This window comes from Symsagittifera roscoffensis, chromosome 1, assembly GCF_963678635.1.
Source record: "Symsagittifera roscoffensis chromosome 1, txSymRosc1.1, whole genome shotgun sequence".
In the NCBI taxonomy this organism is placed as follows: Eukaryota; Metazoa; Xenacoelomorpha; order Acoela; family Convolutidae; genus Symsagittifera; species Symsagittifera roscoffensis.
In genome coordinates this window covers 35,412,476-35,536,000 of record NC_087062.1, presented here as the reverse complement: position 1 = coordinate 35,536,000, position 123,525 = coordinate 35,412,476, and the positions used below count along the sequence as shown (strand labels likewise).

Sequence of the window (123,525 nt, the reverse complement as noted above, 5' to 3'; positions counted from 1 at the left end):
CAAAAAATTTTCGAAATTTTTGTCGACCTTTTTTTTTAGGTCGACCGAATTGATTTTTCGAGCCCTCCCTAAGCCTGTTTATAGTTCCTATTTTGGCCAAATTTTCTGCCCCGCAGGCAAAATTTTGAAAAAACAGTCCAAAAAAGGCATTTTTAGGTACTTTTATGAAAATTTTGACCAAAAAATCGCGTTTTTTCGGCGCGCGCTCCCCCTACAAGTTAGTATATATTGGCGCCAAAGGCGCCTTTAAAAAAATTTAAGGGTCGGTTGGCCAAAAATGGATTTCTGAAAAAGTATCAAAGGGGGGACCCTTTAGGTTGGCAGGGGGTCGAATCCCTGAGGAAGGGCGTCCGCAACCAACGCCCCCCCCCCCCCCTAAATCCGCCCCTGCTTTAAACCGTTATTAATCCGGGGAAGGAGTTTTCTAGTTTTTCGCAGACAAAACCTAATGATGAATACCATTATGTAATCAAAACCCAACTGATGGAATTGCAAACATCTGTCAATAGATCGAAGAAGGAAAAAAGTGCGGTTGATCATCGAAAGATCCGTCAAATATGTAGAAAACTATAGTCACTTAAGTTTATTGTTGATGATTCAGTTAATCTGTAAATCGCCTTTTTAATCCTTGAAAAGTTCTCGAGTAAGTTTGAGGTAGTAGTCATCTTTAATTTGCAGAGGCACACACACGCTTTCTGTCAATATATGTTCTGCCAAGCTGGGGTTTCGAGAAAAAGCGTTTCCGAGTGGAAGTGGTGAAGAAGAGGCTTTTTTGCGATTATCTGCAATCAAGAAAGATGTATCGTCGATCGAACTCTTGCACTGTGTACTTTTAAATTTCAGCTCTCCGGTTATGTCCTGATTTTATTGTTCCGACTTTCGGTACAAAAGTAACGGAATATTTGTGCTCGGGGTGGGTTTTTTTTTTCTTCAGACAAATTTCGACTTTTTAACTAGCCATTTTTGACGAAATTTTTTTATATCATTCAAAAGGTATTGTTGTCCTGAGCTTAAATTTGAAAAGATATTTCACCTGTGATCTTTTTTCGTAAAGCTATGAGGGTTTAAAGATTGCCATTTTGGCCATTTTGACCAATTTGGGACAATTAACGCGCGATATAATTCGCGCTATTAACGCGTAAACGGAGATTTAATCCGTCTTATAAATCGTTCCAAATTGGTTGAACGAAGCTTGTTTGCCATAATTGATTTGTTAGAAGGAACAAAACTTCTCTTTTTATACTTTATATGGCGCGTGGGGGGATGATTTTCAAAAAAAATTTCAAATTTTAGAAAAAAAAATTTCGTTTTCTCTTATTTAATTTATTTTTTTTAATGTTGTTACTGCTGCTCCATAAATTTTAAAGGCAGTCGGAACATTCAGGGCTTCGCCCTGATTCGAGCAGTCTTGTTTTGTTTTATCTACGTTTCCATTTTCATGATACTAGAAGCTAGAAATTAGTAAAATGTATCAAACAATTTCTCTGCTGAGTAAACACTTTAGTTATAAGAGTGATAACGTGTTAGGAGTGACTTCGTGGTTTGCGGACACTGAGATCCAGCCCTATTTTTGTTGACCCCAGTTTACGGAGCAACTACTTTAAATTGACTGTGATAGAGACAGTGAAAACACGTACAATTTTTTCATGAAGTTGGCCAAGCGTTGTAGGGTTCAAGTTAACTTTCCGTCATTAAAAACTTTGCGGTCGATTGTTACTTATGTGTTTTTTTTGCGCTCATGAGTGTTATTCGTATCATAATGATTGACGATTTCGTCAACGAATGCCGCTGGCGGATGCTCACGTTAGGGACCTCAACCAGCACCTGAGAGGGTAGTCCGCAACATTCCAGATTCACATATTTAGCATTTTGCCTTAACAAAGACCAAAAATCCTGTAACGTGAAGAGAGGCAGAATTACCTTCCTGTTTTTTTTAGGTGGCATAGGAACAAAATCCACAAAAAATACACAATTAAATAAACACAAAGAAGTATCCAGACAAAATAAATGAACAAAAAAGGAACACATTACAAACAAAAAATCAGTAGACAAGGCCAATCAAGACAAGATGCGAGCCATTTTTTTTGTTTGTCGTTCTTTATTGAACTCATTTAAACCGCACATAGTTTTAGCATCAAATGCGGTCTTCTCTCCTATAACTGTACTGTACGGTTATTGTTCCGACTTTCGATACGAAAGTAACGGAATATTTGTGCTCGGGGTGGGTTTTTTTTTTCTTCAGACAAATTTCGACTTTTTAACTAGCCATTTTTGACGAAATTTTTTCATATCATTCAAAAGGTATTGTTGTCTTGAGCTCAAAGTTGAAAAGATATTTCACCTGTGATCATTTTTTGTAAAGTTATGGGGGTTTAAAGATTGCCATTTTGACCAATTTGGGACAATTAACGCGCGATATAATTCGCGCTATTAACGCGTAAACGGAGATTTAATCCGTCTTAGAAATCGTTCCAAATTGGTTGAAAGAAGCTTATTTGCCATAATTGATTTGTTACAAGGAGCAAAATCTATTGTTTTTGTACTTTATATGGCGTGTGGGGGGATGATTTTTATAGAAAAATTTCAAATTTTGGAAAAAATATTCATTTTATTTTATTTCATTTAATTTTTTTATGTTGTTTATGTTTTTACTGCTCCATAAACGTTAAAAGTCAGTCGGAACTTTCAGGGCTTCGCCCTGATACGAGCAGTCTTGTTTGAGTATTTAGGTACGATAATGCTGTTTTTTAATAAATCCGAAAAGTAAATTGATTAAATAAAAAACCTTACAATATCAGGAAAAGGGAGCACGACAGTGACTGCACTGAATTGATTTCTCACTAAGCTGTGAATTTCCGAATTGAGCACCTTAATTTGAATATTGATCAGAACCGGAGGGATCAATTATGGTTTGTACTACTTTCATATTACATGAATTAATACTTTTATTCCTTTTTCATCAAAATCAACAAATTATACTCCATTTTTAGTTTCAAATCATTGATATTTTGACTGCTCAGAAAATGGTTTTTTGAGATATCTTCAGTTTTTTGGACCATTAGAAAGCGCTAAGCTAGTGAGTTACATCGTAATTGGGCTGACCAAACAGCTAAAATCGATGGAAATAAGTACCAAAATCTGTGTAGTCATATTTTCATGACACGAATCTCACAAATTTTGAGACCAAAAACCGGAGAGATAACGATTAAGCAAAAACCACCGTTATTGAACAAATTGGCGACTCAAAAAAAGCTGAGGTTTTGAGAAGATGCGTTTCCTTGCGGCGTAGTAGAGGCTTTTTTGCGAAGATCTGCAATCATGAAAGCTTCAGTGATTGAAGAAAAGGACCTTACGAGCCAGGCATGTGGGAGCAGGAAAGGTCACAGGGAAAACATCAGTCGACAAAACAATTTTCTTAATTCTTTTGGGTACAAAAAAACGATATGAGGTAATTTGAGCACGGTAGTGACTGCACTGAATTGACTTCTCACTGAGTTTCCGAGTTTCCGAGTCTCCGAGTTGAGCAACTTAACTTCGTAATTAAAAAGAACCAGTGTCGGCAGCTTAAGTTAAAACCAATGGTAGATGTGGATGATCTGATTATCATTGACTCTTCAGCGATCTCTGGTTTCGCTGGAGCGGAAACTCTGGAAACTACGACGAAGCTAGCAGACGCTAGATTGTGAGAGAGCTGGACGAACACTTGGAAGCATAGGCTTAAAGAATCAAATGAGAGCTAAGCAAGTGGTTGAATTTGTTTCCGCAAATTGGAGCACCGGGAAGGATGCGTTTGAGAGAGTTTCGCCATAATGATACAAGTATTTGCGCATACATGCTCAAGACATTGAGCCGCGCAAAGACGAAAGGGAGCACGGCAACAAACTTCGTGCGTCAACTTTGAATCGAATGACCTAAGAAAAGCTTTGGACGGAAAACGTGCAGAGAGAAGACGGCTAAATTAGAACAGACGGCATGTTAGAAAAGTTTAGGAGCAGGATAGACTGTTTCCCCTGCGAAAAACTACCTGGAGTTTCACGTTACTTAAAGGATGCGGTCAAGAGGTTGTCGATAGTAGTGATCCTGGTCTTGTTAGTCAAGTTTGGAACAGAAACCTTTCAGCAGGGATGTACTGTCCTACTGCCGGAGGGAGTACATATGGCAAGTTAGGTTATTCATTTACTCTACGCGATGCCCCAAGCAAATGAGACCTGAGATACATGTTGTAGTAAAACCTATTGAATTGGAACCGCTTTGGAAGCGGAAAAGATGACACCATCAAGAGAGATGAGGACAATGTCGAGGTCAAGCCGAATCTAAATAAATTTTGCTTGATACTCTGGAGCTGACAATGGAAATCAGTGGATTCGTGGCTGTTTTTTACGGTCCGGCAGAAGGTTAAAGAAGGTTGGTGGAGCACCGGAACGTTATCTCAGTGATTGATCACAAATCAACTGGTGCGTTTAGATTGTTCTCAGGGAATCTATAAGCGATGACCCTTATTTGGGAAGATCACAGAACCAGAGCTGATCGCGATCACGACACGACCATTTCTGGGTGAAAATGGTAGGGGTAGACAGTGCTCACATTGAAGTGCACCTGAAACTCTTGAACATTAGACAAACATTATAACAAATGGGGACGTGACAGGAGTCTTGAGGTAGTTGACGGCAAACGGCCTACCAGAGGAATAGAAGAGGGACTGATGACTAGAGAGATTTCAAATAAGTCCCTGAAGAATGGCTAGAACTCCCCCTTATTAAGGGAAGGTGGCTCGGAATCACTTTTGTTGAGTTCACGACGGCTGAGAGCTTTTGAGACGAAAGAGTGGCAGCCTTTGCTGATATACTGATTCCGTAATTAGGGAGCGGGAATGCTTCAGTATTGCAGAACAAGCGGTTTCTGATCTCCAAAAAAGAATCAGAATTAAAAATGGCTTATTTGGTTACTCGTAAGCCCGGGTGTTATGAACATAATCACAAAACCTGCAAGGCGAAAAGTAGTTCTCAAGGAGAACACGGCCAACATATAAGAAAAAACTCATACCGGTATGTTTACGTGGTTTCGGAATGCTGCCCATTCATAAATGAAGACATTCGTGATTTTTATTCCGACTATGGACAAGTATTGGAAGTGCTGGACTTCAAAAAAACAACCATAGGCGACATAGCGAGCCAACATGTCAAGCTGGGGCTAATAAATGAAGGAGAGGTCAACAGCGAAGTCCATATGCAGAGCAGAAATTTGTTTGGGTTTCTCAGACAAAATTTTGAGAACGAGCCTGATGGGACGAGTCGTGTGGATGAGTCGCGTGGACCAATCATTGCAAGGAAGAGTCGTGAGTCGTGTGAGAATTATTAAAAACATCATGGCGCCAAAGACATAACGCAGACATGGTATTGCAAGCAGCACAAGATAGATAAGGAGCTTAACGCTGACTATAGTTTGCGTTATCTGACTATCAAGCACAATCTGATGACGTTAGCCTCCAGATGCAAACAAAAAAGACCTTCGTTTTACCTGGTCGAGGACCGGAAGACTGCGTAGAAAACGAAAGTCTATTCGGAAGACTGGGAGTCCTATTTGGTCATCGTCTATCGTGACGTAGGTCATGATATAAATATTAATCCCATCCACATTGAGCATCACTTGATATGGTAGACTTCCACGTATTGCCAGTGAGGTTTCATTAGTCGTTAACAGGGCCCGCATAGCCCTCGAATCAGTGCATGGCACTGTTTGCCTCAGATAATCTGCAAAAATGTCCAGATGCATCATCCCGAATGTCTATTCTGAGATAAGATTTATCTTCATGGTCAGACTGCTTGGTGCCTTCGTTTCTTCCGGCACAGAGGCTTCAAAGGCTTTGAATTGATCTTGAGTTGTCTCGTTCTCCAGTTCGAGCTTGACTTTTTTGTTCAATTTACTTTGTTGCCAACTCTTGTTGAACTCTATACATGGCATCTCTTGCCGCTGCGTTATAGTCAACCTTAAAGTCGTTAGCTGCGGTTTCAGGCTCTGTTCCACTGGTTTCTTCTAGCACGGCTTGCATTTTCTTTGTATCCAGCTACTGTGGTTTCTCTTTCCTCCATGATTCCCCTCGCTCATCAGGGGTTATTTGCTGGCTTTAACGCCTGACAAAGCCTCCTCATGACTTGGGTGCTTGATGTTCGCCCCAGCATCTCAAATTTGTGGACAATCTGATTTAAAATGACCTTCCAGGTTGCAAAAGAAACACCTGGGGCCAAATTTTGCAATCACTCTTCTCATCAATTCCTCTTGATCGATCTATGACGAGTCTTCATCTTCGAGGCTAAAACTGATCGCTTTCATGCCTGCTTACAGGTTGGGCACACTGATACACGATGGTCTGTGGAACTGCAGTTTGCACAAGAGCTTCTCTTGCCATGTCATTCCTGGGTTTGTACCATTTGTATATAGTCTTGTCCATGTCATTCCTGGGTTTGTACCACCAAGTTGTAACCTTGGTTTGCAGGTCCATTGTTAAGATCTCATCGGAGGCTTCTGCAAAAGATATTGCTTGGACTTCAGTTGAAGCTCTTCCGATGTAGGTGCATTGGTTGAACGAGTTGTACAGGGCGTCGCTAACATTGTCCTGATTTCATCGTTTTTCACACCATCAATGAACTTTGAAGCTACTGCCAAGTTCATCCTGCTTTTTGACTCGTTCGGTTGACTACGAAATCTAAGCATTTTTAAATCCTCCAAGAACTTGTCTAATGTTTCATCTTCTCGTTGTCTTCGTTTCTCGAAGCGTATCATCGCATGGTGTCCTTGCACTCCCGAGCCAAAGCGGTTCATCAGTATCTCGAGGATTTTCTCAGCAGTGTCTCGCTGGTTTTGCTTTTTGGCCATCACGCAATTCAGGGCAGTCCCTTCGAAGTTGCTGGTGAGCGGACTGCATTCTTGTCTTTCTGTCTTCTCCCTCAAAATGCAGCCTCAAGAGTTCTATCCAGGTACCTATAGAACCGTCAGATTCAACCTAATAACATCTCGATTTATTGAAAACCCTTTTAGATTTCTCCATGAGGTCATTGGTCCATGACAACATTGTGAGAAAATTCTCCAAGGACCTGTTTAGGGGTTTGAACGCTGTGGTCATTGTTGTTGCATCCCTTGAATATCCTGCTTGATCGTTCATATCTGTTGTTTGAGGCACTGAAACTTCCCTCCAGTCCGATTTGCTGGGCTGAGCTCTTTGCTGGTTTGAGTGATTCCAATTTGAGGAATCACCTCTTCTATTCGCATGTTCGTCTCGCGTAGGTCTTTCATTGGAGATTGGTCTTTTGCCAGTAGAAACCGCTCTGATGTTTGTGTCATGCTACTCCCAACAGCGTTGCTGGATGAGTTACCCCTTCTTCTTGTGGACTCTTAGGTCCTTTCTCTGTCTGAAAGCTCATTGACTTCACTCTCGATTCTATGCTAGCTTCCCTCGAGTGTGCTCCACTGTTTCTGGATCCACTCCTGTTTCCCAGGAGACTGCCTAATCTGTCCATTATGGCCAAGTGCCTCTTTCCATCATCGCGTCTATCCTTGTATCGAGAGTCCCGAGAGTCTGGTCTTGTTGACTCCGAAGTTTCTCCAGGTCACTTCTCAATCGTTTCTCTCTTTCCTAAGTCAACTTGTCATTCGCAACAAGTTCCTGGTCAGCTACTCATCCGTCCTGGCCTTTAAGGTTTTTTCGCTTTTACTAACTTCCTGTCTGTTGCGATTTTTTCTTCCTGTAGACTTTCTCTCTCAATATGTACTGATCCAGTTCACTTATTTTTTTTTGAAAATTGTTCATTCTGCTCACCCATACTCTCCACAATCCTGGTCAAGGCCTCCTCCCTTGATGCCCGGTTTTCATCAATAGAGTCGCTAGTGGTTGCGTAACCTTGTTCGTTGTAGGCCGTTTGACACTGCCGAGACTCGTGCTTTTTCTTTATGTCTCGAAAGTCTTTCATACTCTGCCTCTAGTTTCCCTATGGTGGTCCCTGACCCAATCAGCCTTGTGGTTTTGATTGCATGTCCAAAATTGCTACTGACATGAAATCTCTCGTCTGTTGTATTCCTTCCATTGTCGAGTTTATGGTTCTGGCCGCCCCAAATTGATCCGAATAGCCATTTTCCGTGTTTGTGGGTGCTTCCTCTTCACGAGTCGAACTGCTCAAGATCACTTGAGACTCAGAGACCTCAACTTCTCTATTATCTTTATTCTCTTCTCGGGTGTCTACTCCATCGCCAGCTCCCGTTTCCATGGTTCCGAAAACGAGGAAGACGTTGGCGCTTTCCTTGCCACCCCATGCATTATGGTATTGTCAGTAGGTGAGCCTCGTACTGCCGTGTTTTCAATCGAAATATCCCGTTTGAAGTAGTAAATACATTGCCCTGTTCTACGGGAGTAGATTCACCCGTCAATCTCCTGTATCGATTTTTTTTGATTCCACGTCCCGCCCGATTCTCATCCAGAGCGATGTTCGGATGGATCTCTACTTCTAACTTCGTCCTTTCGTCCTTCTTTCATCTTTTTTGACTCCTTGTTCCAATCATTACGCCTGAAAATTTCTTCCCCGAATCTTCTTGATCGTTTTCACATTAGGATCATTCGTCAAATTCTTTCGTCTTTTTCGGTAAAAACTTCCTAGAGCTTTCGCTTGGCTAAGGTATCCTCGATTTGTCTAGATTCATCTTAATCTATTGCTTATCACTGCTCACTCACTTGATTCGCTGACTACCGTATTTGTTGTCGGACAATAGAAAATAGTAACACCACAGGATAATGTCCAAAAGTTTTAACTAACAGGTGACCACGAATCTTATTAAGTTATCACAGTACAGCGTATTTCGAAGTCATGCACAGCATTGAAATATTATTTTATTGATAAAAAACTAGCACAGTCTGACGATGTCAATATCTTTAAAATAAAGTGCATTCACTAACCACTAACAAAAATTAAATAAAAATATGAAAAAGTTTTATTCAACTTAAAGAAGGAAGACTCAAAAACGTATCTGTTTTGCATTGGTCTGTGGCAATTGAATAGTCAAACTGATTCCTAAAGAAAGAAAGATTCTTCCTTGTTTAGTGTCGCACTAAACAGACAAAACTTGAAAGCAGTTTTTTTCTTAAGTGGGCGACTATTGCACCCACAGAGTTCTGTGCTAACATTGCATTAATCAAAAATTTCGAAAAAAAAAGTTTTTATTTTGTTGCGTTTCGTTTTTTCAAAAATAACGAAAAATCACACTTCGGTACCCATTGGTTCCAAACACGTCCGACTAATTTCAACCCGTTTTTTCAGCTTTATGAGTCGAAATACGATGTAAGTCACTAACTTAGTGTTTTTTTCCTTCTCAAGAAATATCGAAATCTCAAAAATTGTGATCTGTGTGTGGGGGGGGGGGGTCAAATTATCACTTTTTTGACCCTGAAAACCGCTCTGTTTAAAGTATAATTTATAAAAAAAAAAACTGTAAAGAATTTCAGTACGAATTTTAAAATTAAAGAGTAGTACTAGTAAAACTATACCCCTCCGGTTCTGTTCGATCTCCAAATTAAGGTGCTTAACTCGGAAATTCGCAACTCGGTGGAGGGTCACTACAGTACTGTCGAGCCCCCGACAAATTCATATCGTGCTTTCTGTACCAAAGGGATACAAAACTTGTTAACGATACCCAACAGTCGATTGTTTCCTTGAGACCCTTCCTGCTGCTCCTTGCACTGCTTGTCGGATGATTCTTCCGCTCTAATGCCGTGACTCTTCCAGATAGAGCGCCAATTAGCATTATGCTTAAATGTGCCTAAATGTTCTAACAACCCTACAGTACAGGCACCAGGAAAGGTCCACAATTTTGATCGTAACAATCCTGTTTTATAAAACTGAAAGTAACAACAATAAATCTAACAACAAACAAATGGGTGGATTGGGTCATATCTCGTCTGGAGGGGATGGTTTTATTCTGATTTTATGTTTTTAATAAATTGATTTTTTTGGCTTTTTGGCTGTTTTTTATGTTTTTGAATTGTTCATAGGTACTATACTACATTATGATTGGTTTCTTGTATATCTATAAGTATTTTTGGTCATGTACCGCTCCGGAAACGACGGGACGTTGGATCCACCAACCCTCACGATTCGTAATTTTTGGTCTTAACTAGGTTAAAAAGGAAAATCAGGGAATCGGGAAGGGAATCACGCTCCCTTTGAAGAAGTCAAAAGGAGCGTGAAGAGTCTGAAAAATGGACGTGCTTGCGGCCACGGTAACATCAACGTAGAACTGTTAAAATTTGCCCCAGACAAGGTCATAGAGATCATTACTCGCGCTGAACCAGATCTTCGAAGAGCACAAGGACTTGGACCTAGGACGCGGAGTTCTGATCGCGCTGCCCAAACCTTGTTGCGTTTCGTTTCTTCAAAAATTACGAAAAATCACACTTCGGTACCCATTGGTTCCAAACACGTCCGACTAATTTCAACCGGTTTTTTCAGCTTTATGATTCGAAATACGATGTAAGTCACTAACTTAGTGCTTTTTTCCTTCTCAAGAAATATCGATATCTCAAAAATTGCGATCTGTGTGGGGGGGGGGGGGGGGGGGGGGTCAAATTATCACTTTTTTGACCCTGAAAACCGCTCAGTTTAAAGTATAATTTATAAAAAAAAAACAGTAAAGAATTTCAGTACGAATTTTAAAATTAAAGATTAGTACTAGTAAAACTATACCCCTCCGGTTCTGTTCGATCTCCAAATAAAGGTGCTTAACTCGGAAATTCGCAACTCGGTGGAGGGTCACTACAGTACTGTCGAGCCCCCGACAAATTCATATCGTGCTTTCTGTACCAAAGGGATACAAAACTTGTTAACGATACCCAACAGTCGATTGTTTCCTTGAGACCCTTCCTACTGCTCCTTGCACTGCTTGTCGGATGATTCTTCCGCTCTAATGCCGTGACTCTTCCAGATAGAGCGCCAATTAGCATTATGCTTAAATGTGCCTAAATGCTCTAACAACCCTACAGTACAGGCACCAGGAAAGGTCCACAATTTTGATCGTAACAATCCTGTTTTATATAACTGAAAGTAACAACAATAAATCTAACAACAAACAAATGGGTGGATTGGGTCATATCTCGTCTGGAGGGGATGGTTTTATTCTGATTTTATGTTTTTCATAAATTGATTTTTTTTGGCCTTTTTGGCTGTTTTTTATGTTTTTGAATTGTTCATAGGTACTATACTACATTATGATTGGTTTCTTGTATATCTCTAAGTATTTTTGGTCATGTATCGCTCCGGAAACGACGGGACGTTGGATCCCCCAACCCTCACGATTCGTAACTTTTGGTCTTAACTAGGTTAAAAAGGAAAATCAGGGAATCGGGAAGGATTCCGCGTGCAGAAACAAGCTTCCGGCTCTTTCTTAAGGGCCTTATTTAAAGCAGTCGCTCGGCGCGGAGTGCTTCGTTAAGGCGTTTGTCGATCATGATGTTAAAGTGTAACACCCAGGAACCGCATAAAAACTTTTATTAAACCTTCGCCCGGAAGTACATACCGACGGAAAAAAAGCTAGGTTCTAAAACGACTGGCTAGCGTCTAAATGGAAGTGGAAGTGACGAGCCACTAATTCCTTTATTTCATTATACTGGGATTCACTGTCTACAGCCCTAGCAGGATGGTACAAAAGGAGTTGAAACTGGCCTCTTTCAACGTTAGAGGTCTCACTGAGGATCAGAAGAAGGTCGAGCTGGCAAAAGACTTGAAAGAAAAGAAAGTGGATATATACGCTGTTGTTACAGTACAAAAAGCCGCCGAAGAGGTTGTGGGATACGTTCAGAAGATGGGAAAAGTGAAGTCTGATTCCGAAATGGAGCGTCTCTCCCTACAACAAAAATCCCTTCGCCTGAAGATCAAACAAGCACAGCAGAAACACGAGAAGACCCTGTTTCTAAAGAAGAAAAGGCAATTGATCGTGCGCAAGATGGCACAAAGGAAAAAACACCTGAAAGAAAATGAACTCGATGGCCTGGTCGAAGAGGCCAACTCCGCAGAAAATAGCGCCAAAATGTTTGCTGCGATAAGAGCTCTCAAACGGAAGCCGTACGAGAATCCTTTTGTCAACGACGAAAACGGGAAACGGATAGTACAGGCTGATGAAATTGCGCGCGTTGTGGAGAGCCACTTTAAGAACCACTTCTTCAAACCAGACGAAGTCCGCGTTGACCGCTTCACTGGAGACCCGAGGAGGCTTAACCAGCCTCTCTCCTTTGAAGAAGTCAAAAGGAGCGTGAAGAGTCTGAAAAATGGACGTGCTTGCGGCCACGATAACATCAACGTAGAACTGTTAAAATATGCCCCAGACAAGGTCATAGAGATCATTACTCGCGCGCTGAACCAGATCTTCGAAGAGCACAAGGACTTGGACCTAGGACACGGAGTTCTGATCGCGCTGCCCAAACCTGGCAAATGCAAGGGCCCAATCAAAAATCTCAGACCAATCACTCTCTTTCCGACCATCAGAAAGATTCTCTCCATCGTGACACTCAACAGAATAAAACCCGACTGCGACAGTTACCTCAGCACCTCCAGATCAGGACGAAGCACCACCGATGTTGTCTGGGCCTACAGATGGATGATCGCGAGAGCCCAAAAGACGAAGACTTCTGTTTTCTCCACGGGAATTGATCTCTCGTCTGCCTTTGACACGATTAGGCGCGAGAAGTTGCTGGGAATTACAGAGAGCTTTCTGGATGAAGACGCTAACAGACTCATCAGAGTTCTGATATCCAACACCTCTATGGAACTGCGAATTAACGGTGCTAAGTAGAGACCAAAATTTGGGACTAACATCGGATCCCCACAAGGCGACGGTTTGAGCGGAATGTTGTTTAACATATATTTCGAGGATGCCCTGAGACATGTCCGTCAGCTCCTTGAAGAAAGATCCAACAAGACCGAAGACCACACCTACGCTGTGGACGACAAGCCCAAAGAATTCGTCTACGCCGACGATAGTGACTTCTTGTCTCTGGAGGAAAACGACGATTCAGTCCAGAAAATTGAAGAGACTCTCAAGGTGTATAACCTCACAGTGAATGTAGATAAGACCGAAAAAATCGTTATCAAACGTGGCGAACGTCTCGAGGAATTCTGGCGCAAGAACAAGAAGTTGGGATCACTTCTCGGAGACGAAGAAGACATTCTCCGAAGAAAAATTCTTGCTAGAAACGCCTTGCGAGAGATAGACAATGTTTGGGTTCGGAAGACCAAAATCTCTCTCCGAAAAAGGCTCCACCTCTACAACTCACTGGTGAAGCCGATCCTTCTCTACAATTGTGAGACATGGGCTCTGTCTAAGACGGAAAGTGAAAAACTGGATGCCTTCCATCGGCAAAACCTTGGACGTGTTGCCAACATACGTTATCCTCACCGAATCAGCAACGGACCCCTCTATAGACTCACAGGCGAACGTCCGATCAGTGAAGACATCGTTGAATGTCGCTGGAGATACTTGGGGCATGCGCTTCGCCAAGTCAACACGCCCCCTTGCCAAGCGATGAACTTCTACATGTCCCCAAAGACAACCGGTGTGACATTCGACCAGAATGGCCAAAATGCAGTTTCTGCAGAATTCGGTATTTTAGCAGCAAGCCTTCCGAATTGGCGATTTAGAACGGATAAGGACGTTATTTGAACGATTAGCCAAACGGTGAAGGCTGGAAGATTCTGGAATTCTAATTTTTAAAAATTCAAATTATGACGTCATATTTCTGAGAAACGTCAGAAACGGCCATTTTTAGCTAAAAGAGCAAGAAAAAACAGAACAACTTTTATCTGCGATTACGAACAGTACGAAATCGAGACTAAAAAACTACAACGAACTACCGAACAGCAGAGGACGTTCCGAGTTGCAACTATTGTGCTGTTACAATAGTTGCAAGGCCGTTGCGAGCAACGGTGAAGGGTAAAACCCAGCCTTCCGAGTTATTGTGAACTGGATATTAAGAAGCTTGATTCACCGGATTCAAGAATCCGGAAGGGTCTCGGGACGTGGACTTTTATGAACTTATATTGAATTTTAGTATCCGTCATGTCCTGACTTGAATTTAATTAAGATCTTAATTCGTTTTGACAAGAATGAGGAGCTAGAAGTAGGGGGGAAAGGGTTGATCCATCTTCGATGGAGATGATGATTTTTATCTACTGAACAAAAACAATAGTAATATAATAAGTAGTAGCCCTGTTTTTAGGAGTGACCTCGTGGTCTGGGGATACTGAGACCCAGCCATGAGCTCACTATTTTTGCATGTAATCTAGTTAATTTGAGCGTTCTGGTCGAAGCCGGAGAACAGTAACGTTTTTGTCAGCCTGATGTAAGAAAGACCACCGAAAAGTACTGGCTTGGTAGAGACGGTGAAAAACATGCAAAGCTCTGTTTAGACGCTAGCCAGTCGTCTTAAGACTTAGTTTTGTTATCCGTCGATATGTATCTTCCGGGCGAATGTTACATGTATGTTTTTATGGCGCTCCTGGGTGTTATTCTTTTTTAACATCATGACCGGCAGAACCGTTAACGAGCATTCCGCGCCGAGCGGATGCTCACATTAACGCCCTTATTAGGCCTAAACCGCCGGGGTGGAAGGGTAGTTCGGAACGCGGAAGCCTTCCGGATTGCCGTGAATAGTTTTTTAACCTAGTTAAGACCGAAAATTCACGAACCAGGAAGGGTGGGGGGAATCGCGAACCCCTCATCCCCTGAGTGGTTTGTGACCAAAAACACTTAAAGATATAAGCAAAACCAAACAAAAAATAGTATAGTATCCAAGAAAAACACAAAACATAAAAAATAACCGAAAAAACCAAAAACAGTAAAAAAGTAAAAAATCAGTAGAAATCATCCCCCCAGACAAGATGTGATTCAACCCCCCCGTTTGTTGTTGATAGATATATTGTTGTTACAGGCATTTATATCAGTCAGGATCGTTAAGATCATTTTTGTAGCCCGTTTGTGGGGCTTGTACTGTAGGGTTATTTGAGCATTTAAGCACGTTAATGATAAATTGCGCCCAATCCGGAAGGGTCAGCTGATTTGCGCTCAATTCGGAAGGGTCCGGGGTGAAGACCGATCCGGCAAGCAGTACAGGGAACAACAGGAAGAGGCTCAACGACAACTACAATCGACTGTTGGGTATCGTTAACAAGTTTTGTATCCCTTTTGGTACAAAAAGTAAGATAGTAATCTGTGGGGGGCTCGACAGTGCTGCACTGTAGTGACCCTTCACCGAACTGCGAATATCCGAGTTAAGCACCTTAATTCGGAGATTAAACAAACCCGGAGGGGTATAGTATTCCTAATATTATTACTTATATAGCCTATATTAATAGTCTTATATCGATTTTCAGACAAAAACAACGAGAACTGACCGGTTTTTAGGGTCAAAATTGCGATATTTTGATCCCCCCACAAGTCGCGATTTTTGAGATATCGATATTTTTTGAAACGGAAAAAAGCGCTAAGTCAGTGTGTTACATCGTAACTGCACTACTGTAATAAGCAGAACCGGTTAACTTTAGTTCGGAAGTGGTTAAAACTAGTTTAGTACCAAAAACCAAATTTTCCCATTTTTGATAGTAAGAAACACCAAAAATTTAGAAAATTTTTTGAAATTTTTGAGGTAGGACAGTAAAAATAGTTGTTCGGACAACGTCCACTAGTGAATCTACAAGTCTTAAAATCCGCTACCCGAAAGCCTTCCGGGTTGCAGAGAAATCGAACATAACGTGTTTGATTTGGTGGATTCATCAATCCGGAGGGGTCCAGGTAGCATAGTTTTTCGCAAAATTTTTCTACGATAGCGTTTTAGATCGGGTCTTTTGCATTGAACTAGAAGAGTATAGGCCTTCTGAGCTCGGATCAATAATTTTTAGGTCGAAAGGACCAGATTTGCGGAAAAAGTTAGGCGGAACCTATAAGAGAGAAAATTTTTTGAGTTCGAAAAAAAGACGTTTTGGTTAATAACTTTGGAACTACTGATCATATCGAGTTGATCTTGGTACCAACAGATCAGAAATTAGCTGAGCTTACTAACAGGATCAGAAATTTTTCGGAAAAGCGAGAGAGAAAATTTTTTGAGATTGTTTTTAGCAAATTACACAAATCCGGAGGGGTACACCCTTCACGTTTTACAAATTTTTCTGAAAAGCCCTTATACCCTTACCAAAAGGTAATAACGGTTGAGTAAAGTAACTTTAGGCCATTCTAGACGTAGAGGGAGGGCTAAAGTCACCGCAAAAGCTTAACCGAGCCAAAGTTAGGCCGGCGACAAGACCCTTCACCGTTAGTGTGAATTGTCAAATAAGAGGCTTAACTTCAATCCGGAGGGGTCTAGGAAAGGACCCTATACCCTTCCCAGTTAATTCAAACAGCATAATAGCAACGCAGAACGTATCCGGAGGGGTATAAGCTGAAATTAAGAAAACTACAAAAAGCTACTTTGACAGAGCTAAGGGCTCCGAAGTCAGAGGGGTCCGAATCCGGAAGTGTCTACTTTCCACAAAACCGGAGGGGTCCGAATCCGGAAGGGTCTTATAGTCGCTAATTCGGAGGGGTCCAAATCCGGAGGGGTCTACAATTAACTAACTCAGAGGGGTCCCAATCCGGAGGGGTCTATATTCTGACAGTCCGGAAGGGTCCTATTTGTGCCAATCCGGAGGGGTATTATTTTATTAAGGACTTAGGTAAACGAAAGAAAGACCAAAAAGCGAGAGGTATTAGGTTATTAATAAACAGGCTAGGTATCAGTGACTGCGCTGGTAACTTGCCTCTCAAAAAGAACCAGACTAATACAAAACAGGTCCGAACTCGGATATTCGCGACACTAAGTCTAAATTAAAGAGAACGTGGTTCATTGGTGTGGATTGGACATAATACGTTTTTGGGAAAAGTGACTGCCCTGAGGACTTTAGTAGGTCTAGCTCGGGCAGTCCGAAGGCAGATAGGTAACACAGTACTCGGTGGGTGCAATAGACGCCCACTTGAGAAAATTGCTGCCTTCAAAGTTTTGTCTGTTTGGTGCAGCACCAAGCAGGGAAAGCTTTTTCTTTAAAAGACAGGTTCGACTATTGTACTGCGACTGACTAAGAGTACAAGACACATACGTTTTTTTTATATATACATTCATATTGTGTCAATATATATTTTTTTTGTTTTTTGATTTTAAATCAACCTAAACTGTGCTTGATTGGGTGGTGACTACACTATCTTTTAAATTGACTGATAACATCATATTGTGCTAGTTTCCAGATCTTTGGACCGATAATCGGCTAGTGTGAATAAATTTTATACAAACTGTACTCTGACAACATACAGGGATTCGTGGTCACTATCTAATAGAATCTGGTGAAATTTATTGTGTTGTGTCATTATTATTGTTAATAAAACTATAAGGTCTCTAACAATTGAGTCAAGAGTAGGCATAGGAAAGTGACAAATAAAGAATGAGTTTAGACAAGTCAAGGATACCAAAACGAGGTAATAGCTCTAGGAAATTCATACCTGAAAAGCAAAGAAAAACGATGACCGATCCTTTTGTGGATTGGATCAAGCGAACCCGGTCCGATAAAAAGGGGACGGTTTCAGGCAGAATGGTTGAAACGAGAAGTCAAAAGACCTCAGAAGAGCAAAGAGAACTGTTAGAAGTGGAGGTCAATACGGACCATACCATGAACGACAACCAGGGAGTAAATGGACTGGAAGGGAGAGGCAGAAGGCTGGCGAGTGAATCTACTCCGGTAGAACAAGGCCATGATTTTGCCACTTCCACCGGGACGTTGGATCGAGAGGAGATGTCGGAACTGTCCGACATCTCAACTGAAGTAACGGCAACTAGAAGATCTCCGACAGACAACACTATGATGGCAAGCGGAACTGGAAAACAAACAACCTCATCATCGTTCTCAGAAAGAATGAAGAACACCTTCGGAAACATCTTTCCATTCAGCATGGGAGGAGGAGCAGGAAACGATGGGGAGTCCCAGGAGGAAGAGGATGAAGAGGAGCAAGGGGACTTTGGATCTCAAGTCAGTCTCAATAGTTCGATCCAGGAGAGTGAGGCACACGTCGGAAGAGAGACTAGAACTATGGATAAATTTGGTGTAGTGACAACGATTAGCAAAGAGGCAAACACACCAGGCCAGTCAAAAGACTTCGCGATTAGGACAAGTTCAGAGCCACAAACTGGAGAGAGTAGAACCGGAAGGCTAGGCAACGAGTTAGCGGATCCTGAAAGAGATAATGATAAAACGTCAAGACAGAGAGTCAAGGCCCGGATCTCTACCAGCACGAAGCTACCTGGGACCGACAGAGTTACACCACCACATGTGACGCCACTCATGGATAACGGGGCGGCACTAGAGGAAGCCTTAAACAACATAGTGGGCAGTTTAGGAGAACAAAATGAACAGATGTCGATAAGGATGAGTGAACTGGAAAGAGCAGTTCACATTGAAAGAGAAAGTCTGCGGGAAGAAATAAACCGCAACAGACAAGAAGTTGACAGAAGCGAAAAACGCTTGAAAGAAAGAACAGACGAACATATGACGAGGAACTTGTCGCGAATGACAAGAGAGGCGGAACAGAGGGAGCTACGCTTAAGAGCCGACATGGAGAAGTTAAGAATTCAGCAAGAGCAGTCTCTTGGGTCTCTTGACACAAAAATAGACGCGATGATGGAGAGGCGAACGCAGGCTATCATGGATAGGTTGGACGGGCTACTAAGCAGCAAGAGTGGACCAAAAGAAGGAGAGCCGAACTCGGGAGGTCCCAGCAGGGAACCGAGGGTGAACTTCAATGAACATCAAAGGAGGAAGACAAATGGATCCACTAGAGGCAGGGGCAGTTCATCAGGCTATGCCACAAGGGGTAATACAGCATGGGGCCCGAACAGTAGAGCAAGTTCAACGGGGAACAGACAAACCTCGAACGAACGACCAACGCAAAGCACACATGCGACCGGGAGAAGCGATTCTGGCAACATGGGGCATACAAGCCCGAGGAGGAGTCACATGGGCCAAGCGGGAAACGCTCATGGTGATTCGGATTGTAGGGATGTACCGCACACAGAGCCTTCGACAAGGTGTGAGGACACTCAGGCGGGACACTCAAGGGATGCTACGGCAATGGCCACAGCATTTGAACCCCTGAACAGGTCTTTGGAGACGTTCCTGACGAGGTTATCTAGAACCAATGAACGCAGTGAAAAGTCCAGAAGAGTCTTTAAGAAACCAAGATGCTACAAAGACGAATCTGATGGCTGTATTGATACCTGGATAGAGGTAATGAAGCTGCATTTCGAGGAAGAAGACTTGTCTGAGAGACAGGAATGCAGCGCGCTCACCAGCAACTTAGAAGGGACAGCCCTGAACTGTGTCATGGCCAAGAAACAGTATCAACGCGACACTGCTGAAAAAATCTTCGAAATCTTATTGAACCGTTTCGGATCAGGGGTGCAGGGGCACCAGGCGATGATGCGCTTCGAGAAACGGAGGCAGCGGGAAGATGAAACTATAGACAAGTTTCTCGATGATTTGGAAATGCTGAGAAGACGCAGCCAACCGGATGAGTCAAATCGAAGGATGAACCTGGCCGTAGCCTCAAAATTCATCGATGGTGTGAAAAACGATGAACTTCGTACGATGCTAGCAACGCATTACACACCACTATCAACTAATGCGCCAACACCGGAGGAGTTGAGACTCAAATCGAAAGAGTATCTATTGCTGAAACCTCCTTCGAGATCTGGATATTACAAGAACAATTATGGCAATTTTAACAACGGACCAGCGAACCAAGGGAACAATTGGTACAAACCGAGGGACGATATGGACAAGAGACGCTCTTGTGCTAATTGTAGTTCAACAGACCATCATGTGTCAGCATGCCCAGCTTATAAACAAGGCATGAAAGCAATAGGCTTTAGCCTCGAGGACGAAGATGCGTCAGAGTTGGAACATGAGGATTTCATGAGAGGAGTAATTGCGAAATTCGGCCCGAGGTGTTTCTTTTGCAACTTGGAAGGTCATTTTAAATCAGACTGTCCACAATTCTGGGATGCAGTGGCAGACATCAAGCATCCAAGGCATGAAGAAGCTTTATCAGGAGTGAAAGCGAGCAAGGCTCGACTTTTAACCGAAGCAGAGGCACGCAGGAAGGACAAACCTCAAGAGCTGGCGGCAAAGAAAATGCAAGCGGTAACAGGAGAAGCATGTGAACCGGAACCAGCAACTGCGGCCGATGACTTCAAGATCGATTATAAGGCAGCCGCAAAGGATGCTCTAAATAGAGTACAACAGGAACTGGTGACGAAAGAGATCGAACAAAGAGTGAAACTTGAACTGGAAAATGAAAAGCTTCAGGAGCAACTGAATACCTTCGAAGCAACGGAGTTCGAGGAGACGAAAACACCAAGCAGTTTAGATATGAAACTTAAAGTGATCTCCGGTAAGAGGTTCGGCATGGCGCCGCAAGGAAAGAAGATACAGTCGATAATCTCAGTGGCTGGACACCAGGTAATAAGAAATTTGAGTGAACCATCAGAGTTCACTTTAATGCATTTGGACACATATGCAGATTATCTGAGGCAGGTGGAGCCACGCACTGAGTCGAGAGCTGTGCGAGCACTACTAACGACGGGTGGCCCTCGCATGAAGAAACTTCAAGGACGCTACTTGGAGGTCTATGGGCCGTATCAAATAATGCTGAACGTGGATGGAATCAGCATCTACACCAGGACTTACATAACAACAGATGATGACCAAATGGGGCAGATCTATTTGGGTGAAGAGGAACTCAAAGTCCGCAGGATAGGCCATGACGCCATGATGGAACAAGACGCGGTACATATTGGATATGAAGCAGATGTGACAGCACACCTGCTTGACACCAACGGAACAAAAATCGGAGTCACAGGGCTTCTGGACACAGGCGCGGTGGTGAGCGTGATGCCGATAAAAACCTGGGAGAGAATGGGCTTCACGCGGGGAGATCTGATTCCTACGAATCTCCGACTAGCCGCTGCAAATCGAGGAGCTATCTACGTAGCCGGAAGAACACCGGTGACGGTCCTTCACATGGGAGGACGGAACCTTTGGATGAGCTTCCTGGTGGTAGAGAATCTGGACGACGCCGACCAATTCATCTTGGGCAGAGATTTTGTCAGGAACTTTGACGTGTTGATTGACTTAAACAACGGTCTAATACGGATTAGAAACCCGGACCGAAAGTATGTTAAGAGACCCATTAATAGGATAATAACAGATGAAAATAAGGTACCAGTTTTTTTGGATAGAAAAGTAAAGTTACAACCAGGACAAGCTGTAGTAGCGATTTTTAGAATGAGAAATTTAAATTCGTTAAGTGATAGTAAACAGGTTTGCTTGGTACCGAATCCAAATAGTCAGAGTTCGGTGATTTTAGGCCGGAGCTTCTCGGTAACGCGAAACGGACTGTGTGTCAGTGTGTTGTTGAACACACTGGACACCACGGTTTCAATCCAGCGTGGAAAGAAGCTTGGTTACGCATTGCCGATGAGGACCGACTATGAAGAGACAAAAAACTTGAAGAAATATAGTGTGAAAGACTGTCCTTATCATGCAAATAAAGATAAAATTTTAAAGAGGATTGATGAATTAAAATCTATTCGTAAATTGTTTTCAATGAAATCCGAAACGGACGACGGCTTATCAAGCTGCTCGAATTTTCCGGAACGCCCCTCGTCATATGAACTAGATTCTGACAAACCGGTTTTGCCAGAAATAGAACATTTAAAAGGAAAAATAGGTGAGGGAGATTTTGAAAAATTGCGGGACCTCCTAGATCGGAACGCCGAAGTATTTTCAAAACATAAGGCGGACATCGGTTGCTGTAATTTCGTCGAACACGAAATCGAACTAGAAGAGGGCGCCGTTCCCCATAGGGAAGGCGCAAGGCGAATGACGCCACATAAATCGGAAGCGTGCCGAGCGGAAATAGAAATGTTGCTTGAATACGACATGATAGAACCCTCGAAATCACCATGGGCTTGCGGAGTAGTAATGGCGAAAAAGAAAGGGGGGCAGCTTAGATTTTGTTGCGACTTTCGTTACTTGAACGCGGTAACGATTAAAGATGCGTACCCGATACCGCGAATAGACGAGAGCCTATCCAAACTTGGTGATGCAAAGTTCTTCACCACATTGGACTTGGGTTCTGCCTTCTGGCAGGTTCCTCTGCGAAAGAAGGACAGGGAGAAAACAGGATTCGCGTGCGAATTGGGGTTGTACCAGTGGAAGAGGATGCCCTTCGGCTTGTGCAATGCAACAGCAACCTTTCAAAGGCTGATGGCTCAGGCTTTGACAGGAGTGACCAAAAAGTACGGGAATCTCTTGATGTGCTACGTGGACGACGTAGTCATAGCGACACCAACCCTGGAGGATCACATTGATCGACTCGATGAGGTCTTCGGATGTATGAAAAGAGCAGGCTTGAAATGTAAACCATCGAAATGTGAAATCCTTAGGGATTCGATCAAGTACCTGGGGAGAATGGTGGACCGGCATGGTGTGAGGCCAGATCCAGAAGCAGTAGAGGCTGTGCTGACATGGAAAGCTCCTAGAACGGACACACAGCTCATGAGCTTCCTAGGGTTTGCCAATTACTACCGAGAATTCATAAAAGGATACGCGGACAAGGTGTACCCGATGCAGAAGCTGATGCGCAACAAAGGGAAAAAGTTCGAATGGAATGATGAGGCACAAGTTGCTTTCGAGAACATAAAGCGGGAACTGTGCGAAGCGCCAGTGCTGGGCATGCCTACAGAAAAGGGCATGTATGTCCTTGACACAGACGCATCGGTAGTGGCCATCTCAGGAATATTGCATCAGGAGCAAGAATGGAACGGAAGAACAGTCCTCCGTCCCATTGCATACGGCAGCAAGGTCTTGAGTGACACAGAGATGAAATATGGCGCACCGAAAGCAGAGATGTTTGCAGTAGTCACCTTCGTGGAAAAGTACCGTGCATACTTGGGGAGCGCTCCCTTCAAGTTACGCGTGGACAACAGAGCGTTATCCTGGTTGAAGACCTACTCGATGGATCAGAGTTATATTGGTAGATGGATAGTCAGATTGGATGGCTACCATATGATAATCGAACATAGGATGCGTGATAAACATCAGAATGCTGACAGTCTCAGCAAGAAAACTGAGTTCTATGAAAGATTGGAGCAGAAGCAGGCCAATCAGGCGGAAGTAAAGGAGGGATTCTCGTTTTTGGACAAAGAAACTTATGAAGCGCTTCCCTTAACGAGATGGTTGGATAAGTCTGGACATCCAATTCCAGGGCATCCTGAGTTACCTGTAGAGAAAGCAGCTGAGATAAAGATCCTGTCCAAGGAGGATCCAGTCCCCTTAGATTTGTTGCTGCGCTCGAACCTGGTCCAGCAAGAACTCTCTCGCATGAATATAAACAGCCTCTCATTATTGGATAAAACGGTGCAAGTCACACCACAAGTAATGCGGATGCTGGGTGGATTGTTAGAAAGAGAAGTGACCAGAGATGACCCCGAGTGGACAGCAGCAGTGGCATCGCTAACAGTCAGTAAGAAAGTGAAGATCATGCCGTCCAGACAACAGCACGAAGAGAACAAGAGGGATTGTAGGACAATAGTTCAGCAACTAGTATCCTCAATACCCCAAGAGATTTTAACCAGTACTTCTTACGGACGGAAAGAACAGGGGAGCAGCAAGCGAAAGAAAACCGTCACCTTTGTAGACCGGGAAAAAGAGGGTGAAGAGGTAGAACAAAATCTGCTGCAAGACTATTTGTCCGGGGAGAAGGATGAGGAGAAAAACCAGCAATCACAAGATCAACACCCGGGACAAGTGAATTTGTCCGGGGAGTCCGAGATAGACGAGAAAATTCCTGATGAGAAACAGGACCTAGAGAACAAAGTTTTGTCCGGGGAGTTCAGATGGATGCGAAGGAAATACGGACATGATCTGGAGGAGCGTGCAGTCTCCGGCACAACACCTTCGACGGATGATAAGTCAGAAAGCTCGAGAATGAACACCTATTCAGACAGGGATTCGACCTCGGGATCAGAACTGTCAGAACTGGCGATACACACGCTACTAGTGGAAACTCGGGCGAGAAACCTGGACAGAGAGGTGTACCAGGATCCTGACAGTGATCGCTACCTAATACCAAGCGAAAGAGTCTTTGACAACGCAGCGGATGACTTAGAAACGATAGCGGTATCGAAACGTTCGATAAGCCTGTTGCCGCAGAAAGAGGTAGTCAGGACTGATCTTCAGCCGTTTCAACAAGAAACACAACCGTTGGCGAAGATTTGGTGCGTTAAGATGGAAGAAGACACACATCAGCCCAACGAGCTGAACAGTCAGATGAGAATCATGAAGACGTACTTGAAGGCGAGATACAGACTCTCGGACCTTCTAAGGGCGCAGAGAAATGATCGAATGACAAGCAACTTAAAAAGGTGGATAGAAAACGGTGCACCTGACAAAGGTGACCTGGAAGAAGACAGCTATAGGATCCTGAGACAATACTTCATGCAGAAGGAGGGGAGATTATATCTGAACAAGGACGGGATCGTGGCTTGCAGGAGAAGAGAAGAAGACAAGGTCTTATACAAATATAACGCGATAGTGTTGCCGCAACTCTATCAGACAGAACTATTATTCAGGTCGCATGATCAGATGGGCCATCAAGGGATCGACAAAGTGTATCAGAGGATCCTGAAGCGCTTTGAGTGGCCTGGGATGAAAAAGGCATGCGAGAAATGGGTGACAGCATGTCTGTCATGCCAACAGGTCAAGGATCCTAGGAAGTTGCGATTTCCTTTACAATCAATTGAGTCGTCTGAATTCAACGAGGTGGTGCAGATAGATCACCAGATCGCCTCGGCGGATTAAATACGTGCCTCGGCGGAAGAGACATGCGACCACCTGATCAATACGTGGATAGCAAGACACGGATGTCCTGCTATCCACATAACATGTCTCTTCCGCATAACTGCCTCGGCGGAAGAGACATGCGACCACCTGATCAATACGTGGATAGCAAGACACGGATGTCCAATGACGTTTCAATCGGACAATGGAACGGCTTTCGTAGGCGAGCTTACGAAAGAGCTTATGAGACGGTCACAAGTCGCTCAGGCTCACTCCACGACATACCACCCTCAGACGAATGGCTTAGTGGAAAGACAGAATAGGACGTTAGTGTCGATGCTGAGAGTATATTGTTCCAGGTACATGACCGATTGGGACAGATACCTTCCACAGGTGATGGGAGCTTATAATAGCACGCAACACTCCACCACTGGAGTCAGTCCACACATGATGCTGACGGGACACGAGAAGTCTTTACCCTTGACATTCTTCTACCCAGAGTATGAGGGAAAGAAAACATCCCCACAGGTCTACGTGAGGGATGTGATCAGACGCCAACAGGAGTTGAACGACTTGTGTAGACGAAACACTCAGCAGGCACAGGCAAGGCAGAGGAAAAGATTCGACAAGAAAGCAGCTGGTGCAAAGGCTTACTCGGTGGGAGACTACGTATGGGTATTTCAGAACGTTATACCACCGAAAGGGACAAAAAAGCTTCTGAAGAAGTGGAGGGGACCCTTCATGATTACAGAGGTGCACCAAGAGGGACGCTTTTATAGACTGAGTACTGGCCGAGCCGCCCACTACGAGAACATCAAGCCACACAATCCATCGACAGAAGACTGGTGTATACCTGCAGACATGGAAGAAGGGGATTATCTAATGATGGATCCTGCTTGTGAGGTCAATGAAAAAGGCACCAGGGAGAAGAACGATGGAAACGAAGTCGTAGAGGAAGGTACGGATACACCATTGGACCTGGATCCAAACGAACAGATCGAAGCGGACGATGAAACCTTGCCCTACGCAGAGGAAGATTGGCAGGATTCCGAACAGACAGAGGTTCCCAAGAACATGGAACCAGATCTTCCGTTCACGATGCAGACTCGTCAGAAAGACGGGACGAGACTAAGAAAGAAATACAATCCTTACGGTGACGACTTTGTAGTGGATAGGATAGATCTAAAGAAAATAGTGGAGGAAGTAGTGGGTTTAGAGGAAATAACAGTGTCACAGGACATTGACATAGTCGATGATCACAACGACGAGTGGGTTGACGACTGGTCGAAACCCGAGGTGGAGTTCGACGATGAGCAACGGCAGTCAAATGAACAAGACCTGACGAACTTGCGTGTCTTAGAGTGGCTGAACGAAATGACATCAGACCCTGAAAAGACCAGCGTGACGATTCAAGACGTAGATCGCGAAAGCGCGAAATACATTAAGACCGAACGAGATGATCCTTCCTGGGCTGCCCAGGAAGGACAACTTCTCATTCCAGCTTCTAATCTTAACTTAATACCCGGTATGCGATCGACGGGGACGCCGATGGATATTTTTGTCCGGGGAGTGGGGGTAGGACTTACCCACACTGAAAACTTGATAATAAAAAAATTGAGAATAGCAAGAGAAACAGGAAACTTAGAAGCAGAAACAGGTGAAGAACCTAAGAAACCTGACATAGGCAGGGTAGTTGAGTCATATTTTAACTTACCAAATGAATATTCAAGTAACATAATACTAACAGACAGTGATTTCATACTCACAAACAGAACATGTGCGGTAGCTATCACCGCAGACATGAGTTTTAGGACGGCGCTAGCGGCAGATTTTAAGAGGGAATATAAAAACGTGGAATTCCTTTGGAAGCAAAGACCAGGGATAGGGGGCGTAGCAGCCTTACCCCCGGCGGTGTCGCAAATACCGGGAAAGTACTTATGCTTCCTGGTAACGAGGGCGACAGAGAAGCAACACGTGGATCCAGAAAATCTAGTCTTGTCTTTGACGAGGCTGAGGGACTTCCTGGTGGAAATGGACGTGAAGGAGCTTTCGCTTCCAGTGTACGATCCAAATAGAGGAAGACTGCATCCTCGGGAATTGTACGCGCTTGTACACGTGATATTCTCTGACACGAACATACAAGTATATCTACATAAGAAATATTACTTAAGTATAGGCTGAGTGATGTGCGAGAGGGTGTTAGGCCAAAGGACCAAGTTGCATGTAATATGTGATATGTGTGTTATGTTAGGTTATGTTATGTGTTAGGTTATTAAGATCATGGGTAAGTAGGGGTTAGTGACCATGAACAACTAGATGACGATCTTGGGAATAGATCCAAAGTTTGGATTGTCCAATCTTAGGTTGAATTCCAAAATTTTAGAAACCAATTGATTTTAATAAATTTTAGGATAAATATCTTTTTATCTGAACTGTCTTTAAGCAGATTTTAACGATGTATGTTAAGGTGAAATTGACAAGTGTGACATTCGTGATTTCTTTTCTAGATCCTGATTGATCATTTAATTGCTCACTTGAGTCAAAACTTGAAATCGAAATCAAATTAAATTTGGAGAAGAACAGTATGGAATACAGAACCTGCGACTAGATGGACTTTTGACGTTGATCGCATTAACCCACGGAAACTTGGGAGGGCTGATGAAACTGGCACGTTGTCCAGAGCAGATGAAAGAGAGAGTAAAGAATCTGGATATGAAGAAATCCACAGACTCGTGGAACAAAATAAGAGACCTGAGACACACTCTTATCCAGTATCTCTTGCAGCAAAATCGCTTTGGAACCGGAGAAGACGAGACAATTGAAAGAGAGGAAGATGTTAGACGACATGTTGGAGGCATGCCGCTGTTAACAGATTTGAGCTTAGCTATGAGAATCGATCCCTTGGCACTGATCAGAGGAGTCACGGAGTTCGTGACAGTGATCTATGGACCAGCAGTCACCTTTGCGTTCCCTGACGTTAAAGTGGAAGCATATAGGAGGTCGGTGTTGCACCTGAACCTCATATCGGCAGTGGACGGTAGTACACTGAACTGGTGTGAGCAGCACGCATTGCGAGTGCTCATGAGTGAAGATCTGTTATTTGCGAAAATATCGGAGCCAGAGATGACAGTCATCAATTTTGACGATCACTTCTGTGACCGCATGGGAGAAGTAGAAAGAGGGCACATCGAGGTGTTTCCAAAGCTTTGGAATCTGAGGCCCTATGACAAAACGAATGGCGAAATGACCAGAGTGCCTCGTCTCACAGCAGCGTATCACAAGGTGAGAGAAGAGACGAAGGACTGGGGCGATTACAAGAAGCTACCCGAAGCAATCCCCGAATTCCCTCTGATAAGAAGGATGTTGCTCGGAGCAGTCTCCGTAGTACAAACTCCTAGGTTGAGAGCATTCGAAACCAATGAAAGGAGAGTAGGGAATTTCTCGGCGACGATGGATCCATACTTCGTGGGGAGAAATGCCGCCGTGTTACAGTACACACGATTTGCGTACACGGATCAAGCGACGAGAAGGCGAATAAGCAGCGCCGCTACTCCCAAGCCTGAAGGATTTGATGAGGAATGGAGACGACTAGGTTCAGCTCCAATGAGGATGAGAGGCAGGACTGAATTGCCTGAAACCTCAGTAATCCTGACTAGTGTGAGAAAAGAGATGAAAGTTGCGGGAATATTGCAGACGAGAATTTTCCTAGCACCCTTCGGCTGCGAAGAAACTAAAGTGGTCCATGGAGAAGAGGAAGATAAATCAGCCGGTACATTGCTCATACCGAGATTCCAGGAAGAAGCTGATGATGACAAACAAGGACCATCGAACTCGAATGGGGACAAGTCAGAAGGAGATGACGGACAGGGTGGAAACCGTCAGACGGAAGAACCCATGCAACAAGATCAAGCTGGTGGGGAAGACGACAGGGCATCGACAGGAGGAACATCCAGCCTGGATTTCAATATCTTCAGTGATCTTGAGAATAATGCAGACACGTTGGAAACGACTGAGCCAGCGGATGAAGGCATCTCGACACTGGAACCTCCGTCAGCCTTTGAGGAAATGAAACGGAATTTGCCGGAGAGCAGCTCTCCTGGCAATACAAGAAATAACGATCAGAGAATCCTCATGGAATCACCTCGGAGGAGAAGAATAGAGGCCTCAGCCAGAGTACCTTTCTTGGGAACGCTACCCGAAGAAGAATGGGAAGTACATCACCGAGACCACGAGAGTAGGACGGGATGTAAGCTGGACAGAGTGGCGTTCATGGAAGAAGTCTGGACTGTGATTCAGAGCTATGGGACCCAGTCCATTCTCAAAACAGGTCTCAATCAACCCTTGGTGAGAGAAGTACTTGACAAGCTTGATGAGTGTGAAGGGAGACTGAGTGAGTTATTGATCGACTCAGCCACTGATGAGAGTGAAGCGAATTCTCCCATCAAGATGACACCGCAGGACAATGAAGGAGAGGTGGTGTACTTGTCAAGGACCAGGAGAGGAACGATGCGATCAAAAATGGTGATTGATAAAATCAATGCGATGAAAATGAAGTTAGGCAGCAGAGTGATGCCGAGGAGGATTGGAAAGACGAAAGTGGATTCGGAAATATCGATGGAAGCTGGTAACTCAGCGAAAAGAAAACGAGTTGAGGAAGTCATGGATTTGGGGCAAGGTGATTACCAATTGTCTGGCACAGATAGAATATTAACTGATATAGCGATGGTGCCACCCATTCTCATGGCTGGGTTAAAGTCAACCGGTCATAAATCCAAAAGGAGTGACCGCACTCTGACTGGAGCGACTTTAGAAATGGAAATACTCAGTCAATGTGGAGAGAGTAAAATGAGGGACTTCAAGCCATCTCCAATGAATCATGGAAAGGGAAGTGTTGCAGGACAACTAACACCAGTGGAATACAACAGACTGACAGTGTCTGAGACAGTGTCGATAGATGAACCCACCGGTGGATACATGGAGATGTTGGAATACCGAAACTCGGCTAGAGGGCATGTAATGGCCCTGGAAGAGGAAAAAGCCATGGAGGGTTATCTGGAAACAATGTTGCAAGGCACCACCCTCAAGCAGAAGGCGTACGGAACTTTGGCGTCGTCTGACGTACAGGCGGAGACGATCGAGCAGTTGGTGAGCCTTCCATGGAAAGCAGTAGTATTGAGGTATTTCGAAGAGGAAATGAGGACTACGCCAAGAATACATGCTCTCGTGGCAGTACCTTACGTAAGGACAGAATTACAACTCAGGCTCGCCTGGTGCATGATGGGACTGACTAGCGAAGAATATGATTCGGGAGAAAGGAAGAGATCAAAGGAGGAAAAAGTTTTCCTTATGACGAATCTGAGGGATCTGATAGTCCAGGAGGGAGCAGCAGTAGCGTGTGCAAAGCGGAGAGACGCTCTCTGTTTCATTCGATTCCTGATAGAGCAGATTTCAGTACCTGCATTAAGCACTTGTGTTAAAATGTTGAAGGAAGGCGATGAGCGAACGAAAGCCATGTTCTTACTAGCAATGCTGGATATGCAGCAAAGTAAACCGATGAGGGTGAACATGAAAGAACCTGAAGAACTGGAACCCATGAAAAAGATAGACGAGATCAGGAGATTCTCAAACAAGGAGTTGAGGCTCACTAAAGAATCTATGGGAGCATTGCCAAAATCCAGTGAATACTGTGGACCGATCAAGAAGAAGTCCTATAGCTATGTGTCCGGGATTATAGGGATAGCATACAATCCTTTCCTGAGTGAAGACATACGTGATTGCTTCTTTGATTATGAGCAGGCGGTGTTACTAAGATTCTGGACGTCCAGAATTGTGACGACTAAGAGCGTTAACAATCCACAGGCCAAATTGGGATTGGTCTTGGAAGAAGAGGTGACTGCACCTTCAGTGCCAAAATCCGACAAGAGAGTGGAATTTGGGTTGGGGTTCTCAGATGAATTACTGAGAACGAGCTTGATGGCAGTGTGGGAATTGATGAAGCCATCGTGGTGTCCTAGTCCCAACGCTGACTCAATATTACGGGCGACACAGGACGTACAGAGGGAACTGAATGTGGACTGTAACCTGCGTGACCTCAACATCATATATAATGTGATGATAACAGCCTCTAAGAGCAACGGAGAAGATAGAGTGGAGTTGCCTGGCTGGGGACCAGAAGACTGGGTCAAACCTGGTAGCTGTCTGGCGGAAGTCTGTGGACTAGAGGGTCACGTTTGTGGAAGTCTAGACTGTGTGAAAACCCTGGAGAAACAACACAAGCAGTTGACGGTATTGTTTGGAAATGTAGTGATGAAAGCAAGAACGGAAACGGAACTGATAGCAGATTGCCATGGAGGAACCGATGTGAATCTAGTGACAGCACTAGGATTCTACAGCATGTTTGGTTCTTTAGAGTCACTATTGAATCTAGAACAGAAACATGAGATGGTCACAGCCATCAGCGTAGAGGTATTCCCAGGAGTTCTGCAGACTGAGCAGAAGTATATAGGAAAATGGAGGGAAGCAATCGAAACGGAGATGAACATCAGACACAGCGAAACTTATTGTAGACCATCAGGAGCACGATATTTGGTGGGTTCAACGTTGGCTCCAATGTGCAAGAGCAGATACCCTGTACATTTCGTGGCTGTGGACGTGAAGAGCACAAGAACGATCGTGGATCAAGCTTTTTCAGTGCCGAAGTGCGTGAGGTTGGCAAGAATGTCTGAAAAGTCTTACGAGTTACTGTGTAAGATTTTCTCAGCAGTTCCAGAAAGAACCAAAGAAGAGTTGGAGTCAATACTAGGAAAGAAATTCATGGGATATGTGAGCGGGAACTTCAGTGACTTTGAAAAACAGAAACAGAGAGGATCAACTGTCACAGATTACAATGCAGTAGATGAGAATGATGAAATCCACCGAGTGATGATGGAAGTGGAACCATTGCTGGAAGCTTCGGGAAAACGTAATTGGAGGAGCATCATGTTGACGCATGATGAGTTTCCTTGCCACTGCTTGCTGCAGACCTGGTGGTATCCCAAGCGTAGTAATCTGGTGTTGATCTGGGACTCTGGAGAGCTGCTCTCCATGGGTTTACCAGATTCATCACAGCCCATAACAATAGTGATAGTGGGAGTTATGATGGCGATACGATGGCTGGAAGCTTATGTGAGAGAAAATAATAGACAGGAAGCACCGACGAGAGAACAATTGCAGAAATTAGATTGTCTAAAAGATTTAGATCTTTTTGAGACAATGTGCAAAGTTCTAAACATTCCGATGGAGGTGAAGAAGATATGGGCAAGAAAACGATTGATGCCATGGTTCAGAGCTAACATGACTGCATGGTTGTACGAGTATGCGAAAAAGCATATGTCGAAACATGACAGAGTGTACAGTGAATATCAGCTGGACATTGGGGCAGGAGCTTTCAAGCGAGCTTTCGTGACCCATCGGAATGCAGTGACCACCGCTGTGAAAAGAATTTCCAGGACGAGCGAGCGTAGGGGAAATGAGAAGGCAGAGATGCTGAAAGAAGATTTGGAGAGAAACGTGACGTTGTGTCTCCACAACAGCTTCTGTAGAAACAGAGAATCAAACGTGGATCCCCTACCTTGCTGTAAACAGAGGGTGGAAGAGCAGAAGTGTTGGAGGACGGCTTCCAACAGCGTCAGGATAGTCAATGACGTGCTACAAGACACGGAGACCGAGAGTGCAGAGTCAGCGTCACAGGAGGAGGAAATGGAGCATTGATGAATGGTCGAGAAAACAAGAGGCAACAAGAAAGAAAATTAGAAGAATTTAGAAGTTTTAGAACTTCTAAACGACGAAAAAAGAAGAGAACAAAGGGATGATGAAGGAAAGTTAAAACTCAAAATTGTTTTATGTGTGTGAAAAACTCAAATGAGAAACCAAGCAACCAAGTTGTAATTGAAAACTGAAACATTTGAGTTGAGTTTGGAAATTGTTGCATTTATAAATTTGCATTTTGGTTTTAGTTGAAGTGGCTTTAGAGACACTCACTTATTATTTATTTAGAAAGGCTTGAGGGAAGAGTATATTTAAATATTCCAGCCTGCATGATTGTTTTTAATCACTTAGGAAGACTGATCACTTTGTGGTGACATGAAAAACTTGAGTAACTTCTTGAGGAGGGAGGTTGTTGCATTGTTCTTTCTAACCACAAAGTTCCTTAGTTTTAATATTCAGGACAATAAACAAGCAAGATTTCCGAAGGGAAGGAGCATAGTAGGATAATTTTAGCTTGTTGGTTGGCAGGACTGTCCTGCAAGCCAACACCTTTTAAATCTAGGAGAAAAAGTTTCAATCGGGATATTGACACTGGAAGTCAGAAAATATGTTTTATCTTAAGTCATATCCTCAATGTGCAGATTAATGAAAGAATTTGAAGGCTATAGTGATGTAGGATGATGCCATTTATATTCTGCAGTGAGTCGATGTGACGTAGGTAAAAGTAATTTCGTGCATTTTGTAAATTCTGTTCGATGACACTGTAACCACTTAGAACATTGCGCGATTCAATGAGGACATTGACCGGACTGTCCGGGGAGTATGTGACATTCGACCAGAATGGCCAAAATGCAGTTTCTGCAGAATTCGGTATTTTAGCAGCAAGCCTTCCGAATTGGCGATTTAGAACGGATAAGGACGTTATTTGAACGATTAGCCAAACGGTGAAGGCTGGAAGATTCTGGAATTCTAATTTTTAAAAATTCGAATTATGACGTCATATTTCTGAGAAACGTCAGAAACGGCCATTTTTAGCTAAAAGAGCAAGAAAAAACAGAACAACTTTTATCTGCGATTACGAACAGTACGAAATCGAGACTAAAAAACTACAACGAACTACCGAACAGCAGAGGACGTTCCGAGTTGCAACTATTGTGCTGTTACAATAGTTGCAAGGCCGTTGCGAGCAACGGTGAAGGGTAAAACCCAGCCTTCCGAGTTATTGTGAACTGGATATTAAGAAGCTTGATTCACCGGATTCAAGAATCCGGAAGGGTCTCGGGACGTGGACTTTTATGAACTTATATTGAATTTTAGTATCCGTCATGTCCTGACTTGAATTTAATTAAGATCTTAATTCGTTTTGACAAGAATGAGGAGCTAGAAGTAGGGGGGAAAGGGTTGATCCATCTTCGATGGAGATGATGATTTTTATCTACTGAACAAAAACAATAGTAATATAATAAGTAGTAGCCCTGTTTTTAGGAGTGACCTCGTGGTCTGGGGATACTGAGACCCAGCCATGAGCTCACTATTTTTGCATGTAATCTAGTTAATTTGAGCGTTCTGGTCGAAGCCGGAGAACAGTAACGTTTTTGTCAGCCTGATGTAAGAAAGACCACCGAAAAGTACTGGCTTGGTAGAGACGGTGAAAAACATGCAAAGCTCTGTTTAGACGCTAGCCAGTCGTCTTAAGACTTAGTTTTGTTATCCGTCGATATGTATCTTCCGGGCGAATGTTACACGGTGGTTTGTCCTGGCCGACCTAGAACCACAATCGTTACCACTATCAGCGAAGACCTCAAGAATCTGGACAAGAAAACGACTTTCTGGCGAGTCAAAGACATCAAGAAACTCGAGAACCTCAGTGACCTACAGAAACTCCGAAACGTTGCTATTGTCAGAGAAAATTGGAAACTCCTTTCTAATCATATTGCTGCGGCTGCCAAAACAGGAAACTTATCACTGAGTTACTTGTGATATTGGCGTTTACTACTACTAGCGTCTAAATACAGCTTCACATGTTTTCAACGATTATAATTTTCTGTCGTTCGCTGTATTTCTTATGTGTGTCGTTTTTGTCAGCGAAAATCTTCGTTCGACTTTCGCGATTTCAGTAGTCGCGAAAAAGAAAATTGTTACGTGTCGTGCATGCCTATTTCGAAAATTTAAAAATTGTTTCGTCACTTTAGATTAACTTCTCCGAAATAATATTAACAATATTAATCCTTTGAATTAGCAAATCCTCTCACTGTACTGTTCCGAATAAAAATTCGTTGACGACATGCATTTCAATCATTCTTTTTCAATGTCACATCTCGTTGTCTGGTATCCCAGACCCAGCTATGGGGTTATTTTCGCATGCAAACGAAAGCTGGTTAAAAATTGTTGTCCTGATTAAAATGATAATATAATAGTCAGCCCTTAAACAGATCAGAAAGACAACTGGATATGTTAACACGGTTCAAAACGAGTAGGATTAAGGTAGTTTCAAACAATTTTCTATTACACAAAATTATACAGAGCAATACTAAAGTTTTAGTAGCAATGTGCTGTTGTTCAAATAATCGGCTTTTTTCCACTTTCCCCACATTTGAATTTTAGTTTCTAAAAACTATCTTTACGTTGTCATTATGTTTGAGTTGTCAAAATCGTTGTTTCCTTAGTTCATAAAATCTCATAGGTGGAAAATTCAAAAAAAAAACGCCAAAATTTAGCTTCGATGACAAATATGTTCTCCAAATTGTGGTTATTAGTTAGTCAAATGTTTTGAAACTAGCAAATTTCTTCATATAAACAATTTAGTTTGTGCACTATTTCATCTGAAAAAATGTTTGACCCAACATTACGCGAGGTTTTTGAATTGAAAAATTTATACACAAATCAGTTTACAAAGAGGGACAACTATCATAGTAATACCCACATTTGTTCTGCATACCTTGCATCGTAACATCACGCATTCAGCTATAATAGCACGCAAGACAAATCAGAAAATGGAGAACTTGGAATGTTGCGGTGGGGGGGGGGGAGTGAAAAAAAGCTAACAAATAGTGCCTCATCTTCATAAATAGATTTCTGAAATTTTAAATGGTCGAATTTTTCTAATGGTAACTTTGGATTGTGTATCGAGCTTTTGCATGTTTTTGCTTTTTTCGATTTCTTAAGTTGTGGTGATGCGCATAACATAAGAAAAATTTTGAAACAGATTCCATACCTCTAGCAAAATTGAAATTTTTGACTGAAGTTATAAAGATTTTATGAGTTTAGTCAGAGCGTGTTGAATGCTTTTTTGGTACATGACTCTGCGTCGATGGAACATTTCTTTTTGCATCTATTACTTGTTGGTGAATTTTTTTTCCATTAGTTTCGATGCTTCATTGCATTCCATCAACCAAGCTTTCATAAAATTGAGAAAATAGTTATTTGTCATTTGTCTGTTTCTTTTCAGATTGCTTGCGCATTTAGACTTGTAGTCATGAGTTCAACGTCTGAGCTAGCGTGCGTTTATGCATCACTGATCCTGCAAGATGAGGGCCTAGAGATCTCGGCTACGAATATAAATAAGCTGGTCAAGGCGGCTGAGGTAAGCGTTGAGCCAATTTGGCCAACCCTGTTTGCCAAGAACATGACTAGTGAAAGCATTGAAGCACTATTGACGAACGTTGGATCTGGTGCCGCTGTTGCATCGGGTGGTGGTGGCGCTGCTCCTGTGGGTGGAGGTGCTGCACCGGCGGCCGAAGAGAAAAAGGAAGAAAAGAAAGAGGAATCAGAAGAAGAGTCCGACGATGACATGGGATTTGGATTGTTTGACTAGGACTCTTTTCCAGGGCAGAAAATGGATGGTTTCGTCTGACTCAATTGATTTGATGCAAATCATTTTGGATTTAGTGAAATTGAAAGTTTTCTGTATTTGTGTTTTCTATCAAACGATAGCAGAAAGCTAATGGACCTTTGACAAAAAGGGCTTGGTAGAGATGACTTGTACTCAGTGTTCATGTTCAAATCTGTACTTTTGTCAAGCATACAGAAATTTTGAGCGTGTCTGCATTTTAAATGCCTGTTCTATTCGGAGTTTCTTTAATGTTGGTTATCAAATTATCAACTGCATTTTGAATACCCTTAAAAGACAAACAGGCATAATTACACTTGCGATCAGCTTAGTGTGTTTTTACGAACCTTCTTTTTTTTCTGACCGACCACGCAAATAAAAACGTTCTTTAAAAGTGATAACTTATTCGGAAATTTCAATGTATCATTGGAAATTGCATAGCATCTGTTTCCTGCTTAAGTTGTGGCTAGTGTTTGGTACCTATTAACCTTCCGTTGCTGAGTGACTAGTGTCTGTCTCTAGGTCGCAGGTTTGCATCTCAGAGGTTGCCGAATTTTTTTTTTACTTATTCGAGGCTTGTTTCTAATTTTTGTTATTGCACTTTATAGAGCTGTTTTTTTGTCGTGTTCTCGCATGCGTTCCAAGCTTTGCCTCTGTGTATAAATATATGTAATTTGGTTTTATTTTAATTTTTCATTTTAAGACACTTACGAAAATTTGTTCACTCTTTGCAGAAATTTTAGTTTTTTTCTACAAAATTTACTCTTGCCTTTTCGAAAAAGTGGTACCAATTAAAGATTGACTTCTACTCTGTGTGTTTACATATGGGTATATTTTTTCTTTTTTACCTTTCTCGACAGTTTCAATGGGGTAATATTTGGCTTTTATCAAAGTCAAACATTGTTTGACTTTTATCAAAAACTAGTCTCTAAAATCTGGGAATATCAACAAATCGAAAGAATCTATCACTCGAAAGAACTGGTGGTCGAATTTCTACCTGCATAAGCTGCTTCGCCCATATTTTTTTAGACATGTTACGACCTCAAGGGGGCCATCTTTTGACCTATTGGTCATTTTTTTGTCTGAGTTTTCTCGAAAACTACGACCCCAAATCTGGGATCAAGGGTTGAATCGAGGAACATTTTCTATTATAAGCATCTGTGTCCTAATTTTGGCGGATCTACTGTGAATAAGCGTTCACTCCTCAATTTTGATAGGGCAACCCCCGTGGACTGGAGAAACTTCCAGAAACGTCGACCGCCGTGGACTGGAGAAACGTGCAGTTTTTAAGTTTTTACCGTTTCTGTATCTTTTCGTTTTTTCGAGTGAGATTCATTATCAAATGTGATATTAAAAGCTCAATCGACAGAACAGCTGTGGGAGATTGGCCGTTCAAATACGGCTACTACCTAATTTTAAAAGGGAAAAGGCCATGGACTTGAAAAAATTTAATTTTGAAAACCAGCACTTAAATAATTTAAGATCGGTTGAAGGCATATTTACAGTCAGAAAACAGTAGTGTTCCAACATAGTAAATTTTGGGATGTTAGCATTCAACCTTGTTATATGAAATTTTGCTCTGTTGTCCTTCTTAGTCGTTTGTTTTTCTCTTTTGTCCTTCCTAGAAGAAAAAAGGACGCGACAGTGTACGGATGTAGAGCAACTATAGTTCACCGTAGGCGGAGTAAAAGCAGAATGGTCGAAGAGCAGAATGGTTCCAAGAGCAGAGAAACAGAAAAATATCAACTTTTATTGATTTATGTGGGCTAATTGACAAAACAATTATTATAATCGTCAATAATGCCAAGAAAATGAATAAAATATGCATGAATTGAATAATTTGATCATTTTTTTTAAATTGAATAAAAAAATATATCGATTAAATTATTCGAATTATGCATAAAGTATTGCTTATTTGGTAATATTGACAATTCTTATAGTTAATTTACCGATTAGCGCGTAAAATTTGATATTTTTTCTGCTCTTGGGCCCCCATTCTGCTCTTAAACCATTCTGCCTATTGACTGGCCACCACGTGATTAATCAGGTCACTATCATTATTTAGGTGATGAGAATACATTGTTGTTCGCAGCAAAACACATTTTTTCGAATCATGTAAATAAAGGCACTATAAAATAATTTCCCGTTGAACTGAACCCAACTGCCGTGCCGGCAGTTTTCGTAGCTTCACGAGAGGTCGCATGAGCTCCTAATTTACAGTTTTTACTTACGCCATCCTTAAGGCACCTTTTTTGTATCTGGTGCGTTATGAGTTGTTTGCAAACTATCTAGAATAAATTCATGTTTTCATCGCACCTTCCATTTCACTCATTGCGCCTTACTGTCTGATCAGTTGCATATCATATATGCATATAAATATTAAACAAGTATCTCCAGCTGTAGCTGGGCCACTAGTGCCCGTTGTAATCGAAATTTTATTTTATTTTGGTTGTGGAGTTATCAATTCCGACTTCAGTGCATCATTTTTTTCTTCCGACCATTTCTTTTTTGTTTTCCACGCAAAATCAGGTGCCACAAATAATCATCGGAATAGTTCGAATGATATATAATATTAAAGCACTGTCACTCGTGATTCGAAAATCAAAAAATATCCAAAAGTTTTTGCCCAGTGTCAAGAAAAAGTGATGCCATCAATAATCGAAAACTAATTTCATCATTTGATGATTTTGTACCAGAGAAAGTTCCTTTTTCTAGTCTTCATTTTTGATTTGGACTCAGTAGGAAGCGCTGTTTGGTTCAATTTAACTGACAGTTATGCAGATACTAAACTGGCTTGGTTATTTGAATTTTTTCGAAGCTATATTCTTCTGAATCACAGAAATTCCTGATTTTATCTTGTAGTTTGAACGACAAGTAATTAGCATAGCACGTTTTGCATGTCTTGCGTTTTTTGAAGTATCCATGGCACCATTATTCTCCATTTTTTTATTGAGTATTTTTTGAGTTTTTGAAGCTGCGGATTTTTCTGGGCATGATTTATATCTTTGTAAGGATTTTTACACATGCTGAGCTTGCGTTATAGTATGAACTATCTTTTTTTTCCAACCTAAGTCGCAGATATTGTTGTGGCGCAAATGTTGCGACAAAATGTGTTCATTTTGAAAGTGTTCGTTTTCATCAATAACCAGCTATCAAGTACAGCCAATGCTAAGGGTATTCACGCAGACTATTATATTCGTCTTGAAAGTTTTCTAGAGGCGGAGGTGTGGTTTTATAAAAAAAAATTGAAAATTTTCATGACTTTTTTAGATCGACCAATTTGATTTTCTGAGCTCTCCCAGAACACTAGCAGACCGTAACTTGAAGGCCCGCGTTTTTCGGCGCTCGACCCCCCCTCAAAATTAGTTATACTGGCGCCGAAGGTGCCTTAAGAAGATTTTTGAGGCTGTTCAGCCAAAAATGAATGACGTAAAATTATACCAAACGGGAGACCCTCTGGAAAAATTTGGCAAACAGAATTGGGGGGGGGGGGGGGGGGGGGTCGTCCCTCCCCCTCGGTACGCTACTGATTCTATTACAAATAGCACTTTAGCTTCAAGGTATCATGTATCTTTAGTGTAGAGGTAGGGAAGGAGACCCACAAAAAACTAAGAGGGTTCGAACCTCGGCAGGGTCGGATGTGTTTATTGATTTTTTTCGTATACACTTAAAATGTGTCTGCTCTATAAATTGAGGCATATTAGTTGGTAAATTTCTTTTTTTTTCAAATTGACTGGTACTACTACTAATGCGTCATAATTGGCTATTGTCACTTAGCAATTATGTAGACTCATAATTGGCGTGCGTCACTTAAGAAATTTTTTAGACTCAAAATTTAACACAATCAGATTTTTACAGCAGCGTCATCGGTCATATTTTTGCTTGTGCATCCGAAGTGCAACTTCGCCTCTGTGTTCAAATTTTGATTCTAGTCTCTTCATGTGTCGCAAGTGATGAACATTGAGTAGTTTTTCAAAATATGTATTCTGAGCACTTTTTTGTGATCTGCTGACATTTTTTGTTAAGCTGCGGATTAGTTCTGCAAAATTTCGTTATACTGCTGTTATGATCACAGTCTCTACTTTTCAGCTCAGGTCGTGATTATAATTACTTTGCATTGCTATTTACTCAAGCGGAGCATATTGAGATACTACGATGCATTTTTTCCAACCTAATTTGCAATTAAAAGGGCTTCTTATGGTGGCACTAATCAAGAGGTTGCATTGGCATTTTAATACTATGTTCGTTGAAATTTGATACGTTATAGATTTCAAAATGGAATTGCTGCATCGTAGAACTTTTTTTCTAATGTACGCATTTTTTGTGTACTTGCTTTCATCTATTTTATATTTAAATGCGGGCTTCACTATCTCGCCATGTTTAAGCTTTTTCAACGTATTATTTTTGCATGTTTAAGCTATATCGTATATTGCAATGGTTAGAATTTTTTTCGATTTTCCAATTTGATTTTAGTGGTTAGTTCACCGAGTTTAAGTTAAGCAGCCCAATATCGAATTAGGGGTTGCGATATTGCCCTCCAATTTTGAATGCCCGAATCATTTTAGTTAACGAGATAAGACGATTTTTGAGATTTTTTCAAAAATTTTCAGAAATTTCAAATAACAAAATAATTTACAAAACTTGAAGTTCCCAACCCTGTAGTTGGGTGCTGTCGGAGTACTCTAAGGAGTTACAAATTTTGCCTCCAAATATGACTGTTCAAATCCTTGTAGTTTTCGAGATATGACGTTTTTTGTGATTTTTTCAAAAAATTTTCAGAAAACTTATATTAAATTTTTTCACAAAAGCTGAAATTATCAACCCTGTAGTTGGGTCCTGTCAGAGTAATCTCAAAGATTGCGAATCTTGCCTCCAAATATGATTGCTCAATTCTTTGTAGTTTTCGAGATATGACGTTTTTTATGATTTTTTCAAAATTTTTCTGAAAACTTAAAATATTATTAGTTTTTAAAAATCTGAAATTCCCAACCCTGTAGTTAGGTCCTCTTGGAGTAGTCTCAAAAATTGCGAATCTTGCCTCCAACTATGACTGCTCAATTCTTTGTAGTTTTCGAGATATGACGTTTTTTGCGATTTTTTTCAAAGTTTTTCAGAAAACTTGAATTATTTTTTTTTCTTTAAAAATCTCAATTACCCAACCCTCTAGTTAGGTCCTATCAAAGTACTTTCAAGGATTGCAAATCTTGCCTCCCAATATGACTGCTCACTTTTTTTTTAGTTTTCGAGATATGACGTTTTTTGTGATTTTTTCAAAATTTTTCAGAAAACTTAAATTATGATTACTTTTTTAAAAATCTGAAATTCCGAACCCTGTAGTTAGGTCCTGTCGGAGTACTCTCAAAGATTTCGAATCCTGCCTCCAAGTATGACTGCTCAATTCTTTGTAGTTTTCGAGATATGACGTTTTTTGCGATTTTTTTCAAAATTTTTCAGAAAACTTGAATTATTTTTTTTCTTTAAAAATCTGAATTACCCAACCTGTAGTTAGGTCCTATCAAAGTACTTTCAAGGATTGCAAATCTTGCCTCCCAATATGACTGCTCAATTCTTTTTAGTTTTCGAGATATGACGTTTTTTGTGATTTTTTCAAAATTTTTCAGAAACTTAAATTATGATTACTTTTTAAAAATCTGAAATTCCGAACCCTGTAGTTAGGTCCTGTCGGAGTACTCTCAAAGATTGCGAATCCTGCCTCCAAGTATGACTGCTCAATTCTTTGTAGTTTTCGAGATATGACGTTTTTTGCGTTTTTTCAAAATTTTTCAGAAAACTTGAATTATTTTTATTCTTTAAAAATCTGAAATTCCCAACCTTGTAGTTAGGTTCTGTCAAAGTACTCTCAAGGATTGCGAATTTTGCCTCCAAATATCACTGCTCAATTTTTTGTAGTGTTCGAGATATGACGTTTTTTGCGATTTTTTCAAAAATTTTCAGAAAGTTTAAATTATTTATTTTTCAAATTTGAAACTCACAACTCTATAGTTCGGTGTTGTCAGGGTACTCTAAAGAGTTGCAAATCTTGCCACATGCGACTGCTAAACGCGAATGCTCAAATGCTTTTAGTATGCGAGATGTGACGGTTTTCGATTTTTTCAAATTTTTCTAAGAACTTATCTACAAAGAAATTCAAAAAATTTGAAACTACTAACTTGATGAAGATACAACTTTTTTGTCAGCGTACACCCAGGCGTCTCAAATCTTGCCTCTTAATTTGAATGCTCAAATCCTTTTAGTTTCCGAGATAAGACGTTTTTTTTCAATTTTTTTTCGGGAATCTTATGTTAAAAAATTCACAAAATTTTGGATTCCTAACCCTATAGTAAGGCGCTCTCAGGGACTCTCAGTGGTTGCAAATCTGGCTTCCAAATTTCTCCAGAGGCACATTAAGTTTTCGAGATGACGCTTTTAAAATTGGATGTAATTGGGTGCAGTCAGAGAACACTAAAAGTTTGCAGATGTTGTTTGCAATATATGCGGTTTTTTTCATGAGTTGTCGAAAAATTTCGAAGCACCGGAGGTGCGTTAAACGCTAGTTGTTTTTATTTATTTCTGCTGTTTTTAATTTAACAAATCTCGGTTTCGTGTTTTTTCTTAGTTTTTTTTTCGTATAAACACTTTATTCGGCCCAAATTGTTTTGACTTATATTTTATCGGCATAGTTGCCTAATTTTGAGTCGTTCCATGGGATAAACAATTTTTGTGCTTGCCTTTGGATTGCACAGAAACTTCAGATATACATTGAATTTAGTTGGCTTAAAGATTTCGCCACAATTACGAGTGTTTTATTTCTGTATTTTTTTTTGGTAATTTTTGTAGTACTTTTTTTCTTGATTTGCAAATGGTAGTTCTAGCTCATGGTTTTCAACACTGAAGAACTTCTGTTAGAAAAAGCTCTTTTTTGAAATAAAAAATTTGCTTCAAATTTTTGGTTTTTGTGTGTGCTTTAAAAAGCAAAATGTTTTGAAATTAAACAATTGCTTATAGTTTCCATTTTTTTCGGATGCAAAGTTTCCGATTTATTTTTTCATCTTAAATTGCGTGGAGTTAGTTCTAGATTTAATTTATTGACGTGTTTAGGGATGAGGCGTGTTTAGGCGGGTTGATTGTGTTGTCTATGAGAGTAAGTGGCGATTGTCGCACGATACTCATAAATATGATTCTTTCTGACTGAAATTTTTTTGCAAATTCGTTTTGTAGAAATTGTATGAAACTTCAGTATCAGTTTTTTGTTTTGATTTTAGTATATATCAAGTTTTTTGATGAATATTATAGCCATTTGTTTCTGTACCAAATGCTGGTTGTTTGATAGCAAGATTTTGAGCAAATTTTATTTAGAAATTTTTGGATCTCGATTTTTTTACCAATTTGTTTTTCTGGCGTTTCCATCTATTGGATATGAGAAATAAATGAGTTTTTGCAACCCGAGTTCTCTAACCCGAACTTTGTGTCTTACGTAATTGAATTTTATATTGATTGAAATTAAATTTTTCTCATTTTTATCATACGATTTTTTTTTCACTTTTGGTTTGAAACACCTTATTTTGTTTTGTGATTTTATTTTTTATTGCAAGTAGTGCGAACTCAGCTTCACCTCGGTCTTTTTTTGTCAGCGGCCGTCGTTTCGGACATATTTTGCTTCCACATATCTATGGGTTGTATTGTTTTTCGTCTTGTTATTCGAGTTCTTAAAGAATTTCTATGGTAGTTTTTTATAGATTGTTTCTTTTCTAATGTTTCTTAGCTAGTTTTTTTGGTCTTATTGTGATTTTTTTTGGTTTTTCGGTGTTTTCACTTTGTAATGAGAAAGCAATGAATAGAGGGTTATGATAGCGAACATTTTTCGGAAGGAGTCATTTCAAGTGTGTGTATTTGTGTAAATACTCTGAACGAAACTTCATTTTTTATCTTATCTTTTGCTTTTTTTTAAATAAGAAAAATGAATTGAGTCTTATAACTCAAATATCTTCTATGGTTAAATTAATTCATTTTCCATCTGAGTTGCTACATTTTCGGTCGTTTTGTTGTTTGAATTTTTTAGCTGACGATTTTTTTTGAAGTATACGTTTTTTTATTTCACCGCGTAAGAAAGCAATGATTGAAAACCTTTTTAACAAATGAAATAAATTTTGGCATTTTTTTGTTTGACAAGTATTGCGAAGCTCAGATTCGACCCTGTCTAGAAATTGTGTGATTTTGTCTATAATTTTTAGTTTTTATTCGGATGCAAAGTTTTTGATTAATTTTTTTCATCTTAAATTGCGTGTAGTTAGTTCTAGTTTTAATTCATTGATGTGTTTAGGAATGAGGCGTGTTTAGGCGGGTTGATTGTACTGTCTATGAGAATAAGTGGCGATTGTCGCACAATATTCAGAAATGTGATTATTTCAGACTGAAATTTTCTGCAAATCCGTTTTGTAGAAATTGTATATAACTTCAGTATCAGTTTTTTTTGTTTTGATTTTAGTATATATCAATTTTTCAGATGAATATTTCAGCCATTTGTTTCTGTACCACATGCTGGTTGTGTGGTTGCAAGATTTTGAGCAAATTTTGTTTAGGATTTTTTGGATCTCGATTTTTTTACCAATTTGTTTTTTTGGCGTTTCCATCTATTGGATATGAGAAAGAAATGAGTTTGTGCAGCCCGAATTCTCTAATCCGAATTTTGTCTCTTTGGTAATTGAATTTTACATTGATTGAAGTTGAAAAAATCGTAGGATAAAAATGGGAAAAACTTATTTCAATCAATATAGAATTCAATTAACTAGGACACAAAGTTCGAGTTAGAAAATCCGGGTTGCACAAACTAATTTCTTTCTCATATCCAATAGATTAAAACGCCAGAAAAACATATTGGTAAAAAAATTGAGATCCAAAAAATTCTAAATAAAATTTCGTTTGAAACAAATTATTTTTTTGTGATTTTATTTTTTATCGCAATGTGCGAAGCTCAGCTTCGCCTCGGTCTTTTATTGTCAGTGGGCGTCGTTTCGGACATTTTTTGCTTCCACATATCTATGGGTTGTATTGTTTTTCTTTTTGATATTCGAGTTCTTAAAGATTTTTTTGGTAGTTTATTTTAGAATGTTTTTTTTTCTAATGTTTCTTAGCTTAAGTTTATTTGGTCTTTTCGGTAGTTTTTTGGTTTTTCGGTGTTTTCACTTTGTAATGAGAAAGCAATGAATAGAGGATTATGATAGCGAACAATTTTCGGAAGGAGTCCGGAAGGAGGACTTCGTTTTTTATCTTATCTTCTGCCTGTTTTAGGTAAGAAAATGAATTGAGTCCAATGATAACTCGAATAACTCTTATGGTTAGGTTAATTCGTTTTCCATCTGAATTTTTTGGTTACAGTTTTGGTTGTTTTTTTGACTTTTTTAACTGACAATTTTTATTTAAGTATACATTTTTTTTTATTTCATCGCGTAAGAAAGCAATGAATGAAAACTTTTTTTTACAAACGAATTAAATTTTGACAATTATTTTTGTTTGACAAGTATTGCGAAGCTCAGTCTCTACCCTGTCTAGAAATTGTGAGATTTTTCAAAATTTCAGTTGTACGTGTCCAAAAATTTGCTAGTGAGCAGCTTTGCGTTCTTATTATTTTTTGCAAGTTTACTGTGCGAGGATTTCTTAGTTCTGACATTTTCTAAAGTTTCAAAGTCTGCGATTGCTGGGAAAGCTGACAATCGTGTTTTGCAGATTTCAGATTCTCTTGCGTTTTTGAAACGCCTCGTACAGAAACACAAATTGATCTCGAATTTTAGTGCTATGTCCTTTTTCAATGCAAGTTGCACGCTATTGTGGGGCATATAAATATTTCAAGTTTTATCGCTGAATTGTTTTGCGGTGTTAATTTAGCAAAAACATGGGCCAGTTTCTGTACAGTTGTGAAATCGAGAGCCTATTAATCAGGAGGCTTGGGTTCAAAGCAGACACAATCTAGAATACTTTTCGGGACACAATTTTTCGAATTCACGCATACAATGCTTTGGTTGCTGCTTGAATATGCAGAGCAACTTCACCTCTGTGTAAAGCTCCAGGGTGTGACTGAAGTCGTTTGCTAAAACAGTTGCTGAAAGCTACAGACTTGATGAAACTATTAACCAAATGAACCAAAAATTGCATTATACTCGGTTTCAAATAACAGGGTCGCATTAAAAGGGTCCAGTTGTTTTTAAAGGGAATATTAGTAAGAGGGTGTTCTTTTTTTGCCCATTGTTTGCTTATAGTGTGTTCTGCAATTCAAAAAATGAAGTTTTGATGTGCTGCGCTAGTTTTAAACAGAAGACGGTAAAACAGAATGTGCGAGTTGATACGAGCGAGTTTTCTGGTGCGGAAGGGGTATGCGTTTTTTAAGAGAAGCTTTGCCTTAAGACAAAATCGACGTTTCACTATTAAAATCAGAGTATGGGAATACTTATTTGAGTTGCCCCTTTTTGCATCCCAGAACATTCATATCTATAAAGTTACAATATTTGGCACCTAAGGTGCTTTATGCTGCCCGACTTGCTTAGTTATCGCGCTTGAGCTTTTTTCACCAAAGGGTCTGGAGGTTCATATTTTTTGATATATCAAATGACTCTTTTGCTTGCTTTGCAAATAATTTTGAAAAGATTAATGTTGAGTTTTGAAGTAATATTACTGCATAACAGAATGTTCGCCAAAACAAACATGATTTTTCAGATCTTTGTTTCTTACCAACTATGAGTTCCACGTCTGAGCTAGCGTGTGTTTATGCTTCACTGATTCTGCAAGACGAGGGTCTAGAGATCTCGGCTACGAATATAAATAAGCTGGTCAAGGCGGCTGAGGTAAGCGTTGAGCCAATTTGGCCAACCCTGTTTGCCAAGAACATGACCAGTGAAAGCATTGAGGCAATATTGACGAACGTTGGATCTGGTGCCGCTGTTGCATCTGGTGGTGGTGGCGCTGCTCCTGCGGCTGGAGGTGCTGCACCGGCCGCCGAAGAGAAAAAGGAGGAAAAGAAAGAGGAATCAGAAGAAGAGTCCGACGATGACATGGGATTTGGATTGTTTGATTAAATTCACATGTTCTGAATCTCAATCTTTTCAAACGTATACACATCAGATTTAAGAAATTTTATGAGGCGTTCATTAGTTATAACCAAAGCAAGCATAATATGCTTTAAATTACACCGAATTGTACAAACTATCTAAATCTGCCGTCAGTTATTGGGTCAATCTGCGTAAATAACTATGTATGGACCAATGAGCCTGTGTTCAATTGTACGTAGCCATTTGCCATCCTTGAATTTAAAAAGTATTAGATGAGCTTTATCGATTTTTAGTTGATTGTTTGCACGTGAATAAATTCAGGTGCAGAATGTCATCGGACCCGTTACGCTGGGGTTTCTGCTGTGCTGGTAGAATAGCCAGTGATTTCTCGTTAGCAATGGATAATGTTCTGTCAAATGGACACCACAAAGTAGCCGTGGCAGCGCGTGATAGTTCCAAAGCAGAAGAATTTGCTAAATCACATAATTTTGGCAGATCTTATGGTAGTTATGAAGAGCTTGCTGAGGATAGTGAAGTAGAAATAGTATATGTATCCTCCTTGCATCCGCAACACTACGAATTATGTCGATTGTTTTTGGAAAATGGGAAAAATGTTTTGTGTGAGAAACCACTTACGATGCAGTTGAAACATACAGAAGATTTAGTGGCGTTGGCCAGGGAGAAAAAATTGTTCTTCATGGAAGGATTCTGGTCGAGGTTCTTCTCTGTTTATGAAAGTGTGAAACGGCATATTGAAAATGGAGATATAGGTGAGCTATGGTAGGTTGTTTTAGTTTCTGAATCAAAGATGATTCGATGTCATGATGATACATTTTTGAATGTCACTGAACGTATTGATGAAACTTAAAGGTCGCGATGATTTTCTGATGTATCGTGGTCGCACTGAAGTTTGATTTTTCGTGGTTCTATTTATGATTTTCTGGAAAGCCGGCTCAACTATGGTACAGCGAACGTGTAAAGGTCACGGAGAATGTGAACGACTTCTAGTTTCGAAAGTGGATATAAATTTTTGGATCGGAATGAAAAAATAAGCATTGATCCAGTTTGTCTAACTGGATTAATTTTATCAAAAAATTACGAGCTTTAGGGGGAGGATAATTTTTTGAAATTCGAAGTTGAGGTTTTCTCCAAAGACAAGTCAGTATTTTTTCGCTTTCCGTGACATTTTCCAACGGTCTGTTGGTTATTTTTAAGTTTTCTATTTTAACAAATATTAATAGGTATCTTTTTGCTCATGTCAAATTTTTACCCAATTTTCATACGTTATTTATTTATCATAGCGGTATTTCATACGATTTAAGTTAATCATAGCTCGGCTGTTTTACAGGTGAAGTGAAGCAAATACATGCTCATGTCCACTCAGCCAATCCCATTGAGAGGATGACAAAGGCAGACTTGGGCGGCAGTGTGTGGTTCGGTGTTGGAGTATACACTCTCAATCTGGTCGACTTCATTTACAACTCCTGTCCACTTGAAGTGTCCTGCCATGCTCATCATTTTGCTCCAAAAGTGGACCAAGGTTAAAAATTATAACGACAAGTTTGTTAGGAAATCGATATAAATTTTCGAAGAGGTAACAGATGGAAGTTTTAAATAGTTTATAACTAAATCGGTTCCTGTTGTTGTTTTTAACTTATGTTTTGATATGTCACCGATTCGTACGTGTGGTCAAAGAAGCGCTGAATTTTGTTCTGATAAACACAGACAATCTTTCCTAGTATTTTAAACAACATCTCGTAATTGACGAGATATCGACGGGGCTAAAATCAAGCCATTTAGACATGTCTGATATTAATAAGAAACTTTTTTTGATTCGAACCGGGACACAATATTGTTTTTTAGTAAGTGTCAATGAACGAAGCGAACATGTTTATTTAGTTCTTGTGGTTTTGTGCGTGTCTTTGAGAAAATAGTCCATGCACTTGGGCGATTAGCAACAGTTATCAAATTGAAACATTGTTTTTTTTTCAGGTTGACAATTTTTCGAACAAAATCTCTGAGTTGCAGCGAACAGTAGACGGGCACTGTACATTAACAAGTCGTGATATGCTTCATTTCTGTAAGTTTGCCATTCAAACTTCTGTTTGCCACTTGATATTGCAGTGCTTTTTTACACAAGCATTGCTTGTTATAGTATGAACTCTCTTTTTTTTTCAACCTTAGTTACAAATATTGTTGCGACAAAATGTGTGTGTTCATTTTGATTCAGATATTAAGTACAGCCAATGTTAAGTATTTTAACCCAGACTATTATATTACAAATAGCACTTTAGCTTCCAGGTATCATGGATCTGTAGCGTAGAGGCCGGGAAGGAGACCGGCAACAAAATAAGAGGGTTCGAACCTGGGCAGGGTCGGATGGTTTTAATGAACCTTTTCGTAAACTAGTTAAAATGCGTCCGCACTATAAATTGAAGCATGTTAGTTGGTAATTTTTTTTTTCAAATTGACTGGTAATCTTAATGCGTCATAATTGGCTTGTGTCACTGAGCAATTATGTTGACTCATAATTGGCGTGCGTCACATAAGAAAATTTGTAGATTCAAAGTTTTACTCATTCAGTTTTTCCCAGTAGCGTTATCAGTCATATTTTTGCTTGTGTGTGCGAAGTGCAACTTCACCTCTGAGTCAAACTTGTATTTGAATTAATTTTCTTGCAAAAATTAAATTCGCAGTCGATTAGTCATCTGCTATTTCTCCTCGGGTTATTTTTCACAGTATGGTTTTTCTAATATTTTCATCCTTCCATAACTACATTTGCAATTAGCAAGCGTTATCCAATCGGAACATTGACGTTATTTTCCTTGTTTTTGCTTGATGTTTATTCGGCTTCGAAGGTTTCGGCTAACTTTATTTCTAACTTTTGTTCCATTGCTAATTTAAAATTCAGTTTTTTTGCTCGGCATGTTTGCCTAGGCTGAATTTTTATCGAGACTGAGAAAATTTTAGTAGACCTAGTTTTTTCAGCATTTTTCGTTTTTTTTTGTATTTCTAATGTTTTATATGGTTGTGTTGAATCGCACGTGATGCGAAGCTCTTCTTTGCCTGTGTATTGACTTTGTCGCCTTATATTGCCTCGTTTGACAAGCAATAATAATTTTTCTTTCTTGTGTGTGTTTAGGGGTTTGTGAAACGTATAGACTTCGAGTTATTAAATATTTTGCGATTAGCAAGCGTGATCAAATCCGATTAAGTATTTTTCTTTCTTGATTAACAAATGTGACTCTTAACCTTGAGGTCGGGATTCGATTTCTGTGCATGACAGAAATATAATTAGTGGTGCTTTTTCACTATATGACTCTTTCAGAGCTACTTTTGCCTTTTTTTACACTTGTATTAACGAAGAGTAGCGTCGCCTCGGTTTAATAATATATTGCTTTCATTTTTAGATCAAGAAAATACTTCATGATCCATTTTTTTCTTAATAGGTGAATCTTTTGAACTTTAAAGAGATGTCCGTTTTTTTTCTTCGGAATTCAAAAGATACAAATTTTTTTACCAATTTCAACTTTTCTAGCTGTAACTGTCTGTTGAAAATGTTGTAGATGTAGCGGTGTGTCTCAAGTACGGCGGAGGGAGGCTTGCTCTACTATCATCGTCAATGACAAGCGTGAGACCAAATAATGCTTTAATATGCGGAACTGATGGGTATATAGAGATCAAAAGTAGACTTGTATGTCCACTAGAATACGAGATATTCAAAAAGGGAGACACTGAAACGACTCGTCATTCGTTCGATCTAACCAAATTTAGAGAGAAGGAATACTTTTATGGAAACTGCGCGGGGTTTTGTTACCAGATAGAACATATCAGAAAATGTCTGCGATACTTGAAAGTGACTGAAAGTCCAGTTATGACTTTAGACTCTTCTTTGAGAATGGCTAGAATCACCGATACAGTGGTGAAGCAAATTTCTGGATCCTTTGAGGGCTAATCTAGTGAATTGGCGTTCCAGTTGGTGCTGCTAAGATCAGAAGTTCAAGTACCGTGTCTATTGAATATCAGATATTGTTATTGAGATATTGCTGTTGATATATTCCAGATATTGTTATTGAGATATGCCAGTTATTATTTTTGAATTTTTTTAAATGGTAGCTGTCATTTCTATCGATTTACTAGTGACAAAGATTACCTTTTAAGTGGTAAGTATGCTTATTGTATAACTTGAGTTATGCATTAAAAATTATATTATCCACACTTTATATCCTGGGAATCCGGAGATATCTTGTCGTGATTGCTTGAGTTGTATTTTTTCCATTTAGAGAAGCAAGTGTACTTGTTATCGGGAATTTTTTTTTGGCCATAAACAACATTCCTTGCATCTTGTTAATGGACCTTGCTTCATTCTGAAAGCTCGAAAACTATCAGGCTCCTTCTCAAATGGTGTAAAGTTAAAGCACGTACCGTCGGAACATAAGGTCTTTGGCTCGAGTCCCGGCCGGAGGTTTTTTTTTTCGTTGGGTGGAAACTGTATTTTTTTTCTAGGAAAAAATGAATTGTCGGACAACCGTTGGTCAACTTAATTTTTGTCGCTTTTTCTACCGAAGCTTGAATTTGTTGCTTCAAAAGAACCTCTTTTCCGATTTAAGCATTTTTAACTGTAATTGATTGTCATTCTGTAATTGTAAGCTTACCGAGGAATGGGCCTAAAAACGTCCGAGGAATGGGCCTAAAAACGTCTTATTTTCAAAAATTTGCGAAGGAATGGGCCTAAAAACTTCAATTTTTCAAAATTACTTCAATGTTGTCAATGATAACATTTTATTTCGATACAAGTGGCGTCTACATAAGTATCGTCGGCTCATTTGCAGCTCGGTTAAAGATTTTGAATGTATATTTAACGGCGATGATTGTGTTTCTTGGCATGTTTTCCTCGAGTTCAACATCCTTCGAGACAAATATGTGAAGTTTTTGTAGTTATGTTTTCCCGAATTAAAAAGAAATCTTTGATATAATGGTTTCCATCTTTGTTTCTGTCTACTAGCTTACAATGCTATTTTTGTGTTATATTGCAAGTGTCGCGAAGCTCCGCTTCGCCTGAGTATAAAACTTTTTTTTAAGTTTCTCATTTTTGTTGCTAGAAGGTAATGACTGATGATGTTGCATTCAATGGCATCTTAACATCTAATATTGCAGAAGACATCGCAGTATGTAACGATGAGTTTATCGAAGAGGAGCTTGAAGTAAATCCAGCGGTTCAACATTCTGAGAACTATCATATTGATTCTGCGAAAACCGAAGATCAAATACTGGGACAACATGAAGATGAAAGTGATATAGGGAAGCCCAGTCCCTCAGAAAGTGGACTGTCGAAACGACAGATTAGAAAGCAGAAAAAATTTGAGAGACTAAAACAGCAGCGCAAAGAAAAAAGAGCTGAAGAAAAGTTAAGACAGAAAGAGAAAAATAGGAAATTGGCCATTGAAACCGGTCAAACTCCACGTATGAAACGAGAGTTTTTAAAAGGGGCTTTGGAAAGAAGCGTTGATGTTAACATTGTGTTTGATTTGAGTTTTGCTGCTTTGATGTCTGAAAAAGATGCTCACAAGGTAGCCAAACAAGTTCATAGGTGCTATTCGGTCAACAGGGCGAGCGAGAAACCCCTGAAGATTCATCTGACGGGTATCGATGAAAGTATGAAAAAAGTGTTTCAGCATTGCGCTCCTGGATACGAGTTTTGGCAAATGTCTTCGCAGACAGAACAGCCGTACGAGGAATTTTTCAAAATGCAAGTAATTATCTTTAAACCATTTTCAAAACATAGACCGAGGAATCGTTTTTTTTTGGGTTAGCTGTTTGTGATTTATGTGAAGTTAATATTTTTTTCAGCATAGAACTTTCTTCCGAATTGATTCTAAGGTTGAGAGAATATATAAACAAATTATGAGTAAAGCAGCTCCAGTTTTCAGAAAAATTCTTCTCTGATGATTTATTTTTGCACTATCAAAAAACATTGAACGTTTGTTACTGTTTCAAAATGTAAAGAAATTTTGGCAGCTATTCATGTTGCTCGGGCATATACACCGGAAGTTGAAATGAGATAACAATATTGTAACTTGGATTTAGATTGAAAACAAGAAGCTGCATTACCTAACAGCAGAATCTGATAATTGCATGGATGCCATAGAACATGGTAGATATTACGTCATCGGAGGTTTGGTCGACCACAACGCTCACAAAGGTCACTGTCATGAACTGGCCACTGAGAAGTTAGTGCAAACTATGCGACTCCCTATTTCGGAACACATTGACATGAAAACAAGACACGTGCTGACTATTAATCACGTGTTTGAGATTCTATTGGCAAAAGAACTGGGAAAAGAGTGGAAGGAAGCTTTGAGGGAAGCTATTCCTCAGAGAAAAGGAGTCCAAGAAAAAGATGAAGAGGAATTGAAAGCGGGCGATGCTGCTGAAACCTAACATATGAAAGAAACCGAAGAATAATCAGATTAAGAGTACTTTCAAAAGCTAAGCTGATTGAACACTTGCTGAATAAAAACCCAAAAGTGAAGATTTTCCAAGAATCGTTTCACGTCCTTTTGGTTGGAATAAATTTTTGTTCGATTACTTTTTGCTTGTAAATGACGGCCGGCCTGTCTTGTTTACTGCATGTTTGCGCCTGAAATAACAATGGTCAGTGAATCCCAATAAGTTTGTGTTGAAAATGTTTGTTTTTATTTGAACTACATAGTTTTTTCTGATATCATTTTTTTGAGTGCGCAGACTTTTTTCTTTCCAGCTGTCATAGACAACCCTGGATTGATATCTAAAAACCTCTACGCTTGTTTGTTCAATTTTTAATGAAAATAGGATGATTTTGTGGCGCGAGATAATTCAGCTACAGACAATTCAGCCAATTTTAAATACCGACGATTCAGTAAAAAAAAACTCAGACAATTCAGCCATCGACATTTCGGCCGAATTAGATTACAGAGACTAGATCATAGGAAAAATTAAGGTTTTTTTAATTTGATTAGAGTCAGAAGGCGTTCAACATTTTAATAAAGAAATATGAAACATCAGAAAACAAATTTCAAAGATCAAAACAAATTTACTATGAAATTTTAGGATATATATGTAAATCAAAGAACTAAGTTATATATACTTCTGTGTGTGGTCTCAATTAAGATTGTAATTTTTGGGGTTTTAACAAGTTTCTTATTGGCAATTGAATATTTGGGCTTCGATTTTGTGATAATATCACCGTCCATCAGTCTCTCTACATTAATCTCGGAATTTTTTGCTTATTTTTGAAACGTGTTAAGAGCTTTGGGAGGGCTGGGTGCCTGGTCGACACGAAATTATTAAATCTGCCATTCCATGCCTACAATACAAACTTTGTACGAGGTTCTTCGCTGAGCACCCGATTAAAAACTTTCCAATCGGCAAGGGCAAACTTTGGTTTGACGCGTCTGTCTCCTCGACATGCACCAATATCGGTGTCTTAAAAGTAGTCCGATATACTCTGAAATTCCTTTCAAGGATCCTGTTTTTTAAGTCAAATTGTATTGCTTCTACCGAAATAAAATGACCCTAATGCAGAAACTTTTGATGATCGGTTTCAACGATAGTGAATATATGAATGTGTACGATCCCTCCTCGAAGTGGTAATCAAACAACTTGACTCCCAACAGAATGAACTTATTGCGTCGAGAGGAGAAAATTACAGGTTATTAAAGACAATAACGAGCTGGAAAAACTAGTACAAAATGGAAAGATTTTTTTTACTTTGTTTGACTTTTCATGCAGTGTCTGACGAAGGTGAGTACACAGTACATTCAATCGTGAGCATACTGATGCCAATAAAATTTTGTTTATGCACCCTAAAACGGCAAAATTTTTGTTTAATCAACGAAACGCTGTTTGACAAAACGTTCAATTTTTGGGACGAATTGATCGCTGGTAAAGATCATGATAACGGAAAATTCGTGAAAGAGAGGGATATTATGATGTATAGTAGACTTGAAAACAAATCTGCTTACGTCAAGTCATAAAAATCAGGCTCAGATATAAACGCCTAGTTCTGACTTCAAATGACAACCAAATGATCATCGAAGTCGATTGTTTTGCGGCAAACAATCCTAGCTTGCAAATAGGCATCTGCAGAAAGGTTAAGTAATTTTAATATGGTTGATAGTGCTGAAAACTATAACTATATTTGCTGTCTTCGGCAACGCCTGGTAAAAGGAAACGAAATGTGGCTATCAGTTCTCCTGTCAAACTTTCCTTTCCTTTCAAACTCTCATGTTCTTTCAAACTTCCAACATGGACTACAAGAGCAGAAACTGGATAATTTATGTCGCCTTGTGGAACAAATTATCGAACGAAATTATACGCCTAGGAAGTGACTATTAATGAGGGCGATGCTAGCGATAATAATATGAGCGGCAACGAAAAGCAACACAATTAATCTGAGAAAAGGATTTTGGTTTGAAGAAAGAAACTGAATTTTTGTTATTTTTGAGGATTTCTAATGGGTTGCGGCGGTGATATACTGTTTTCAAATGTTCAGTTTTTCCGTATCTAGCCATCATGACTAACTACAATTGCGTGGTGCATCACTAGAAGGGCAGCCACTAGTCATTAACCTTTGTGCAGCTTGGTTAAGTGACAGTGACCCGTTGAATTTTGAAACGAACAGATTTGTCAACATTTGCTCAATGTATCGCGCCCCATCAATGAAAAAAACTAATTTCAGTGTATTTTGAAAACTCAGTTTCGGATTTGAGTTCAAAGCGTGGTCATCAATCAATAGTGGCTGGCGATATGAACCTTGATCATATAGTTACCGCCCGTAAATCTCAGATCATCATTGATTAAAAATTGATATTGAAATTTTTTGGCTTGCAATATCAATTAGTGTGGCAAATTGAAATTTTTTTTTACAAGTTCTACTTGTTTTGATCACTTTATAAGAAGTATCAATCTGGCCGTAGATACTTTGCAAACATCTTTATTGATCAATATGCTTTGCTTGTATCTTTTGCAATTTTTACAGATGTATTTTTTGAATGTATTACCATATCATATTTTCCACTCTATTCTAAAAATACCTAAGTAAATGCTATTCGTAAAGATTGAACCAAAAACTCTAGCATTTATCGATCTATTAACTTACTTAGTTAGATAAATTATTTTATATAAGGTTGTTGCCCCTCATAAAAAGCATAATACTATAAATACTACAGTAGGTTGGCTTTCGTAAAAAGCATTCATTTATCAATGTAATTTTACGCTGTTCTGAGTCTATGTCAAAAACAAAAAAAAATAGAAAAATTTGGGTTTGGCATATCTTAGAGACTTTAAAAACAGTTAATCATTCAATTCTTTAAGTTTTTAGTTTTGAGGAAAGTTCAGTTTGGGGTGCAAAAAAATGCGTGGCGTGCTTTTCTTGATTCTTTAGAAACAAGTAAGGAAAAATTGTTTTAGTAATGGTTTAAAGAAGACCGATGTCTGGTGCTTTCTATCAGCTCCTAAAATTGCAATTTTTAGAGTTTGGCAAACACTTTGTTTTAAAAGTTTTCTCAAGCAGGTGAAAAAAAATCAGTTTTACTAAATGTTTCAAATTGTTGGGATTCAAATTGACAATCAACTAAAATTTTCAGATCGCGTGGATATCGTGTTCAAAAATTTAAACAGATTCAAGGAAGTTTAGTATATTGGCAGGGTAGTTTTTTCAAGAAAGTTGTTTTTAAGGCTTTATTTCGCTCTTGTAGCGCCTTCATTTTCGTATGGTCTCCTTGTCTATGGTAGCACAACTAGAACAAATCTGGAAATCAGAAAAGAATTCTAAGAATTTTTTTACTCAAATGTAATTTCGAACGCGTAACTTCAAAGTTTGATGATCTTGGAATATAAACATTTCATGAAGTCTATCTGTCTCTATTTCTCAAAGAAACAGTTTTTCAATATTTTAAACGTTCACCAAATGACTTTTTAAATGTCAGTAGTATTAGCAGTCGAAGAGATGCGCGATTTAGTTCAAATGGTATGCTTCCATTTTATCATTGAGAGACAAAATATATGGAATTTTTTTTCTGGCAAAACAGTGAAATGCTTTAAGTTCTTGTTTTCAAAAAAGATTTTTTACCTGATGAAATTGAAATGTTTTCCAATGACTAATTTTTGTAGGTTTTTTCAGCTGCTCAAAGAAAATTATTTAATAGATGTTGTTCAGCTTATAGAAATGTTTTTCTGATTTTTCATAGGTTACCTTTTTTTGTGAGATAATTGCGAAACGAATTCCAGAGGGTAGCTACTTGTTAGGCTGAGTAGCCTGTTGTAGCTATCCTGATGCAGTGAATGATTATGCTCTATTTTCTAAATTGTTTCGAATGAATTGAAAGACTGCAGCCCCACTGCCCCTTAGTTCCTGGCCCTTAATTTTGACGAGGAGTCAGATGTCGTCCATTTTTGTTGTAGCTAGTCCCACCTTTTCATTCTACGCTCAATCAAATTTCTTTATCTGGTTTTCGTTTGTTCAACCTGTTCCCTTTAAGATCTATTTACAATATCCATTAAGGGCTTACCCATGAATAAGCCATGACAGCTTCCAATAACGTTTTTTTTTTATTAATTGTTAAAGATTAGGTTGTTGACTTGATTACGTTCGTGTTTACTTCCTTGTTAGTTAAGATTCATTCGAGAAAATTTATTGTTGTCAATGGATCAGGCTTGGTTGATGCTTAGTGTTTTTGTACTTAACTATCTCTGGTTACTTTTTGTTTGATTTCTTTCCTGTTGCTGATAGTTCAATGAAAATTTGGCTTGACAGCGTCCAAGTTGCCCTCAACTTCTAGTTTGTTCAGATCTTCGAACATGAGTATCCAAGTCTCGAAGTCTTCGTGGAACCATTTACGTCTCTGAAAGTCTGTGTTTTGCTGGTCAAATGTGTCTCGTAAGTGCTCGCTCCTGTAACCAGGATAGAGAAAAGCACCACGGCGTTTGATTCCGAAAAGTTGGCTACAGTCTTCAATCCATTTGTTGGTTACGAACTCGATTTGCGAGTTGCTGAGGTCAAGTCTTGCTGGCATGTTTGTTCTGAAGTCGCCTCTGTAAGGCATGAAAGCACAAACCTTTGTAACCTCGCGTGCTCTCAGGAGCATAGCGGCCTGAATCCAACCCATCCATTGATCGCGGGTGGCATCGGTATCATCTGGAACCTAAGTAACATCAAATATCATTAATAGTCTCATTTTTCCGATTTCCTTGCCCTATGATTCTTCCCAAGATTCGGAGGCTTCTTAGTTTGGTTTCCAAAAGACATTATGAATATTCATAAAATGGAACCTAGGTTCATAGTTTTTATTCGATTTTAAGACCGGATTTGTAGTTTTCCAGATTGACCAGGCAGTTGCTGTTTTGTTACTTTTGAGGCCTGAGACAATGAAGTTGATAAATTTTGTGGAGAACTTACAATTCTTCGGCCTTGTTCCTGTTGTTCTTCGGGAAACACCAAGTGTATCGGACCCTGAGGTTTCTTGCTGAAGGAAGATCTAACTCCGCAAATGTCAGTTATAGTGACACTATTATTATTTTGACTCTGCCTTGCTTTGATGTGAAAAGGGAATGGAATGAAGAAGTAGGCGTCTGCACGGTTACTCGGAGCATTGGGACTACTTTTCTCTGGCTCCAATTCGCGCATGAATGAGTCGAAGTTGTTTTTGTACAAGTCCCCGCCCATATTTATAATGATCATCCCGTTGTCAATTATAATGAGAGCGGCTCTAATTTCAACTTGGCTTTTGCCCTCGCCTATGATGACGTCTATTGGTTTCTTCAGACCGCAGTGAGCAACGTAGTTTTGATGTTTTATGCTTGGAAGCTCTTCAGCTACGCGGTTGCCAGATATTTTGTTCTTCATTTGTTCCATTTTCTTGCCGAGACGTTCTGTAAAGTCACCACTTGACTTGGAGCTTTTCCGAACTCTTCGATTACGGTCGAGAAGAGTGGAAGCGATCTGGAAACAGATTCGTAAGTCTTCGAATAGACCCCGACAATTATTCGGAAAATCGCTGATGTTCAACAAGTCTTTGATGAAGACGCTGAATGTGTAGAAGTATGCAATTTGAGAAATTTTCACATTGCTGCTTGCACCTTTGAATAACATTGACTTCTCGGATTTCTCGACAAACTCTTTCACCACTGGAACGTGTGCGAAATTCGAAAAGAACCACTCTTGGTCGATAGTGTACTGTTCCATTGTTTCGATCGATGCAATTCCTCGCAGGTGGCTGATGCTGAAATGATTTTTGAGTACGTCAGCCAGTTCCTTGGCCGGTCGAGGTCGATTGTTGGTTATCTTGTCGTGGCAAAACTGGAACTCCATCACTATGCAGTAGTGGATGTCAACCACTGCGCGACTGACAGCATTGAGTCGGACTAGTCGCTTGGATGCCTCTTGATTTCCACCCTGAAAACGAAACTCAATTTCCACCCTGAAACCTTTCAAATACTGCTTTAAATGGATTCGCTTTATTGCGAAATCATGGTTTTTATAGAAGTTTGGCTCTATGTATGGATCGGAACTTTAGATTTGGAATGTTATTTTCAATATCCGATGACCAGATTTGAACAGTCCACTAGACCCCTGGGACCTTGATAAATTAGATCAGTCGGTTTGTGTGCAAAAAAATGTAAGTTCAAACCACATTCATGGAAATTTTATTTTGTTTTCAAATTTTTGTGAAAGCATTTTTAAGTGTCACTTTTCTTGACTTTTTTCTTGTGTTTTCGAAATGAAGCTTCGCTCCTATTCTTTTTGCTTTGTTATTGAATCGGAATGTAGACATATATTTTGTGTTAACAGCTATTTCAACATAATCACTTGAATATTTTTACCTTTGGTTCAAATGAAATCAAAACCCAGACAATTTTTCGCGAATGTGGCGAAGAACTTACACAAATGCCTATAAAGGCAAAGATCAATAGTTAGAATTCAACGATGAACTGTTTTTTTTTGTAAACGGAAAATTGTACGCGCGTCAAAAAACCTTAGTCGGGTTTCTGTTTATCTGCTTTTTTATCTGCTGATCTATTCTAGCACCTAATATGCCGGAAATTTAGGCGTTTTTAGTTGAAAATTTCTTAATAATTTTAATGTATTCCGGTTTTGGGCAAGTAATTGAGTTCCAAGAAATTTTGCCGTTTTTTTTAATCATTTTTGTTCTTTTTTCACGTTGTTTATTGGAAACGTTTTGAGTTTGTTTTCATTTCAATTTCAAGTAGTGCTTTTTGCTGCAATAGCAAAACCATGCTTGAAACGATAAATTCCCGAAGTTTGATTCCAGTAGCCTCTTGTTTTTTGTTGAAATTTTCTACTATTTTAGATTTTCGTTTCTACTTATTTTTGTCGGATTAGATCTCACAGTTTGGCTCGCTTTCTCTTTTAAGCATTTGAAAAGATCTCTTTGAAATTTTTAATGGTGCTGGTAATTTTGTTCCAGGAATTTTTTGTCCTATTTTGCGATTTTTATAACTTTTTTGACTAAAATATTTTTTGAAGTGTCACATGATTAGACGGCACACGTCACAGCAACGCATTTGCTTTTTGAAGCTGCTTAGCGATAGCTGTGAACTGCGCTTAAAGAGACTTGCTTTTACGCGTTTGATCATATTGGAAAGAAGAGTCGAACAAATCGTGCTATTTCTAATCGAAGATTGTCAATTTATGTGATGGGTTTAATGAATTTTCTTGTATCATTTTTGAAGTATTTCGACGCTCAGTTTTCCCTCTGTGTCTAATTTTTGTTTTAATTTTTCCAGATATATGAATTTTTAATAACTTTCCATTGCTGGAAATGCCAAATCAAGCTCGCAAAAATCTAGGTTGGTGCCAGACTTCGTTTGCGTTTAAAGTTTTGTACTTAACCGTTGCGCCTGAGTAGGTTGAGTTTACACGAGTGAGCTTACAAATTGTCGCGCTCTTTTCAGCACAGTTTTTGTGGGAACTTTATCAAAATTTAATTCTTTGAGGGGCATTTTTCGCGCTATGGGATCAAATATAAAAAGTGATTAAACCTGCAATTGTTAATCGCTAGGCTTGAATGTTTGATTTTTTGTGAATTTTTTTTACACTTGTGAAGCAAGTTCCTTTTTTTCGCAACCTAAGTCGCAAATATTGGCAATAAGATTTTTTGATATTTGGTTGCACCTTTGATATTTAGTTGCACCTTTACAGCTTATTGATAACATCTGCTCTGACATTCGAACAGTTATAAGTTTACACAGTTGATGCGTTTTTAACTCATCAAGAGAACTGAAGAAAGCTATTTGTTTCGAACAGCACAAAACTAATAAAGTCTTGATTTCAGAAATTTTTTAACTCGATATATCTCGCAATTTTTAAATACATAATTTATACATAATGTGGCTTTATGATTTGCAATTTTTCACGTGCAAAATGGTATCTTCATGTGTTTGATGCTACTTCTGCTGCATCGAATTGGCAATTTTTTAGCATTTGTAGCTGCATTATTGGTGGCTATATTTTGGGGATTTGAAGCATCCGTGGCTGAATGGTTAGTGTGTGAGACTCAAATTTGCTATCCCTTGAGTTTTTTTTCAAATTCGAGGCTTATTTCTATTTTTCTTGATAGAGCTGCTTTTTGGTCGTGTTGTCGCAAGTGTTTGCGAAGCGCAGCTTCGCCTCTGTGTAATTTATGCGCTCTTTTAGTGCTTATTGCGTGCGTGAGCGCGACCAGTTAAACTAAATATCATAGATTTCACTAAATCTTTCTAAAATGAATAGAGACAAGCTAATTGGTACCATTTTTTACCCTAATAGACAATTTTTATTTTATTTTGGTACTTGTTTCTGAAATTGAATTTCTTTCAAATTTTTTTTGTTCTTCCTTTTTTATTATCTTTTAAGTATTATTTTTCCTCAGTTTTCGCTTGTGTTTGCGAAATGAAGCTTCGCTTCCCTGTCCATTTCGCTTTGTTATTGAATCCAATTTATGGTCTGTTAAGGTGTATAGTTGGGTTGTAGATGATATCCGAGACTCCGACCTAGTTTGTTAGTTTGGCTCTTTTCCAGTTTACCCCCCCCCCCTTTCGCAAGATTAGGCTGTTCAAAAACTGTTCACACGGCATTTTGCATGTAAAAAATTAAGTAAAAATTCGTTCGCCTGTTCGCGCTGACATGTTTTGATTGCAGTTCATAATATGAAAAATAATTTGAAATAGACTTTCAAATATTGAGTTTCAGAAAAAGTCAAAAACCGGAAAATAGCCTTAGTTTGAATACCGGTTGGGCCTCTGATTATTTTAATCAGATCTTCTGCCTAGAAAGAAAAAGCCCGAATTTTTAACAAAAGAAGAGAAACAGGTTGTTGTGCAAAGAGCACTGAACAGTTCTGAGCTCAGTCTCTTTAGCAGAAAATAGAAAACTTCACCTGAATTTTCTTAAATAGCCTTTTGTGAAGTTAAGTGTTCTGGTTATTTTATCATGCAGGATCCAAGTGCCAATCATAGAAGCTATATCCAATGAACTTGAACGTGATATTTTTTTCTCCGAAAGGATCTTTTTCACTTCCCACATTTAAATCTCAAGTTCGAAAAGTTGTTTTAAAGCTGTCATAATGCAACAAAAGTTGGCATGTTGGACAAACTTACTATTATGAACAGATTTTTTCTTTATACTTAATATTGTATCATTACGAATTTAGCCATAATGACATGTAATAAAAAAAAACTGGAAATGTCGAGGAGAAAGTGTAAAAGAGCCCACTTTTTCTTTTACCCCTAGCTGTGAAGTCGTACAAGAATTTTTGTTCACATAGTCCTTTTGTTACAAAATTTGGCATGCGGAGTATCGAGGCCTTTTTTTCCTTCGTATACTTAAACTTTTAAAAGAAGTTTTTCTTGTTTTTTTTAGTTATTGAAATTTTCCTGTTAAACACCTTAGCAAGTCATAGCCCCCATTGAAAGTGCTTATTTAAATTATCCGGATAAAACAAATAAATCCTGAAAATTAAAACTTTTTTGTAAATTGAGTTGATTTTAGCCTAAAAGTAATTTTGACAAAATTTGCTCATAATTTTAGCAGATTTCATGTGGTTCAATTTGTTTTGCAAAAATCAGGCCGAAATGTTTATCTTAAAGTTAACCTTTTTCCAGTCAGTCAAAATTTACGCCGGAACTATCAGTTTGGTTGCTAACAAAACTATAATAAAGTGAGCTTCTTATGTAGCCCACATAATTTACAAAAGTTATAATCCCCAGAACTTGGTGCGAAACGATTTGAAATTGTTATCAAATAAAAAAAATTGGTTTGTAGAGATAAAAATTTTTGACTATGAAAGGAAAATAGATTGATTTATACAGGATTGAGAAAATTTATTCCTTAAATTTTGTTGGGCTGCAGAAGAGACATGCTGATATAGTTTTGTTAGTAGTTCAGAGGATAGTTTTGGCGTAATTTTTGATTCATTAAAATAAGCCAGAATTGGTAGTTTTTGGGGTAAAAGTTTGTGCCCGACTTTGGGTTACCATAATTTTTCTGCCAAATTTCTTGGCTAAAATCAACCCGTGGAGAAAAAGGAATTTAAATTTGAAATTACATTTGTTTTGTTCTGATAATTTAAAATCAGCACTGTATAATTTTGTCTAATTGTTTTTTTTTCAATGTTGACCTTTCAGATCAATTGTTTCTTTGTTTGAAAATGCAGAGTTAAGCTCGAAAAATTTTTATCCGATATTTTTAATCTTGCTTATAAGCGGCTGGCTGTTACAGATGTTGAACTGGCTCTTTTCCAGTTCCTTTTTGACTTTTCCTGAAATTCAATGTATGAAAGTCTATTTAACATGACTTTTCACGTTATGAACTTAATTGAAACGTGTTCAAGTGAACAAATTTTTACAACATTTCGACTCTTTTCCACTTCCCCCGCCTTTCACACTTTCAATTTTCATAAATGTTTTACATATCATTATGGTTAAAGGTGTGATATTACGTTGTAAGGTTTGAAGAATAAATATGTTCGCAGTGGTTCATTTGTTCACCTTGCCAAGTTTCACTGCATTATGACGTTAAAAAAGTTTTTGAAAAGTGAAATTGAAAGGTGGGAGAAGTGGGAAAGAGTCGAAATTTCAAAATAAAGTAGTTCAAAATATGTTGACACGGCATTTTGTATGTGAAACATTGGCTCTTTTCCAGTCCCTCCTTTGATTTTTTCTAAAGTTCATTACATGGAAGTCTGCTGAGAATTAATTTTCGTGTTATAAACTGCATTAAAATGGGTCAGCTTGAACAGGTGCACAAATTTTACTTTGTTTATTACCTGTAAAAAGGAGTGTGAACAAACTTTGAACAGCTTGTCATTTTGAGCTAATCTGGTTTGTCAAAATAAAGTTTGCAGGCTTACAATAGCTTATTCAAGCTTAATTGATGCCGTGAAAATTATTTTTTACTCAAGTAAAGTTAGTTAAGATTTTTAAGCAGCCATTTTTCAAATCAGAAACTTCAAAAATTCTGCAAAAAAATGGAAAATTCTTTTTCGGTTCTTTTTTTTTAGTCATATTTTGTTTACAGAAACTGTCTTCTGTCTTCTAATATTCTAAAATTGCCGTATTTGACGACGACTGTCGAATATACTAATTTTTTTTGTTCAGGTCCTATTTTCACACCTGGACAAAAAATAATCCAGTTCCCCCTTTCAAATTCATATTTGAAAAGCTTATTTAACGTTGTTATAATGCAATGAAATTTGGCGTGTTGAACAAATTGACAACTGTGAACAGATTTGTTCTTCATACTTTACAGCGTAACATCACGCATTTAGCCGTAATAACACGTAAAACAAACATAAAACTCGATATTTTGAAAGGGGGGAACTGGAAAAGAGCCAAAATAAGAGCTGAACAAAAATTACAAAATAAAAAAATTCAAAAAATCAAAGGGGTGACTGGAAAAGAGCCTAGTGCAATTTATATTAGCAAAAATCTTTTTAAATAGACTTCCATATATTGAATTTCAGAAGAAATATAAGAGGGGAGGGGCAACTGGAAAAGGGCTCTTTTTCCTTCCCCCCACCCACCTGCAATTTTTCATAATTAAAATTACTGTTCATATTGTCCGATTGTCATGAAAATTGACATGCTGATAAATTACGCCATGAATACATTTGGTCTTCATAATTAACCTTGTAAAACTACTCATTAGACCCTAAAATTGATGCTTGTGTGAGGTGGGGGGAAAAGGAAAAAGAGCCTGGAAAAGCGCCTATTTTTTAAGACAATGGTCGGAACATTCTCTGCTATTTGCACAGTAACCGGCTATCCTTGATTTGAATAGGTTTTCGTTATCATGGTTTTAGAAGGAGGGGACTGCAAGAGAATCGAAATTTTACCTCTCGTTTCAAGTTGTCCTCGCTTTTGTCTACGAGTTCTCTGAAGTCCACCACCAGGTTATACATGTCGTTGGCATACAGTGCCAGCTCCGTCCACTTCTTCTCCAGTGGGTCATCCGGTGAACCCCATTTTGCCACCAGATCTATCTTATTCCTGCTGTTGGACAATGTCTTCCAAAAGGCTTGGTATGCTTCGTTCACTTTCTGCACATTTCTGGCGAACCCGCTCGTAGAAAGTTTGACGATGAATCGAGTCAGGTCCTCGCCTTTGAAGAGAGAGTTTCGTGTCTCTTTTTTAATCAGACTGAGCATGCGTGCGTTCTGCATTTTGGAATGGTGACTTACTTGATCTTGGAAAGTTAAGGCAGAGTTTTGACAAATTAAAGCAGAGTGTTCATAAAATTAAGTTATGATTTTATGCACGTGCTTTGTTCAAAAAGATAGCCTGATGTATTGTTCATTATAGCGTCCCAGTAATTTAGACCCTAAAACCACTGTTAAATGGAGATATATTATAATTCAATGCGTTCAAAGGCTTAAGTTTCATGGCTCTTTTCCAGTTTCTTGACAACCCCCCCCCCTTGTTAAATGAAAATTTAATATAAAATTGTCTGCCAAATTTTACAATTTGCATTCGAGCTAAGTGGTTCTGATCTGGCCTCTTGTTCACTTTGACGTTTTGTAAGATTATTTTTGTGGCTTTTTCCGGTTTCTGGAACTCCTCGTAGAATTATCCACTAAAGTTGTTCACACTAGCGAGCTTGCAAGCGTTAGTGGGTTTTTTGTACTTATTCAGCCCAAAAATCATTATTTCAACATCTTGAACTGAAACTATTTTGCTTCAATCTGATTGGCTAAAATTAGCCAATCAAGTTTCAGTACTATCTCAAAATGTTTTGTTCACAATTTTACGTCGAATTATGAATAAGGCGAGTTGGCCTAAAATAGTAAACTGCTCAAATTTCATTCAAATACGCTCTCATATAAGAAGTTCAGTTTTACTCAGATTAAAAAAAAACACAGAAAGCAGCTCCTGGGAAAAAAAATGACCACATTTGTATCTGCTCAAAATCCGGCCTTGTTAGAAGTCGACTTAAGAATGAAGTGATTGCATGTTTTAACTTAACCAACTAGAGCTCTTAGTACGTTGTTCTCAACATTGATACATTGAATATTGCAAAATTAAAAAATTTGGGTGGAAAACCCCGTTAGTGTATTAGTACGAACCTTATTTTTTTTTCTAATTTAACTCGCAATTAAAAGTGTTCATTAAAATTGAAATTTCAATGTCGAATTGAAAATTGCATAGCATCTGTTCTCTGTGCTTTATTTGTGGCTTGCGTTTGTTAGCAATCAAGTGTCCGTGGCTAAGTGGCTAGTGTATGAGACTCATAATCTCTAGGTCGTCGTAGGTTCAAATTCGAGAAGCAGCCGATTTTTTTTTTAATTCGAGGATTATGTTTACTTTTTCTTTTTGCACTTTATAGAGCTGCTTTTTGTCGTCTTCTCACGTTTGCGAAGCAAATCTTTGTCTCTGTCAAATATTGTTGGCATGGTTATTTGCATGAGGTAATAATTGTACAAATCTGTTCACTTGTTCAGGCTAACATCTTTTAGTGCAGTTTATGTGCAAGTATTTGAAGTAGACTCGTATATTGTATTTCGGAAAAATCAAAGGGGTTAAGCTGGAAAAGGAATTTTTTTAAATATTAAAAGTCATTAGCCTTGCGATAAGCAAAGGTGTTGCAAACAGGTACTATACTTTTTTCCCCGTAAACATCTTTGCTCACAGAATTCGGACGTGTAAATGTTACTCGTGTGTTACCCTCTTTATTATATATTCAATTCAAATTCAATGAAAATTCAGCTTACTTGGCGCAGTGGTAACAACCATGCCTGTGCTGAGGAAATCCGAGATTCCAATCGGGGCCTGTTTTTTTTGTAAACTGAAAATTTTTGCCCCATTTAGACTATAGTTTGTCTGCTTATTTTCGACTGCTTATTTCTCGCAGATAGGACTTTTTGAAGGTATGGCTTCTTTCTGGTATTACGAAATATCCTTGTAAATTTTCTAACGGTACAGGTAATTTCGTTCCAAGACAAACATATTTGGTCTTCATGTTTAACCTTCTAAAACCCCCAATTACATCATAAAATTAATACATATGTGAGGTGGGGAAAAGCAAAAAAGAGCCCAAGATTTTTTCGGCTTTTTTGTCATTTAAATAAATGACAAAAAAAAACAATTTTTTGAAGGGTTTTTCAATTTTTTGTCGTTTTTTTTGCATATAATCATAGTCATTCTTGTTTGTGTCGCAAGTGGTGCAAAGCTCAGCTTCTCTTCTATTGTTTTATAGAAATCGTTGGCACTTTTCCACTTCCCCCCACCTTTCCATGACATTTTTTAAAAACCTTGTCATAATTCAATGAAACGTGCACTAAAATGCCAGATTCGTTTGAAAGGCAGATATACGGAGCCATCTAATTTTATTAGATTTGGATACTATATTTATGAAAACCAATATTTTGCTTATGTATAACTAAAACCTATTTGTAAATGTGATCAGAACTTTTGCAGGAACAAATTTCGTTAGTTTTTTTGGTCACAAAACGCCGAATAAGCAGAGGAAAACTCTTGTCTTGTCAGTTATAGCTAAGAATCGAATGAACAAGGTTTTTCAAATTCAGATTGTGTAATGACATTGACCAAGCTGCTGCTGCGCTGTGGCAGTGGCAACGGTGGCGGCCATGTGAAGAAGAACTTTCTCTTCTATAACTCTATCTTGACCTCATCCTCAAACAGAAGTGCCTCGGCTGGTGTGATCAATCGCAGTGTGAGATATCTAACGACTTCATCCTCTGTCCCAGAACCCAAAACACTCGGTTAGTCATAGTTCTTTCTGTTTTTTTTTCGGAAATTTGTCGAAGTTTGAGCAGTGACCAGTTAGCGCTTGCACAGACATAGTTTACTTATCGAGTATTTTGTTAACAAATCGCACAACATCGCTTTTGCTCGCCAGGAGCCAACAGTAAAGAAAATCACCTTGTCAAAGGACTCGCGAGAGAATTATAGCAAGTAGATCGAAATGTCTTTACACAAGCAAAGCTTGTGTGATAGTATGAACTCTTTTTTTTCCCAACCTAAGTCGCAAATATTAGTGTTCATTTTGAAAGTGCTCATTTTGATCAATAACCAGCTATTAAGTATAGCCAATGCTAAGGATATTAACGCAGACTTTTATATTACAAATAGCACTTTAGCTTCAAGGTTTCATGGATCTGTAGAGTAGAGGTAGGGAAGGAGACCCGCAACAAAATAAGAGGGTTCGAACCTGGGCAGGGTCGGATTTTTTTAATGAACTTTTTCTCATATCAATTAAAAAGCGTCCGCTCTATAAATTGAGGCATTTTATTAAGTAGATTTGTTTTTTTTTCAAATTGACAGGTACTGCTAATGCATCATAATTGGCTTGCGTCACTTAGCAATTATGTAGACTCAGAGTTTTACTCATTCAGTTTTTCCCAGTAGCTTCATCGGTCCTATATTTGCTTGTGTATGCGAAGTGCAACTTCGCCTGTGCGTAAATGAAAAAATATATACGAAAGCAAGAATTTTGTAATCGGGAACTTGATTTTTTTTACCGTAAACAACTCAAATTTCTTATAAATTTTCAACTTGTTTCATTGTTGAATCTTAACAACTTCTAGCTTCCTTCGCACTTGGTCTAGGGGTTAAGATGTCGCCTTTGCATCCTTAGGTCCGGGATTTGAATTCCCATCAGGCCTTGTTTTTTTTTTCAGTAAGTATGCAATTGAAAAAAAGATTCCGGTAAACATTAGATTTGTCGGACTTTCGTTTATCTGCTCAAGTTTTGTCGGCTTTGTTGCCACATCAGGGATAGTTATTGTGCTTTAAGCAAGTATCATAGTAGTTGCAAGTGTTTTTCATTGTAGTTTCAGGGAAGACTCGAAACTTATTAAGTTTTTTTGGTAAAATCAATTTGTGTTTCGGCTTAACTGGTGTCTGCTCAGATATTGTCGGCTTTGTTTCCGCTTCTTAAGTTTTTTCTGTTGCTAATTTGAAGTTCTGATGTCTTGCTTGGCATGTTTGACTAGAATTTTTGTTTGATAAAAACAGGTATTAAGAAACTATATGGGATTGGATTTGCATGCTCCATTAGTCTCTTTTTTAACCCTCTGCCTATAGCCTTCGAAAAAGTCTGTGGTGGGAATAATTGACCTATATTCTTGATTGTTTTGCTTTTCAAAAACTACCTTCCCAAATCTGAGACCTTGGTTTCATTGAATCGAATGGATTTGAAAAGCTCCCCTGCATAAGCGGCTACGTCCAAATTTTTTTACGCATAAAGTTTGTCCTGGAAATAGTCAATTTTTTTTTGACTGTTTTGAATCTTGTCGATTTTTTTTTCGAAAATGAACCTCCCAAATTTTAGATTGTGAGTGCAATCAAGATAACGGGCACTGAGAAGCTCCCCCGCTTTAGCGGCCGTTCACAATTTTTTCTACACAAAATTTATCGCCCTCGGAAAACTTTTAATTTTTTGACCGTTTTTGAAACTTTTTGAATTTTCTCGAGAGCTGCCCTCCCAAATCTGAGTTTTTGAGTTCAGTCAAATTTACAAGTTGCCTGAATCTCTTCTGCACAAGCGGCTATGCCAATTTTTTTACACAAATAACTACGATTCTCGGATGTCAAATTTTTGATTTGTTGACCGTTTATCGGAATTTTCTCGTCGATAACTATCCTACCAAATCTGAATTCTTAGGTTTAATCAAAACAACAGGATGTTGAAAGCTTATCTGTATAATTGGCGCCGCTCAATTTTTTTCTAGAAAAAAGTTATGGCCTTTTAACACGTCAAAGTTTTGAAACTTTGTAAGATTTTTTGAAACTTACTGACTTTTCACGAGAACTGCCCTCCAAAATCTGAGTTTTTGGTTTCAATCAAAGGTACAGGTTGCGTAAATCTCTTCTGCATAAGTGGCTACGCCGAAATTGTCTTGCACAAAACGTTACGATTTTCAAAATTTTATTTTTTGATCGTTTTTTGGACTTTTCTCGATATCCTGTCAAATCTGATATCATAGGTTTAATCGAAAAAGCAGATTGCCTATCTGTAAAACTGGCCACGCTCAATTTATTTTAGAAAAAAGTTGACAGAAAATTATCTATCAAATCTGAGATCAACAGTTCAATCGAAAGAGCCGTTTGCGAGTTCTTTTTCTGCAAAAGTGGAGACTCCTTATTTTTTGTAAAAGAAATGTGACGTCCGTGGGAAAATTCTCAGATCTCAAAAGTTTTCATCTATTTTTACTTATTTTATTTCTAAAACAACTAAGGTTTTGGACAAAGTCCAAGTTTTGCAATTACACATTTCGTCCCGCATCAGTATAACAAATTCTAAAAATATCTAACTCGCGTCTCCCGCTTTAGCTAGGCCCCTTTCTGCCTTTTATCAAGACAGGTGAAAATTTTAGTTCTTGTAGTTTTTTTCAACATTTTCGATTTTTTTAAATTGAACACGGATTTAACGTATGGCGTATTTCTGAGATGATTTTTGTAGCTATCAGAAGAGAAGATGGACTGCAATGGGAGAGGAGAGCCCCGCTGGCACCCAAGCAAGTGCGCCAGCTGACCAAAGATGGATACAAAGTGCTCATTCAGCCATCGAACAGACGCGCGTTCACTCAGCGGGTGAGAAAAATGCCAATTTCATTAACAGAATCCCCCGCCATGATTTTGTCTTTGAACAGGTTTGTACACACAGCCCCATTTTGTTGTAACAACACCAAACTTTCTATGCACCCAATGTTTTAGTCTACTTATAAGGGGATTATGGTTCTCGAAAATTTTCATGGACAATTGTTTTGCGAAAGGCAGGAAAATTTTTTTATGTTTTTCCGATGTGAATGGATGAGATTCGTTAATTGGGGAGCATCTGTAATTCCTAGATTTGACGAAAGGCTTGCTCGACTAAATTTGAAATGCAGTCCTAAAATTGAAAAAATATATAAGTAACATATTTGCTCAGTTTTCCCTTGATATCCCAGAAAGTACGAGCTGTAAACTAATTGTGTCAACCTCGTGGGATTTAATTTTATGAATTTTCAATGGAAAACAAATACCAATTCATAATATTAGAATTACCAATTCATAATTTTGCTTACTTTTATTGGAGTAAACGCTTGCCATGTAAGATTCCTGAAATTCAAACAGTCATAAACCAATAACCTTTGGAATTCAAAATGGAAAGTTTGAGAAATCTTCTTTAAAGTTCAAAGATCGCTGTTTCTTTTTCCTTGAAATTTTCTTGGTGAAAACAACAGATTCTCTGATTTTTTCATCGGTTCAAACTTGTACTGAGAAACTATAGGAAGTGTTAACGAACGCAGTGAGACACTTACTGCGATCGTGTAAATTTGATATTTTATTTTGGGAAAAGTTGTTATAATTTGATCGCGCGAAAATGCGATTTCTAGCGGTTTGATTGTTGAGTTCTTTATAACTTCAGTTAAATTTCATTTAGTCGAAGGAAAAAAGTTACGCTCTGCAGTTAGGAAAACGGAGATCGTGCGAAAATATGTAAATGAATTTTTGTTTGAAAGTTGACATCAATTATTAAATTCCCCATCGACAAAAATTTACCTAAAAACCCCTTTATCTTTTATTGGTTATTTTATTCAAAGAGTTTTTATGGGATGTATTTAGTCTTCACAATTAAAAAGTTGAAAAAAGATTATAAGATAGTCGATCTTCTTATTTTCGGTTCCATTGTTCTTTGACTTATAAAAATCAGTCAACTTTCCGTTGACTGTCTTTTTTAGTCAGTTTGAACCAGTTTTCTCAAACTTACAAGTTACGCTCTGCAGTTAGGAAAACGGAGATCGTGCGAAAATATGTAAATGAATTTTTGTTTGAAAGTTGACATCAATTATTAAATTCCCCATCGACAAAAATTTACCTAAAAACCCCTTTATCTTTTATTGGTTATTTTATTCAAAGAGTTTTTATGGGATGTATTTAGTCTTCACAATTAAAAAGTTGAAAAAAGATTGTAAAATAGTCGATCTTCTTATTTTCGGTTCCATTGTTCTTTGACTTATAAAAGTCAGTCAACTTTCCGTTGACTGTCTTTTTTAGTCAGTTTGAACCAGTTTTCTCAAACTTGTTTAGTTTCAACAAAATTGTCCAGCATCAAAATGCTTGAATCTCAAGTAGCGAGAGTTAGGGTGTTAAATTCACAATTCAGTTGAATATTTTATTAAACGAATCACTTAATTTGATTATCAGGATTGAAGTGAAATAATTATAAAGTTTCGCTTTCATAGATTGTTGAATTGCGAGTTCACTCAGGCTATAAAAACCTGAATTGTAACTTTTCTTCGGTTGAATAGCTTGCTTGAAATAGCTTTCGCTTCCCCGCAATCGATTCAAGCTATCTAAATAACTTTATTTGTTCAAGGTCTCATAGCTTGTTTAGCTTTCCTAGAGTAACTTTAAATTTAAGAAAACCGATTCAAGGTAGCAAAACAAACCGAATTTTTTTCTAAGATTACTTTGTTTTACGTATTTTTAATGATCATGTTTCTTTATCATATCAAGCCCTCAAAATCCATTTGATTTTTTTTCCTAGCAATTTTCCGTAAATAACTTTGTTCACAGAATGGTCTAATAGTAATTGGTATTTTTGACACCTGCTTCATGGTTAATCAATAGTATGGGCATGTATTTGCTGCATATGTGCCTTCTGTTTCTGTTAAGAGCTGCAAGTTAATTTTTATTGAACTCGAAGAGTTTTGGTAGATTTATGGAGGGGCGGATCTAGGATTTTCTCGATGGGGGGGCGGATTTTCAAAAAATTTTCGAAAAAATTTGTCGACTTGTTTTTAAGTCGACCGAATTGATTTTTCGAGCTCTCCCTAAGCACTGTTTAGTCCCTGTTTTGGCCAAATTTTTGCGTCGAAGCTAAAGTTTTGAAAAAACAGTCCAAAAAAGGCGTTTTTATGCACTTTTTGGAAAATTTTGACCAAAAAATAGCGTTTTTTCGGCGCGTGCTCCCACCTCAAAAGTAGTATATATTGGCGCCAAAGGCGTCTTTAGAAAGTTTTTAGGGCCGGTCGGCCAAAAATGGATTTCTTAAAAAGTACCAGAGGGGGGACTCTTTGGGTCGGCAGGGGGTCGAATCCCTAAGGAAAAAGAGTTACGCTCTGCAGTTAGGAAAACGGAAATCGTGCGAAAATATGTAAATGAATTTTTGTTTGAAAGTTGACATCAATTATTAAATTTCCCAGCGAAAAAATTTACCTATTAACCCCTTCATCTCTTATTGGTTATTTTATTCAAGGAGTTTTTATGGGATGTATTTAGTCTTCACAATTAAAAAGTTACATTGAAGATTGAGGTTGTTACATTGAAGATTGAGGGTGTTACATTGAAGATTGAGGGTGTTACATTGAAGATTGAGGGTGTTACATTCATAATTTTGCTTACTTTTATTGGAGTAAACGCTTGCCATGTAAGATTCCTGAAATTCAAACCGCCGTAAATTAATAACTTTTGGAATTCAAAATGGAAAGTTTTAGGATATCTTCTTTCAAGTTCAAAGATCGCTGTTTCTTTTTCCTTGAAATTTTCGTTGTGAAAACAACAGATTCTCTGATTTTTTCATCGGTTCAAACTTGTACTGAGAAATTATAGGAAGTGTTAACGAACGCAGTGAGACACTTACTGCGATCGTGTAAATTTGATATTTTATTTAGGAAAAGTTGTTATAATTTGATCGCGCTAAAATGCGATTTCTAGCGGTTTGATTGTTGTTCTTTATAACTTGAGTTAAATTTCATTTGGTCGAAGGAAAAAAGTTACGCTCTGCAGCTAGGAAAACGGAAATCGTGATAAAAAATATGTAAATGAATTTTTGTTTGAAAGTTGACATCAATTATTAAATTTCCCAGCGAAAAAATTTACCTTTTAACCCCTTCATCTTTTATTGGTTATTTTATTCAATTAGTTTTTATGGGATGTATTTAGTCTTCACAATTTTAAAAAGTTGAAAAAAGATTATAAAATAGTCGATCTTCTTATTTTCGGTTCCATTGTTCTTTGACTTATAAAAGTCAGTCAACTTTCCGTTGACTGTCTTTTTTAGTCAGTTTGAACCAGTTTTCTCAAACTTGTTTAGTTTCAACAAAATTGTCCAGCATCCAAACGACTGAATCTCAAGTAGCGAGAGTTAGGGTGTTACATTCACAATTCAGCTGAATATTATATTAAACGAATCACTTAATTTGATTATAAGGAGTGAAGTGAAATAATTATCAAGTTTCGCTTTAATAGATTGTTGAATTGCGAGTTCACTCAGGCTATAAAAACCTGAATTGTATTTTTTCTTCGGTTGAATAGCTTGCTTGAAATAGCTTTCGCTTCCCCGCAATCGATTCAAGCTTTCAAAATAACTTGATTTGTTCAAGGTCTCATAGCTTGTTTAGCTTTCCCAGAGTAGCTTTAATTTTAAGAAAACCGATTCAAGGTAGCAAAACAAACCGAAGTTTTTTCTAAGATTACTTTGTTTTACGTTTTTTTAATGATCATCTTTTTTATCATATCAAGCCCTCAAAATCCATTTGATTTTTTCCCAGCAATTTTCCGTAAATAACTTTGTTCACAGAATGGTCCAATAGTAATTGGTATTTTTGACACCTGCTTCATGGTTAATCAATAGTATGGGCATGTATTTGCTGCATATGTGCCTTCTGTTTCTGTAAAGAGCTGCAAATTAATTTTTTTTGAACTCGAAGAGCTTTGGTAGATTTATGGAGGGGCGGATCTAGGGTGTTCTCGAGGGGGGGGGGCGGATCTAGGTTGTTCTCGAGGGTGGGGGGGGGGGGGAATTTGTCGAATTTTTCTTTAAAAAATTAATAGTCTTAAAAAATTTCTCGAATTTTTTTAAGTCGATTGAATTGATTTTTTGAGCTCTCTCTAAGCTCTGTTTAGTCCCTGTTTTGGCCAAATTTTCTGCATCGCAGCTAAAATTTTGAAAAAACAGTCCAAAATAGGCGTTTTTAGGCACTTTTTGGAAAATTTTGACCAAATAATAAGCGTTTTTTCGGCGCGTGCTCCTCCCTCAAAAGTAGTATATATTGGCGCCAAAGGCGCCTTTAGAAAGATTTTAGGGTCGGTTGGCCAAAAATGGATTTACTTAAAAGTACCAAAGGGGGGACTCTTTGGGTCGGCAGGGGGTCGAATCCCTAAGGAAAAAGAGTTACGCTCTCCAGTTAGGAAAACGGAAATCGTGCGAAAATATGTAAATGAATTTTTGTTTGAAAATTGACATCAATATTAAACTTCCCAGCGAAAAAGTTTCACAATAACACTTCATCTTTTATTGGTTATTTTATTTGAAGAGTTTTTATGGGATGTTTTTAGTCTTCACAATTAAAAAGTTACATTGAAGATTGAGAGTGTTACATTGAAAATTGAGGGTGTTACATTTATAATTTTGCTTACTTTTATTGGAGTAAACGCTTGCCATGTAAGATTCCTGAAATTTAAACAGCCGTAAACTAATAAATTTCGGAATTCAAAATGGAAAGTTTGAGGATATCTTCTTTCAAGTTCAAAGATCGCTGTTTCTTTTTCCTTGAAATTTTCGTGGTGAAAACAACAGATTCTCTGATTTTTTCATCAGTTCAAACTTGTACTGAGAAACTATAGGAAGTGTTAACAAACGCAGTGAGACACTTACTGAGATCGTGTAAATTTGATATTTTATTTAGGAAAAGTTGTTATAATTTGATCGCGCTAAAATGCGATTTCTAGCGGTTTGATTGTTGTTCTTTATAAGTTGAGTTAAATTTCATTTAGTCGAAGGAAAAAAGTTACGCTCTGCAGCTAGGAAAACGGAAATCGTGATAAAAAAAATATGTAAATGAATTTTTGTTTGAAAGTTGACATCAATTATTAAATTTCCCAGCGAAAAAATTTACCTATTAACCCCTTCATCTTTTATTGGTTATTTTATTCAAAGAGTTTTTATGGGATGTATTTAGTCTTCACAATTAAAAAGTTACATTGAAGATTGAGGTTGTTACATTGAAGATTGAGAGTGTTACATTCATAATTTTGCTTACTTTTATTGGAGTAAACGCTTGCCATGTAAGATTCCTGAAATTCAAACAGCCGTAAATTAATAACTTTTGGAATTCAAAATGGAAAAATTGAGGATATCTTCTTTCAAGTTCAAAGATCGCTGTTTCTTTTGCCTTGAAATTTTTGTTGTGAAAACAACAGATTCTCTGATTTTTTCATCGGTTCAAACTTGTACTGAGAAACTATAGGAAGTGTTAACGAACGCAGTGAGACACTTACTGCGATCGTGTAAATTTGATATTTTATTTAGGAAAAGTTGTTATAATTTGATCGCGCTAAAATGCGATTTCTAGCGGTTTGATTGTTGTTTATTATAAATTGAGTTAAATTTCATTTAGTCGAAGGAAAAAAGTTACGCTCTGCAGCTAGGAAAACGGAAATCGTGATAAAAAAAATATGTAAATGAATTTTTGTTTGAAAATTGACATCAATTATTAAATTTCCCAGCGAAAAAATTTACCTATTAACCCCTTCATCTTTTATTGGTTATTTTATTCGAAGAGTTTTTATGGGATGTATTTAGTCTTCACAATTAAAAAGTTACATTGAAGATTGAGGTTGTTACATTGAAGATTGAGAGTGTTACATTCATAATTTTGCTAATTTTTATTGGAGTAAACGCTTGCCATGTAAGATTCCTGAAATTCAAACAGCCGTAAATTAATAACTTTTGAAATTCAAAATGGAAAAATTGAGGATATCTTCTTTCAAGTTCAAAGATCGCTATTTCTTTTTCCTTGAAATTTTCGTTGTGAAAACAACAGATGCTCTGATTTTTTCATCGGTTCAAACTTGTACTGAGAAACTATAGGAAGTGTTAACGAACGCAGTGAGACACTTACTGCGATCGTGTAAATTTGATGTTTTATTTAGGAAAAGTTGTTACAATTTGATCGCGCTAAAATGCGATTTCTAGCGGTTTGATTGTTGTTCTTTATAACTTGAGTTAAATTTCATTTGGTCGAAGGAAAAAAGTTACGCTCTGCAGCTAGGAAAACGGAAATCGTGATAGAAAAAATATGTAAATGAATTTTTGTTTGAAAGTTGACATCAATTATTAAATTTCCCAGCGAAAAAATTTACCTTTTAACCCCTTCATCTTTTATTGGTTATTTTATTCAATTAGTTTTTATGGGATGTATTTAGTCTTCACAATTCAAAAGTTGAAAAAAGATTGTAAAATAGTCGATCTTCTTATTTTCGGTTCCATTTTTCTTTGACTTATAAAAGTCAGTCAACTTTCCGTTGACTGTCTTTTTTAGTCAGTTTGAACCAGTTTTCTCAAACTTGTTTAGTTTCAACAAAATTGTCCAGCATCAAAATGCCTGAATCTCAAGTAGCGAGAGTTAGGGTGTTACATTCACAATTCAGCTGAATATTATATTAAACGAATCACTTAATTTGATTATAAGGAGTGAAGTGAAATAATTATCAAGTTTCGCTTTCATAGATTGTTGAATTGCGAGTTCACTCAGGCTATAAAAACCTGAATTGTATTTTTTCTTCGGTTGAATAGCTTGCTTGAAATAGCTTTCGCTTCCCCGCAATCGATTCAAGCTTTCAAAATAACTTGTTTTGTTCAAGGTCTCATAGCTTGTTTAGCTTTCCCAGAGTAACTTTAAATTTAAGAAAACCGATTCAAGGTAGCAAAACAAACCGAAGTTTTTTCTAAGATTACTTTGTTTTACGTTTTTTTAATGATCATCTTTCTTTATCATATCAAGCCCTCAAAATCCATTTGATTTTTTCCTAGCAATTTTCCGTAAATAACTTTGTTCACAGATTGGTCCAATAGTAATTGGTATTACTGACACCTGCTTCATGGTTAATCAGTAGTATGGGCATGTATTTGCTGCATATGTGCCTTCTGTTTCTGTTAAGAGCTGCAAATTAATATTTTTTGAACTCGAAGAGTTTTGGTAGATTTATGGAGGAGCGGATCTGGGGTGTTCTCGAGGGGGGGGGGCGGCGGATCTAGGGTGTTCTCGAGGGGGGGGGGGGGGGCGGATTTTCAAAAAATTTTCGAAAAAATTTGTCGAATTTTTTTAAATCGATCGAATTGATTTTTTGAGCTTTCTCTAAGCACTGTTTAGTCCCTGTTTTGGCCAAATTTTCTGCATCGCAGCTAAAATTTTGAAAAAACAGTCCAAAAAAGGCGTTTTTAGGCACTTTTTGGAAAATTTTTGACCAAAAAATAAGCGTTTTTTCGGCGCGTGCTCCTCACTCAAAAGTAGTATATATTGGCGCCAAAGGCGCCTTTTGAAAGTTTTTAGGGTCGGTCGGCCAAAAATGGATTTACTTAAAAGTACCAAAGGGGGGACTCTTTGGGTCGGCAGGGGGTCGAATCCCTAAGGAAAAAGAGTTACGCTCTGCAGTTAGGAAAACGGAAATCGTGCGAAAATATGTAAATGAATTTTTGTTTGAAAATTGACGTCAATATTAAACTTCCCAGCGAAAAGTTTCCCAATAACCCTTTCATCTTTTATTGGTTATTTTATTTAAAGAGTTTTTATGGGATGTTTTTAGTCTTCACAATTAAAAAGTTACTTTGAAGATTGAGAGTGTTACATTGAAAATTGAGGGTGTTACATTCATAATTTTGCTTACTTTTATTGGAGTAAACGCTTGCCATGTAAGATTCCTGAAATTCAAACAGCCGTAAACTAATAAATTTTGGAATTCAAAATGGAAAGTTTGAGGATATCTTCTTTCAAGTTCAAAGATCGCTGTTTCTTTTTCCTTGAAATTTTCGTGGTGAAAACAACAGATTCTCTGATTTTTTCATCGGTTCAAACTTGTACTGAGAAACTATAGGAAGTGTTAACAAACGCAGTGAGACACTTACTGAGATCGTGTAAATTTGATATTTTATTTAGGAAAAGTTGTTATAATTTGATCGCGCTAAAATGAGATTTCTAGCGGTTTGATTGTTGTTCTTTATAACTTGAGTTAATTTTCTTTTAGTCGAAGGAAAAAAGTTACGCTCTGCAGTTAGGAAAACGGAAATCGTGATAAAAAATATGTAAATGAGTTTTTGTTTGAAAGTTGACATCAATTATTAAATTTCCCAGCGAAAAAATTTACCTATTAACCCCTTCATCTTTTATTGGTTATTTTATTCAATTAGTTTTTTTGGGATGTATTTAGTCTTCACAATTAAAAAGTTGAAAAAAGATTGTAAAATAGTCGATCTTCTTATTTTTGGTTCCATTGTTCTTTGACTTATAAAAGTCAGTCAACTTTCCGTTGACTGTCTTTTTTAGTCAGTTTGAACCAGTTTTCTCAAACTTGTTTAGTTTCAACAAAATTGTCCAGCATCAAAACGCCTGAATCTCAAGTAGCGAGAGTTAGGGTGTTACATTCACAATTCAGCTGAATATTATATTAAACGAATCACTTAATTTGATTATAAGGAGTGAAGTGAAATAATTATCAAGTTTCGCTTTCATAGATTGTTGAATTGCGAGTTCACTCAGGCTATAAAAACCTGAATTGTATTTTTTCTTCGGTTGAATAGCTTGCTTGAAATAGCTTTCGCTTCCCCGCAATCGATTCAAGCTTTCAAAATAACTTGATTTGTTCAAGGTCTCATAGCTTGTTTAGCTTTCCTAGAGTAACTTTAAATTTAAGAAAACCGATTCAAGGTAGCAAAACAAACCGAAGTTTTATCTAAGATTACTTTGTTTTCCGTGTTTTTATTGATCACGATTTTTTTATTAAATCAAGCCCTCAAAATCCATTTGATTTTTTTCCTAGCAATTTTCCGTAAATAACTTTGTTCACAGATTGGTCCAATAGTAATTGGTATTTTTGACACCTGCTTCATGGTTAATCAATAGTATGGGCATGTTTTTGCTGCATATGTGCCTTCTGTTTCTGTTAAGAGCTGCAAATTAATTTTTATTGAACTCGAAGAGTTTTGGTAGATTTATGGAGGGGCGGATCTAGGATTTTCTCGATGGGGGGGCGGATTTTCAAAAAATTTGTCGACTTGTTTTTAAGTCGACCGAATTGAATTTTCGAGCTCTCCCTAAGCACTGTTTAAACCCTGTTTTGGCCAAACGTTCTGCGCCGCAGGCAAAATTTTGGAAAAAACAGGCCAAAAAGGCGTTTTTAGGCACTTTTTGGAAAATGTTGACCAAAAACTCACGTTTTTTCGGCGCGCGCTCCCCCCTCAAAATTAGTATGTATTGGCGCCAGAGGCGCCTTTATAAAAATTTTAGGGTCGGTCGGCCAAAAATGTATTTCTTAAAAAGTACTAAAAGGGGATTCTTTGGGTCGACAGGGGGTCGAATTCCTGAGGTAGGGGCGTCCGCCCCCCCCTTAATCCGCCCCTGGTTTTATGGCAGATGTCGGTCGCTTTAATTCTGTCGGCTTAATTTCTTAATTTTTGCTGGTATTATAACTATTGAATTTTTTGTTACAGTTGCGCTAGCTGCTGTTTTTATTGCGCTTTCCATTGGCAAGCGTTAGCAAATGGGAATATATTTATTTTGCTGGCTAATTTGTTCAACAAAATCACTCAACCATTGCTCAGGTACCAGTTTGGAGGAAGAGTCCATGCTTGAGACGACAAAGGTTTCGAATGTTTCTCTGGTGCATCATTTAAGTAGCTTGCTCGAACAGCATCAGTGTTTTAGAACCGCTTCGAGCTATTACAGCAGCTTAAAATATTTCACTGTTTGATTAGCTTGCTTGCAAAATATTGTTTTTGCAACCATATCCAAGCAATAAAATCAGCTAGAAAAATTTGATTTTGTGCATTTTTTCAGGAGTACGAGTTGGCGGGTGCTGTAGTGCAGGAGGATCTGACCCCTGCTCGGCTGATTGTGGGAGTGAAGCAGGTACCCCCGAAGAAGTTCATCCCCAACCGCACCTACATCTTCTTCTCCCACACCATCAAGGCTCAGGAGGCCAGCATGCCTATGTTGGATGAAATGCTGCAAAAGGTAGGTACACAGGGCTTAGATTCAGTAAAATTGGCCAGAAAAATCATAATAACTTGAACAGGGGCGGATTTAAGGGGGGGGGGAATCTTTGGTATTGTTTTATGAAATCCATTTTAGGCCGACCAACCGTGAAATTTTTTCCAAAGGAGCCTTCGGAGACAATATATTTTGAAGAGGAGCGCGTGACGAAAAACGCAATTTTTTGGTCAAGATTTTAAATTTACCAAAAAGTGCCCAAAATTTTCCAAAAACTGTTCTGGGAGTGCTCGGAAAATCGATGATTTTTGAAAATTTGCCCACCATCCCTCGAGGAAGTCCTAGATTCGCCCCTGAACATGAAGGCTGCCGGAAATAGAGTCGTCTGTATGTTATTAGGACGCAACTATTGTCGAAAATATGCATCATAAAAGCTTTTTTGTCAAAACAAATCTCGTCTGTGTATGGTGGTTCTTAGATTGTACAGAGTCAGTTTGAGTTTCTGTAATTTAACTGATCTTAATATTGATTTACGCCTAATGGTTTGAAATCTAAACCTCGCACGTATTTAGAGTGTGCGGTTGGTCGACTACGAGCGAATGTGTTCAAGTGACGGCAAACGAGTGATCGCTTTTGGAAAATGGGCAGGAGTAGCCGGGATGATCGACGTCTTGCACGGTGTGGGACTCCGCCTACTAGCTTTAGGACATCACACTCCATTCTTACACATCGGATTGGCACACAGTTACCGAAACAGCGAGTTCGCCAAGCAGGCTGTCAGAGACGCAGGTTATGAGATCGCTCTGGGATCCATGCCGAGTTCCCTGGGTCCGATGACAGTAGTGTTTACAGGGTCAGGAAACGTGTCTCAGGGGGCTCAAGAGGTGTTTTTTGAGCTGCCGTATGTGTTTGTGGAACCTTCGGAGCTGAAGTATTGGGCTGAAAATGGATGTAAGCTTGGCCGTTATTCTGACTGGTGGTTACGAAGACTTGCGCAACTCATTTTTGGTTACCATAGAGCGTATTTAGAATTTGGTATTATGAGAACGCGTTTCAAAATGTTGGGCATTTTGTTAGTTGTAAGTTTGGTAAAACTATGTTACCTGTTTTAGCAAAGGATAGAATCTATGCTTGTGTAGTCAGTCGAAAAGACTACCTAGTGCATAAAAAGACTGGGAAGTTTGATCTAGATCACTACACTGCACACCCCGAAGAATACGAATCGAAGTTCGCAGAAAGGGTTAGTTTTTTTTATAGATGTTATACATGAAGATTCTTTAGAAACTGGAAATTTTGTCTAACTTTTGCCTCACATCGGTCTTGTAAAAACTTTTTCTCGCCTTCTTTTAATTAGCTTTGCAATCAAATCTGCTTTCTACAGGTTATTGCAAACTAAACTGCAGAATTAGAAAATTTGAATTGAAATCAGATTAGGTGTTGCCTTCTAGTCTAATTGTCGAGTAGTAAATTTTGTATTTTCAGTATGCTCCGTACACTTCGATTCTCGTGAACGGAATATTTTGGGCCGTCAACTCTCCAAGACTGATCAAAAGAGAGGATCTCGCTTCTCTCCTGACTCCGGCTGCAAGTGCAGAAAAACAGAGCGAGTTTCTGAAAGAGGGATGTCCCCCGTTACCACACAGAATGTTGGCTGTGTGTGATATATCAGCTGATCCCTATGGGTCAATTGAGTTCACAGATGTGTGCACTACTATTGATCAGCCTTTTGCAATGTACAATCAGGCTGCAGACCGACATGATAAGTAAGCCCATATAGTCGTGTTTGACTTTGATTTTTAACTTAGTTTTTGACTTAGTACACCTGACATAAGCGAAGAAAGTGTGCACTTTCTGTGCGTCTTGCATAGCACCCGAGTATTCCTGTTGGATGAATCGAGTTCGTTTATCTTAAACATAACAGCTGCTCAGCTCCTTGCTTAAACAATTATTTCAGATTTGCCCCACCTGATCTAGATAATTTATTGATGGCATTATTACAAAAGATTACTGCAAAGATCTTTAAATAACAAAAATGTTATTATAAATTGTTATTTACAATTCCAAATAAAATTGTCGGAATGGAGTGTCGTTTTTTCGCTCGTAAAAAAAGTTGCATCATATTTGTATTTTATTGCAAGCATTTGCACAATAATGAATCTGTTGAATCTTTCCTTGGTCAAGGAAATAGTCATGCAAAGAACCAGAAGTTTGAAGGTTTCATAATTCTGTGAATACTTCCATGTTTTAGTGTGGCTGGTGATGGAGTATTGGTGTGTTCCATTGACAACATGCCAGCCCAGATCCCCACTGAAGCCACTGAGTACTTCGGCGGTCTCCTGGCCCCATACATTCCTGAATTGATGACGTCAGACGCATCCACTAACTTCGACAAGTGGAGCCCATCCTCAGTCATCAAAGATGTGAGTTAATTTAGTCCAAGTTGTAGCAATAGCGAAGTGCATTTAAGATGCATAGTAAGATGCGTTTTTTTAGATTACAATTAGGTGCTTTTCAATTACAAAGCTTTCTGTAGTTTGCTTACAATTTTTTGCATGCTTAATAATTTAATTTTGCAAGTTTATTAATAAAGGTTGGCTGACATGTTCATCTAAGTGGTTTAGGTAAAGTCGTAAATTACAGGTCATGATAGAAAGGTATTGTATTTCTCGTTATCTCGCACAAACTTTGCATCTCATTTTATTCATGTTGTTGAATCATAAATTGGCTGCTTTGAAAGCTCTGTCTGATTTTTCGTTATGTAGCCTTTAAACAAAATACTTCAGCAAAAAATTGTTTTGAATTAGTAACATTATTTCAATATTTTGTCACCTTCATCAGCTTGAGCGCAACATGAAGAGAGCATGAAATCATTTCTTTCCACGTGTAATCAATTTTTCCTTTAGAACGTTTGTCTAGATTTCATATACATCTTCACATTTTCACTCAACTCCGTCCTTCGAAACACAACACAGATTCTTCGGAAAGAATTTGCTCATAACAATTTATTGGGTTATTCGACGTTTCGATGTGTTCTGTTTATATCTTCTTTCTTAACAAGCGGGCGTAGTGTTGTTACGAATTCACATTTTTTCTAACCCAGATCGCATAAAAAAGTTCATTTTAGGCACTAATGCTAAGTAGCATTACAAATTTAATAGCACATGTTTCACACGTTGTATTGGAGGCGTATGTCTACTTATTTCACGCGGACATGGTAGGAATCATAATCTTCAGGTCGCGTTCCGGTTTCGGCAGACGGCAAGTTTTGAAGAGTCGATGAACGTAGTTCATTTTCAGCAAAAGTCTTAAAAATAGTTCAGGCTCAAATGTATTTTTTCGCGGTTTTATTTCTGATTTATATGAACGTAGTTCGTTTTTCAGCAAAAGTCTTATAAATTGTTCAGGCTCAAATGTATTTTTTTTGCGGTTTTATTTCTGATTTATTAAGAGTAATGAACGTAGTGAAGACTCTTATATAGGTCTTGCTGATTGTTATTGTTTGTTTTTTTTTTCAGGAAAAATAATGATGCACTAAGGTATAATGCACATTTTGAAATCAATTGAAATTAATCTGCAAAAAATGACGTAAATAGCACTCTCCAAATTCATTCATTCGTTCTTGTAAGTTCGGAGTCCTTTTTTCGGATCCGAATCCGATTGCAAAATTTTGAAATACGACACCAAGCCCGATCACCTGCAAATGCAGACCTAAATTGCTTCACATAAAGTAGACTATGTCATAGTTTTTTCATACTGCAATGATTCGTCGAATTAATCATAAAATTGAAGCTGTGTTTGTGATAAATCTGCAATCAAAAGTGTCCTTAATGACACCTGCCTATATGCTTACTAGTTTTTCAGAAATTTGAAATCGGATCACCTTAATTGATACCCTTTATATTCGCTGACCTAGTTATCTGATTGATCATCAAAAAGTTGTTTAGGCTGTGATTTGTTCCAATGGAAAACTGACCAAGTCATACGAGTACATAAACACCCTACGCCAACATAGAGAGTGAGTTTTATATGCAATACAAACAGTTTAATTGACAGACACTAGATTTCAGATCAAATGTTGCTCAATTTTAAATAACCGTTATTTACTTTATCTGCAGAGCCGAAGCTGTGAAACGAACTTTTTCTCCGCCTGCAACTGCCAAAGTTATGGACTCTAAGAAAGTTCTAGTTCTGGGAGCGGGATACGTAGCTCCTCCTTGCATCGAATCTTTAGCCAGAGAGGACGGTCTTGGTGTAACAATTGTATCTGCGATTAAAAAAGAAGCTGAAGTTCTTGCTAAGAAGTTTCCTCAATGCGTTGCTTATGAATTGAATGTTGAAAGTCAACCGGACGAACTGGACTCGCTGGTGAAAAATCACGACGTAGTCGTAAGTTTGTTGCCCTGGACACTACACAGAAAGGTAGCAGAGTCATGTTTGAAAAACGGCTCCCATCTCGTGACGACCAGTTACATGAACCCTTCTTTGGGCGAATTGGAAGAGCAGTTTAAAAATGCAGGCTTGACTGCTGCGATGGAGTGTGGGCTGGACCCTGGAATTGATCATTTGCTGGCCTTAGAAGCGATCGATCAAATTAAAGCCACAGGAAACAAGGTGATGTTTTCCATGTTTACCATGTCCATCAGAAAGATTTTTAAATCTAGGTGTCCCGCAAAAACATTAAAATTCAGTTGTAAATCTACGTAATTTCAATTTAACTACAGAAGAAGCTCAAATTGTTCAGGTTCAAATGTACTTTTGCGCGGTTTGACTTCTGATTTCTTATCAAGTTCAGTTCCTTTTTATTTTTAAAGGGAAGACAACTCCACTAAGATGCTCTTAAGGTTGTTTTAAGAGTAATGAACGTAGTGAGTACTCTTATATAGGTCTTGCTGATTTTTTTGTTTTTTTTTGTCAGGAAAAAAAACTAAAATTTGTTCACGTTCAATTTTGATTATTCGCGGTTTGACTTGTGATTTCTTTTTAAGTTCAGTGCATTTCTCTTGTTAAAAAGAAGGCAAACTCCACTATTGAACAGCAAAATTGTAAAAGTCCCGAAAATCGTGATTGGTTTCTAATTTTGAAAATGGAAATTAATTATCAGATTTCCCAGCGAAATATAAGTTTTACTTATTGATCCAGTTTTCTCAAGTTGGGTTAATTTTAACAAAAAAGTGGCCATCATCAATTGTTCTGCAAATTCAAAGAGCTTCAAGGCCATCTAATTTTTTATTCGAAATTGAACGGTTGAAGATCTTTGAAAAAACAAGTCGGATTTTTTTTTCAGTTTCCTTGAGTTCGTTACTCTTTTCCAACTGTCAGTTGGCTATATTTGAATATTTTCCTTGCAATGGTGTGAATTTTGACTGTTTTCGAAAAAGTTTAGGTTTCCTTTTTTCTTATCATTTTCTTGTTTTGCATTGTTTCTGTTGTATCGCAACAAGAGTTGCGAAGCTCCGCTTTGCCTTAGTGTTAAGATTTAGATTCTAGTTGCTATCGGTTTGTTGGATTAGAGTTTGACTTGACTGTTTGCTTCAGATTGTGTCCTTCACATCTCTTTGTGGAGGTCTCCCAGCCCCTGAGCATTCGAACAACCCTCTGAAGTACAGGTTCAGTTGGAGTCCAAAAGGTGTCTTCTTGGCAGCCAACAGCTCAGCCAAGTTTCTGCAGGACGGAAAAATTATTGAAGTGAGTTTCGGTTTTTTGAGCATTCCAATTGGTATTGCCTCACATTCTGATTTTTGGAGTCCAGTTGGTATGCATTTCTACTAGCTTTTTCCTTCATTTTTATGCTAAACAATAAATTTTTGCTTAGGTGAAAGATCAAGGAATTCTTGAAAATGGCGGATTTCAAACCACAGAACGTTGTAGCAATATAAAAGGGTCTCATTTTATCAAAGCATTGTGCAGTTGTTGATTTTTAGACTGGCACCCAAGGTGATGTGCTGACATACCGGAAACCAATCGACCTGTTCCCTGGCCTCCGCTTAGAGTACTTCCCCAACCGTGATTCCCTCGGGTACATAGAGGAATACGGATTAAACACATGCCATTCGTTCTTCAGAGGAACTCTGAGGTACAGTGGGTACGCAGCGATAGTGCAGTCATTCTTCAAGTTGGGTCTGCTCAGTTTGGATTCGGTGCCGTACTTGCACCCCGATGCCAAGGCAATCTCTTGGGTTTGTTATTTGTGATTGATTTATTGCTTTTCTCTGAAGGTCCTCTTAATTAACCTGGACTGCAAGTTGATTTTCTGATTAGATGAGATGTTACATTATTGCTGATTTTAAGATTTTTTTTTCTTCAAAATATCCGGCCTCGGTTTGGCTCAATTAGATAAAAGAATTTATTGCATGCCGCCTGGTTAGATGCGAAAAATAACTAAAGTTGAAGTATATTTACAATTGAAAGCATTGTTTATCAGTGGATGAACGTAGTGAAGACTCTTGTATAGGTTAAGATGATTTTTTTTTTGATTCCTTGCATTCAAGTACCTTTTTTAACTGTCTGTTGGCTATGTTCTTAATTTAGGCAAGAAAATTTTCGCGTGCTTTTAGAGAGAACTCATGTGCAATCTGCTGGAGGCCAATGATTCTACTTCTGAGAAGGGCTTGATCGACATTGTGTCGAAATATGGAGTGTCTTCATCTGTCACGAGTGCAATGGAGGACCTGGGTCTGTTTTCTGACCATGAAATGGTACCCCTGTTCGAGACTCCTTGTGATACGTTATCAGCTGCCCTGGCACAAAAGTACACATTTAGTGAGTTACAACCTTTTTACAACCTTAAGAGGGTAGCAACCTGACTTGAGAATCATCGTGAACTGCCGAAATGGAATAGTTGGAATTGAAGCGATTTTACAGGATAAAGTAGGCGTTGTCTGGATCGACTATATTAATTAAGTGTCGAAAAACGAAGTTTTTTTTCAAGGAATTTTTTAAAATTCGTTCACGCTTTTGAAAGTTTTTTGAAATTCGTTCAAATTCGTATTTCTATAGTGCTGATTTCACTTGCGAACTTAAGTGAGCGTAGTGTAATGGTACGACGACTCTTTTTTTTCTAACCTAAGTCACAAATATTGGTGCATCTTCGCAGCTTTTTGATAACATGTGCTTTGACATTCGATTAGTAATAAGTTAACACAGATGATGCATTTCTCATTGTTCAAATGAACCGAAGAAAAGCTATTTGCTTCAAATATCACTGAAATAATCGACTTGATTTCAAAAATTTTCCAACTCATATCTTGCAAAATTTTTGAAATGCTTAATTCATACATAAAATGGCTTTGTGCTTTCGAATTTATCATATGCAAAGTAAGCTTCAGTTTGTTACATTACAGTTTTTTGCATGCTAATTTGTGTATATTTGTATTTGGTGCCACTTTTGCTGCATGGCATTGGCAATTTATTAGCATATGTAGATGCTTTATTATTGACTAATGTTTGTCACCTGTTGAGCGTTCGTGGACGAGCGTGCAGGGCTTGAGACTCCAAATCACGGGGTCGCAGGTTCGAATCCGATACGTTGCAAAGCTTTACTAACTCGAGGCTTTTTTTTCTTGTTTTACTTTATAAAGCTGCTTTTTTGTCTTGTTCTCGATAGTGTTTGCGAAGCAAAGCTTCGCCTCTGCGCTTAAATTATCCTGAAAAAAGGAATACAGCTTGTGTCATGTACATTACTCTTATATAGATGGTGATGCTCTTTTGTTTTTTTTTTATTCACGAAAAAGTCATAAAATTTGTTCACGCTCGATTTTAATTTTTCGCGGTTTGACTTTTGAATTATTTTGAAGTTGCCTTCATTTCGTTTGTTTACACTTGCGAAGCGAGTATATTAGTACGAACCTTCTTTTTTACAACCTAACTTGCAAATAAAAAAGATACTTTTGGTAGCACTTTGAACGATAGGCTGCTGTATGGCCTTAATCTTTTATTTTCAAAAACAAGTTATTGTTGACTTTTAAAAAAAATTAATCAAGTTTGAGAAAACTGGATCAATAGGGTTCTTTACACTATCGTACTTTAGCGAGCGTAGTTTAATAGTACGACTATTCTTTTCTTTCTAACAAAGGTCGCGAATATCGGTGGCACTGTTTGTGGCACGACTACGGCTTTGTGATAGCAGGTGTTTTGACATTCAAATAATAATAGATTAACACAGTTGATGCAAACGATATTCATCAAATGAACCGAAAACAAAACGATTTGTTTCAAACAACCACAATTATAAAAACTCGATTTCAGAAATTTTGTAATTGATTATACCTTGCATGCAATTATTTGAAATGCATATTTCATGCAGTATGTGGTTTTATGCTTTCCAATTTTCTATATGAAAAGTTAGTGTGGATGCCTGCTGTTTGTTATATTTGAAATTCTTACTTGCAAATTTGTGTCTATTTGTTTTTGGTGCCACTTTTGCGGCATCACAAAAACAATTTATTAGCATATGTAGCTGCTTGGTTTGTGACTAGTTTTACCGATTGTTAAGCATTCATGACCGAGAGGGCAGGGTATGAGACTCCAAATCTCGAACTTGCAGGTTCGAATCTGATAAGTAGCAAGGTTTTTACTAATTCGAGGCTTATTTCACTCTATAAAGCTGCTTTTTTGTCGTGTTTTCGGTACTCTTTGCGAAGAGCAGCTTCGCTTCTGTGTTTTTTTTTCATCGTAAAGATTGTGTTCTTTTTATTAAAGGAAATGAAGCGAGCTGGAAAAAATCAAAAGTCAAACCGCGAAACGTTAAAGTTGAGCTTGAACAGATTTTGAGACTTTTCCCGAGTGAAAAAAAAAAACAAAGAGGAATCTTCGCCGATATAAGAATATGCAATACGTTCATGTGACTAAAAATTTTTTTCCTTTTGTCAGGATGATTTAAATCAGCACTGTAGAATCACGAAAAACAGTTAGCGGAATAAACAGTTACCTACTGATTCAGGATTTGCGATTTGGGTTAGTTTTCTCGAAAAAGTGGCAATCAAATGAGAATCCTGAAATTCAAATTGCTTTAAGGTAATATATGTTTTTTTTTTCAGTAATCGAAAGTTGAAAAATCTTCAACTTTCCAACTTTGTTATTCAAAAAAGATAAGCAATTCTCTAACATTATTTCTAGAACGCGGAGAGCGTGACTTCCTGGTGATGCGTCACTCGTTCGAAGTGGAGAAAGTAGATGAGAAAACTGGCCAAGAGGGAATCGAGACAGTGAATGTGTCTATGGTCCAGTACGGAGACCCCTATGGATACTCAGCTATGGCCAAGTGGGTGGGACTACCTTGTGCACTAGCCACCAAAATGATACTCAAGGGTCAGTAGCAGCCAATCATTTAACATGACAATATTTGTCATATAGTTGCTGCCGTGGTCCAGTCTTGCAAGGCAATGCTTAAAAAACGTATACTGTATGGCTGAAAAGAATTTCTTCATAAATGCGCGAGAGTTTTATCTTAAATAACGGCAGTAATAACAATTTTATTTTCAAGCCAAAACGTTTACAATTTAGTTCGGCTTGGAATTAAGCCAAAAAGGCATCAGCCTGTCGGGTGTCCAATTTAAAAGCAAACATAAAAATGGCCTCGATAGTAGTCTAACAGATACCGTTGCTAACGCATCTAAATCTACCGTAGCCTGTAGTACCAGAATTTATGGATAGTTTCGAGCCTGTTTTTTTGCTCTTCTGCGACACGTTTCCGTTTCATACGACAAGTTTTCATTTCATATGCCTATGTACGGTGTCCGTTCTCGAAAATTATCTGCTAAGTGTTAAGAACATATTGCCAAAAATAAAGACCTTTTTTTGGTCGTTTGAATTTATAAACAAGCCAGCTAGGAAGCGTAGTGTTTTATTGCGAATCTACTTTGCCCAACTTATGTTTGAGAATGGCAGATTGGCCTCTAATTTGTTCTCGTTGAAGTTTGATTTTTTTGCGGTTTGATTATTTATGATTTTAGTTATAAGGTTTATTTTAGAGGGCCGTGGTTGAGAAGGACGATGAGGGATGAGTAGGCTTAATTCATAGATTGAATATTTGTTAAACAATGCAAATTTATTACAGTTTGCGGACTGATCGGACGGAAAAATGTAAGCTTCGACGCATAAAATAGAGAATTTTTGTGCCAATTTGTAATCAATGTCGTTTGTTCAATTAAGATTGTGCAAAATAAGCAGACCGAGATCTTTTTTGTAGTGTCAAATGCAGCTAATTTTTTAATCATTAAAAGTGAAAAATGAGAAAAAAAAATAGCCAATTTTACAAATTTTACATGTCAGGATGAAAAAATAAACCTTTATCTTAGGTCCAGGTATACAACGCCATGATTTCTGTTCGAATAAGGCTTCAAGAAAGCGCTTAAAGTTGTCAATCTATTAGTAGTATGAAGATTCCATGACAGTGGTAAATCGTAAGCAAGCATTTTAAATTGGAGTGAACAACGACGACACAACCTTGCCGCACACCTGAACTATTATTGAACTAAGAAGATACAACAGATTTTATCTTGACACGTTGCTCAGAAAGCTATATGGCTGCTTTGTCATCAGAATTCTGACCCTGGGATGAATTATTCTTTCTAAAAGCACCAATGTTTTTGAAAGGATGATAATGGGTATAATTTTTATATCAATGTTAGAATTGTTTTTATACCGCCGTAAAGAATGCTGTCTTTCAGTATGATGGCCATTCACACTAAATAAAGTCGTGTTTAAAGCAATAATAAACTGGTGGAGCTAAAATATCTGCACTTTGAACTAATAGAAAAGAAGAACACCATCAGGCCCGACAGAACATTGAGATTTAGAGTTTTCCAAACAATTTTTAACACTTGAAACAAGTGGACAAACTTCGGACAAGCAGATTTATTTTCTTAAATTTTCATTAACAACCAGAGATTTTGAGCTCGAGCGGAACGTTTGCAGTTTTTGCTGTTCCCGAACTAAAATGCTTAAAGCCAGGATATGAGTTATTCTTTCTGAGCAGACGGAGGAGTTGAAACAATTATTGCAGTTCTTCTCTTTACTTTTTTCAACTTAAAGATAATTGTCGAGTACAAGTGACTCATTCAAGTCGATCGTTTTTATTAGAAGAAATTTTTTTCTTTGATAAACTCTATTTGTCGAATTTTCGCTATGTAAATGCATTGTATGAGAATATTGAAAATATGGCGCTATGAACCTTTAGAGCAATATTTGATTTTATCGACATCTATTTCAGAAATTAATTAATTTAAAAGGTTAGAAGTGCTTTTAAAAAACCATATTTGCTCTTTTTCTAACCCAGGTGAGCTTGAGTAAAAAAGTATTGGTTAAAGATCGCTAAGGAAAATGTTAAAAGTAAAATGTAAGGGGATATAGTAGAATAATGAACTTAACATAATATGTAAGTAAAATGTACGGGGATATGGTAGAATAATGAACTAAACCTAATTTGTAATTGCTGAAAACCATATCTAATATTCCGTCACTGGTGAGAGTAGCTGAATTGAGAAATTATTTAAAAGCAATTTTGAAGATAAGTCAAATTCTGAAGTTTGAAATGCTTCAAGGCGATTATAGGTTCCGACCACTTCACTAGGTGGAAAGGAATTTTGTACTAGGTATGTTTTTCTCAGATTTGACTACCCGAGAGAAAGCTCGTTTATTGTCTAACTTAGACGAAAATTGTTGAGACGAAATGAATCTCGGAATTTTGGAAATGTTTAATCAATGCAGTCACTCTTTGCTTAAAAAGAATCGGCTTTAAGAAAAAAGTCGAAACGTTTTTTTTCTCGATATTTAGGAACATTTTTCGATATGTAGAACATTTTTTTCTTAAAATCATTGTACTCGAAACATTCTTTGCTGGCTGAACAGCAACTGGTTGTCCTCGATTTCTTTGAAACTCGAAATTTTAAACTGTTCCGTGAGAATTCAATTATTTTTTTGGGTTCCTTCCAGCTCATTTGCACTTTTTCAACTGACTGTTGGCTATGTTTGATGCTATATCCGCCAAAATTTGCTCAGATGCGGCGCTAATTGTTTTTTGCATGTGCCAAATGACTGTTCGTCGGCACAAGTTATAGCAGCGTTCTGTCGATGCTGATTATAGTTAGTTTTTTTGGTATAAAAAACAGTTTTTTAGGTTTTGACTTCCCCTGCCTCCGCCATAGAATTAAATATCCCGAATGAAATGAATTAAATAAAAAGTCATAGCTATTTAGGGGGAGGATTTCTCGACATAGTTTTATTTCATCAACCCTAAAGTTTTCTGAGGCGTCTTTGAGGGGAGCGTGCGCCAAAAACACGGTAATTTTCTGGTCAAAACTTTCCAAAAAGAGGGCAAAAAAACTGAATTTTTGGGAAAAAGAATTTTTGCCTTTTTTCAAGAATCCGCCTGTGAAACAAGCTCTTCGTAGATTTTTGGAAGACTTCGGAAAAACATTTTGGTCGTCCTAAAAAAAGTCTTACGTTTTTTTAGAAGAGATAACTGACAGAGGCTTCATCCGACCAATTTATAAGGACTTCTACAAACCCCTCTTAGCTCAACTCAGGGAAAATCAATTGGACGACTACTCGGAAACCTACTTCACTCCAAAACACTGAACAACTCAACTTAATAAACTATAGATAGTTTTCATCGGTAATATGACAGTGCAATAAACAGGTGTAGCAAAAAGCAAAATAAGAACACTATGAAAGAAAAAATGAGTACAAAAATTTTATTTACGGATAAATACTTCTTCTACCTACCTAGTCCTCTGAAATCAATATTATATCAAGATGTGTTAGTGTTGTTATTTTCGGGTTGCTACATCTGTGAATTTACGCACGACCCCTGTGTAATTTGGTATATGATGTGTTGTGTACTTGCTTTGTTGAAGACGACAGTTTTAAGTTACTTCAGCTCTCAGTTTTTGTGTATGAACAGAAGTAGTTTGCATAGTTCAGTCACAAGGATGTGAGCAGGATTCAGGTTGGAGCAGGGAGCAAACTACTCTACTGAAACTGTTAGCTTATAGCTAGAACGGAGTTATCATGAAAATCCATTTTATAGTTTTACATTTGGATATATCAAAATGTAATGGACAGACCTCGTCGATCAAGATTGGAGGGTTTTCAGACAAAAATATAGGAAAAACAAACATACAATTTGTAGCCAGAGACTAGGAGCTGTAAACCTTTAAACTAAAATTTTATTCTATATTTGTCATCTTACTTATCGATCATAGTTCGCGGGAGCGAGTTTGAAGTCACCTTTAGCGTCGAGATATAACACTGTCGAATTTCGCTTTCCTCGGATGAAGTTAATGTAACGTATCGTTTTTTTTGGGCGGAATAAACACTTTACATAACACTCCAGTTTTCTCAAATTGAGTTAGTTTTATCAAAAAATAGAACAATAAAAATTTTTAAATTAGATTGAAAGAAAATTTTTGCTTTTTCTCAAGCGTTAATTTCAGACAATATGCACGCGCGATGGGATTATTGGAATTTTGCATGTTTTAAAAGAGTTTTAATCATTCTCATTGCACCGACCACCCAATAAAAACTTTGAATTTTTGTCTAGTCACTTTTGACTGCCTCAAGAAAAGCTGGTGGGGGTCAGTATGGTGTAAAAATCATAGCACTATTGGTCGAGAAAACCTGGTCTAAAGTTTTGGTTTTCAGACTTAAATAGAACAAGAAGTAAATCTTGCTAGACTCTAAATTATTTTCAGGTATTTTTTTCTACTTAAATAAAAAAAAACTACAGAATTTTCATTTTTATAGATAAATTTTGTTCGTTTTTTTGGAAAATGAAGTTAGTTCACGCGCCATTTTGATTTTTCGAAGTTTGATTCATGTGATTTCTTTCGCAGTTCACTTCGTTTCTTTTGTTAAATAGAGGCAAACTCCGTAATCGAAGGCAAAAGTACAAATTTTTGAGAAACGTGAGTGTAGTTTCAACACAGACTTAAGTTATCTGAAACATCTATCACTTAAGTTATCTGAAACTTCTCTGACTTAATCTAACTGAAATCTTAAGTTATCTGAATTCAAAAAACAACTGTCGATCTAGTTTTTTCTAACTGCGAAAATTTCATGAAGCAAGTTCGAATCATAAACAGTAATTGAAAGTCAAAGAGCCTCAGTGATCTAAATTAATCGCAGTGTGTAATTTCCATTTAGTTTTTTTATTTTCTTGTTTTTTGACACTTTTGACTTGTCTGTTGGCTATGTTTGCAGATCGAAATTTTTTCATAGCATGTTTCTGTCTTCTCTTGCAATTCTGCTGTTTTTAGGAACTTTGGCATTTTTGTTTGTGTAATGAAGAAGAAAGGATCACTTGTCATTTATCAAGAGTCGATGAAGTTTGTTCAGGCTGCAATTTATTTTTTGCTCTTTTACTTTTGTTTCATTCTAAAATTCACCCCTTTTTTGTTGAAAGGAAGGCAAACTCCACTATTGAACAGCTAAATTATAAAAGTAACGAAAAACGTGATTAACTTTTAGCTTTTAAAGTGGAACTCAATTATCAAAACTCGAAGAAATATAACTTCTAGCTATTAATCTAGTTTGCTCAAATTGGGTAAACTTTATCAGACAAGTTTCAATCATAAATTGTTCTAGAGCTTTTTGTTTTTTTTTTGAAATTTGAAAGTTGAGATTGTTTCAAAAAATATGTCCATATTTTTTTTTCTTTTTATTTGCGTTCATTGACTTTTTCCATCTGTCTGTCGGCTGTGCTAGATAAATCGCGATAATAGTTTTCTTAATTTTTCTCTCAGAATTGAATATTGATTTTTTAAAAGTTTTTCTTTTGTACAAAAGAAGGCAAGCATCAAAATCGAACAGCAAAGCAAAAATTTCAACTTCAAGTAAAACTTAAATTATTTCTAATTTCACAAAAAAAAACTTGAATATTCTGAGTATATGAACCAATTTTATCCAATTTATGAAATTCACACAATTTTAAAGTGATATTTTTTGTTTTGTTCGAAAAAAGGGACAAAATTTTTAATTCCAGAATATTTAAAATAAAATATTCTGGTTTCTTTGAATTTTACATTTTCCAACCACCTGTTAGTTGTGTTTGAAATATGTAGTTGTACATCTGTATAAAATATAATCTGTCACGCTTTTTGAAAGCAGATTGTGATTTAAACAATTTCTATTTTTTTGATGATTAATTTAAAATCTGATGATTCATTTTGTTTGTTCTTACATCGGAATTGAACCTGATCAGTCAGTGTGAGAGTTCACAACAGATATCCTGCGCTACTGCCTCAACAGATAAAGTGCTTTCACTCCAGTAGAAAATTGAGTTTTTCCAGCGTTCTTTTGTGCTCCTTTGAACTTGTTTTCGGCGACTTCTAAACAACTGATGAAAGCAGTTTTCTGAATAAAATTGTAACTTCATACTCAGAAAATGTCAATTTATGCCTGAAAATGTATGATTTTTTCTTCAAATAGGATGATATCTTTTTTATGTTTAAATAAGCGACAAACAACTGTAAATTTGAAGACAATGTCATCTGCTAATTTCTATATATGATCTCGCTTTTTTAAAAACAATACTATCAAAAAGCCAATGAACTGATTACGAAAAAAGTGATAAATAAACTGCAATTTTTTTTTTCATGACAACCGAAAGCTGTCATTTGAAAAAAAAAACTAAGAAACTGGAAATTTGAATACTTATTTGGTGTTGCTACAAACATTTCGATAACTATTTGAAATAGCAAACAGCTGCCATCTTGGGAATTGTCAGTTAAGATATTTTTTAATTGCAACATACTCTTTTTACTACTTTGAGTGGTATAAATTGGGGCAAATTGTCCAGGAAGGGGTGTGGACCTCGATGTAGTAAGATAGGCCAATGAATTCCGGGACCGCACTCTTGTAAGTTTCAAAACAACTTTAGCGCCCGAATTTCCCATGTTTTGAGGTGTTGTATAGTTTTTCACATGTATTAGGATTGGCAAAAAAATCAATGTTTTAAGCTAAGAAATAGAGTCGGTAAAGTATAAGACACAAAGTTTCAGTAGAAAAAAAAGGTTAAAAAAATAGTTTTTTTTGTGTGTACAATTTTTTAGCAAATTTTATATCGCTTATGTGCAGAGTGAAGAACTAAATCCAAATTGAATGAAAAATGATATCATGTTCAGACAATGAAACAAATTTTAAGGGTTTTGCAGTAAAAAATGGAATTTTTTTCAAATTTCCCTCAAAAATTTAAATTACGATAAGATTTCATCTAGCTTAAACCGAAATGTGATCTATAAAGTGTTCTAACTATCAATAGCAATGTTCTTAATAGCTAAAACTATTCAGAAACCTAGCTGAAACGTAGTCGAAACCTCCGAATTCTCGGAAAAATTGTGAAAATATCAGAATATTTGAAAAATTAAAGAGAAACTTACTCATAAAAAACTCAAAAAGCTGTTCTAATTTCTCCAATTCGCACATTTTATATGCATAGTTGATTAACTTTCTGTTCAAATAAATATAATAATAGTTACCAACCTTAACTCAAATGATCAATTATAGCAAAAATCATGAAAATTTGTTGAAAAAATCTCAAGACTAGATTTGATTTTGCTTCGTTTTTTGTCAAATAATAACTCAAACTTATACACAACGACAAAACTAAAACGCTGTTTCTATTTCCACTTTAATTAAATCATTAAACAAATTTCGGAACTTGAAAATTTTGTTTAGTTACCATAAGAGAGTTTTTTTCACAATTATAATGTTAGTTTGTAAAACGGGACAATGTTGAAGGAAAAATCACAGTCAAATTTCAAAAACTACAAGTTTGCTTAACGAAATTCATTGCGGTAGTAGTTCGCCATTTTTGGGAATCAAATAATGTTCTACTTTCTGATCTGCACTAGAACAAAACACCAAGTTCTGGAAAGAATTTCATTTTATTTAGTTAAGTGGAGATCTTTGATTAAAAAAAAACATTTTGCTGCAATAATCACTCAAAATTGTGTGAAAAAATTATTTGAACTATATCTGAATAATGTTAAAATTGAAGCAAAAACCCTTGGCAAGTATTCGTAACCGATGTCTTCAAAATAAACAACATAGCATGTACTTTTCCAGAACTTCTAATGGTTTAAGTAATTTCCTTCTTTTTGTTTTTATTTAAGATCTCTCAATTGAATCCAAACTTAGTCAAAACTAAAAATCTCAGAGTAAAAATTGTATCAATTGAACAAAAAATTTGCAGGCAAATTTAAAATTAATACCACAAACGTTTGAATCTTATTTTGTAAAACGTGCGACTTAAGATTTAGGAGAGAAAAACTAACTCAATAGCTATTGTACATATTTTCAACAAAATCTATCAAAATCAATAAGAAATTCTATTTTATCAAAACTTTTGGAAGTGTTATTGAGCTTTTGTCTTTGTAATATGTGAGCGTTTTAATACTGATTTTTTTCAGGTGAAGATTTGTCAATTCTGCCCTCATTGTTTTTCATGCCAGCTTTCATCTTTCGGGATTCATTTATGTGGGCAAAAGAAGAAAAAAAGACAAGAGTGATTTTTTTGGAACGAACTAATGCGATGCTCATAGGATTCCATTTCATAAACTCACTCTCACGCTCAAAAAATGAGACAGGGACTCCAAGAGAGAAATTTATTCGTATTTTGGGCCAAATTATTGTCTAAAATCATTCAATGATTTGGAAAATTTCTAAACTAATAATATAATCTCGATAAAGTACATGGTAGCGGCTAGGATTTTGCAAGAGTGACGATTTCCAGCGAGTTTTGAAGTTGTTCAAAACATTAAGGGCCATGTATGGTAAAGAGTCAAAATTTTCCAAAATGTTATAAGAAAAACATTTGAGTTGTCGAGAGACTGCGCAACCCACCACCTCGCAAAATCCTGCTCCTTCAGTTTGCTAATCACTGATTAAAATAGTTCAAAGTCTTTAAATTACTACTGCTTCTACTTTTCGACCATGAACTTATGCACTGGACTGTCTACGCTAGTCATGTGCCAATAGAACAGCCAGTAGCAGATCTGCATCAGAAGAAATGAGGACGGGAAGCCAATTCGTGAATACGTTTCCAGCTTTGAAGCCGACAAATTGCATCTGAACAAATTGAATTCGCTCTCATTTATGAATCCGCGAGATAGCTGTGAAATGTTTTGCTCTGTGTTTTCTCTGATAATTTCAACGTTAGGGCATTTGTAGTCCTCAGGGTCACTGCGATAACTGCATAAGGAGGTTTCTACCTCTTGGAATGGAACTGTTTCTAACTGATGTTCCACCATCTTTTCATCAGGCGTCAGTTGAGACGTCTGGCGTATGACTGGGTTTTGTAATGCACATTTTTCTAGTGCGATGGCAGCAGATCTATTCTTTTCCTAAACAAAAAAAAGGCTTCAGTTTTTGTTTCCGACATAGCACCACGAAGCAAAAGAAACTCCTCTATAAACTTTTCAAGCCTTTCCAATTACGTCCAAACATGATGAAAGAATGATACGAAGATTTATCTACCAGGGAAAAATCGAATATTCTAGCTGTTTATCTCTTTATGTAGAACTGCTTTGAATTAACTGCTTATAATTAAAATGATAATTTTGCGTGGACAATTTATGTTTTCAATCATTATCACGGCTTATCATTTTATATAACACCAAAGTTGAACCCTTCCTAGTGGAACCAGTTCAAACAAGTATTTTTTATATAGTTTGATAATTACCGCTGTAAAATATTTAGAATTAACTATAACCAATCATGATCCATTACTGAAAACTATGATAATTTGAAAAGCTGAAACTCTTAGTTTCAGCCAGAGAAATGTAATTTAACTTAGAAATCAGTTGCCTCTTTCTCTCCTCTAACCTCGTAAGAATAACAGTATGCACTAGATCTATTGAGAATAGGACATAAAAGAGTAAGATTAGATCGGTACAAGACAAAGAAGTTGCACGAATCTATCCAGCCGAAACCAAGATAGCGCGACGAACAGACGGTGTATCCTAGAAAAGTTACTCTATGAGAATGCCAACCCAGATCTAAACTCATTTAGTGCGACCAAAGAGTCTCGATCAGGCCTATACTAACTTAGATTTAGAAAAATCTTGATTTAGAAAAACTTCAAAGAAATAACAAAACAAATCAATAATAGAATTAGCTTATTTCAATGTTCCAATAAATCTCATCAAACCAAGCCAATACTAAAGACGAAACCAGATCACAACAAGGTTGACAGACCAAGAACTTGCATCGCAAAGCGAAAAAACTGACGACAACGACAAAACTTCAAACCTTTTTATGCAGTAAAATTAAAATTTAGGCACTATATGAACTGCATTAAACAGAGCCGTAAAACTGCAGTACTAAGCAATAAATTTTGAATGAAACACTACAACAAAACGAATATGTAAAACAACAAGATGTCGACAGACAGCTTCGCCTATTCTCAATCCCAAAATCTGCAGTAAAATTCAAAAACTTTTGTGTAAAATTCATAAATTATTTAAGAAACACAAAAGTACCAACAAATAATAGTATAAAAGCTAGTTGTTGTTAGTTTGGTGATACTTCCTTCTTGAGGATCACTATCTTTCCCTGTATTTTTTTTCGGAAAAAATCAAACAGTTTAAAGACTAGCTTAATTAAGAACAAGATCATCAAGACCTTTCTTGAACCTTTGGCTATTTTAAAATAATTAAACTATACAATCATCATGACTTCTCCTTGATTTTTACTTTCAACCCCTGAAATGTTTCATTTTGAATTTTAAATTAGATCATCAAGGCTTCTCTTTGGATCTTTACTATTAATTTTTTTGCACCAAATCTTTCTTAAAACCAGATCATCAAAAAGTGTTTCCTTAAATATCTTAAATTTTTTCTTTCTTATTCGAACCCTACCGCCATTAAACAATTGTCTAACAACCTGAAGCGTTAATTCACTCTCAGACTTTTCCAAGCTATCCAGGACTAATTGAACTTTTTTTCTTACAAACTCAAATTTTTAATTAAGATAAACAGTGAAAAACTTCAGTTAATCATCCTTCACTTGACACCTATATATTGTTTGACGCAACACCATAAACAAACTTAGAATAGTTAGCGCTACTATCGTATCTAGTGATCTACTTGGGTTCATTCTATACCTGAACCTTGCGAATTGTTTTACTATTGTCCAACCCTCGATCTCATATTGATCACCATCACGTTTGAGAGCATTAAACCATCATTCTATCGAATTGATATACTCTCTCTCTCTCTCTCTCTCTCTCTCTCTCTCTCTTCAACCCGCCTTTCCACGACAAAACGACCCAAAGGTTTAGGATAACTTCACAAAAAGAGTAAGAAATAACAGTTCAGGAGATAGCAATTAACACCTGGATTTTGCAGCTATCATCCTAACAGTTATGTCAAAAAATAGTTTAGAAAATAAAAAAACGATAGTTTTACACAATTGCCTTATTCAAGATTTCAGGTGCGACTTTGCAAAGTTACCACACAAATATAAAATTGGATATATAAAATAAAGAAAACAAAAAAGAGGACTTTATCCTAAAAGTTGTTTTTCTTGGAAACGAAAAGCAATTTCAGAATTTGTACAACAACCATACAAAACCTCTAAAACCTCCAAAACCAATCTTAAAAACGAAGATAAACGAAAACTAAAAATTAATTTTCTAGGAAACGAAACGCAATTTTAGAAACTGTACAACAACCATACAAAACCTCGTAAACCTCCAAAACCAAATAAACATATAAAAAAAAGGATTTGAATAACGATATTTTTCTGATTCAGAAGCAAAAACAGCATCATCAATAAAAGGTAATTGTAGAACAATTATGAAAGAAAACCAGTACAAACATACACTTGGAATCAACCTATACGACATATTGAAATCTTACACATTATTAGTAAAAAAAAACTCGACAAGTCTTTGTCGTACAAAATTTGAAAACTTTAAACCACAATCACCCGAGCGCTGTTTTGTCCAAACACAGATTTCTACAGATTTCTAGATGTTTGTTGCTCCGACTATTTTTGAAGAAAATGACGGAATACTTGTGCTCGTGTTGGTTTATTTTCACCAGATAAACTGAGACTCTCTAATTAACAGTTTTTGACGCAAGTTTTTTACAATCGAAAAGTATTGTTGTAATTACCTCAAATAAATTATTTTAATTTATCAGTGATCATTTTTTGTGAAAATATGGGGTCTTGGAAAGTGCCAATTCGGGACTATTATCGAGCGACATAATTCGTATAACTAACGCATAGGCGGAAAATTAATCCGTCTTAGAATTTATTTCAAATTGAATTGAGGCAAGCTATTTTCATTAATTGATACTTCAATTTAAACGAATTATACCTTTTTGTACTTTGAATAGCCTGTGATAGCCTAAGGGATGATTTACAAAAAAAAACTAAAACTTAATTTTAATTTCTTCCTTGACTTTAAAGTTGCACCCTTTTTTCAAAAGGAAGACTGCGTCATAAGCAATAAAATTCAGCCGGTGCATCTGATACGAGCAGTTTTGTATTTGTCTGCCTATGAACCGAACTGTGAGTCCAATAGTGCTCCCCCAGGCAGTCAATTTTTTAGTCTTGGTTGGTAAATGTGCTTAATTAACTACCCACAATGTCCAAAATCATTTCAATATCATGATCAATATCAATAAAAATTTAGCATTTTTACCGGCACTAAAGACAAAAATTATTAAATTACTAATGAGGCACTTCTCTGATCAATTACAAAAATCAACCAAAAATTGTATCCGGCTCAAACCTATAACCTTGGCACTGACTCTAAGCAAGGGTAAAACTGTTTGCCTTAAATTAAAAAAAAAACCAACAAAAAATTGTTATAACTATTGTATCCTTTCAAAATATTGGGTCTTTTTACTTACTCAGCCCGAATTTTTCGTAAAAGTAACTCTATGAAGCAGAGAACAAAAAACGAATGGTGCTCGATGAGTCAATACATTGCGTTGACTGTTTTCTCTAGCCGTTTTCCTGCAAAACCGAATCTCGAGCAGATGTGAAATTGGTCAATTTATTACTAATTTTTATGACCAGGACAAAATTATCTATTTTCGGTCATTTCGGCAAATTTATAATTCGACTGAAAATTGTGAACAAAATAGTTCTAGCTGGCGCTGGGTTGTGATTGGCTGACTGTAGCAAATCAGATTCAAGAAAAATAGTGTCAAACTAAAATGTGAAAATATTGAATTCGTAAAAATATTAAGAAAAACTAACCAAAACGTTTTCGTAGCACCTGTTACAATAAAAAAAAACACGGGAAATTGTCGTTTGCTATTACGAATCATTATAAGCGATCAAGGGTCATTTCTGTTATACGGCCCAAAATTGACCAAAAGGTTTCCATATATTTACTACCTTTGTTGTGAGGTAGCAGGTAGACGCGAACTCCAGTATAGCCCCGAAAACATACACAGAACACAAGGCGAAATACACGTCCAGGGCCTTTACTTCGGATACCTTGGGCAGATTGGAGTTGGTGGTGCCTAAGAGCACGCTTCTGATAGCGCCATTTGATCAAATTAATTATTAAAAGCCAATTCAACTTTGTTTGTTCAGGTGAGCAATAGTCTATTTAATTTGCAATTGTAATTTTTCTATTAGTTGCAGTTTTTCGTGATGTCGAAATGCTAATGGTGCTTAAAAACACAGTTTGAAAACCGCATTTGAACAACAGCTGATATCAAGTTGGTGCGCTGTCGTCTGAAGATGCGTCTTACAGTGGATTTTTCATACATCTATATTGCCTTTAAAAATTGTTCTACAAGCGGGGGAAAAAAGAAAAAGCTAGCAAATCTATGCCAATAATATGCAAAATAATATTCAAAGATGTGGCAAATCCAAATTTTGGCATGAGAAGCGTGTGTTTAGTTGGTTGCCTATGAGTGTGATGAGGGTGAGGATGGAGGTGATGGAGAGGGAGGCCCGGGCGGGGATCGAATTGCGATTGACCCAGAATGACACCCACGACAAGAACACGATCAGGGTACTGGGAACATAGCTAAAACACACTTAGAGAATTGGAATCTGAGTTCAATGCAAACATATCACAAGTTTAACAATATCATCACTAGATGTTCGTTTTTAACGGGGTCTTATTTTGCACTCTTACAAGTAGCTAAAAGTTTTTGTTCCGATTACGTCACTGAAGTGGCTAGAAGGAACCTAGGATTTGCTAGTATTTTTTAGCCCATTATAAGTACCTAAAAGAAAGCTCGCAGGGGTCAAGTAGGGTATAATTTTCACGGGAATCCTCGCCAACCAAAACCCCCCTCACTTGATATTCAATTGCGATGTCCTTTTTTGAATAACCGACAGTTAGCTTTGTAAAAATAAAATCTTATGGCGCAATTTGGGAAAATTCGGAAAGTCAGTTTGGTCGAATTGGAAAAAAAGTCGACAAAATTTTCAAAAATTGTTTTTTTTTATAAAAAGCGCCTCTCTCTCGAAATTAACTCCTAGATCTGGCTCAAAAATAAATAAACTAGTGTCTCAAAATGGAGAGGGACTCTTTGGTATGCTTTAGTTTTTTCTCTTTTTGTTTTCCAAAATCAGTGACCCCAAAATAATGATCAGAACGAATTGAATGCTATATCATATTAAAGCCTTTTCATTCACAATTCAAACGACCTTAAACTGTTTTCAAAAAGTAGTCCAAGTATCGAGAGAAGTAGAGCGATTGAATAGGACTTGTAACGAAAAATTTTTTTTTAAATTTGGGTAAGTGAAAAACTTGCTCTTACTCCGCGAAAACTAGTTTGGAAAGCTTCATTTAGAAGTCTTTGGCAATGAAAAGGTTTTTTAAAAAATCAAGCAATTTTCCACGAAAAAATCAGAAAGTGTATTAAGTTTTTTTTCTATTTTTTTCTCACTTTTTTTCTCACCAAAATAATGATCAGAACGAATTGAATGCTATATCATATTAAAGCATTTTCATTCACAATTCAAACGACCTTAAACTGTTTTCAAAAAGTAGTCCAAGTATCGAGAGGAGTAGAGCGATTGAATAGGACTTGTAACGAAAAAAAATATATTTAATTTGGGTAAGTGAAAAACTTGGTCTTACTCCGCGGAAACTAGTTTGGAAAGCTTCATTTAGAATCTTTGGCAATGAAAAGGTTTTTAAAAAATCAAGCAATTTTCGACGAAAAAATCAGAAAGTGTATTAAGTTTTTTTTATATTTATTTTCTCTCTTTTTTACTTTTTTTGTTGTTTATTCTTTTTTTTGAAGACAGATATGATTATCGGTTATGTATAATCGACTAACATGCTATGCATTTGAATAGTTTTCTCATCACAAAACACACAAAACTCGACTTTTTTCAAAAAAAAATCTTTTTTGTACTTTTTTATGAATGTGGTCGGAGGATTCTGTTCTACTTGCTCATCAACCAGCTATTCTTTTTAAAGTATAGAACTTGTAGTCAAGGAGATGGGAATATCAATTTGGATTATCAAGAAAGGTACTCAGATTTCGAAAAAAAACTATCCCGCCTTCCTAAAAACTCTAGATCCGATTCTTCTAAGCTTTTAGCCTTAAATTTGCAGAGCAATTCTATGATAGAAAAATAATTTATTCAAGAAAAAAGTAGGCCTTCCAACCATGTTACAAATCTTCTTCCAAACTATGAATGATTTATGACTATAACAAGACTGACCTTTGCAGGATGAAGTACATGAGATCTCGTTTGAACAAGAAATTGACCTCCAAATCAGAGAAGTTCCCAGTTGAGAACTGCAAAGTAAAACTATCCACTATGGTGTCGACTAGAGAGAACTGGGGGACCTGAAGGTGGTTGGGCACCTGCACTGCTGGCTCCTCCTCCGATGACTCATCCCACTCCAGGGTGAGATCTTTGGTTGTGTAGCCATAGCACTCAACCAAAAGTTTGCACACCTGAAACATCTTCATTATGATTGTTTCAGGATAACTTGATTTGAACAAGATTTCAAGACAATTCTTGTTAATTGAGAGCTAGACAAATTTTTCCAACCACGAAAAATGATCAAAAAACAGTTTTAAACATTTAAAATAGCTCTATTATTACCCTTGCGATCAGCAAGGATTTCCTAATAATTTAATCTTGCCTTGTGAATACAATAAAATGAGAAGCGGATCTAGAATTTTCTTGGTGGAGGAGGATTTTTCAAAAAACTCTTTTGTCGACCTATTTTTTTTAAGACCGACTAAATCGATTTTCTGAGCTCTCCCAAATCACTGTAATGACACAATTTTGGCCAAAATTGCTGCGCCGCAGGCAATATTTTGAAAACATTAGGCCAAAAAAGCCGTCTTAGGTCACTTTTTTAAGAAAGTTTTGACCAAAAAATTGCGTTTTTCGACGCTCGCTTCCCCTCAAAGTTGATATATTTTTGGCCCTTCCCCGTTTCGCGCCCCTTCCTCCCCCCTTCCCCCAAATATATCCCTGAATGAAATAGTGTCTACCTGCATATCCATTGGAAAGTAGTGTAGCTTCATAGGACACTTTGCAAATATGGTCACTCTGGCACTGTACAGTATCTTGCCGTCTGGGAACAGTCTCAATAACACATTGGGAGTCATCACGTCTTGCTTGTCCGCACTCAGAGAGTCTGGAAAGTAGGTGTCCGGAGTCCAGATGCGTTTCAGGAACTCATGGGAGAGAGTGAAAGTGTTGTTGTATTTGTCATCGTAGCGCAGCCTAAAAATAAATAGAAATATGAAAGGTTCGGTTGAAACAAAAATTTATTTAACAGTTTATTGCGATGTCTGTTAAAAGCTCGAATTATGATTTCTAGACAAAAGTTTGGCCACATTTTTTCAGCAAAATCATTCAAATCAATCTAATTATACGAAATTTTCATAATCAAACACGCTCGGAATTTTTTCTTAATACCTTTTCGGAAACGGAATAGCAAAAAAGGGCCTCAATTTGAAGTTAAAATTTTTGTGTTTGGAGCATTTTTTGAACTATCTCATTTTACGTAAAAACCACACCATCGTTTTTTCTATTTTTTTCAAGAGTTTTCCAAATAATAATTGAAGAAGACATCGCACTTTATCTTTTTTAAATCAAAGACTGAGTTTTGAATGCATGGTGACAAATTGTTTGTAACTACTCACTTAAAACTGACACATCATTGTTTCGACCACCCCAATAAATGGATGAGAATAAATTATGGATAGGCTTTTTTCCGCCCAATTTTGCTTACCGATTTGCAAAGCACGAAGAGAACTCGTATGGCAACAAGTCTGATATCATATTCAAGTTTTTCAGCTTTTTTCTTTGTGATTTGGAAAAGAATTAAAAAAGTTACCTCAGTACTGAGAAAAACTGATCTGAACTTTTCCGTTCTTCAGAAAAAATACACGGGCATGAAACTGAGATCATACACAAGGCAGTTTTTAGATTATTTGAGCAACTATTGACCCACTGTTGCAGCGTAGTATTTTGCGTAGTTCGATTGATCTTTATCCTAAAAACACCAAATGATGCATAGAATTTTTGATTAAATAAAACTTTCAGGGATTTAACATTTTTTTGATGTTTTCACAATTTTGAAATTTTTTTCTTCCTTATTCCAAATTAAACTTCGGCGGTCAAAGCATTCTGTTCTACATGCACAGTGACCCTTGTTTCAGTTAATGGAAAGTAGTTTTTGTAGTAGCTTTTGTATTACTTCTTCTGTCCAGATAATTGACCGGCTTTTACGCTGATACACAAGTTTGTTAGAAAAAACTTCGTCATCAGGCCAAACTCGATTGTTTTAGAATTCAAGTTTTGTTCGTGAAATTGTCATTTGAATCCTCTAGAAATCTCAAAAGATCCACAAAAATTCAAACATACTTTACAGTGAAACATATGGTGAAAAAAAAAATATATATATACGGTGAAACCAGCCAAAATATGAGCAGTTTTATGGTTTCTAAAGTTAATGAAGATTTCAGCAACACTAATTTGTTTTAGAATCCGGAGACAAGCGCGTTTGGTTGAAACTCATGTATTATGCGTTTTGTGAGAAATCTGAAACTATCCCTTTCAACTCGGCAATTTGGTACTTCTGGATTCGATACGACGCTGAACTCCAATTCTATTGATTGTTTTGATTTCTTTCATTTTTTACACGGTGATAATCATCTATTGAACCTCGGTTGTTTGACTGTGAAAACATTTCTTGGTAGTTTAATTAGGCTACAACTCCTGGGTTATATATTATAGGTTTGAATTAATTCTTTGAATTTCCCGGTCAATGGTCGAATCCATGTCTCTGATCTTTTGCTTTTATATTTTGAGCAATGCAGCTGAGCAGAAGTATTTGAAATAAAAATTAACTTTTTCTGCATAACGAGGCCAAACTGTGCATTCTGGGCGTTGTAAACGGACTCCGCAGCAGAACAAAATCAGATTTGTCGCGGAATCCGCAACATTTTTTTTCTTTGATCTTCTTTGCTGTTTTGGATTCCACAAACAAATACTTAAGACATTGTACCGCTCATAATCGCTCCAAAAACAGGCAAATTTGCGGAATCTGCAACTGTTTTTGCGGAATCCACAAACAATTGATAAGACATTTGTATCGTTAAATTGAGCTGTTGTGGAATCCACAACTGTAAGTCGAATCCACAAATTGTTAGTGGAAGAATCCTCAAATAGTAAGTGGAATCCGCAAAATGTTGGTGGAAGAATCAGAAAATTGTAAGTGGAATCCGCAATTTGTAAGTGGAATCCTCATTTTGTTTGCTCAGATTTCCACTTATATTTGAGGATTCCACATACATTTTGCGGATTCCACTTACATTTTGCGAAACCACTTACAGTTGCGAAATCCAGAACAACTAGCTATATTTGCTTATTGCAGAACCCGCAACAACACAATTGTGCCGACAAAACTTACGTTACAGCTACTTGTACGCGGAATCCAGAACATTTTTGTAAGTGGAATCCATTTACTTTTTGGAACATGTTTAAAGATTTGTCTCTGGAATCCAGGAACATACATCCAGGAAATTGTTTACAGTTACGCCGTTCAAGATTAGCTCAAGCTTTGACACAAAATTGTGCGCCTATCCAGTGCACAGTCTGGCCTCGTAATGTGATCAATTCGAAAAAAAATCACGTCTCTTATCTTTCTTGGATCAAGTTTGAGTGCTGATGAATGGTCATAGCTGCTACATATTGATTACTTCTACTTAAGAAACCTGTAAATAAAAATATTTAAAATTGTTTACAGTTACGCCGTTCAAGATTAGCTCAAGCTTTGAAATTAACCTTTGATTTTTAAGATTTTAACAAGTGGAGACACCAAAAATCTACCATTCATATGGGCCAAAAATATGAGCCAAAAAATATGACTCAATATGAGCCAAAAAAATGGAAGAAATTAATTTTTTCAAAGAAGCTTTCACTAATCGGACTAGTCTGGATAATGAGCAAATCTTCCGCCAATTTGAAATTTAAAGTTAAATTTTTTTGCGCAAACTACTTACCTTTATTGGAGATGATATGCAAAAAAATGAATATGATTTTGAGAGTATGAAAGAAGATATTTTTTTATTAGTTCTGATATTCTTTCGAGTTTTTATTTTTATTGAGTAAAACTACTTTAGGTATTTTGCGGGGCAGTCAAAGATTCCAGGTTTTTTTTCTAATACAAACACTCTTGTTGTCCCATATTTCGAAGTGCTGCGGGAGATTTATGTATGGGTTCGTTATTTTATTAGGTCAATTTTGGTCGATCGAAGTAATTGTTTCTTTCAAAAAACTCGCGTACCCCATTAAAGATTTCGACTCTTTGAGCTTGAAAGAAAAATGATTTTCTACCTTTGTTTTTTTTGTTAAGTTCTGGGGCTTGAAAATGGCCAATTCGGCCATAATTTTGGATTAATTTATGCGCGCTGTGAAAATTGTTATGCTGAGAACGTAATACAGCTTAATATTGCGTGGTAAAAAATTTTTCCGACTTTCGTAACGAAAATAACAGAGTGTTTGTGGTCGGGGTGGTTTTTTTCAGACAAATTTTGACCTTTTAACTAGCCGTTTTTGACGGAATTTATTTATATCATTCAAGAGGTTTTGTTGTGTTCACCTTAAATTTGAAAAAATATTTAACCTGTGATTAACATTTTTTGTGAAGTTAATGGGGTTCAAAGATTGCCATTTTGGCCAAATTGAGATAATTAACGCGCGATATACTCCGCGCTATTAGAGCGTAAGCGGATATTTAATCTGTCTTAGAAATCTTTCCAAACTGGTTGAAGGAAGCTTTTTTGCAATAGTTGATTTGTTACTAGGAGCGAAATTTATTACTTTGTACTTTATATGGCGTGTGGGGAAATGATTTTCTCAAAAAATCTCAAATTTTAATTGTTTTTTTTTTTCGTTTTATTTATTTAAATTTAGTTTTTCATGTTTTCATGCACCATAGACCTTCAAAGGCAATCGGGACATTCAAGGCCTTGCCCTGATACAAGCAGTTTTGTTCTAATTTACAAAATTGTTCTAAGCCAAATTGACACAAGCTAATTGGTCGTATTAAGTTCGAACTATTCATACTTTCACAGTCTGAACGCTATTTAATAAAAGGATATAAATGTGTGTATATAAACGCAAAAGCAACATCAATAATTTTTTCTCGATACTGCTAGTGTAATAAAGACATTGAGTATTTTTTGACATCGACGTCAATTTTTTGGCACCCGCATCACAGCCAAAAGGTTTTTACTAAAGTATAACATTTGTCGCAAGCTAACTTTATCTGTGATAGCTGATTTTGTGCCGAAAAGCAATTACCTGAAGCCATCAGTTTTCAGACACTCGAGGGAGCAAAAAACCAATAACGGTATCCCCCCTAAAAACTAAAACCACTCGTCTTCTCTTTGAATGCTTTGTTTTTTTTGTATCGATATCTTTGTTGACATAATTGAGCAAAGTACACAGCAAATGGCAACCTTAATTTCTTATCTTACCCCAAACAACATCTACACAAGAAATATTGAGAATTGTTTCCAGTTACGTTCAAGTTCAAGATTATCTCCAATTCTAAAATCATTCTTTGAGATATCGAGATATCATAAAAAGAGGAGATATCATAACTTTACCACTGATGTTTGTGCATATGAGCCAAAAGAATTAGAAGATAACTTTCTCAAAGAAGCACTAATCAGATTAGTCGTCTGAACAAAGCGAAATTCCTAAGCCTTTTTGAACTAATTTTTCCGCAAAGACGTATTTCCGCAAATATGAAGTTTAATATTTCCGCAAAGACTACTCCCCTATCTCCTCAATAATTCTCCCGTGCAACTGCCTATTCCTCGCCTCTAACTGAGGATTTTAAAGTTTTACCTGGCATCTTTCCAAATCTGTCTGAAGGAAATATCCAGTCTGAAATTCATGTTCACTTCGGAAATGGGCCCAATACTGTCCACGTGCATAGAAACTCGCACCCTAACCGGTCTGCCCCCAAAATTGGGCCTCAGATTGGCGTCGTAATTGTTCACGAGTCGCTCCAGAAGCTCCGACATTTCATCCGACAGATTGTTGCAATTTACCGAACGAAATATAATTAGAAAAGAAGCAATGAGTTGAGCTGAACTGAACATTTTTCTAGCTCAATTAGATAAAAGCTCGATAAATCAATTCACGAAAGTGATCAAATATGTTGAAAGTAAGGTCAATTGATAAAATGTATGATACAAAAGCTTCAACAAGGTACTTTTTTGGTCAGGTAATTCTTTGAAATTAATTGAATCAACTTCAAAAGCTTGGAATATTTTTTCTCAATATATCCTTAATAACTTAAAAGCAAACATTAAAAGGTTGAAAAAATCTCTTTAACTATTGCAAGTTGGGTTAAAATAGGTCAAAATTTTAAATAGGGGGGGGGGGTAATTAAAGAGGGTATAATGCTTAAATGCTTAACCGATTGACTTAATTTTTTATACGTGTGTACGTGGGATTTTCTATACTAGGTATCATAGGGGTGGGGTAATCGAAGAGATCATAAAGTACGAGTTTTTAAAAGATAACTTTTTAAAGTTAACTACAAGAGGGGTTTGGGTGGGGTCGGGCAATGCTATTTCCTCAATATACTGCAAAATGTCAACTTGTATGAAACTGAGCAACGCAACTATTGAAAAGGAGATCAGAGGAGACGTGAATCGGAGACAGTTGGTTGCAGTCAATTTGGCCTAAAGGGTAAAGATAAATTGACAATGATCGAATCGAATCGAGGAGCGGCTGAAAGGAAGGAAAAGGAAGTCAAATAGGTAGACTTCAATCAACTAATTATCTAATCCCCCAACCCTGCTGGGAACGATTACCAGTCAAATGTAAATAATCACGAAGACACTTCAATATTGCCTCGTTTTCAAATTCAGTTTCAAAAAGATGTTTTTACTACTGCTTTTCATGATGGCCATGAACTATGAAAGAACAATTCTATATCTTAAAATTAGAGGTTCAAATTCCTTACGTTTCCGATTTTATTTTTATGCCCACTTATGCGACTAAATACTGTCAAAAAACTGTCAAAAAAGCTCAAAATTCGTTTCAAAAACTGTCAAAACTTTTTACTAGCAAACGGCCCGTTAAAAAAACTGTCAAAATTAGTATTTTCTAGCAAACGGTCCTTTAAAATTAGCTAAGAAATCAGTCGATTCAAAATGAATTTGCATAATCCAGTTTACACTTTTTTGCTCACAAAGAAAAAGTGAATTGTTCTAATTTGTGCTAAAATCAAGGAGAAGATGGTAATTCTGAATATGGAGTATAGGTCAAGAAGGCATAATTAACTTTCTACGCGTAGTTTTTCCCAATTTTGTCACATCGAAGTTGCCACTCATTCATAGGTTTTTCTCTCCCCTATTTAAAGACGAGATGATTTTTATCGAGGGTCGGATTAAGTTTCAAATTTGACATCAAACACCAGTAATTCGCATATGTATGAGAATGGATTTTATTAATCAAAAAAGGAGCATAATGAAATTCCGATGGTTGTATCGTTTTACCCCTTCTTTCTAATGGTAGAAAATCGATCGTCCGTCAAATTTTCACTTTACAAAATTGACTAATTATATGCAAAATGCATCAGGACTCGAGCACTTAAAATTTCCATTTTCAATGTAATCATGTTAAAAAAATAAATGAAAATTTGCATTTGATGTTTGCGATGTTTGAACTTCAGTGCTACGAAAAAAATACGAGAACTGTAGGCTGATTATCGGTCGGTAATATTTTTCAGGGTATTTGCGGAAGTATGATTTTTCAACTTTCTCGAACAAATTACAATTCAGGCATGCAAATCTATAGAACTGCTCTTACAAGGGCTGCAAGAAACAGATGAAAAGAAACAATGGTCATTACCATGGTGTAGATAATTTCACTTAATGATCACTCGAGCGTCGGATTGGTGAAAAGGGTAAGAAAATTGGAAAAAGTGAGGAATATTGAAGCGAGAAAGGTATTTAAAAACCGTTATCAACAATATTGCACAACAAAAGACCCTCGCAGAATTCGCACGGTTTTTATGGTACCCAATAATGCGGCCGCACTGATCGTAAAAACAAAAGTGCTTTCACTATCGATTACTATAATAACCACTTTTGTTTTCGGTCTATCTTATGAAAAGGGGAATCGGCTGAACGTAAGAAGGCAGAGTGGTGGTTTGAAAGTGATGTCCAAAATATTACGACAAAATTGTTTTGACGAAAAACAATGCCTTCAAAAATTATCTTTTTTAAAATGTTTTGTTCACAGAGTCTGAATTTTTCTTCTATTGACTATAATTTCCTATTAACCTGTTAGGGTTGATTAGGCGGCGTATATTGTTGTGCAACCCCGCATTTGATTAGGCGCACTCGTTGACGATAAGGGGTGAAAAAAGGGGGAATAAAGAGAAAGATGAAAACGCCATACGGCAGCAGCGCCTGAATTGTAAACTGGCGTGATGTGATTTAGGATGAGCAGTTGCTTCAAGTTTAATCTACAAATCTCCCGTGGATTAGTGATACCCCCGTGGCACCACGTATTAACACCCCCAGACCAACTGGCGGGCGGGCGGGCGGGCGGGCGGGCGGACGGGAGGTCGAACTCACCTCTATGAAGATGTAGGGGGGTTGTAAACGGAATTAAAATTAAAAATTCAAAACGTGTAAAGTGGCTATTATGAATGTGCGTATACTGATTGAGCTAAGAAAGGAGTAACTAGGGTAAAAACCAGTTGTCCCCACTCGAAGTTCTACCCCTATGAAGCTAATCAAGATTCAGAGGGAGTGACCGTTTTAAGGATGTTCAAAAAAGTCCCAAAAGACTATATGGTGTGAAACAGTAGATTCAACTCAAGGTCATAAAACGGGTCAATTTAATTCCAAGACTGCAATACCTAGTCATAAAAACCTACTTGCAGCCTTTAAATAAACACTTTTGAAGTATAAACCATTTAAAAAATTTGGTGCAATTTTTTTGATTTGTAAAATTGTTCAGGTCGAGAAATTTCTTTAATATTGACACATTTGGTGTTTGGAACGTTTCGTTAAACAACCTTCCTATGAAGCCAAAAACAAACAAATTAATTTTCAAAAAAAATGCAACCAGATGCTACTTTTTTGTTCATAAAAATACTTCAAGAATAATCAAAATTACGCCACTCTAGGCATGTAAATCAAGCCTAAGACTTTAATGTCACTATAAATCAAAATAAACGTCCCCTTTGCACACGAGATGTGACCAGAGCCAAAAAAAAATAAAACAAAAACGGGAGTAATCAAACGATGCAGCAAGGAAATAAATGGATATTAATGCACACCCGAGGGACTAATGTAATAGATAAATTTTGGATGACTTTTTAAAATGAACACCTGATTTATGATAAAGAAATTTGCGCACTTATTGGTTTCGATGCCATTGTTTTGTAAATCACAAATTTAAGCAGCTATATTTGATATGATGTTCAATTTGCTGCAGCATAATTTGTTAATATTACTTTTTGCAGGTGATGAAACTCAAAATTGAACTTTCAGACTCATTGATAATTTATGGGAACAGCGAACGACTTATGTCGACGAGATTAAAGATGAACTTGATCAGGTTCCTGAATAATTCAACTTTTTGGCAAAAACCATTTAATGCCATTTTTGTGCGTATTTGTACGTGGAGCAAAAACACCGATTATAACCAAAAAATGGGTAAAAGTGTAATACGGTGGAGGGGGTGTGGGTTTCAGAAAACGAACAGTGTCCCTCGTTTAAAAGAAAGCCTCAAAATTTTTTAATAAACTACTTCGGTGATTTCAACATATCAATAAACAAGCGAAATTGAGGCAGGTTAATTATGTTCAAGAAAAAATCTTGAACACGACCAAGTGTCGTTTAATTGCAGTATATGCTTAGAAATAGCGTGACGTGCAAGTAAGAAGAGCAAACTAGAAATTAGGACATTTATCCAAAAGGGAAAGGACCAGCATGCGAGCTGTACAGCTCATCACTGTGAGCCGCTGTTGTGCCCGTGCAATTGTTTTTGGTTACTTTTTTTTGGGCTGGGTAATGTTGCCTCACCCTCAAGCAAGGAGCTCGGACCATGCTGGGCCTCAAACATCCGGCTTTTCGATTGAGAGGCGAAGACTTAACCACTTCATCACCGCTCCTTTAAGGTCTCCTCTATCACATTTGGGTGCTTACAGAGATCTCTCCATCGCACACTCTAGCAAAGAAATTATAGCACCACCGAACCCCTCACCAAGTCCGCACAGAAGTTTAATGAATAATAATCGATTATATTGGATTTTCATTGTCAGTCTCTATAAATCTACAAAAATAATCGATTATAATTGACTAAAACGAAATATTATGATTTTTTCTAAGCAATAGAATCCAAATATAATCGATTATAACCGATTATTTTTTGAAAGAAAATGAAACCTGTTTCCGAAACAAAATATTAATTTTTTAGTCGATTGTAATCGATTAATATTGTAAGTTTTAAACAAATTTCCAGTAGCGTTACAAATATCAGTTGATTAATTTGGAATACATACCCTCCTTTTTTATTTTTTATTTTTCAAAAAATCCAAGTTTTCGATTTTTTTCTAAGTGTGTGACTTCAGCAAACCCTTATTGAGACAAATCATGATTAAATTGAGACAAATTATGACAAATCATGAGTAAATAAATAGTTGTCTAGCTTAGTGACTGATGACTCATTTGTAAAGTTATTATTAATTTACGTCTCCAGGGTCATGTACGACCCTGTTGTCTTTTTCGGAAATGTTTATTTGAATTCATTGGTCAGGCCGGCAGATATTATGGCAATTGTTTGCACAAACAAAGGAGACTAATTCTAATCATTAGATTTGAATTCTACTTTACTGGGGGGATTGAATTATGCATCCTACAAAATTTTCAGAAATTCTTTTTTGTTAGTTAAAACCATTTACCATTTTTTCTGCCCAACCCGACCAAAATGTTTTCAGCTGCATACCAAATCGTAAAACGGAATTTTCAGAAGCTAATGGGACTTGAAAAAGCTTCTGAAACCGAAAATTCCGCTAGGTTCTGGAGATTCAAAATATCTTAGGTTATCAAAATTTCAATGACTTCATCCGATTTAAATACTTGGGATTCAAATTTAACAGGGGCCCTTATGGAAGAGACCCAAAACATCTTATTTAGTAACCATTTCTCCTTCACATAACCATAAAAGCCAATGCAACGACAATGTATGGATTAAAAAGACAAATTAGCTTGCCTCCTTTCAATTTTAAACTATTTTTAGAGCCAGATTTTTCATAACGTTTAATTTAAGTAATGTGGATTACAATTGCAGCATTAAAGTACAAAACGAGCAGTTTGGCTAGAATTGTGACATGCTGATTTAGGGGAGAGGACAAGATCTTTTGAAAAATGATCTTAACAAACGAAAACAAGAGCATATTTATTCCTCACTTTCTTCGAAAGTTGGAACAAAAGTATATGTCAAAAACTGTATCTACAAGCAGAAAAATCAAAACAAAAATTTCCTTTATTTGGTAACTACCCCAAATTGATCAAATTAGCAATATTAAAACGCCCATAAATTGTAGAAAAATGATAACAAGTGATTTGTTTTTGAAGTTTGAGCAAAAAAAACATTATCTGGTGTAAAAAAAAGAAAGTATCGCAGTGAACTTAAAACTACTTAGAAAGCAGCAGCAATAAAAATAAAAACTAATAGGTCGCGAAACATAAAAGTAAAAACAATAAAAACAGATTTTTTATTCAACCCAGCTCAAAAAAGACAGTTTGCTCAAGTTGTTCAATTTGCGATCACTTTGTGACAATCAATCGGAGCACATTTCAATATTTATCGATGGAAATTTAACATGCTAATTCAAAATCTGGGGCACTAAATTTTGAAGATATGTTTATTTTAAAACTCGAAAAATGTCGGATTGCTCACTTTCGTGGCGATGCATACAGAGCAATTGCCTTGGACGTGTGAGGACAAATGAGGACTCCGTTGAAATTGTAAAAGATCACTGCCACTTCCACGATCCAGATGATTTTGGAAATCTGAACTTTCGAAAATCACTTGAAGATTGATTAGGAGATATTTTTTATTTTCTACATTCAATTGAGAAAGCGTCAATTTTAAACCGACAAAATGATGGATAGACACAAGGTTTTGAATTTTCTTAAGCCAACGGAGATTCGATTCTTTGATCTTTAGAGTAAAAGTCGAAACCAATTAAACATTATACCACGAGCTTTTCAATTTCACAAATTGTTCACTTTGTAGTTTTTTCATTTTCAGTTGGTCTCAATTTTCAGTTTTCAAAACCCAAATTAATTCTGTCGGCGCCAAAAATTCGAGGCCTAAAAACTTCAATGATTTTTGACTGTTTCGTGTTGAACACTTTTCTTAGATTTTTTTGATGTTTTGGGTTGTTTTGTAAGGGAATGTTTTGTAAAAGATTAAATTGTATATGATATGCAAATTACTGAACTAAAGCCAGCAACTGAGCTTGGATTAATTTTTCAGCGCGATGAAAATTTTTTTTATTTTGCTCTGCTTTTCAAAAATTGTGACGGGCTTTTTGTGCGCAAGTGGAGTTAATTTAACATTTCGGAACCTTATAATTTTTGTTTGAATCTTTTGAACCAAAAACATTTTCAGATACCCTATAGAGCAGCCAAACATAAAAGAGTTCTGCCCAGAGTTCTGCAATCAGTTCTGTGGTTCTGTATAAATTATGTTTTAAAAACATGATATGGGCCAATTATCGCTCAATTATATCCCTTTTGTAAATGAGACAGATCATTGTCCAACGACAATCCTCGAGTCAAGTTACTTACAAATTCAAAACGGGAACAAATGGTTTATGGAATTTTCATTTTTTTCAGTCTGGAGTTGAAAGCAACATTAACATGGTCCAAAATTGTCTGATGAAGGTCAAAGGACTTCTCCGACTTCGTTTCTAAAATTACATTTTTTGTTCTTCCATAGGCAAAAGAACAATCTCGCTGCTGATAGCAATCGTGTTTTCAACATTGAATTATTCTGATTATAGATTAATCTTTTTGAACATTTTTTGAACTATTTAACGAAATATGCAACACACACCCCTAAAATCTTCCTTCTCTCATTGGGGTATGGGGGTGGGGTGGTGATGTGTTTAAAGCCGCATTTAGCAAACACGGCAAGTAAATTCTATCCCGATATTTGAAGAACGTGCAAAATCGTTGATTGTTACTTATAATCAACTTATACCTACTTTGGTAACTTATAACGTAAGCATGGCCAAAATAGAAAAAATCTAAAACTAACCTCGATCAACTTTAACACATTTACACATTTACGTGCGGGAAATTTGCCTGTGGATGGACGAACGACTCGTCATCCCCATACCACTCAAAAAGGCAGTAGTGAATCGTCTACATTGTTTTCACCACGGGCGCTCGATTATGTTCGAGGCTGCAAGGGATGTCTGGTTTCCCTATCTCCACCGGAGTTTAGTTGCAGCTGCGGATGGGTGCAAGGAATGCACGGATGCAGGTAAAAGCTTTAAACCACTATGCGCTAAAGGTGACGTTGGGAAAGTCTATGAACCACGGGAGCCGAATGAATGTCTACAGCTAGATTTTTGGGGTCCGATTAGATACTTAAATGAATCGAGTAAATATGTTTTGGTAGCGGTTGATCGATTCTCACGCTGGCCATCTGCAATGATCTGCGGGAATAATAAAAGCGATAAGGTCCTTAAGTTCATTTAACAATACAATTCTCAACATGGTGTCCCTAGGAAAATTTTTATGGACCAAGGATCAAGTTTCACATCGAATGCAGTTAAATCATTTTGTAATTCCGAAGGAATAGAAATAATATATTCACCCGTGAAGGATCATCGCGCAACCCGATGTGTTGAGCGTACCATTGGCAGCATGAAAAACTTTGTCTTAACTTACGCAAAAGAAAAAGATAGCGGAAATTTAGAATCAATGATAGAACGAGCCTTGAGTGCTCTGAGATTTGCTCCGAATGCTACTCTCAAAATATCGCCGTTTGAAGCTCATCACGGCAGGGAAGCAAATACGGTCCTTCGAAATCTTACGAAAAAGCCAACCCTGCAAAACCTAAATTGGGACAGAGTGTTGAAACAAAAATCTGCCTATTTGGATTCTACTGACCCAAGAAATCAGAAGATTCCCCAACCCATGGCAACTGATTGGCAGGAACGATACGACATTGAGTTTGATGTCGATCACATGAACAACCCTAGACGACTGGCACAGGATCAACTAGTTTCGGCGGCGGATGGAACACCAATGGTTGGCGGGAAACAGGCCTTGGGGGGCAAGTCCAAACAGCCAAGTAAACGAACAGAGCTTTTGTTCCAACGACTTAAGGACAGCAATAAAAGGTATAGACCCATAAACCAGAAGGTAGTTAGCGAATCTAAGCATATTCTAATTCTAGCAAATGGCTCTTTACTTAGGAAAAGTGGAGTTGCTGAGAAAGTCATCAAGACCAACGCGCCAAATACTGCGAGCAAACTAACACTACCACCCCCAGCCATGAGTGCGCTTAAACGTCGGGCGGAATTGAAACGAGCACTAAACGAACAGGCGGCGGGGACAAGCACACAGAGTACGGCCGAAAACAGAACGCGAGAAATTTCACCAGCGGAGGAGGCAGACTCGGATTCGGAGTACGAGCCGATAACAATTTCAAAATATGCAGGGAACCCAACAGCTGCACCCGATCGGAACGTGGAAGTGAATGCACCAAAGGTGCCTAAAGATGTAGAAGGCGTAGTGGAAAGACCCAACTTATCCGAAGGAAGCGGAATTCCAACATCCAAGGGGGTGGACACGGAGCTCCAAACCATGAGCACCGAACAAGGGGGAAGTGCCCCAAATTTCAGTAACGAAGGACAAGGGGAAAAACAGCCCAAAAAGAAAGGGGAGCGAGGGCGAAGTTTACGCCTCGTATCATATTCTAGCCAGGAATCAGAAGATCAAGATGGGACAGGATCAAGGAAAAGTACCAGAAAAAGGACGGCGGTATCCAAATTCCATTTTTGATTCTAACTTCTAAGCCCTTAGATAAACGCATCATTGTTTTCATGACGGCGGTCTTATCCCTTTTTTTCAGAAGCAACATTGAAAAATTATATATTTTTCCGAGAAAAAGCTGGTTTAAAGGTTAAAGCTATTCAGATTAACGAGTAACAACGTAAACAAATTTGAAGAATGATTCAAGGAGGAGATTATGTTTGATTTGGCTTGTAATTTTACCTTACTCTTCAAATCACGAAGTGGGGATGAATTTTGTATTCGGGTATTATTTAGTTTTTACCTTAGTGTATGTCTTAAGCAATTAACTGAACGCACCGAGTAAACCATCATAGTAAAGCCCGAGAAAAACGCGCTTGAACACTTTGCTTTTCAAATAAGCTTAGTGAAAAGAACCGGTAGTAATTTTGTACTCAGAGGAGCAGAGGATGTTTGAACCACTTGCAATAAATCACAAACGTAGCATGGCAAATAGCTGGAAGAAAGCATAGACAAATTTCATCATTCAAAAGACTATCAGAAACAAAATTTTCAGAACAAAGTTAATTTTGAGAAAAAATGCCGAAAGACAAAAAAACTACTAGAAAATGCAAAAAAAAACTGTACTGATTTGACAACTCTCGCTAATTGCGGTTGTTTTATTATAGATTTTAAACTGGTGAAAAATCGGAGATCATTGAACCTCAAAAAAGTAGTTTTTTAGTTTTTGTTACCACAATGTCAATTGCGAAGGAACTTGCAAGTTGCTAAATTTCAATAATAATAAAGCAAATTGACTATTTGTAAGAAAGGTCGTTTACGGGAAAAAAGTCTAATTCTTAATCACAAGACACTTGCTGTGGCAAGTGTAAAAAAGGAACCAAACCAGGAAAAAACTCTCCGAAAAAAGAACCGCTTTGAAGACGAGACCAGAAAAAAAAGCAATTAGGATCTAAAAAATCCTATTTAAAACTTAATTATAAACAAAACAGGAAATACTGTTCCAATAGATGGAGCTTTGCTAGACACATTTTTTTCAGAAATCAGTGTCGTCTTTTGTGTGTAGTGTAAAGAATGAAACATACAAACGCGTAGAAAATTAGTGCATTTATTTGAAACAATTGTCATCAATAAATTGAAAATTTTTTTAAATCTAAATTATTTTGCACAATATCTTTTCACTCTTTCAAGAAACTTTTTTTGCCAAAAAAGCCCTTAATTCAATTCTTTTAGTAAAAAGTTTTCTCAGTCTAAGTCACCAATTTTCATATAACGAACGTAGCTCGATTGCTATACTCAGTCAAATTAGACTTTAACTCAAAAATACACACGTTTTTCTCAACACTGTGATTTTTTGTAAAGTTTTCAAAGTCGTTCAAATCATGATCGAAAGTATTTCATTATGATATATCAACTGACTCATTCCGATTATTATTTGTTGTTAACAATGAGAAATAAATTTTTTCTTTCTTCTTTACCTGACTGGAAAACGAAAAAAATCCAATGTTCGGAAAAAAAGAGCATTGGATACTCTGAGAGAAGGTTTAACTTACAGTCTGCTCAAAGTTATAGCAAGGACGCAGAAGAAAATGGAGAAAAGACAGTGCAGCGATTTGAATCCGGTTTCAGACGAGGATATATTAAAAACTATCGCGCAGACATAATCGAGAAACGAAAACCTTAACGAACGATCTTTTGCGGAAACAAACAATGAGAATAAAGCATTACCAGCAGAGTCAAACAACCGAAACTAATATTTTTTCAGCTTCCAGACTCATCAAAATTTAGGAGAGAAAAATTAAAGATTTTACTAATTGTTCTGCCTTTCTTTCTGCAAGTACATACAGATAAAAAGCTTCAAAACTCGTACATGCTTCAGGTTTCCTTATTCAAATAGAAAACTAGCCTGACCATTATCACAGCTTTTTTGGGGAAACAAAGGAAATACGAAACACGAAACACGCAAATGGCGATTTTTGGGTTTATTTAGATATCTGT

General features: G+C 37.4%; 6 protein-coding genes across 8 annotated transcripts; 5 read left to right on the top strand and 1 right to left on the bottom strand.

Moving 5' to 3' along the window:
* The first annotated feature begins 36,140 nt into the window (after positions 1–36,140).
* On the top strand, positions 36,141–36,602 carry LOC134856699 (large ribosomal subunit protein P1-like). Its single transcript, XM_063872969.1, has one exon. The coding sequence runs from the start codon at positions 36,169–36,171 to the stop codon at positions 36,505–36,507; it is 339 nt and encodes a 112-aa protein (XP_063729039.1). The 5' UTR covers positions 36,141–36,168; the 3' UTR covers positions 36,508–36,602.
* Positions 36,603–47,224: 10,622 nt separating this feature from the next.
* On the top strand, positions 47,225–47,603 carry LOC134843533 (large ribosomal subunit protein P1-like). Its single transcript, XM_063859642.1, has one exon. It carries the CDS (start codon positions 47,250–47,252, stop codon positions 47,586–47,588), a length of 339 nt encoding a protein of 112 aa, XP_063715712.1. The 5' UTR covers positions 47,225–47,249; the 3' UTR covers positions 47,589–47,603.
* Positions 47,604–47,619: 16 nt separating this feature from the next.
* On the top strand, positions 47,620–51,657 carry LOC134843525 (trans-1,2-dihydrobenzene-1,2-diol dehydrogenase-like). Of its 2 annotated transcripts, XR_010162598.1 has the most exons (4): positions 47,620–48,331; positions 48,910–49,101; positions 49,554–49,641; positions 51,128–51,237. XR_010162598.1 is itself a non-coding variant. In XM_063859629.1 (3 exons), the coding sequence occupies exons 1-3, from the start codon at positions 47,890–47,892 to the stop codon at positions 51,514–51,516; spliced, it is 1,023 nt and encodes a 340-aa protein (XP_063715699.1). In that variant the 5' UTR covers positions 47,620–47,889; the 3' UTR covers positions 51,517–51,657. The 2 variants fall into 2 exon arrangements, 1 of the variants encoding a protein (XP_063715699.1); XM_063859629.1 differs by lacking the exon at positions 49,554–49,641 and having other exon boundaries at positions 51,128–51,657.
* A 1,012-nt stretch (positions 51,658–52,669) lies between these two features.
* On the top strand, positions 52,670–54,206 carry LOC134843613 (tRNA methyltransferase 10 homolog A-like). Its single transcript, XM_063859777.1, has 2 exons — positions 52,670–53,314; positions 53,649–54,206. Exons 1-2 carry the CDS (start codon positions 52,670–52,672, stop codon positions 54,000–54,002), a joined length of 999 nt encoding a protein of 332 aa, XP_063715847.1. The 3' UTR covers positions 54,003–54,206.
* Positions 54,207–68,624: 14,418 nt separating this feature from the next.
* On the top strand, positions 68,625–95,354 carry LOC134843514 (alpha-aminoadipic semialdehyde synthase, mitochondrial-like). The gene is made up of 14 exons (XM_063859616.1): positions 68,625–68,815; positions 71,518–71,648; positions 81,875–82,051; positions 82,600–82,978; positions 83,140–83,267; positions 83,510–83,790; positions 84,276–84,447; positions 85,972–86,042; positions 86,143–86,638; positions 87,563–87,712; positions 87,949–88,203; positions 88,582–88,786; positions 91,142–91,333; positions 94,479–95,354. Exons 1-14 carry the CDS (start codon positions 68,629–68,631, stop codon positions 94,601–94,603), a joined length of 2,949 nt encoding a protein of 982 aa, XP_063715686.1. The 5' UTR covers positions 68,625–68,628; the 3' UTR covers positions 94,604–95,354.
* A 4,495-nt stretch (positions 95,355–99,849) lies between these two features.
* LOC134843488 (glycine receptor subunit alpha-4-like) lies at positions 99,850–115,839 on the bottom strand. Of its 2 annotated transcripts, XM_063859615.1 has the most exons (7): positions 115,096–115,839; positions 112,346–113,239; positions 107,470–107,704; positions 106,682–106,920; positions 104,902–105,023; positions 104,381–104,508; positions 99,850–100,368 (listed from the first exon to the last, which is right to left on the bottom strand). In XM_063859615.1, exons 2-7 carry the CDS (start codon positions 112,600–112,602, stop codon positions 99,946–99,948), a joined length of 1,404 nt encoding a protein of 467 aa, XP_063715685.1. In that variant the 5' UTR covers positions 112,603–113,239; positions 115,096–115,839; the 3' UTR covers positions 99,850–99,945. The 2 variants fall into 2 exon arrangements, with proteins under 2 accessions (XP_063715685.1, XP_063715684.1); XM_063859614.1 differs by lacking the exon at positions 115,096–115,839 and having other exon boundaries at positions 112,346–115,045.
* Positions 115,840–123,525: the final 7,686 nt, after the last annotated feature.

Excerpts from the sequence above, each read along its gene's own strand:
- LOC134843533 (XM_063859642.1), top strand. The coding sequence starts at position 47,250 with ATGAGTTCCACGTCTGAGCTAGCGTGTGTTTATGCTTCACTGATTCTG.
- LOC134856699 (XM_063872969.1), top strand. The coding sequence starts at position 36,169 with ATGAGTTCAACGTCTGAGCTAGCGTGCGTTTATGCATCACTGATCCTG.
- LOC134843488 (XM_063859615.1), bottom strand. The coding sequence starts at position 112,602 with ATGTTCAGTTCAGCTCAACTCATTGCTTCTTTTCTAATTATATTTCGT. Across the intron at positions 107,705-112,345 it reads CAGATTTGGAAAGATGCCAG|GCTGCGCTACGATGACAAAT; the intron begins GTAAAACTTTAA and ends ATTTATTTTTAG. Across the intron at positions 105,024-106,681 it reads ATGTACTTCATCCTGCAAAG|CTATGTTCCCAGTACCCTGA; the intron begins GTCAGTCTTGTT and ends AGTGTGTTTTAG.
- LOC134843514 (XM_063859616.1), top strand. The coding sequence starts at position 68,629 with ATGACATTGACCAAGCTGCTGCTGCGCTGTGGCAGTGGCAACGGTGGC. Across the intron at positions 87,713-87,948 it reads AGGACGGAAAAATTATTGAA|ACTGGCACCCAAGGTGATGT; the intron begins GTGAGTTTCGGT and ends GTTGATTTTTAG. Across the intron at positions 88,204-88,581 it reads ATGCCAAGGCAATCTCTTGG|AGAGAACTCATGTGCAATCT; the intron begins GTTTGTTATTTG and ends GCGTGCTTTTAG.
- LOC134843613 (XM_063859777.1), top strand. The coding sequence starts at position 52,670 with ATGACTGATGATGTTGCATTCAATGGCATCTTAACATCTAATATTGCA. Across the intron at positions 53,315-53,648 it reads AGGAATTTTTCAAAATGCAA|ATTGAAAACAAGAAGCTGCA; the intron begins GTAATTATCTTT and ends ACTTGGATTTAG.
- LOC134843525 (XM_063859629.1), top strand. The coding sequence starts at position 47,890 with ATGTCATCGGACCCGTTACGCTGGGGTTTCTGCTGTGCTGGTAGAATA. Across the intron at positions 48,332-48,909 it reads TATTGAAAATGGAGATATAG|GTGAAGTGAAGCAAATACAT; the intron begins GTGAGCTATGGT and ends GCTGTTTTACAG. Across the intron at positions 49,102-51,127 it reads TGCTCCAAAAGTGGACCAAG|ATGTAGCGGTGTGTCTCAAG; the intron begins GTTAAAAATTAT and ends AAAATGTTGTAG.